At 46.6% G+C, this 144,179-nt stretch overlaps 1 protein-coding gene across 8 annotated transcripts; it reads right to left on the bottom strand.

Moving 5' to 3' along the window:
- Positions 1–30,983: 30,983 nt before the first annotated feature.
- LOC119437114 (uncharacterized) lies at positions 30,984–70,934 on the bottom strand. Of its 8 annotated transcripts, XM_049660299.1 has the most exons (12): positions 70,680–70,934; positions 69,172–69,349; positions 67,214–67,299; positions 63,787–63,863; positions 62,402–62,491; positions 60,848–60,913; positions 59,179–59,248; positions 57,500–57,569; positions 54,150–54,219; positions 52,473–52,542; positions 42,277–42,353; positions 30,984–31,193 (listed from the first exon to the last, which is right to left on the bottom strand). In XM_049660299.1, exons 6-12 carry the CDS (start codon positions 60,861–60,863, stop codon positions 30,997–30,999), a joined length of 570 nt encoding a protein of 189 aa, XP_049516256.1. In that variant the 5' UTR covers positions 60,864–60,913; positions 62,402–62,491; positions 63,787–63,863; positions 67,214–67,299; positions 69,172–69,349; positions 70,680–70,934; the 3' UTR covers positions 30,984–30,996. The 8 variants fall into 8 exon arrangements, with proteins under 8 accessions (XP_049516256.1, XP_049516250.1, XP_049516257.1 ...); XM_049660293.1 differs by lacking the exons at positions 63,787–63,863; positions 67,214–67,299; XM_049660300.1 differs by lacking the exons at positions 67,214–67,299; positions 69,172–69,349; positions 70,680–70,934 and having other exon boundaries at positions 63,787–64,067.
- Positions 70,935–144,179: the final 73,245 nt, after the last annotated feature.

Below are 144,179 nucleotides of genomic sequence, written 5' to 3' on the forward strand. Positions count from 1 at the left end.
GTAAAAAGTTTGAAGAGATGCCGACATGTTTCAGTTCTGTAAGCAAATTACAATGATTCTGTGATATATCACCCAACAGGAGATCATGTGTTTTTCGGTCCTTACGTATTTTGTCTATGTACTCATAATGTACTCAGCAACCTTCGGTTTGCAGATGACATTGTCCTATTGAGCAACAATGGAGAGGAATTACAACAAATGATTGAGGACCTTAATCGAGAAAGTGCAAGAATTGGGTTGAAGATGAATATGCAGAAGACAAAGATAATGTTCAATAGCCTGGCAAGGGAAGAATTCAAGATCACCAGTCAGCCTCTAGAGTCTGTAAAGGAATATGTTTATCTAGATCAATTACTCACAGGGGACCCTGATCATGAGAAAGAAATTTACAGAAGAATAAAATTGGGTTGGAGTGCATACGGCAGGCATTGCGAAATCCTAACTGGGAGCTTACCACTGTCGTTGAAAAAAAAAAAGTGTACAATCATGGCATTCTACCGGTGCTAACATATGGGGCAGAAACTTGGAGGTTAACAAAGAAGCTCGATAACAAGTTAAGGACCGCACAAAGAGCGATGGAACGAAAAATCTTAGGAGTAACGTTAAGAGACAGAAGAGAGCTGTGTGGATCAGAGAACAAACGGGGGTAGACGATATTCTAGTTGACATTAAGCGGAAGAAATGGAGCTGGGCAGGCCATGGAATGCGTAGGATGGATAACCGGTGGACCATTAGGGTTACAGAATGGATACCAAGAGAAGGGAAGCGCAGTCGAGGACGGCAGAAAGTCAGGTGGGATGATGAGGTTAGGAAATTCGCAGGCGCAAGTTGGAATACGCTAGCGCAAGACAGAGGTAATTGGAGATCGCAGGGAGAGGCCTTCGTCCTGCAGTGGACATAAATATAGGATGATGGTGATGATGATGACTCATAATGCATGTTCGACAAAATATTCACCTTTGCTTACATTGCACACGAAATATCCCATATTGTCTTTAATTACTAATATTTGCAATCAGAAAGTTCAATATGTTTTCTTAATCCCATTTTTTCCAGTGTAAACTTCGAAGGATCCTTTTATAGTTGTTGGTCATGTTTACACAACTCCTCTATGTGTAATTCTTCACTTTCGTCTGTGATCTTTGTAAAGCACTGCATAGCACAGCCGTTTATAACCGTGAATACGCAATAAAACCTGTCTATGCTCTGTCGGGTGATAATGATTGTCAGGTGATGAAAGCATGTTTTCGTTACTGAATATCTTGCCACGTGTCCTGCGTCCACGCTGTTTCTTTCTTTTGCACTGTTACGGGGGAGGGGGAGCAAACCGCCCTCCCTCCCTCAGCTCCCCCTCCCTGCCACCTAGGCTTTTGCATATATTCAGGGACGAGTTTTACAGTCAAGTTGTTCCAATGAGAACCTCCTATATCACCCATTTGAGGCGATCTTCTTCGTCACCTATGTTGACCGAGTGCCCGTCCTCCGGCTCCTTAAATACCCTGAAAGTGGTCACGTGACACTGCAGAACGCAATGTGCGGCCAGCCGAGTGCGCGTGCTCGTCTGCGAGCGTCTCCGCTTCTGCTACGTCGTCTTCGAGCTGAATGCGGCCTTACTTTATTTAGGAATGCCGCATAACACTTTCGAGGAGATCAATTTAACGTTGCACTTTTACGCAAGAAGCGGAAACAATTTCTGAAATAAGAAACGGATGTAGCTGGATAAGGGTAAATCCGTCACAAGAAATGGAATGCATCTAAATTCCCGTTTTAATGTTTCGATTGACAGAACTCCCGCCCAAACTGGGACTGCCCGGAGGAGTGTAGATGGCCGAAAGCATCTTTCACCTCCGGTGGCCTCCCACAGCTTCGTAAAAAGAAGCGTGATTAACAAGTTCAAGCGGCTGACGCCACAAAGGAAGACCGGAAGCGTAGTTCCGCAAATAAGTTACCGTTAGTAAAGAAAGGAGAGTAGGGAAGAGAGGGAGAAATGTAAAAATGGAAATATAGGAGGGAAAAAAAGACGGTAATAATTCGAAGCTTTCTTATAGGCTCGGATATTGGTGGGTTTTCTTAATAGAGTGGTAACGGCATGCTTCGCTACACACAACATAAGTGAGCGAATAACTCAATAATATTCGACATTTGCTATTATAATTAGGCCAGTATTTTGACTGCGCATGCGTTGTAGTGACAACGGCCGCCTTAATTGTTTGCAGCTCGTGAGCACTTTAGTGTTCCAGAATATCAGCACGAAGTTTTGAGGCAATTGTGACTGAACACCGGCAGCCACCGCCTCTTGCGTGGCGTGTAGTGAAACTTACCTTGCGTCGTTTGTTTTCAGACATAGGCTAAGGCGGAATAAAATAAGACACGGAGCAAAACGCACTGATTCGGCCCTGGGTCGGCGTAAGAGGATAGATAGATAGATAGATAGATAGATAGATAGATAGATAGATAGATAGATAGATAGATAGATAGATAGATAGATAGATAGATAGATAGATAGATAGATAGATAGATAGATAGATAGATAGATAGATACTGTCAAAGTAGCAAATGTTCGCCAAGAAATGTTTCGAATTTAACAGCCAGGGGCTGTTCGGAAGGTTTCTTAATTAATGCAGGATCGCAACAACTTAAAGAAATGAGCGTTCCCAAAGGACACGCGAAAAATATACTTCGGGCTATTTTGATGGTGTCTCTAACTTCCTCTTTCTTGAAACAAAAGAAAGAGCGCAAACACGAGCACGCAAAGAAAAGAAAACGGTGCAAGGGAACGAATATCTTTCACGAGCGCACGCGGCGAAAGAGATGCGAAAGAGACGAAACAAGCACAGGTACTTCCAACCATGGTTTTATGCTGTTGTTGGGGAGATCAGCTTAAGCGCTGTTTCTGGCATGTAGGTTTCCTAGCTGCTATTAAGAAGCCTACAGGCTTCTATTGCACAACAGCTCCACATGGACAAGTCAGAGTGCGCGGCCGACTCCGCGAGCGAGCACGCCACTACGGCGTAGAGCGACGCCTCCAGATCCGCAATTGGGACACAAGCCCTGCAACCAGAGCAAGAGTGCACACCGCGCATACCGGACATGCAGCTACCCAGCGTCCCTTGCGCACCGGATGGGATTATCGCCTGCTGTCTCCGTCGTACATCGGTGTCTCAACAGCGCGCACGGCACTATATACGGGGACGTAGATACAGGCCACAGTGGAAGATTTATGTGCTAAAAGGCAAATTGGAATCAAACATGCAAAAAAGCAGAAGCAAAGTACGAACAAAAAGCACAAACAAAATAACGAACTTTTACAAATTGCTGATTTTCGCGTTGCGGCTCTGCACATGCGGCTGTCGGCGTCTGTGAAGAAACGGAGACGCTCTCGAAGATAGCATGTAAAGGGACAATTGAAAATACGACGCACTAGAAGCCTCATGAAACGCACAGGGCGTCCGCTCGTGCGTAGTGCAAGCGGCACGAAGCGAAGCAGCCCTTTTTTAAGGGGACAGCCCGGCTTTGCAGCGAACCGGCATGGGTTTGAAGGCAACCATATTCGGAGCTATTATTGCCGGTAACTTGTGGCCACGTTTACGCTGCAGCCTCTGAAGTTTGGAGGCTAGTGCACCGAATAGAGTATAGCGTAGAAATCTTCGTTTCTTAACGTCCTCGAAGCAGCCGACGACTTTTGCTCTCTTGGTAGGAAGGCGAAAGATGATTTCGAAGGCGTGCCCGTAAGTGGTTGTTTCGGCGTCGCTTTCATATTCAGCGCAACACGAATCCGAACTGGAAGTGTCACATTCAGAGGTGTCGCTCTGAATGTGACACTGAAAAATGCTGTTCAGGAAGTGCTCCGAATCCGCCATCGGAATTCGCTGTGAAGTCTGACATCGTACCGCTCCGTTTTTTAGCTCCAAATAGCGGACGGCGTTGCGTCAGGTTAGTACCACCATTCCTCGACTGTATGCCGTAGAGCACCTATTTGCTTCCCCCGCAAAGAGTTCGCGCTTACTCCGCTTATTAACTTATTTCGTGCAGTAGCGTGATACCTTGTTATCGCTGTCAATGCATGCCTTTTTTTTGGGGGTGAAATTGCGTCCATATTTTGATGAAATCTTGGTTGACTGTTTGAGAGCACTCCGGTGGCGCTACGACCCAGTGGGAAAGAATTTAAACGCTATTGCGAGCGCAGGGTTGCTCAAACAGTGGTAATGAGGTTGTGTTATCCGCAGTGGAGCGGACTCGGTCGCGAAATAAAGCTTAGTTACCGTTGCGCACAAGACATCTGAAGCACTGCCGGAGCGCTCTGACGGTACAGCTCGCGAACGCTCTTTGTGTCAGTGTTTGAGCGCCGCTGTACACGTGATTTCTTTTAGCATTATATTGAGGCAAACAATTTGACACCGAAATCGCCGCACCGACTAGCAGTTGTCCAGTGCCGTCAGCGCCTTCGCAGAGGGATTGGTAGTATGGGAACGCAGGCAGGATGAGCGGCATCAGAGTCAGCTGTGGAAGAAGACGAACGCGCCAGCAGTGGAACGAGCGAGTTCGCGCGGTTACTCCGAGGGACGCGGACGTTCAACCTAGGAACGGGTGCATAAAACGGCGCTTAAAAATGTTTAATTAATTATGGGGTTTTACGAGCCAAAACCACGATCTGATTATGAGGCATGCCATAGTGGGGGACACCGGAATTATTTCGACCACCTAGGGTTCATTAACGTGCACCTAAATCTAAGTACACGGGTGTTTTCGCATTTCGCCCCCATCGAAATGCGGCGGCCGTGACCGGGATTCGATCGCGCGACGTCGTTCTCAGCAGCCCCACACCATAGCCACTGGGCAACCACGGTGGGTGCTCAAAAATAAGTCTACGAAAACTGCTGGAGGCAGGTTGCTACCTAGTAATTACGTGCCCAGGCGCACATCATTTGCAATATACATGTATGTATGGTTATATATATATATATATATATATATCAGTGGGCTTGTCAGCAGCAGAGAAGGCAGCATGCTCAGTAATCCGCTTTGCCTTGCGATGCAGGTCTTGGCGCTTCTTCTTGGTGAATGTCCTGCGGTGTGCACCGTCTTCCTGGGGCTGGCTCGGAACGATGCCGTCACCTCGTCTGGCTGGCCTGACGAGGGCTGGTTATCATCACCTGTGGACGATCCCTGCTGGATCGAGGAAACAACGCCCCCTTTCATCATAGCGTCCACGTGGAATCATCGCCGAGTGACGTCGGTTCCCGTGATCACTTCGGAGCCTTTAAATCTACGGGCAAGCTCATTTCACGCCAGAGGGCTTGTCAGCAGCAGAGAATGCAGCATGCTCAGTAATCCGCTTTGCCTTGCGATACAGGTTAGTAGGTACTTTCCTGCTCCATGTTATCGTTATGATAACCGTTTCCTGCTGCTGTTGCCTTGCCCACTGTGTCTTAAAATTCTTTTTGCTTGTCTCGCACCTATATCTGTTGATCTGTTGGTTTGCGGTGACGTTGAAGCTAATCCTGGTCCTCTTACGGAAAAGGAAATGCTATCTGAGCTACTCGCTGGCCAAAAAACAATAGGCGCGTTAAGTTAAGGCGCTCGAGCGCGCTCTAGCCAGCAGAGCGCGCTCTTTTAAACTTAACGGCTAAGAGACTTCCGGTGCGTGATTATGGAGCGCGCTCTACGCGCTCCACCCTGGACACGTTGCGCGAGAGCGCGCGCCTGCCACGGCTTCCGGAAAAATGACGTGTTTCCTACTCTTTCCACTTATGCAAGTCCGTGCTCATTGCCCACTCGTTCCTGCCGCCGCTGCGCAGCCGGGCGTCTGCTCTGGGAACTTCGCGTGTTGGCGCGGTTTGAGCTTATCACGAACCACAAATGACGGCCCGATCATTACGTGCCAGACGCTCAGGTACGTAACCAAACAGTCGCAGTTTAGCGCCTTCTCGTCGCTACGTTCATGTGTATGACTTCTTCAGGTCCTCATGTTATCATGGAAGATGTTGGGGCACTGCTCTTTGAATTGTGTGTCCGTGTATCTGGGCACAAGGTTGATCCCATAATCCTGGATGCCTCGGATCATGAGGCTTTCCGTCTTCTTGCCATCGGCAATGAGTCATCAGTCAGCATACCGCGGAGCAGAAATAAATCCTCTGATAGGGTATCTCTGAGAACAGCACGAACAGCTTGTATCGCATGCATAAGCCGCTGCTGCTGCATCTCTCGCCGCGCGTCAAGTTCTTATAGTTCTTCATCGTCTATCAAGAACTGCAGGAGGGTGTTTATCGGCGGCGCCATTTTCAAAAAGCGCGCGCAATGCGATAGCGGTCGCTGAAGCAACATAACATTCGCCAGACGGCGCGTTCGTGCACCCGAAAGTAAAGTTTCCTCCGCCGCCTCCTCTCCTAAAGCGCTTGCTTTTGTTCTTTACTTTTTGCTTGCGAAAGCCAAGTCGACGGTGGCGCACCTAGAAATTCCACGTTGAAGCTTGCAGGCCGGGACACGGCCGGGCTCGACTGGCGCGCGCGCTCGCTTCTTACGGCCTTCGCATCGGGGCTAGTTCATGCCTATCGCCGCTGCTTGTAGGGGGGCGCTGCGACCCCACCCTCTTTAGGGCGCCTCGATGCCAGCGCCGCCGTTCAGGGTGGTGCCAACCTTTGACCGCCCCCGCGCCGCCGCTTTCCCGCTGCGACGCCATATTGTGTCACAGCGAGCCGTTGGTTCTTTATTCTATGGCGAGCCGTTGCGATTGCTTGGTGCCGGTGCTGAGTTCGAGGCACAGTGCGCGCGTATGCTTCGCGGACGCTTCTACTAGCTAGACAGTGTTCAGCCGCATGACTGACAAGCTATCAAGTGCATCGTGTCGACATGACGGCCTGTTGTGTTCCCAAGTGCGTCGGATCGACGCGTAAAGGACTGCGTTGTTTTCGCTTCCCCCGGGACCCAGAGCGACGGAAGAGATGGGAAGCCCAAGTAAAGCGCGATCACTGGAAGGCAACGGATAACTCCTGCATTTGCGAGGTAAATGTCAAGAATGTTTAGACTACCGCACCGTGTTTGTCATTTAAATAAGAAAGTATTCTCTGATCCTCGCTCACGTACCTACGTTCGCTCACGAACTAAGTAAGCACTGCACCGATGCTGTCTGAGTAGCGTATGGTTTGCGAGCGCGCGTCGCATAGGCTTTTTTCGTTTTGATGGGCGCAGTCTGTACCCTTATTTTAAGGACTGACGAAGATGCTTAGCCGCGAAATAGTCTTACATTAGCTACGAATCGTCACGTAAGCCACCTATTTTCCTTTTTCACGGGAAGCACACATCGCGTGTCTCTTGTTTCTTTTTTTTTTCCCCTCAGTTTCTTTTTTCGCTACTGGTTATTTGGGACTAAAGAACGCAGTGCTTCTTCTGGGGAGAGCGGCTGTTGTGTACGTGGCAAGCGAAGCATTGTGATTTTCTCTATTCTCAGCAGATATCTTGCGGATCTCAGGTTGTTAGGTTATATAGCTGATTCTTTTGACGAATATATTTGTAGCGTGGTGGTCGTAAGCCGATGGTCATTCGTGCTCATTCCCGATCGTAGTGGGTACTGTGACGGTCTTTAAATGCCTGTGCACGGTATGCCCAGGTGTAGTAGAGTTAAGGGGCATCATGGGACCAAAATGTTTCGGCGCTTTCTGGCATGGTGTCTGTTGTAGCCTGTGCATTTCTTCGAAACGTGTGAAGCGAGGTAATACAGCATTGCTTCTGCTAAAATTTATTTTTAAGCACTGTAATGGGTTCTCTGTATTTACAAGGCAACTTTTCATATCAATAATCACTTTTGTTGTTTTACCTGTACTTAGAAACACTTTGAAGAGGACCAGTACGAGGGAAATCGACAGGATGGGCGCCGTCTGTTAAAGTCAACAGCCCTACATCATCATGGACTATATTTTCGAAATGAAAAACATTGCTAATCTGTATTTGACTGTCTTAGTTTCATTTACGGTTTTTGTACGTGATATGTATGCAGTGTTGTTTATTTTTTCAATGTAGTTATCAGTGTTCTAATGGTTATTTATGAAATATTCTGTACTCGCCATCGATGTGTTTGGCTGATGCGACGTATTCGATGGTAGCTGATGTATGTATTCTGGCTGGATATCTGGCTGGATATCTTGATTAATATTACCCGCAGTTGCGTTTTCTTGTTCGCATTCTTGTTTTCGATTTATATTGTGTGTAATAAGGTTGATGTACTCACTTGAACCCCCCCCCCCCCCCATGTAATGAATAAAAAAAAAAAACTCTCTCTATCCCGAATTGTGTGTCGAGCCTACCTTGCGAATTAATTTTTGTATCTCGTCTTTCAACATAACCTTCAGGCGCCACACAGTACATATAATTTTTCATGTACATATCTCTTTCATGACTGATTGTACTAGACATTATAAGTAAATGTATTTTGTGCATCGTTTGGTTTCTTGTGTGTACTGCGCAAGATTGACACAGACAAGTTACGTTACATGTTTCTCTACAGCACTAACTAAACCTTATTTTCACATCGCAGTTATTTTTACACCAGCTTAATCCTGTCAGCACACAGTTTTGTGGGCAAAAAAGCAAAAATTGCGCGTAGATATCGTCAAATAATTGCAACGAACGCGAAGAGCACGCGCAACGCAAGGGAAACTAACCGCCGTGCGCGAGTGGCTGGCTACGGTAAAGGAGGCGTGACGTGTAAACCAAAATACAACAGCGAAAAAGAAAAACTTCCACACACAGGGGGTCGCAAACCTTATATACCAAGCATCGAAGCGCAAAAAAAAAATAGTGCGTATTTTAAACATACACACGGCATATTAAATGTGATTGAATTAGGCAACTTGGGGCATGTTCCCGGCGCCATACATTTACGTCTTCGACCTTCGACGAGTTAACGGCTATTGGTTATAAAGATATGCAGATGGGACACCGATAAAAAAATCCTCATCAAGGCAAAGCACTTGGAAGCGCGCCGCGAGTAACACTTTATGAACGCAAGCGTAGCTCAGTCTCAGCTCGTGTGACACAATATGGCGGCGCCAGCGGGGTTGTCTCCACCCTGGACGGCGGCGCTGGGCATCGAGGCACCCTAACCCTCTTGCTCAACTGCTCCCAGCCGATCTGTGCAGCGCGCGCAAGGCTGGAAGATTGGGTCGGGCGCGCTTCTTACCTCACCGTGCATTCAAGAACAAGTTGCCTAATTGTAGAGGACTCGTAAATGGTTCATCTAGGCTTCTTATAAATGGATGCAGTGTAACTGTATTAATACATCGAGCTTCTTTAAATTCACTGGGGCTGCATGCGTCGGGAGAACAGCTCTGCGCCATCAAATGCATTTTTAGGAATGAAAATAAATATTTATTGCTCGTATGCACTTACAATGGTTGCCATACTTTCAGGCGAAAACTTGCGGGCACAGTAGCTCACAAATGTGTCTGAATTCACAATTACAATCTAAAGTGTTTCCTTGGCGACTTGTGTACATAGGCCGAAGCAGGGGCGTAGCCAGAAATTTTTTTCGGGGGGGGGGGGGGTTCATCGGCCCGACCGGGGGGGGGGGGGGTAAGCGTCTGCTTTCCTCTACGTGACGTGATCGATCATAAATATCGGTAGTTTAAGCACACTCTCTGCATGTATACCCCCCCCCCTCGCGTGTGTGTGTGCCTGTGTGCTTGTGAAGAAATTAAGTAAACAGTAATGTAAGCTCAGTAAAATACAGTAAGTACGACAGGTACAATGGGCGTTCGGAGCAACCGTCTCTGATCGCGCCACTGAATGGACCAGTCTTCGAAAACGCATCATTGAGACGACCCGCCCGATCGGAGACGGCATCATTAATTGTTAATCTCCGTTAAGCGTAGATGGCGTCGTCCTCGTCGGGGCGAAGTGCGTTTCACAGGTCAAGGACGGCTATACATGTGAAAATGCACGTGTTACCAGGCTATACCTACTCCCATAGCAATAGCTTGTTCGCTGCGTCTTTGCGCTAGAAAACTTAAATACGCGCAAAAACGAGTAATGCTTTTTTTACGAAGCTTTCGTCGCCTTGCATTTCCTGCGGCAAGTGCATGGGCCGCTGTGTCTTCCGCTGTGTGCGAGCGTGCAGCCGTCATTTGCCTTTACGTCAACAGATTCAGAATTGTACAGAATATTTCACCGCACTGCATAGTTACGGCATGTGTACGAATATTAAGTAGTGCGTGCGAGTCATTTCTGCTTCACTTAGGCCGGTGCAAACAGGAAGCGGCCTTGTACCTCACAGAATCTCGACTCATTGGTGTACTAGTGATGCAGGAATGAACTCCGGTCTTGTTCAGTGCATAGTGCACATAATCAATTTCTCAGGATGCGTGAACTCCGACGAGAACTGTCAGCGCCTGCAACAAGAGTTTACTTACGCTGTACTGCGCACAGCAGTAATCCATGCTTGTCGGCTGTCTGTTTCGTGCATTCTGTTGCGAGTCGGTGGAATTTCACTGCTGGCATCAACCCTTTCGTGTGTACATTGCTGGTTTGGGATTCCACAACACAACAGCAACTACCAGCCTTTCGTAATTGCTGGTTTGGGATTCAGCAACACAACAGTAACTACCAGCCTTCCGTAGGGGCGCAATCGCAAACGAGAGACGTTTTGCGCTGCAGACGATGGCTACGTTCACACTTGGGAAGCGGCAAGCGGGTGGAGAGGCCAAAGCGGCCGGAAAGGCCAAAGCGGCCGGAAAATCTTTTCCGCGCATGTCCAAGTTCACATTTGTTTTGCTACCACCGCGGCCACTGCGGCCACCGCTGCCGCTTTCGTCCACATCCATCTATAGTCTGCGTACGTTTGTCGGCGTGGTGGCGCTCATTATCGCATTATTTCGAGCGGTATGTTCATTCACTGACCCACCCGTCATCAAAAGTGATCATCTTGCGCAATTTCGCGTGTCATCTGCGACCTTCGGTAAGTTCCTCGTTGGCGTTCTGTAATTCTCCTCAGACGGGCGCGGTAGCGCTGTGTCACAGGTTGCTGCGTAGGCGTGATTATATTTCTTTAATAGCTTTTATTTACAAGTTGTAATAACATTTCATCATTTCGTATTATTTTCGGCGCCTCCAGGACACGAAAGCGGCAACGGGAACACCAAAGCTAAAACCCGGGCTGGCCCTTGTGTTGAGGCTCGCCGAAGCCTGCGCGTCCTACGTGAGACCTACGCTCCCAATCTATCGTCGCGACGAGAAAAGCACCCCGCGACTTCTGCAACATACCGTGCACGTGCGAGGAGAATTATGGAGCGCCAACGAGGAATCTGCCTAACTATTGTCTGTCATGGAAGTGGAAGAAGAAATGGCTTTTATACTTCTACCTACTTGTTTTCTAGAAATGGACAATGAATAAACGGAAGACAAGAAAACCTCGGAAACGGCAGTGGTGGGTTCGCCTGGCTTTGGTAAAGTGTAAGAAGTTGGGTCACGCCAAGGCTTCGTTGCCGCACCTCCGGTCGCGCGACGTTGAATACTATCGCGAGTATTGCTGACAGTACATTTTAGTACTTCTCTTGTCGTAGAGCAAGGGGTGGTTCTTGATCGCGTCGATCAGCATTGCAGCCTACACTTTTGGTGCCATGTTCAATGTTACGACCGGAAGTTTACATGCTAGTGTAGCTTCCGGTCGAGCAGAACGACTTTCCGCCACGTTTCCGCTTCATCATGGCGAAAAAATCGGTCCGAGACCAATTTGGCTCGCCGCCTGTTTTTCTGCCTGTTTTGCCGCCTAGGCGGGCGGATTTTTGCAAGATTTTGCCGCTTCCGCCAGCTTCGAGACCAAGTTCCTACGCGAACGCGGCCTAACCGGCACCTGAAGGGAAGCGCCGGAAATGTATACCGAAAATTTCGACCACCTGGGGACTTTAACGTGCACCTAAATCTAAGTAAACGGGCCTCGAGCATTTTCGCCTTCATCTAAAATGCGGCTGCCGCATTTGTTGCTTCATTTGTTGCACATTTGTTGTTTCAGAATGCGGCCGCCACATTCGCGCCCAAAACCTCACAGAGTGTCAAGGCCTTGACAAACACCGTGACAGTTTTTTTTTTTTTCATATGCAGACATGATTCGCTGTAAATTACCAACCCAAACGGAAGCGCCCAGGAATGAAAGTGTGAAAGTAGCACCGGTTTCTTGAAATATGTCAGCGCGAAGCGACGAGAGCAAAGGGTGGGTTAGTGGGGGGGGGGGGGCAAAAAATTTCGGGGGGGGGTTTGAACCCCCCCAACCCCCCCCCCCCCCCCATGGCTACGCCACTGGGCCGAAGGCTCGTCGTTTTCGTCAGTCAGTTGGTTTGAGTGATTTACAAGGAGTATTCTCAGAAACTTCTCGGCAATTAGATTTGCGGATCGTATCGCATGACTGTCGTTAACACCTTCAGGGCAGCTCAAGATGGGAGCGCGTTGTAAATAGGGCTGCACTGCTCTTTCGAGTACTTCTAGTACATTCCTGCGTGGCAGGTGTTCGGAGGCTTTATCGAGAAAAAAACAACGCTATTATTTATTTATATTTATTTTATAAATACTGCAATCATCATGCGGCGATTTTAGCAGGGTGGTACAAGCATAACGAATATATTGGTTTGGTATGTACAGAAAATGCACACGTTAATAAAGAAAACTGTTATTTGAATAAATACAAAGCGTACAGGTTGGGCACACGCAACGTTACTCTAAAGAAGTAAAACACTATCACTGCAAACATGGTACAACAAAATAATGTCACTGTAAACATGATAAAAAAGAAGTTAATGTTGGCGCAGAGACGACGTCATCTTTTAGCTGGTTCCAGTCCACTACTGTGCGCGGAAAAAAAGAATACTTAAAAGAGTTGCTGCGTGAGGAAAAAGGAGTTATAGTGAAATTATGTATTTGCCGAGTAGCGCATCCGGAGGAGAAGGCTACCATCTTTGTTATGTCCATCTTATAATTCCCCTTTATTAGTTGATGCTATCTTGTCCAAAAGCGCTAGAAACTCGGGCTAGAAACTCATTGCTTGGGAACTGGTGCAAAGAAACACCGGGTGTTTTCCCGGAACGGGACTTGCAATACGGAAGACAGCAATACACCATCACACAGCAGTTTTATACCGATGTGCAATGAACGGCGCCAAGTCTTGGCTGTGGCCGCGCGTACTAAAGGCTGTACGACCGTCTTCAAGATGGATGGATGATGAACTTTATTAGTGTCCTTTTGGGCGCGGAGCCCACAAATTACTTCATATTGAACGACACTGACAGAGCACCGAATAAAATGCGCGGGAAAACGATCGTGCGAGCGCGAAGGCAAGCGCATGTACGCGGAGCATGATGATGATGATGATTTATTGGCATCCCCTTTGAAACGGGGCGGCGACAAATAGTCACCTAGCCTGCTTGATTTAATCAGGTATACTATACATGTTCTTTATCTAGTATTTTTGTATACCTCTCATTATTTTTATTTTTCAAAAATTTACCTTGTACCGCTGCCTATGATGAGATCAGGTCGTATCCATCTTTTCCCTGCTTTTTTTTCCACCAGTACTCTAATCGTCTCTTGCTGATCTCTACGGCTGATCTGTTTATGTTTCCTTCCACTTTAAACCCAAGCGCTTCTGGGAGCAGGGTCAGGGTCGCAGCGCCCCTACCGCCGACGGGTGGCGAAACGTGCTGAGAAACTCTCCCATTGTTTCCCTGACGGGTGAGAAGGCCGTAAGAAGCGAGCGCGCGCGCCAGTCGAGCCCGGCCGTGGCCGGGAGCGCGCCGCTGCCGCCGCCGGCGACAGCGGCTGCGCAGAGGACTTTCAACTAGGCTCTGAGGCGGAAAAAAAGAAAATATAAAGAAGTGAAAAGCGCGCGCTATCATCGTCCAATCGGAGATACAGGAGAGAGAGAAGCGGTGTAAGGATGGCGGTACTTTTCTTATATAGGGACTTTACCCGAAAGCAGTCAGCGAAAATCGCCGTTAAGTTCAGCTCCGAAGGCGTCGCACTCGAGCGCACTCGAGCGTGCTCCTTTGGAGTTCGGAGGGCGCTAACTTAACGCGCCCAATGAAAGCAGCTATTGAGAACGTGCAGGCCAATCAGAAAGATTTAGTAGAAAACTTTGGCACGCTAGCAGAACGAGTTGATGCCATTGAGCGTCACATGAATAAATTGTCTTCATTGCCTAAACAAGTGAAAGAAATTGAGGATTCTATGACTCAATGCAACAAAAATTAGCATCCCTTGAAGACAAAGTTGATGACTTTGAAAATCGGAGCCGTAGAAATAACTTAATCATTTACGGCCTAAAAGAACCCGCCAGGTAAACGCCTCAGATGCTCCAAGATAGCATCAATGAAATCATCGAGAATAAATTAGGTATAAGGGCAATTACTGTTGAAAGATGCCACAGGCTTGGCCGCATAGTTGAAAACAAAGACAGACTAGTTATTCTAAAGTTTATTGATTATCGTGAGAAGATGTCTGTTTTGAAGGTTACGCACAAGTTAAAGGGCTCTGTATTGTCCTTTTCTGAGGATTTTTCATACAAGGTTCGTGAGGCAGGCAGAAATCTGTGGAAAAGTTCCGAAAACGAGAGAGAGAACGGTGCTAAAGTAAAGCTTCTCTACAATCGACTGAGTGTGGATGGGAACTTGTTTAGTTGGGATGAAGCAAAAAAAGCACGTGTTAAGGTAAAGAAGAATGCAGAATGACGGAACATGTGCAGCATTCAGTCGCTGAAAATACTAAATACAAACTGTAGAAGTGTTATTAACAAAACCGCAGAATTAGAAGGAACCCTCCTGGCCTATAGTCCCCATATTGCTATCCCAACCGAAACATGGTTGCACGATAACATACTTGATAGTGAATTTGTTCCACGGGGCTACCGTGTGTATCGGAATGACCGTAGGAGTAGAGGTGGTGGGGTGGCGATCCTGTTTAGACAGTCATTGCAAATTACAAAAATGCATGACATACGTAATTTCGAAGGCATATTTTGCAACGCGTATTACGGAAAGACCAGGTACGTTATTGGAGCTATTTATCGCCCACCCAATTCCTCCATGGATGTTCTGGATGAATTACACAACTACCTTGTCGCGCATGTGAAGCCTGAGGATCGGATAATTCTAGCTGGAGATTTTAATTTGCCACATGTTAATTGGCCATCTTTCTCTTTGCAACAACCTAACTATAAAATTGGTGAAAAAATGATTTATATAGCGTTTTCGTTTGACTTAATGCAAATTGTTGATGAATTCACTCGAATACAGGCAAACTCTTGTTCAATTATAGATTTCTTTTTCATTAGTGGCTCAATCTCTGCTCAAGCTAGCTGCTCTGTTCTCCCTGGAATATCTGATGATCAGGCAGTGATACTTACGCTTTCCGATGTTGTTTTAAAGAAAAATTGCAAGAGGGTCTCGTTACCAAACTTTTCACGAGCAGATGACACTTCAATAGTGGACTTACTGTCATTTGAATTTGATTCTTTTTCGAGTTGCACTACTGATATTCATTATTTGTGGAAGCGGTTCAAGGACATTATAAATGAGTGTATTGATAGATTTGTTCCACGCATTGTAAAAAAAATCGAAAGGAAAGAACCCCTGGATTTCTCGGGAAACGTTGCAGTTGCGAAGACGGCTCAAACGTTTAAAAAATCACAGACGGTACTCTAAAGACGTAAGTATCGTCCAGCAAAGAATTTCTGAACTTGCTTTTCAAGTGAAAGCAAATGTATTGTCTGACAGGGAATGCTATTACGGCCAACAACTTCCGAGTTTCATGTCTTTGTCTCCCGAGAGGTTCTGGAGTTTAATTTCGCCTAATACTGTGACCAGTGACGTTTTTGAAATTGACGGTGTAGAAACTAGTGATTCCTCTGTCATTTCTAATGCTTTCAATGATCATGTTAAATCTGTTTTTATAAGGGATAACGGAGTCCTGGAAACATTTGATGTGTCAAGCCCACCCCTATCGGATGTTGTCATAAGTGAAGAGGGAGTTTTAAATTTGCTTTTGAAACTTGATGTTAAAAAATCTTCAGCTCCTGATGGAGTACCGAATGAGTTATTAAAACGCTATGCACAATGGGTTTCAAAGTACCTAACAATTCTCTTTTATAAATCTCTCAAAGATGGTCAAGTTCCGGATGACTAGGTAACTTCTAAAGTCAAGCCCCTACATAAGAGTGGAAATCCCCATTGTGTTGCTAACTATCGGCCGATCTCATTAATTTCAACTTCCTGTAAACTATTTGAGCATATAATACATAAGCATATTTCAGAATTTCTAGATAAGCACAATATTTTGTCAGGTTCACAACATGGATTCAGGAAAGGATTTTCTACTTGTACCCAGCTGGTAACTACAGTTGATGATTTCGCACTATCTATAAATTCCGGAAAACAGGTAGATGCAATTTTTATGGATTTTGCTAAAGCTTTTGATACGGTCTCTCACAATAAATTACTCTTCAAATTGGATTTAATTCTTAAAAATACCCAGCTTCTAAATTGGATTTCCGGTTATCTTTCGAATCGAAAACAGTACGTCTTTTTCAATGATCATTGTTCTCGTACAGTACCGGTTGACTCGGGTGTCCCCTAAGACTCCGTGCTCGGGCCCCTCCTCTTTTTGTTGTTTATGAATGATATAATGTAACGGATACGAAAGGCAGGCACAAAAAGAGAGAAGACGAAGAGAACGAAGAGCTCGAGAGGCCGGACTGCGCTACGATCACGGCCTCTCGAGCTCGAGGCTAGCATTCGCTTCGAGGAAGATGCTGTCAACTGCGACCCTCCCGTGTGCTACAACTGCGGTTCCACAGGCCATATTGCTCGGTATTGTCGCCAAGGCCGTCAATCATGAAGGACACCACCGATGTTCTCGCCCCCCGGAAACCGTACTTCATATGACTTGCGGACGACCGATTCGCTTCCAATGGACCGCTTCTCGCGCGCGACCAGACGCAAGCGATTCGCCAGCTTCTGAGCGCAGTTTGACGCCACCAAATAACCATCCCCGTCGCTCTTCGTTCTCTTCGTCTTCTCTCTTTTTGTACCTGCCTTTCGTATCCGTTACATTATCACATGATATACCTGTAAAAGTCAAATTATATGCGGATGACTGCATCCTATACCCAGAAGTAGAAAACCATAAAGACGAGATTCATTTAAACGATGCATTTCAAAAGGTCATTCGTTGGTGCGATAAATGGCAGATGTCAGTTAATTTTAAAAAGACTGTTTTCATGAAAATTTCTCACAAACTCTCTTCATTTTACCCTCTTCATTAACCCTCTTCATAACTCTCTTCATTTTGCATATTCAGCCAATAATGTTTTTTTTTTTTTTTTGCAGGAGGTACAACACTATAAGTACCTTGGTCTTTGGATTTCGAATGACCTTAACTGGACGAGACATATTAACACTGTAATAAGCTCGTGCAATTACAAACTATTTTATCTTAGACGAGCTCTAAAGCTCTCCACTCCGGCCGTTCGCCTTATTGCATTTAAGGCAATTGTTCAACCTACTCTAGATTATGCATCCATAATTTGATACCCTCACACTAGAAAGAATATCAGTGAAATGGAAAAAATTCAAAAAAGAGCTGTTAGATTTATTTATAACAGTTTCTGCCTGTTCTTCAATAACATGTTTATTAGCAAAAGCCAACCTCCCAACACCTACACAAAGAAATAAAGTGTTGAGATTGAAATTTTTCTTTCCGTTAGTTAAAGGTTATTTTAAGTTAGACTTATCACATATAGTTCATTTCTCCACAGGATATGCCACAAGGCAGAGACCATGCCTTTACAATAACCCCATTCTCCACCCGTAAAAACACATTCAAGTATTCATTTTCCCTAGGACAATTACAGAATGGAATAATCTTAGTTACGAAGTTGTTTCACAGTCATCCTTGAACCTTTTTGCTGCACAGCACCAGTAGTGAGTGTCTGAATTCTATTGCATGTGCTCCTGCTGTTTATTTCAATCACTGTAGCGATTCTCCACTCGTGATCAGCTTGAATGTAGCGCTGATTTCATTATATGCCCTTATGCCTGTTTATTTCAAACCGTTGTCTTGTCTGAAAGCGTGTACTCGCCTTACCTGTTTTATATTTATTTGTTTTGCCGATTTGTACATTTAGCAAATGTATACCTACCCTGCTAAAACCCTATGTTAGGGTTGCAGTATTCATAAATAAATAAATAAATAAATATGAACGAGCGAGAGCAATCACTTTACTACTCAAAGTAATTACATTAGCTGCTTAGTTACGACAATTATTGTACATGTTCTTATTGGAAGGTTGAACGAAATCGTCAAAAAGTCTAGTTGCTTCTGTCAACATTTGAAAACGTCCACGTAAACCACAATAATTGGCCTCAATTTACGAGTAGAATTTACGTGATTACGCACGCAACGGCTGCGAAGCGCGGCTCGCGGTGCAACCCTCCTGTGACGTATGAAGGGTGGCGAAAAATGAAGCTGCTTCCCTGTTTTCCCGCGATTCGGGTGCTGTTAAAAAGATAGCTAAATATAGTTAAAAGGAAGTAAGTCAACGTGGTAAACAAAGTCTAGCGCCTCTTGTGTTGCCCGCATTAAAAAGGTCTTCTCATTTGCTTTTCACGTAGCTCTTAATTAGTCTAAAGTACTACGTTCATTTCGCATGAATGAAAACACTTTGCTATGTACTGTTGTCGAGTCATCATAGTCATCTTCTATTGTGCGTCGTCTCTGACCAATGCGCCTCTCATCGTGGCATCTCCTTTCGTCCCTTGCTTCATAAATGAAAAGAAATAGAACGAAAGCCTGCAGCGGGCGTGCGCTGCCGCAGACTTGTAGGTAGGTAGCTAAAAACTTCATTTTTGTCCGGCAAGTTAATAGAGTTGGCTTCACCCGGCCTAAGCGTCTGCCACGAGCCCTTGGGCTCTGGCGGCGTCGTCGGCCTGCTGGACTGCCCACAGTTGATCTTCTGGGGCTGAGCTGAGCAGCACAGCACACCAACGCACGCGGAGGCTTTTACTAGAGGCTGTCTCCCCGTTGCTACTCGTCAGCCCTTGGCATTCCCACAGCATATGCTCAAGAGTTTCTCTTGAGCCGCATGACTTGCATTCGTTTGTTTCGAATATATCTGGATTTAGTATATTCCACATTACTGGATTACAGTATGTCCTCGTTTGTAACTGCCGCCACTGGACAGATTGCGATTTATTTAGTTTTTGATGAGGTGGTGGATAAATACACCTGTGCATTTTATAATCTGTTGGTATATCTTTGTATTTGGCCAATCTGTTTCCCCACTCCCAATCTCCGTCCTCACCTTCTTCGGCGGCCCACCAGTTGACAGCAACAATGTTTGTCGAAACTAGTTCGGTTAGCCCTCGAGCTGCGGTGTGTGCCGCCTCGATGTTTCCGCCGTCCCCCGGTGAGGTCGGAGTATGGGCAGGTGTCCATAGTAAATGAACGTGCTTGTATTTTTTTTTTGCTCCTTTTAATAATATGTGTAGTGCACTCGGGGAAGATTCGGCGATTTGCGTAGTTGCGAATTGCTGCCTGTGAGTCAATGACTATTATTTATGCTTCAGTTTGTGTTATTGCACGTGCTATCGCCCTTTCTTCTTCCGCTTCTGTATTTTTTGTCTTTATTGTGACGCTTGTTACACATTTTTTTTTGTGATTTACTAAGACTGCATTGAATCCTTTCCTGCGTTTGAATCTAGGAGCGTCTACAAAAGCTGCTGCTTTATCTTGTCCAAACCTTTTCTGTATCTCCTTGGCTCTGCTTTGTCTTCGTCCTTCATGTTGTGTGGGATACATGTTTTTTGGCAGGTAGGGAACCATTATCATATTCATGATCTCTCTGTTCATTTACTTCTTCTCTCCGTCTTGTGTGTGGTAGTTAATACACAATCTTTCTAATATACGTATTGTGCAGGATGTGCAAAGTGAAGCGGCTGGTGCCGCAAAGGAACACCGGAAAGCAAGCTTCAGAAATAAATTACAGGCAGTACAGAGAGCTACGTATTATGTGGGACACGAAGTAATTCCTCCAACCTGATGTCCCACTTCTCCAAAAGGTGGTGTCGGACCTATTACGTCGTGTGCAAGATATTTTTTTTCCAGAGCTTCCTAATATCCTCAAAGCATCTGTGTTAATGTAGACAAATACTGCTGTAAATTTAGAGCAGTTCAGCTTGTATGTAACCAAAACAAAAAACAAAAACAAAGCAAAAAGTTTAAACGTGAAAATTATCCCATTCTTCCCGCCTCTCCCGTAAAGGTCATAATTAAAAAGCCTGTAAAGTACACTGTACGCGGCGGTGTTCTACGAACTACGCGCATTTTTTTATCTCATCTACGCGCCTTGTACCCCCCGGTCAATTTCGTACCGGCTTCTTTACTGTCCGCTGCAGGAATTATTATAAAGCAGAAGCGATCCATTCCAGTGCCTTTGGCCAAGTTCCTGACTAGATCTGTATTGATGATGATGAATTGTGTGCGTAAACTTTTACTTAATGTTTTGAAGTATTACATATTCAATTAAACGAAACAAAAACAAACAAAAAGAAGAACATTGAAAAACTTATTTCTTCAGTAGATTGTATGTAACTGCAAATTATTGTCCTCTTCTTTTTCTTTGTTTTAATATGAAGAAAATGGGAACGTGTGCCTCTTTAGGGCCTACCTTTCGAATGATATCAGATAGCCTTGCACGTTAGCTTTCTTTATTTATTTGACGAAGCTATTACTTTTCTTGCGTCTCACAGCTATTTTCCCCTTCTCTCGTGTAATCACTGTATACAGGTCTCGCCATTTGCGTCCACTTATTAACGTTTACGGATGCTATGCAGCGCATACAGCGGCTACAGCGCCGTCCTGCGGCGTTGAAGAGACCCGCAGCGACGGGAGACAGCAACCTGCACCGATCTACCATGAAGTGCCTAGAATGAGGCAAAGAATGCTACCCCTGCAAGAGTATACTTACCGCTTATCTCTGCAAAGTTTCGAATGCATTTCAAAGCAGGTTGTGCGTGCTCCAAGTATTCACGCACGCGGACGCTACCTGAGATGCGATAGATTAACTCGAACTGCTGACGCCTAGAAATCCCGCAGTCTCTCTCAGGAAGCCGGACTGGCCTAGAGTGGTCGGTCTGTTTTTGGCATTCGTTAAGAAGGGCTTTCGTCCCGGCGAGAGTGCAATGCCGGGACTATCCACGACGTAGCGTCGCCCACGCCGTCATACGTAAAATGAAGGTGGCAGTGTTCCCGATAGGTAATATCAGGAAACATTGTCCCTGGCAAAACAAGAGAGAGCGATCCCATCCGAAACAACCACGGGCCGTTCGGATGGTCTCTTAACGCAGGATCGCAGCATGGTTGATGCAATGAGCGTTCCCAAAGGACACGAGAAAAATATGCTTTTGGCTCGCCTTTATGCGAATCCCCAAAGACTAGTTTCGATGGCGTCTGCAACCTCGTCTTTCTTGACACAAAAGAAAGAGTGCAAACACGCGCACGCAGAGAAAACACTGCAAACGAACTGATAGATTTAACGAGCGCACGTTGCGAATGAGAAGCGTTATTTCCTATGTCGGAGAAGCACAGGTGTTTCCATCCCCGGTTACACTTCCATCGTGTAACAGTGTAATATGAAAGCGATTCTTCTTTGCCTCTTCCTTCGGCTTTCCCTCTGCTGCTGGCCACTGGCTGCTCGTAACATTGTCCTCCCTGTTGGCTCCTGGCCACATTCTTTGGCGATGGACCGGTACCGGACATGGGCAAAACGGCTCACTTCAGTGAGCGGCTTGGAACGGCTCAGCTCACTGAAATGAACCGGTTAATTCGAACAGCTCACCGGTTCACTTAAATGTGTAACCTGTGGTATGCATATTCTATAGTTTTTTTTTTACTTTGAAAAAAAAAACGATATATGCATAATTGAATAACCGTGGTATTGATATTTTCGCTATGTTTAGAGAATATTTTTACATATTTTAAAAGCATGAATTTTTAGTTGTAATGAAACTTTCTTTTCTCATATTGGGGGATAAAATGCTTATGATGCTGTAACAGGCACAACGCGACGTATTTTTTTTCAGACAAGAAAAATGTAACCTTATCGTCATTACAGGTGCTTTACTGTTTTTGTGGTACTTTAAAATCAACTTTGGTCAAAATAAGAACACAAAATTATTGTACATTATCTTTCAACTTTATTCAATTATTCACATACACACGCTCACTATAATGTGAGTGAGATGTAACGCCTTGCAAAATGAATGTCGAAATCATTTCTTGCAGTACAATACAAAACTCGTACGAAAGATCCACAAAACAGCCGCACGTACCTTTCGTTTTTTTTTCTTTTCTTGAGCACACGCGCGATACTGGCGATCATGCGATCATGCGCCAGGACAAAAAAAAAAAGAAATTAAGTTCTATTGCAACACAACAGATCGTTGGCGTCGTTTTTTTTTTTTTTTTTTTTTGACGTGCTGGTGATACACGCTCAGAAAATGCACAGAAGTGGATGCCAAGGGTGACATTTTCATGACTACACTAATTATCACAAATGAAGACGAGGACGTAAGCTGTACGTTCACCTGTTGTCTTTAAAGACACGGAAGACCATCTTCGAAGTGTTGTTGCACCAGCGCACGATGTGCGATCGGTGAGAGTCGTGAGACATCGTTCGAACACAGCAGGCAACGAACGGTACCATCCTTTGCCAATTAAGCTTCTTTACTTCTCCCTTCGGTGGCATCGGGTGCCACACCATAGGACGCACAAAAAACCAACGGGACTGCTGCGCACACAACACACTGCGAGCGAGTACGAGTAGCGCGAGTCTGCCCACGCCAACCACCATTAGTCGGTCAGAAATCGAAACCTCGAAGCCCAGCAGAAGACCCGGCTCTGACGGAACAGTTCGGCACGGCTCACTGAACTAGAGAGAACGGGCTTCCTCTCTCCGAAGGAACCGCCGCTCACTTACTGAACCACGACTCACTCCCTCTTTAATAGAGCGCCTCAAAAGATCCGGCTCGCTCCTGAGCTACCCATCTCTAGGCGGAACAGTTCGTCACGGCTCACTGACCGAGAGATAACGGGCTTCCTCTCTGCGAAAGAACGGCCGCTCACTTACTGAACAACGGCTCACTCGTTTTTTAAAAAAGAGCGGCTCAAATGATCTATAGGTATCCTTCTTCTTCTGGGTGGGCTGTGCTTGGCCCGGTAGCTTCCTCGTCGACTACCCGCATTAGAGTGTTTTAGTTGAGCGTCTTTACGGTCCGCTCCGCTCCGAGCTGCCCCGCTAAGCCACAGCGGAGCGGCGGGCGATTTTCACGTTTTAGTTATGCGTGTAGCGTAGCGGAGTGGACCTTTCGTTGTTGCAGCGCCCTCTGGCCAAATTCAGCGTAGTGAAACAAAATAAAAAACCGTTTTGTCACTTTTACAAAGTAAGGCGAATATATATATATATATATAAATTTGTTCATGCAGTATCAGACAGGTGCTTGTAATGCCTTGCCGCTCCATTTTATCGAGTTGGAAAGGAAGCGTCGACTTAGTGAACACCACGTAATAGCCAGCGAGGTTGCATTTCGAATCCAATCCAATCCTTTCTAACGCCAATGCGCTGGCGACGTTTTTGTTAGCTGTGCTCAGTGGCGTAGCCAGAAATTTCGTTCGGGGGGGGGGGGGGGGGGGCTCAGATTGCGGCGCGGCCTCCTCCTTATAGAATTTGTCGAGGGATCAAATGCATATACAATAACTGCATTGCCAATGCCATTGTATATTAGATGCTGCAAACGAATTATTGAACGCTATGCACTGTCAAGTAAAATATGTATTTTTTTCATAAAAGGATATATTCGTATCTCCCAAAAATTTTGGCAGAAGTAACTGATATCAATGCTTCCGCGTTTTCTTTTGTATATTTAATAACTAAAGAAAATATCACACGAACTTCAGAACTATATCAGTTCGAAACCAGCAAAGCAGTATGTGCAGCTGATATGAAAAACGTAAAGGCCAAGAAATGAATAAGTTGAGGAGAAATATATTTATGAATCTTTGTCATTCAAGAACCTTGTTTACATTTTTGTACATATGCAACGGCCCGGAAGAACCTCAATGACGCTCTCCTTCGTTGCAATAGATTGCGCAGGAGCAGCTGTAACCGGTCGTGTATTATAATTAGACCGAGATTATACTCGCAACAGTGAGTACAAATAAAAAGTAGGAGTTGTGCAAAATATACATTAGAAATGCGAAGATAGAATGGAAAAAATAAACGCGAAGATACAACTCGCTAAGGGGCAAAAAAGAGTCGCTGGAAACAAAGTTCACTGCTTGTGTACACAAAACCTGGCAACAAGATATTTAAAGATACGTATAAGTCTGCAATGAATCTACGTATTTAAGCAAACCTCACTGTCTATAATACGTCGAACAAGACAAATAAACATGTTGCGCAGTCACAGATAGTAAACTTTGCGCACAGAAAGACAGATGATCCAGGCAAGAACAAAACTATGACCGCAGAAATCGTGATATGTACTCGGGCCATGCGGCGGTCGCGACAGCGCCATATGGGTAGAGTAATAGAGGAATAATGCAGAAATCAGTACGAAAATGTGTAATTTAACTGCCTGCACAACGCCAACAATTATTCTGCACCCAAAATTAAAGGAGGGTATTGCTTCATTTCAAAAAAGAAATAAAAGCAGGTAGCTGAAAAGTAAAGAAAAGGACAAACGAAAGCCACAGATGATGCGGCAAGTTGAACTATCCGATATCCGAGTATGTTTTTGGCAAACGCCGCGTGGGCCGGGGTTTTAATCAGCAAGGTCGGTCAAATTGGTTATTGATGTCCTCGTAATTTTTTTATTCGCATGATAATTTTGATCATGATGCTAACTGCGAGAATAAACGGCGAAAATTTCTGCGGTTTTAAAAGCTAATGAACAGTCATACGTTTTCATAATTAAAAGCTTATGTACCTGAAGGAACATAGCTTTTTACTTGCATTGATTTTTGCTGCTTCGCTATCTACAGGACAAACTTCTCTCGGCGGGGAAGTTGAGCGAAGCGGTCAATGACTTCGGACACGCTGATGCCGACGTCTCTGTGGGTGTATAGAAGCGCCAGCCTAACCATGCGTTCCACAGACATTGTAGAGCGCAAGTAGATTTTAGTAAACTCTTGTTAAAAAATATTCTCTCTGCGCTGGCAGTAGTCACTGGAAGGGTGACTAGAATCTGCAGTATTATTTACACATTTACATAGAACCTGCTGTCACAGTGAGAGATGGGCATCTATTCCGGTGCTAAAACCTAAAACACTCCCTCGATGTCGTTGGCATCCTTGTTTACGCACCTTGCACTAACAGTAAGCTGTTCGATTCCAGCCATGTCCGTCGTTTCGTCAGGAAGTATGGAGAAGCAGCCTGCTTTTGCATCTATAGACTTTCTTTGATAATTTCACCTCAAAATTTCTATAATTAGGTTTTGTTGATCTGGGCTTAAATACGAGGCATTACTGGGGCAACTTTCCAAATGGTTCTTCAGATATGTATCTCCACAATCAGCTCGCATGCGAAGTGCTCTGAAAATTCCTGTATTTTTAGCGGGGGCTATGCTTAAATCCATAGGGCCACTGTCCCTGTGGCCACGGAGAGCCAGACCTTGTAGCCCGCAAAAAAAAAAAAACTCAATAGTAGGCCGTTTACTTTCTTCTGTTTTCCCATATTTTACTTTGCCTGCCCTGGTCCAGCTGATCGATCACATTGGGCACGCTTCCTGAAAACCTTTGGAGAAAATTATCAGCTGCTAGCTGGCAGTCACGGTGATATTTAGTATTTTGTTGTTTGTGGAAGATTGCGAGCGCGTGCTTCCATTTCTGGAACGGCTTGGACACGAGGGCTCCAGTGCGCGCATGTTGGCCCAAGTTTATAAGAGCATTAACCCCATAAAGTTCCAGAATGGAAAATCTTTTAAAGCACGCCTTTGGTAATGTCAGTGCACCTTTCGCGTCAAAAGTTTATGAGAACTTTATACCCATAAAGTTTCGTAATTTAAATCCATGCGCTCCGTATAGATTCTGCGGCCGCTGCGAGATGCCGCAACGCGCCCGCTCACTATCGAAAAACCCTTGAAAGTTTGTGCTCGGATGGGGCTCCTTGCGGTACGTGACTCCAGGTGCAAGGGCATTGCCACGAAATCCAGCCCGGGTTAGCAATGTTCGTGCCGAAATGTCTTGTAGAGCGTCAAAAAGACATTGTAGACAAAATCCAGAATGATTCCCGGCGTCAGTGGTAGTTTTGGTCGGCGGTGCATGCCAGAACGAAATATTTTCCGGGGGGGGGGGGGGCTGAAGCCCCATCAGCCCCCCCCCCCCCCTGGCTACGTGCCTGGCTGTGCTGTTCACTTTATTTCCTTAAACAACCCGTTGGAGGTGTATTACAAAAGTTATTCGCGCTCGCGCGACTAGTACCTCGATGCAAGGTGCTTCGATGTACGCGTGAGAGAGGCCGCGTGCATCGACCGCACTCTAAAGTCCCTATGTAAGAAAAGTACCGCCATCCTTTGACAAATGCCGCTTTGCTCTCTCCTGTGTTATCCTGTATCTCCGATTGGACGATGATAGCGCGTGCTTTTCACCTCTTTATATTTTTTTTTTCCACCGCAGAGCCATGTTGAAAGTCCTCTGCGCAGCCGCAGTCGCCGGCGGCGGCGCGCGCCCGGCCTGAAAGCTTCAACGTGGACTTTCTAGGTGCGCCACTGTCGACTTGGCTTTCGCAAGCAAAAAGTAAAGAAAAAGCAAGCGCTTTAGGAGAGGAGGCGGCGGAGGAAAGAGTAGATGGCAGTATTTTCTTATATAGGGATTTTACCGCACTCGCTAGCGGAAGACGGCAGCAACGCTCCGCGCTCCGCTAGCCCGCTTACGGCTAAGCGGAGGACGCATGCGCATTCGTGCTTCCGCTCCACTCAGCGACTAAGCGGAGCGTAAAAACGCTAAACTAAAACTGTCTAAAGCAACGCAGGAACCGAACTCCTAGGAGCAAGCGAACGAACGTCTTTCCCCTGGCACAATACGCGGAGGAGGAGTGAGGGAGGCCCAGGAGGAAGCACAGCACGGGCCACCTGGCGGGGCGTAGCCCCCTAGCGAACGGTGCATGAAGCGCATCTTAGGCGCCCTCTCCGGTGATGACGTCAGAGCATGTAACGAGCGCGCGCATGCAGCTGTTGCGACGGAGCGAGCAGGTGCGCGCCGGGAGAAAAGAAACGAGAGAGAGGAGGGAGTGACGTCACATCCGCTCTGCTAGGCAGATGCTCAATCTATGCCAGGCAACTCTTTTCCATTAATTAGCGGGTAACTATCATGCCAACTTCTTGTGTGGGACGTAATTAGTGACGTCATTACTTCCGCTTTCCACTTAAGAGTTTCCAGGAATTTCGCCAAACTCGTGCTCACGTGAGGGGTCTTTGAAGTCTGCGATTCTGTTCTTTGGTGTACGGTAATCAGTGATTCCTAAATAACTCAAATTATTCCAGACATTGAGTAACTCAACTTGTAACTAAACTTATGCTCTGATATCATATCTATAATGAAACCCATGAATTTTGTGCTGTCCTATTGTTTTTATATTTGTTTATGATTTATTTTCAATTTCGTCCCCGGTCGTCTCAAGAGGTGAACTGGAAGTGCTGCGCAAGAAGCAAGAGAGTAACTGGACGCTCTTGCCACTAAAAAGTATACGAGGGCGTACTGGTGCACACACATGCCTTGTACCACATTGCAACTGCAACGGTAGCTATATATGGGCGTGGTGCCGAAAACGTGCGCAGCGTGCCACTGCAACTCCACGTGTAAAGATGGAGAGCGGCCAGGGCTTCGTCCGGACTGCACCGTGAACCACACAGTAGTCGCCTTTGATTTATGGCTAGAAAATTATCGAACAATCCTTGTGTTACCAAGGGCCGACGCTTCAAGAAGATCACGTTGCTGTCAAAATCTTTTTGCAGCGTCGACCCTCTCCTGCTGATGGTGGAAGCGCGTCCCTGTCTTCACGTACTCATTTAAGGCGTGGTAACAGTAGTTCAACACGAGAACGAAAAGACGCCGACGCCAATGATTGGCCGAATATTCAGCACATTGTGTCGCTGAGACCATTTTATCATACCAGGCCGACAACGACGCCACCGATGAACGTGAGTTGTCACATATAGTGCGACGGGCTTTCGTGTCGATGAGGGCGTGTCAACACGACCGATCCAATTTTTTTAGGCAACGTACATGCTGCGTGGTAATTTTCGCCGGCGTTTAAAGAAAGCCCGCGCAATATGAAATAAAACCACGTCACTACGCTCATGCGTTGCCGTATTGCTTCGCTCTCAGCCGTGCTTCGAGCGAGAGAACCGTGCGCGCGCACCCTGGCGAAGTGAGCGGCCTCAGTGCGTCAGCATTTTTGACACACGGTCAAGAAGCGCCGTCGTACCAGATAACATTGAGGTTGACCACCGGCTGCAGATACCCAGTGCATTATACCTCGGTGTTCCTTTTGATACATATAAGCTTAGTTCACCGTACTGGCATGTACCGACACTTCAACGCCAAGCAGATACTTTTACGCCACACCGCGTCGCTATATTTGGTAGGGTGGCGGCTCGTAACTTCTTGCTGGCTGCGAGTTTTTGCACTGCAGATTCTTCATTGTGCGCGGACTCACATTCAACGTTTTCATAAAATATTTGCTACTTTTACGTAGTCTTCGGGCCCATTCACACTTGCGACTAGGCGAGGCCGCGCGACCAGGTTAGTCGAAAAGCGACCAGTCGCAAGTAGTCGCAAATGGTCGATTTTCTCGAAAAGCAACCGTTTCGGGCCACTGGCCAGTCGCTCGCTGCTCCATTTGTCAGTCGCGCGACCGCAGTCGCACAACAGATGAATCAATCAAATCCGAATGAACGGGACGTCCGTATACGCTGACGCTCATTTTACGCGGCGATGACATTGCAAGCAGACATAAACGGCATATCGCGAGACATTTCGGTTTAGCAACTCGTCGGTCGAATTTGTCAGTGTGCACATCGTTCGTCTTGAGTGGCTTTCTGGTCTCCGGTCGCAATTGGTCGCAGGACGTCATCCAGTCGCAAGTGCGAATGCGCCCTTCTACCTATGAGCCAATGACGCGAGATATCCTTAACTCGTACGTGCTGGTGGACTTGTTCTGTTGCATCTATTTGTGCGACCGATTGTTTGTCGGTTTTTCTTTTTTTAGTTATGTCACACCCGATACTACGATCATTCATACAAGCAAACTGAGCGAATGTTTTACTCAACCTGGTATTTTCATCCCAATGTTCTGAACCCCCTTGTTTGTTAGAACTTATGTATCAAGTGTATTTCGCTGTGCAATTCCTCTTCGTTCGGTTTTATACGCAGTATCTTTACACATTCTCCAGAAAACAACAGTATAAAGATTTCATATCAATGATTTTCCCGCATCCCTTTTACCGTTCAACATTATCCATTCTGCAAGGCATGACGTACTTCAGCGAGTCCGCAAGATGCCTTTATCACCATGTACAAAAACATTTTAATGCGAAAGCATTACATGCGCCATTACGCGAAACTACGGCAGCGTGACCGAAAGATAGTACCAAAAATGTCCCACGCCGCAAAGAGTAAAAAAAAAACGTCAAGGAAGTGCTCGGATTGACGCCACATTTCTCAGGGAGATTCCTGTAAACAAAGTAAATGAATGCCTTTGAAAAGAAAAGTAAGTAAATATTGGTCTGGATGAGAATCGAACCCGGGAATCCATGGTGCGAGACGAGCCCGCGTCCCCTACACCACAGCGGCTCTATTCCTTTTTCTCTATTGCGTGGAATAATCAGTATGGTCATGTGAAACTTAGTAACATTACACTTAGAGGCACATGGGAAACAAGTGCACACATGTTACGCCTTTCAATGAAAGTTAAAAAATGGGCCAGAAAAACAAGCGCCTAGATACGAAATCCACTCAGGAACGGTAACAAAGGTTACGATCGCACTACGCACTTGAGCAGCCTCTTCTCGAAAGACAGATTTGGTCGAGCGAGGTAGCTGGGCATGTCTCGGTCATGCGGCTTCCCTATAATGAATAAAGTTCTAACAATATAAGCAAATCCTATGGTGTATTACTCACTGCCTTTTTGAAAGGAAAGAACCGGATACCGTAAGATCTGAGAGGAAGTTCTTTTTTAATAGTTATTTGTAAGATGTCCCAAAAATAAAATGCATCACGAGAAAAAATAAAGCAATGTTCAAATGTCCCGGGTTGGTTGCAAAGTCTACAGTGTGCATTCCAGGGTGCATATAACCTTTTTTATGAAGCCATGTTTTAACTGACAGGGTGGAAGTGTACAGCTTAAAAAAAAGTTTTCGTTGCTGGCGTTATACGCTCGATGGTTCTCGTTGACTAAATGTGAGCCGAGTGCGTGAGTCACTGGATACGTCACGACGCAGCCATCTGGCTGACTAACCGTGTGGCCTAGTGCTTGCGTCGTTGTGCACGTGGTGGCACAGCCACTGGGGAGGAGGCGGCGCCACGTCATGAGTGTATAAATTGAGTGTATAAAAGAAAAAGCACAAATGTCCAATTGAACATATCTGAGCAGTCCTTCAAGTTATGAACTCTTCGCTGGCAAATGAGCGCATTGAGATGCTTGGCACGTTTGGATATGGCCTTACTGAGGCGCAGTTATAATGTAAGAGAGAGATTAAAGAGAAACTGAGACATCCACACAAATGTAGCAATTCGCTACTATGGAAACCCTACCGGGTTCCTCGAAAGAATTTCCGCTGAACTATTACATCAAGAGAGAGATTGCGCGGACAAGAAACACGCGGAAAAAAAATTCACCAAAGGGACTATTATGCTTTCGCATTTCCACACGTAAGCAACCTTTAGTGTCTCTGCCGAATTTTTATTCAATTAGACTCCTGTCCGTGGGTGTCGACGCAAGCTAGCGGCTCGGCAGGACGAATACACGGCATTTTGGGCTTCTCGCAGCTGCACCATCCGTCGACCGCGGTACGAAGCGGCCACCACTTGGTGCCATATTCCTCCACGAACAACAAACAGTCGGGGGATATCTGGGTGATGCAAGGTCTCCACATGGTGAGCGCCACCTACAGGTCCACAAAGAAATGGTGAAAATTCTTCTGCATGCAAGTTTTGGAACGTATGTCAATGCGCCACACGTCGGCCTATGAGCGAAATAAATTTTCCTCCTGGCAATAGAGCGCACAACTGTACCTGCACCGTCAGCAGCGGTATATATATACATATGTACTGCTCGTATGCACGGCTGTCTATGCCAACGTCGATTTGTGTGTTTTTCAAACTTTTTAAAATGTAAGCTTTCCTTGGCGAGCTTCCAAGCTCTGTCACGTGAAAAGTGTAATGCCTTGTACCTGCACAAAAATGTGTAATTTGCAAAGTTAGGACATTTATTCATTATGATATTGTAAATGTAGATTATTGGTAGCTTTTAACAATTTCAAGCAAGAAATAAAATAGAAAGACAATACCCATAGAGATACATAGCCCTCCTTAGAAAATGCATGGGAAGATTATAGTAGGGGTGTGCCAACAAAAGTTGTAAAGTTGCAAACAATTGTAAAGAAACGCAAAGAGTGCTCTTCTGTTCAAACAATTCCCATTAATTTATCTTTCTTGGAAGTAAATCTTTTTTGCTGCACCTAATACTGCACTTGTCATACACAGCAACGCAACCACATCGTGCGAAATAAGAGGATAAGTAAAAAATGTCGCAGTTTCATCCGAAAGGCGAAGCATCAATTGCGATAGCAAATTAGTAGAGAGCTATACGGAGGGAGGATAGTAGTTTTATCAGCTGTATAAACTTGGACATGCAGCAACACCAGCAACGCGCAGGACTGTTGTCAACGCCGGCGGCGTTTTGACCGCGTTCCCACCGAACGAGGGGGGGGGGGGGAGAGGTTACTCATCGAGCAGCGTTGGAAGTCTTTACCACCTTCTTGCCTCGCAACGTTTTTATATAACTACGCATTTGGTGCCGCAGCTAAACGTCGCCTCCCCTCCCTCCCTCCTGTTCCTCCACGGCCTTTCGCGCGACGGCAGAAGTCGCGTTTGCTCTCTCTCTCTCTCTCTCTCTATATATATATATATATATATATATATATATATATATATATGCTGTATGTGCGAGTGAAAGCGCGCGAGGGAAGCGCGCTTCCCTCGCTCGCTTTCACTCACACATACAGCATACAGTGCGCGGCAACGATTTCATCGCCGTTGACGTCATACGGAATCTCACGGTGACGGCGACGCCGACGGCAGAAATCCGCTTTGAGTGTCCATATGATTGCTATCGCAATAATACGATAATTGTCAACTGTAAGCCCTTGCTTAAGTAATATTGTGTAGACACACTTTTCCGTTCGGCCCTCAGATGCTTTCCCACAAGGTAAAGGCAATCTATAAACAAGAAGCTTCGAGCAAGAAACCAACACTTTTGTATTTTAGTACATCCTACTGATGTTGCGCAATCTTTATAACCGAGCTTGCATATCTTGGCCAACTTTTCTAGCGTTGGAAAGAAGACATGGAGGTTTGCTCTTTGCGTGATCTTCTTCAAATTATGGGATTTAAGTGTGATGACATGAATAAGCTCCACGTTTACTTGATCAGGATTTAAAACTCTGTTAAACTGAATATCTTCACTTGATATTAAGCAATACGAAGGCAGCGAAAGAGTATTCACCCTGAAATACTTATATAAACAGTGAGAAGGTTAAATACTGATTCATTCGCCACAGTGACTCGGTTGCGATGGCTTCCTGCTACTCAGCTTTACCTCGAGAGTTCGATTTCTGTTCTGTGCCGAGATTGAGGTGCCCGTGAAAGAATCCCAGGTGACCTACATTAATTGGAAACCATCCACAGCAGCGTCACCTTTGTCTTGCTTTCGGAGCAAAACTCCATCACTTTTACTAAAACTATTCCTTAAAAGTTGCTGTGGAGTTGTTAACTTAGCTATGTTCATTATGGGCGACATTGGCGGCTTAAGTTTGACAATATTACGTCAAAAATTAACAATATCTTCGCGCATTTTGAGCGCGGTGACATCACGTAGGGGGATTGGCAGCTAAGAAATTTCATTGGGAGACGACTTTCGCGACCTTTATCGCATTGTTTCTTTTTTTTTAGAACATGGATATGAGTGATAAATAGCGTAACAAAGGTTTCTATAAAAATGACTACACCGTACCTTGGCGTTGAGCTAAAAAGAGAAGGAAGAGATGTACATTGATTTGTCAAGTCATCACTCGTGTGCCTTCAAAGAGTCTTTTAGCTTTACTTAATCACTCTTTTTCTTTCTAAACCTCAATTAAGCCGTATTTGCGGCACCTCCCGTGGGCACATATACCACAGTTCCCTCTAGTAATTTATATATGTAACTACAGGAACGGCGGCATTCAACGATGACGTTATACTCAGTGCGCACGGACCTGTTATCTAAGAGGAGTTCCGGCCTCGATATTGCTATCTAGTGAAATCACATACGGTGAAGGTTACTGTGAGAGTAACAAAGTCTGATGATAACTTTTGAAGCAAACAGCCTTCCGCGACTACCCTGGAAGCTTTCTTAATCTGACTGAGTGACGTCATCGCTTATTTTTCATTTTATTTTTTTGACTGCAGAAACGACGAAGCATGCCACGGAGAAATGGGAAGCCTCGTTTCTCAAGCGGTGACATCACTCAGTCAGATTAAAGGCCCGACCACATTCAGCGTTTTCCCAACGTTTTCTGGCGTTTCTTAATTTCAGGCGTTTCTTAATTTCACGATTCTTAATTAAGTTAGTAAGCCAATGTGATCAAGTTTATACAGCCGATAAAACTACTATCCCTACTCCGAATAGCTCTCTACTGATTTGCTATCGAAATCGATGCTACGCCTTTCGGGCGAAACTGCGACATTTTTTTTTCTTTTATCGTTATTACGTGTATTCTGTTTTCGTCCAGTACACTTAGTGCGTCATCGCACGAATTTCGAATCTTAAAGGTCTGTACGCCACGTGGTGTAAAAGCTGTGAACCAAAGGCGATCTGTCCGTAATTGCTGGTGTTGCGCCTGGTACTGAAAGTACAGAACGCGTGCATTTTTGACATTCTCCACATAAACTGGCCGATAAGCAAGAATACTTCAAGTCCGGTATTTCTGTATTTCTGGTTTAAATGTTTTATTCCTCGGATTCCTGTTTACTTGGAACATGCGAAGGAGTATGAAACAAATGAAAAAAGTAATATTCGCTTGCTAAATTTTATTTTTGACTAAACAACTGATAACCGAGCTAGTTCGTAATAATCTGTTACTGACTAGCCGATTACAAAATGATGGTAGTGCCCATCTCGCGATGTATATTTTTATGCTGTTCAAGGGCGTTGAAATTTGCTTACAGTACCATAAAAGTATTATTTAGACCGGGTTTTTCTCTAAGTTGCTAGCGTCAGTATCTTAATCAGAGCGCGGTAAGAACACCCGTGTGCTTCTTGCTTTTGAAATAAATGGTGGAACCGTCATTTAGCGAGTTGATGCAATGCAAACGCAGGGCCGCGGTATTTTCCTTAATGGCTCGGTACGGACAGACACCTCGAGAGGGTCGGCCCTGTTGACCCCTTACATACCGCCGTATAATCCCGTGGGTCGGATAGAGGGAGGACGGTTTCAGTTTGAGAGAAGATATATTTTTCAGATAGTATATATACGGAAACTCCGGGCGTGTTTGGACCGTTGTCACCAACGCCATCGTGCTGCTCCGGTATGGACTGTGCATGCACGACCCGAGCGTGGAGGCTTAGAAGGTCTGCAGAGAGATACGCGTAGTATTTGGCTGCAGCAGCACCCGCCGTGGTTGCTTAGTGGCTATGGTGTGGGGCAGCTAAGCACGAGGTCGCGGGATAGAATCCCGGCCACAGCGGCTGCATTTAGATGGGGCCGAAATGCGAAAACGGCCATCTACTTGGATTTAGGTGCACGTTAAAGAACCTCAGGTGGTCCAAATTATTCCGGCGTGCCTCATAATCACTACCGCGTGCCTCATATTCTTATCGTTGTTTTCGCACGTAAAACTCAATAATATTTTTTTTGGCTGCAGAAGCGACGAAGAATGCCGTGGAGAAATTGGAACCCTCGTTTCCTAAGACCTCCGGCCTCGATATCGCTATCTATTGTGACATCACATACGGTAGAGGTTACTTTGCGAGTAACAAAGTATGATGATAACTTTTGAAGCAAACAGCCTTCTGCGACTACCGTGGACGCTTTCTTAAGCCCGGCCCACATTCAGCGTTTTCACCGGCGTCTCCGGCGTCTCTCTCGGCGTCGTTGCATCAACGGCGCCGGAGAGGTCACCCAGCCACATGAGACGCACGCAAACAGCGCCAGTCCAGCGTCGCACAATGTGACCAGACAGATTTAACCAGAAGCAGTGTGCAATGTCATTCAAGTGAACTATGAGAAATGTTCCCGATTAAGGTTTTTAAGCCCTGTTTATAGTTCTGCGGCACACACGCACACACACACACAAAAAAAAAAACAATCACGGCAGCGCGCTCGAAGGTACGAGCGGCTGGTTTCTCAGACGGCGCCGCCTCGCCGATGAGACACTGGCGCCACATGGTGGCACGCACGCGAATTGGTTGCTGCGGATGTCGCTTGCAAAAGTTGCCAGCAGTGCGGCCGCGGCCACGCGCTGATTGGCCCGCGCCACGTCGGCGCTCATCGAGCCGCTTCTGGCGGCGGCGCCGGCGCAGAGATCTCTGGTGTGCCTAGAGCACGACGTTTCGGCTTGGCGCCTCCCTCGGCGTCGACGCTGAGCGACGCCAGGTCGATTATGCGACTGCATATCCTGAAACATGCGCCCATCACCGCCATTTAGCAAGCTTACATTGTTCGTGGAGAATCAGCTTTCGAGAACGGAAGCGACAAAAGGGCATTTTTGCTTTTATACGACGCCCGGTGAAGCCGCAGGACAATTCGGTTGGACAAAACGTTGGACGATGATAAGTTAGACGGAAAGGGAGGGAAGGGGGCGCCGCCGCTCTTTCGAGATTCTGCGGCCACTTTCTCGAAGCGGGACTGTGAGTCCCTAAGCGCCTATCAATTGCAGCAAAATTCTGATTTACAGTCGGCTAGCCGGCCGCTCGTCTTATACACGTGGTCATACGCGGTTATCAGATCCGCCATTCCCGATTCGCACTCAGCCATGCTCGACGGTGAAAGCTGTTGGCATAGTCCTGTTTTTATTGCGATGGAAATGATATGGACACTTCTACCGGATTTCTGCCGTCGGCGTCGCCGTGAGGTTCCGTATAGATTTCAAGGGCGATAAAATCGTCGCCGCTCGCCGTATGCGCGAGCGAAAGCGCGCGGGGGACACGCGCTATCACGGAGGGCGAAGCCCCCCCCCCACGCTCTATCACGGAGAGCGAACGCTCGGCGGAAAGCAAACGTGACCGTCGCGCGAAAGACCGTGGGGGTATGGGAAGGAGGAAGGGAGGCGGAGTGGCGCTGTGCCCCGGCACCAAAGGCGTATCTTGCCACTCAATCTCCCACGCGAACGCAACAAAGCGGGAGGAGGTGGGGAGGGGGGGCAGCTTCTACTCTGCCAACCACTTCTCTGCCCTTTGCCCGGCGGTGCTGGTCGCCCGCACCGTCTCTTATCTCCACACGGCTCTGACCTTTGTATGCGCTGTGCATTCGCCGCTCAGTTTCCATTGAAGCGATAGACGGCGCGAACCTCCACTTGCTGCCTGCGCTTTGACAATCGTTGGCTGCGGTCATTCAGTGTGATCTATTCATGTTTGCTTGTGCGCCCTGACACCACGATTCTTAATTAAGTTAGTAAGCCAATGTGACCAAGTTTATGCAGCCGCTAAAACTACTATCCCTACTCCGAATAGTTCTCTACTGATTTGCTATCGCAATCGATGCTTCGCCTTCCGGGCGCCTACTGCGACTTTTTTTCTTTTATCGTTATTATGTGTATTCTGTTTTCGTCCAGTACACTTCGTGCGTCATCGCGCGAATTTCGAATCTTAAAGGACCGTACGCCACGTGGTGTAAAAGCTGTGAACTAAAGGCAATCTGTCCGGAATTGCTGGTGTTGCGCCTGGTACTGCAAGTACAGAACGCGTGCATTTTTGACATTCTCCACATAAACTGGCCGATAAGCAAGAATATTTGAAGTCCGGTATTTCTGTATTTCTGGTTTAAATGTTTTATTCCTCGGATTCCTGTTTACTTGGAACATGCGCAGGAGTATGAAACTAATGAAAAAAGTAATATTCGACCTCCCTAATCTAATAATAATAATCGACCTCCCTAATCTAGGTTGGCCTTAGTTTACGAGTCCATTTGCGCATTTGAGTGGAGGTACCTGGTCGCGTTATGTTCACTGCCACAGACAATTATTTTGCTGAAGCGAAAGCCTTAGGTGGCTATATTGGCGGTGCCCTTGGCGGTGACCTTGGCGATAGCGTGCCGTGACGAAAATGGCCAACGCCGCAAAGAGTAAAATCAAGTCAACAAATGCTCGGCTTGACGTCAGTTTTCTCTGGGAGGTTCCTGTAAGCAAAGTTAATTAGTGGCTTTGGAAAGAAAATTTGGCATATTTCAGCCAAACGCCTTTTCTGAGGGCTTGGTAAGCGACTACAGTAAATGCAGAAAATCATCTGTAACTGGTCAATGTTCAAAGACCTGCTTCGCTGCAGGGCGTCAATTAAGGCGCGTTTGTTTGAACAACCTGGAATAGTTCCGTTCTTTTCGCAAGCTGGCATGAAAAGAAGACGTCCGAAGTAATTTATTTCATTATGCACGAGGCATGTTTTGCCGCGCCCTTGCCTCTTAGCTAAGGATTGGTGAAACCGTTATGAAACCGAATATGGACCGATGTACACGACCTTGTTAAAACTCGGGAAGGTCATCGCGTTGGCTCAGTGGCTATAATGGTCTGCTGCTTTGCATGAGGTCGTGGGTTATTACCCACCTATTACGGTCGCTTTTTTTAACGGCAAACTACAGGCACGTGTATGTTTACGTTCTAATGAACATTAAGAAACACATGATCAAGATTATTCCGTACCGACGACTACGGCATCCCCCGTTGCCCTTAGTTCAGATTCGGGTCGTTAATATCAGTCACCGAAAACTACCGATATTTTACGCTGAGCAAACTAGTCAAGCAATTGTTTCTAGCGGTGTCTGTGTTTTTTAGCCATCGCGCAGTCTGGGAAATCAACAGCATGATTAGGTACTTAATACCGGTGTGGCTGAAATTGCTGATCAGGTCGCACCGGCGCTTTTCGAGCTTTCATTTTTTTCAGCAAACTGTATACTAAACCATTCCAATACAAGCAGTATGCACTGGTAATTACGGCATAAACTGTTGCAGTGGTATCGCTAATTGCACCTTAGCTTATGGCCTGAGAGAGTCCATTTTTTTGCGTATGGGCCGACGCAGGGCTGTCGCTTTAAACCCTACTGCGCCTCAACCTGCCATATCAATCGTTGGAGTAAACCTTCTCTGTAATAGCGTTCATGAGCCAACGTTAAAACCCGCCGAGTTCGGCTACGTCATAGTGCACAGCCATCGCTTTAAAATCAACCGCCTATTTAATGTTCGGCGCTAACGTCCGTCACATTCAATTATCCTCACGTTGTAACAGCAGCCCCCGCCACATCTTTGTTGCACTGCACCACCCGTATACTTTAGCCGGCCATATCCTGCAGACTGCACTGTCATTGCTTGAAGCACCTGCTGCGTCATGGCGCGAGGCAAGTTTTCTCCCCCTCGCCACAAACCGGCGTAGTTTCTGCGCACGCCTAACAGTGTCTTTTTCTTTCCACTTAACCACTACCATTAGCAACATCTAGGTTAAAAATTAAATTCTGGGGTTTTTCGTACCAAAACCACAATCTGATTATGAGGCACGCCGTTTTTTTCGACCACCTGGGGTTCTATTTCGACCACCTGGGGTTCTATAACGTGCACCGAAATCTAAGTACACGGATGTTTTCGCATTTTGCCCCCATTGAAATGTGGCCGCCGTGGCCGGGATTCCATCCCGCGACCTCCTGGTCAGCACTCCAACACCATAGCCACTGAGCACCCATGGCGGGTAACATCTAGGTGGCGCTGTTATTAGAACTAGGAATGCCTTCACGGCAACACCTGAAACAAACTGGCAGGCCATTGCTCAACTCTTCGAATCAGCTATGCTGCTTGAAAGTATGAGCACATCGAACGTAACGTATAACTAGTCATCACTAGACACGGCATCATCAATTAAAAATGGTAACCAAAGATACTCATGTAATCACTCTTTATTGATGCCAATGACGACGTGCCCGAATCAAGGCTACCCCTGTCAAAGTAAACAAAGTGATTTGTGATCGCAAGTGACTTGCTTCTACCATCTCCTACTTTTTATTATTGAATCAGTCTTTATATGACTTTTCGTTTGATATCCATTCAGCTATACTGTGTAAAATGCGAGATCATTAACTGCGCATATAACTAGTAATCACTAATAACTGAGCGTAATCGGTCAGCAGTGGTAACCAAATATATGACTAATTTAATGACTTTTGGATTGATATCAACGACGACGTACATGAATAAAGGCTACCGCTTTCACATTAAGTAAAGTTATCCGTGATCACTAGTAACTCAGTCCTGCCACTCCTAGTTATAATAATTGAGTCACTGTTTGAATGACTTTTCATTTGATATCCATGACGCAATGCTTTATAAAAGGTTATCAGTTATTAATATAAGCAAGATGCTCATTATCTTAAAGTGCGAATGGCCCCAATGACAACGTGCACGGATCAAATCAACTGACGTACCACTAAAATAACCGATTCATTATCACCACTCACTTCATCATACATGTTCCCAGCTGGCCTCATTGTTATATTACTTGTTTTATATTTCATTTAATATCCATTAAATTGCAAGTGTGTAAAACCGAGAGAACTAAACACAGTATGTCAGTAACTAGTGCTCACTAGTTACTATAGTTCTATTAATTAGCTCATTGTGTAATTACGTATTCATTTGGTCAATAATTCAGTGTTATTGCTGATGGGTATTCATTGGTTAGGCTTGAACGTAATGTTTATCTTCATAAATACCACATAAAACATTTTAACATGCGCTGTAAATTGACAATATATAGCGTGCATAGCCGGGCTTAATGCTTGGATGTCATTCCATAAAGCCAATCGGTCCACTATTTATTGCAGAATTGGGCAGTGTCATCTTTGTTTGTACATATGGGCACGAATGTGCATCATAGCTGCGCATTCGAGTCCATGAGTTTTAACATTGTCGACGAGCTCTTTCCCTTCAATAGAAGGACAGACGAATATTTTGCCCCTTCGTCGCAAAGTAGCTGAACAAAAGCGTCCCAGGGAAAAAATTCAGCTAGCGGAATAAAACCAAACTTGACCTAAATATCGAGGGAGACATCGAGTATATGCCACCAAAGTGTAATTAGCGGATGAGTTCTCGCTGGGCTGCAATCAATTAAAAAATCACCCCATGCATTTTAAATGGGCCTACAAAAGCATCCCAGGAAAAAAATCCAGCCATTGAAATGCTGTAAACGAGACGCCACAAATAGCGTGAGACCGTTGTCACGAATAAGTGCCTAAAGTGCAATTCGCGAAAAATGAGGCATTGCTAGTAATCGATTTTTCAAAAATGATTCCCGTAGAGTTACACCGACCGCATCGGCCCAGGGTCGGCTTCGCCGTAGTAGTTGATGTCCCGGATTCCTGGACTTGATACATACGGAGTGTTTCAACTAACTTGTGCCAAATCTTTAAAAAAGTCCACATATACGCTACTAAAATGCAGCCAGCTTAGTATTTTCACTGTCCTCTTGAGCAACCCAATGTAGGTTTTACTGGGACTTTAGATCTTTATTTACCACTCGTTTATTAGCCAGCCTTTATAATTACTTTAAGCACAATATCTTCAGTGCCGAATTTGCAGAGCGTTATTGAGAGGTATACAAATAATTGCTTGCCGATGAAACAGCTGATATTGTTTTAAGTTGTTCGGGGTGCAAAGAAATCACGAGAAATTTCAAAAAAGTATAATTCGACAAAAAGGCGCTTACGCGCAGCGACATTAGTGCCTCAGACAAGCTATTAACGAATGACCCATGGTGCAATATTAGCGGCGCTGACATATGTTGGGCCCTGGCTAACCATATGCGAAAAAGCCCATGTAGCTGGGCGTGGTGTGGCTTACGCTCCTCGAAAAGTTCTAAAGTTAGCGCAACTTCGACATCACCGAGAAGAGGAAGACATTGGCTGCTGGCCATACCACGTTGATCCTTTTTTCCGGCCAAATGATCGTTTGGCCGCTTTGGAACGCTCACGTAAACATTACGCGTTACTGATCACCCAAACTACATTGGCAGGAGCTTCACAGAGTAAAACGTTTTAGTGCGAACACGAAGAAAACATTTATTTGTGGCGACGCTTTGCGCGCATTTGTCTGTAGAGGTCCACGACGTCTGCGCAACCCGAGCTCTTTAATAAGCATTATCATCAGGGGTAACAAACTCGAGCAGTCAGTGCTATTCTCGTGTCCTCTTTTTAGTATTTACTTCGTGCGTTTCTTTCGTTTTCTTTTTAGCCCAAAGTTCAATACACTGTTTCATTATGGAAGCCCCGTTTCATTTGTTCGCTAATTTGCTAGATAGTCATGCTCATGGCGAACAAAATGGAGGAAGAAAAAAAGCTACGAGGCAGCGTCACATAACAACCTTGAGGTCTAATCATGAAAAATTAAATAAAGCGCTATGCATGAGAGGAGACTGTTCTATTTAACATCTCTAAATGCAAGACGTACTAAAGAAGAATGAAGAAAACTTTAAATTGCAAGGTCTCTAAGCTAGACGTTAGGCACGATTTTGCAATGTCAACGCCCTGACAGACCACAAATGTAAGCAGGAAAAGGGACGAGGCGGCCTCGGAGAGAGTTGCCTTGACTATTCATGACGTCATGCTCCCTCCTAAGTTTTTTTCCCTCCTCAACGGTTAACAGTGCCATGGCAAAACCACCATAACCTTCGCATAAGAGGTCTAGGAATGGAATTTATTTCGAAGCAAAAGCCTGATGTGTCGTATATCCAACCTGACATACTTGCAGCGTGGCTGGGTGGCTGGGCTGCCCTCCGGTAGCACGGGAACGCGACTGCTGCTGTGTCAGCGCTGACGTCACTGAAATGAAAAAAAAAATGCAGGAAGAAGACACGTTCCAAGTGGGAAAGCAAAAGGTAACAAGGAGGGAAAAGTGTTTTTCCGAGCTTGAAAGAAGCCCGCGAAGGCACGCCAAGTGCCTCAAGCGGCCAGTCGTGCGGCCATTTGGCGTGTATTCGCGGGCTTCTTTCACACTCGGAAAAACACATTTATGTAGCACGTATTGAGCAACAAAAGCTGTATCGGGAGTTTTCATGTTGCTCTACAACTTTCTCACTGACACTTTGATAGTTAGGACAGTACTTCTCGAGTTATATAATTACGATTAATTAATTAATTAAATCTCAGTAACGAAAAAGTTACTGGCTGCTACTCGACTGTACTGGAAACAATACGCACGAGGTTGGCTTCGCGTATAGCCGTTCCTCTTCTTTTAAATCGTTTTGCGTGATAGCTGGGACACCCTGTATATATATATTCAAATATTGTAGTGGGGAATATGCATGTAGGTGCCGTGGGCACTGCCATCGCTTCGGCGCGAGACCTGAGCTCGAGCTGCGGATGCCAACAGCTCGGACTGTGCCTAAAAAGCCACTTGCGATCCCTCGGACGAGATTCAATAAATCCCCCTTTCATTTGGAGGAAGTGCTGGGTAACTTCGAAAACTGGAACTCCGAAGCCGGACGCTACCCACTGCTACGACCATGCCTGACGACACCGCCCAGGAAGATACTCCTCGGCCTCCAGCGGTCATCGTTTCTGGTCCAGCGTGATCCTGCCGTCTTTAGTGGCACTGATGATCATGACGTGGAGGATTGGTTGTCATCGTACGAGCTGGTAAGCCGGAACAATAAGTGGGACGACGCCACCAAGTTGCACAACGTGTTGTTTTACCTTACCGGCGTCGCGAACCTCTGGTTCCGAAACCACGAACACGATTTCACCACATGGACTGCATTCAAGACCAGTTTTGCAGAAATATTCGGGCGCCCCGCTGTGCGCAAGCTTCGCGCTGAACAACACCTACGTGGGCGCGCACAACATCACGGTGAAACGTTCACCAGCTTTATCGAAGATGTCATTGACCTGTGTAGGCGGCTGAATTCGTCAATGGCAGAACAGGGCAAGATAAAACACATTATAAAAGGCATTGATGAGGACGCCTTTCAAATGTTGTTAGCGAAGGATCCGCGTACCGTGGCTGACGTCATCAACATGTGCCAAAGTTTTGACGAGCTACGGAAACAACGCATCTTAGCTCGACGCCCACCACCCACGAAAGATTCACTAGCAGCATTGGTTATTGGCGACAACCAGACAACATTGCTGACTCAGATAAAAGAATTTGTGCGGGAGGAGGTTGCGCGACAGCTCTCCATTTTGCCGACCACGGAGAAGCCTTCTCACTCTTTGGCTCCAGCGATCCGGCAGATGATTCAAGAGCAAGTGACCGAAGCTCTTCCATCTTCGTCTCAGCCGGCTCCCGTGGCCGCACCTCTTACGTATGCTGAGGCGGCTGCACGGGCTCCTCGCCTTCCGGTGTTCTCTCCTCCGCCTTCAGCGCCTCGCCCGCCGCTGTTCTCTCCTGAGCCTTTGCCTCGGCAGCCGGGGACTCACTTGTTCGGTGCACAACAGCAGGATACAAATCCTTGGCGCACTGCTGATAACCGCCCCATATGCTACGCCTGCTGCACCCCGGGACATGTAGCGCGCTTCTGCCGCCGGCGTTTCCCGGCCTTGATGGGCACCACGCGAGCCCCCAACTACGCATTCCGACCATTTCGTATGCCACAACAGCCGCCACCGGAAGTCTACGTTGCTGATGACGTCCCAGCTCCGGAGTACCAGTCCTTTGGTGCTCGTCGCTCGCCTTCCCCTCGCTGTCGCTCTCTCTCACCTATGCGTCGTCGGCCCAGTGCCAGTACTGAGGCGGAAAACTGATTTCCGCAGTTCCTGGGGCACGAACTGCGTCGTCGTTGGAAAATCGAAGTCCTTGCTTTTCCCCTGCTAACGTTATTGAAGTGTCATTGGATGGCATCAAATCTTTTGCGCTCGTCGATACAGGTGCCGCCATATCCGTGATTAGTGAAAAGCTTTGTCGTTTATTGCGGAAGGTGACCATGACGCCTTCGGTACTATCGCTTCGAACAGCCACCGCTCAACAAGTTCAGCCCGTCGCTATGTGCACTGCCAGGGTGCTGATTCGAGACATTTTGTACTCTATTGAATTCTTTGTGCTAACCTGTTGCTCCCACGATGTGATTCTCGGCTGGGATTTTCTGTCGCGCCATCATGCCGTCATAGACTGTGCACAAGCTGAGGCTCAGTTCTCCGTTCTGTGCGATTTGCCATCTCACGACTTGCAAGTTCCTGATGTTAGCAGGATCTGTGTAGCTTCAGCTACTGGCCTTCCTCCACACAGTGCTGTATTTGTCCCTCTTTCATGCACATCGCTTGCCGACGCGACGGTCTTGTTCACACCCGCTGCCGTCTTCAGTCGCCGCCACCCTATATCGTTGCCTTTCGCCCTCCTCACGGTTCACCATGGTGCTGCGGAAATACTGGTTTCTAACCCAAATTCGCACGCTTTGACTTTGCGCTGTGGCGAGACTATTGGCACCATCAAGACTGTGGACGCTGACGTTATTGTGTCTTTCAATGCTGCAGATGACCAGGCTACAACTAACGTAACAGCACTGACGCCCCATGTGCCATCTGACCGGATCTCACCAGATGTTTTTGTCGCTCTATTGCCGATGACCTCGACCCGACACAACGTGAGCGCCTACTTACCCTTTTAACTGACTTTCACGCCTCTTTTGACTTGAACCAAGCGTCATTAGGCCGCAAAAGTACTGTTTCTCACCACATTGATACGGGGCGACACGCACCATTACGCCAGCGACCGTACCGCGTGTCATCCACCGAGCGTCATGTCATTACTGAGCAAGTTGCGGACATGCTTGAACGTGGTGTTATCAGACCTTCATGTAGACCTTGGTCGTCTCCCGTGGTACTAGTTAAGAAAAAAGATGGGTCGACTCGTTTCTGTGTGGACTATCGTCGCCTTAACAAGATTACACGAAAAGATGTCTACCCTCTACCGCGTATAGATGACGCCCTGGATTGTCTACATGGTGCCGAATTCTTTTCTTCTTTGGACTTGCGATCGGGTTATTGGCAAGTCCCGATGGATGAGTCCGACCGCTCGAAGACAGCTTTCATTACGCCTGACGGCCTGTATGAATTTATGGTGATGCCATTCGGCCTATGCAATGCACCCACGACATTCGAAAGAATGATTGACAATCTTTTGCGAGACCTCAAATGGAAGACGTGTTTGTGTTACTTAGACGACGTAGTAGTTTTCTCCGCTGATTTCACCACTCACCTCACTCGTCTACGCGAAGTTCTGACTTGCCTTGCCACCGCCGGCCTTGAACTTACCTTGAAAAAGTACCGGTGCGCAGCCCGCCAGTTGACCATACTTGGTCACGTCGTTTCCAAAGACGGCATCCGTCCCGACCCTGACAAGCTTCGTGCTGTCGCAGAATTTCCGCGGCCGACTACAGTGAAAGAGCTCAGAAGTTTTGTAGGTCTCTGCTGTTATTTTGGTCGCTTTGTGCGCAATTTTGCCTGCATCGTCGCACCTCTGACGAAGCTCCTGGCTTGGGCCTGGTGACCTTCGTGATTGGACTCCGGCATGTGAACAAGCCTTCATCACTCGGCGTCGTCTACTTACCTCACCGCCCATTCTCCGTCACTACGACCCGAGTGCTCCGACCGAAGTTCACACGGACGCCAGCGGCGTTGGTCTTGGAGCCGTCCTTGCGCAAGGCAAGCCTGGCTTCCCGGAATATGTGGTTGCCTACGCTAGTCGTGCCCTCACAAAGGCAGAAACCAATTATTCTGTCACAGAAAAAGAGTGTTTGGCTATAGTTTGGGCGTTAAGCAAATTTCGCCCTTACTTGTATGGTCATCCTTTTGACGTTGTGACAGACCACCACGCGCTGGGCTGGCTTGCGTCACTGAAAGACCCGTCGGGGCGTCTTGGACGTTGGGCTCTTCGACTCCAGGAATTTGACATTCGCATCATCTATCATTCCGGGATGTCGGATCTATCGCTCTAGGATGTCGCGTCATCTAACATTCTGACGCGGATGCCCTCTCCCGCTCACCCATGCGACCCGACGACATGCCACCCGCATTCAGGGAATGCCCGGTTGCTGCGCTTACTGTTTCTGACATGCCTTCTGAACAGAGAAAGGATCCGTGGATTGCGTCTCTCATTGACATTGTAACTAATTCTTCGTCGGATACATGTCCTCGAGCCCTTCGTCGCCAAGCCACCCATTTTGTGCTGCGGAACGCCATCTTGTACCGCCGGAACTATCAGCCAGACGGTCGCAAATGGCTGCTCGTCATCCGTCGCCCTTGGCATTCCGACATATGCACGTATTTCCACGCCGACCCACAACAAGAACATGCTGGCGTCCTGAAAACGTACGAGCGGCTCCGCCAGCGGTACTACTGGCGAGGCATGTATTCTTATGTGCGCAAATACATTCGGTCATGTGCAGCCTGTCAGCGACGCAAGACAAATCCGCATACGACAGGCCCACTGCAACCTTTACCGTCTCCTGCACGTCCTTTTGACCGAGTCGGGATCGACCTTTATGGGCCCCTTCCATGCTCTGCTAACGGAAGTCGTTGGATAATTGTCGCATTGGACCATCTAACAAGATACGCCGAAACTGCTGCACTTGCTTCGGCTGCTGCTCGCAATGTCGCAGCGTTCCTCTTACGGCATTTCATCTTACGGTAGGGCGCACCGCGAGAGCTGCTCAGTGACCGAGGCCGCGTCTTCTTGTCGGACGTTATTAATGAGCTACTGGCAGCGTGCCGCACTATTCACCGCACCACTACGGCGTATCACCCACAGACTAACGGTCCAACGGAACGGTTCAACCGCACTCTTGGTGCTCACAATGTACGTTGCGTCAGATCATTAGAATTGGGACGACGTCCTCCCTTTAGTGACTTACGCGTACAATACCGCCACTCAGGCTACCACAGGCTTTTCACCATTTTTTTTTCTTTATGGACGAGAACCATCATCTACCCTTCACACCGTACTTCCGTATCACCCGGACGCCTCTGAATTCACCCCGCTTTCAGAAGTTGCTAGACATGCTGAAGAGTGCCGTCAACTGGCTCACTCATTCACGTCGGATACCCAAGGCATCCAAAAAGATCGCCGCGACCACAATCAGCCAAAACAGTCCTTCGCCGTGGATTCTCACGTCTGGCTTCGGCTGCCATTCCAATCTCCAGGCTTTAGCCCAAAGCTTGCTCCAAAATATCAGGGTCCGTACCGGATCGTCGAATGTACATCGCCTGTCAACTATGTGGTCGAACCGGTGACACCATCTTCGGACAAGCGCCGCCGTGGCCGCGAGACGGTTCACACCAGCCGCCTGAAGCCGTACCACGACCCCCTCGTCGTGTCATCACCTTAGGTCGCCAGGATGGCTCACCTTTGCAGCGGGGGCAATTGTAGTGGGGAATATGCATGTAGGCGCCGTGGGCACTGCCATCGCTTCGGCGCGAGACCCGAGCTCGAGCTGCGGATGCCAACAGCTAGGACTGTGCCTAAAAAGCCACTTGCGATCCCTCGGACGAGTTTCAATAAATCCCCCTTTCAATATATATATATATTGTACCGGAGCACATCGGCACCAGCTCTGTGCCAGCCAGTGTGTGGAAGAAGACGTTGACGATCGTGTGGTTCGCGCTAGGTCGGTTTTCAACGATCCGGCTTGTTAAACCGCTTTATCAAGTCTACCTGCAAAATACTCTTGTTGCATTTGGTGGAGGTGCTGGGTCGTCCCCTTCAGCGTCCTGGAACTCCGCAGCCGTACGCTACCATCTGCCTTCACAATGCCCGAGGACGCCGGACCCTCGCGAGCTTCTCCCGCTCCCACACCGGTCGTGTGCTCCGGGGTGCTTCATCTGCGTGATCCTCCAGTCTTCAGTGGCACTGACGATCACGACGTGGAAGACTGGCTGGCCGAGTATGAACGTGTTAGTGCACACAACAAGTGGGATGACCGCAACAAGTTGACTCACGCCATCTTTTATTTTAGCGGCGTGGCCCATCTGTGGTTCAAGAACCACGAGGCTGACTTTACCACCTGGTCAGCTTTCAAAGAGACCCTCGTTTCGTTTTTCGGTCGGCCAGCGGTGCGCAAGCTTCGCGCTGAACACAGCCTCCGCGGACGATCTCAACAAATTGGTGAGACCTTCACAAGCTACATTGAGGATGTCATCGGCCTCTGTAGGCGAGTGATGTCGGAACCTGACCGGAACCTGATGTCGAACCGGAACCTGAACCAGGCATGTCGGAACCTGACCGAATCAAACACATCATGAAAGGCATCGACGATGACGCTTTTCACATGCTCGTGGCCAAAAACCCACAGAGCGTTACTGAAGTCATTGAACTTTGCCAAAGTTTTGACGAGCTGCGTAAACAGCGCATCTCCACACGTCGCCCTGGAATGCAAACGGCTGACCTTTCAGCTTTGGCTCCCAGCAGCGCTGGTTTTGATTACACCTCGTTGCTGCCTCAAATTCAGCAATACGTACGTGAGGAAGTTGCACGTCAGCTCTCTCTTGTGGCATCGGTCATTGAGCCTCTCCCCCCACTGGACCAGTCGCTTCGTCGGGTTATCCAGACGCAAGTTGCTGAGGCCCTCCCGTCCCCCGCTTCGCCGCCGCACGTTACGGCGCCGCTAACTTATGCTGAGGCCCTTACACGATCTCATGCCCCACCGACGCCAGTCCCATCCAGCCCAGCCACCAACTTCTACACTCCGCCAAGTCCGGTACGGCCGGTTTACGTACCGTTTACGCATCTGAGACCACCTCTAAACCCCTGGCGCACTCCGGACAACCGGCCAGTGTGCTACGCTTGCGGTATTCCGGGACATGTTGCGCGCTTCTGTCGCCGCCGCGGACTCTATTTTCACGATGGCGCTCCCAACCTTAGCCATGTCCCTCAGCAAGCTACACACCGTCTTACATCTGACGCCACGGACTCGTATTCACGTCGCCCCGCCTTCAATTCACGCCGACCTCCTTCTCCCCGCCGCCGCTCCCTTTCCCCCATGCTTCGCTGTTCCAACCATGACCAGGAGGAAAACTAACAGCCGCAGTTCCTGAGGCAAGAACTGTGCCGTCGTCGAAATTTGCAAGGCCTCTTCTTTCGCCGCCTAACGAGATTGTAGTGTTTATAGACGGTGTCGCGACGAACGCTCTTGTCGACACAGGAGCAGCTGTTTGTGTGATTAGTGAGATTCTCTGCCGCAAACTGAACAAAGTGACGACTCCGCTTTTTGATATTTCGCTACGCACAGCGAGCTCGCAGCACGTCAAGCCTTCGGCCACCTGCACCGCTCGTGTTTTAATTCAAGATGCGCTCTACATTGTCGAATTTGTCGTCCTTTCTCATGCATCGCACGCCGTTATCCTGGGCTGGGACTTCCTTTCCGCGCATCATGCAGTGGTCGACTGCGCACGTGCACAACTCGCCTTGTCTCCGTTCTGTACCGCAACCGACGATGACCCTCGCCCGTCTGCTAAAGTGGTTGTCGCTGCTGACGTCATCATCCCTGCCTTCTCTGTCGCCTTAGTGTCCGTCACCTGTGACGCTGTCCCCAATTCAACTGCACTTTTTGTACCGTCTGAGGAATGTGCGCGTCGCCGGAACGTTGTCCTACCGTTCGAAGTCGTCTCACTTGATGATGATTCCAGTGCAGTTTATGCGTGTAATCCATTTCCCTGCCCTTCAACTCTATTACATGGCGAATTTGTTGGGCGTCTCGACACTTTTGATGCCATCTTTCCGTTTGATGCGCCTTGCGATACGACACCACTGCCTATCGATGCCGTCACTTCTGCCGCCGCTCCCGCCTCACCAGACCACAACGTCTTGTTGCGCAGCGTCGATAACGCTCTCCCGCAAGCTCAGCGCAATCAGCTCGTTCAACTCCTTGACCGTTTTCGGACCTCTTTCGAGCTCGGCCAACCTTGTTTGGGGCGCACGTCAGCGGTTGTTCACCATATTGACACCGGTCACCATGCTCCACTGCGTCAGCGTCCCTACCGAGTGTCACAATCCGAACGCAGCGTCATCAGTGAACAAGTCGATGACATGCTGCAACGCGGCATGATCCAGCAGTCACGCAGTCCTTGGGCTTCTCCAGTCTATTGGTGCGGAAAAAGGACGGCTCAATCAGATTTTGCGTGGATTACCGCCGACTAAACAAGATCACACGTAAGGATGTTTATCCTCTACCACGAATAGACGATGCTCTCGATTGTCTACAAGGTGCCGAATTTTTTTCTTCCCTGGATCTTCACTCTGGATACTGGCAAGTGCCGATGGCTGCAGCGGACCGTCCAAAAATGGCTTTTGTGACCCCTGACGGGTTCTACGAATTTAATGTGATGCCCTTCGGCCTGTGTAACGCGCCTGCGACTTTCGAGAGGATGATGGATTCTATCCTCTAGGGACTTAAGTGGCATACCTGTCTTTGCTACTTAGACGACATAGTTGTCTTTTCTCCCAATTTTGCATCTCATCTCGATCGCCTCGAGCAAGTTCTTGAGTGTCTCACGGCCGCTGGTTTGCAATAAACTTGAAGAAATGCCATTTGACAGCTTACGATTCTAGGCCACGTCGTTTCACAAGAGGGAATCCTACCAGACCCCGCCAAACTGCGAGCCGTTGCCGAGTTTCCCAAGTCAGCCACTCCGTAGCTTCATCGGCTCCGTAGCTTCATCGGCTATATATAATTATATATATATATATATATATATATGCACTTTGCGCACCATTTATATATAATGCACTTTGCGGAGAAATGCATTGGCGTACCAGTTAGGTTCTAAACAAAACGTCGCTTTATGCATTGAAGCACAAAATTAACTCGGAACGCCAATGCATATCTCCGCAAAGTTCAGGAATTATTATCTCGAAACTGGTGTCATCCTGATAATTCGTTCCAAGTGGATCCGCCTTGTGAACGCCATGGCTACAATTTGTAAATTGCAATATGGGCCATCAGGTAATTATATAAATTTTAATAAGTGAATTTTTGTTAATTAGTCCATTATTAATTTCAATTTTTTCTGCAAGTAATGCCCGCCTCTTCGAGTAGACCAGCTCATTAACTAGAATTGGGCTATCTGCCACAGGCAACCTTAAATAAAATTTGAAAGTGTTCGCTGAAACACCCTGTATATATATATATATATATATATCCACATTCCGTAATGCGTAGCTGAACCGTAGTTACCGTAGGCTACGCGGTGTACCTACCGCGGAAAGGGAGACATCTGCCTGTTATCAGGGAGCGGAGTGTACAGATAATACCGAGATGGGAAGCAAATAGATGCGAAGCAAATCAGGGAAAACTATTGTAATGCGTTCGCATTCTTAGGATAGTTCACGCACTTTCTCGGGGACAACTACTATCTATGTTTGTATCTATCTATATGTTGGAATGCAGCCGTTTTACTGCCAACCTGAGACACTGCGTATATAGTCCGTGGCCAAATGGGCAGCGCATCGGTCTGCTGTGCTGAGCTAACAGAGTTCGAAACCAACTTGGGTCACTGATTAGGTGGCAATGCTCTCATATGTGCCACTATTCAACAAACCACTTTTTACGCTGACATCATCGCTGTGAATGCGGGACTGGGTAGGTATACCGCTCTTAAAAGAAGCTGTGATGCCCACTTGGCGCAATGGGTAGTTGCCACTGGGTCTGTGCTGGTCTTCAAGGAACCTGTTTGATGCCGACTCGGGCCACTGATTATGCGCCAGCAGGTGTGTGGCACCGAATGTCTTTGCCGCCAACCAGGGTAACTAGGTCTGTGCCACGGGGAATGTGCTACTCTACAATGACGAAAAAGATCCCTTCAATTTTGCGGATGCTGAGTGTACGATCCCTCGGACGTCGCGATCCCACGAGCCGTGGACGTCGCGCGACCAAGTTGGTCACACGTAATCAACTTGGTCGCGCGACGTCCGCGGCTCGTGGGTGCGAACGCCACCGATGAGAGCAGACTCACCAGTTCCGTGGCCACACTCGCCTGGAAACCTGCCGCCATGCTCCGCGCCACTCCCTCCAACACTGCGATCCTGCAAACACGCCGCAGGTGCTTGTCTAAACGACGATAGAAGCAATACACACTACCGATAAGTTGAGCATAATTTATGCAACTGTACAATTGCGCTCGTCAACGCTTGCAAGAATCAATAGGAAAGAATTTCGTCGTCCCGTCTTCAGACGTGAACCTACGTCTGAAGCGTTCCCCAAGGACAGCAAACCGACGCATTAGCAGGCTGCGCCACAAATTCGCTTGGCATCTGCCGCATTTCAATGAACGCATTTAATGCCAGCGCTTCAGCGAGCTGCCCCAAGAATGCACAGGGTATGCGCCGCTCTTTAATGAATCCTCTCGGCAACTTATGTCACTATGTGCCACGGAGTGTGCGAGGGAACAATTCTCAGCATTTGCAGGCACCGGCGCACCACGCTTCTCGTCTCAGAGGCCACGCGCGGACTTCTAGGTAATGCCACTAGATAGTGCAGCGTGTCCAGAAAGAATCGCGAGAGAGGATCGCGGCTGCCGCATGCGCGTTTCTCAGCGTTCGCACGCACCAGCGTGCCATGCATTTCAGAGGCCCCGCGCAGGCTTCGCGGTCGCTGCGATAGATGACGCCGTGTTCCTCGAGAAGCGCGGAATAGAAATCCCGCTGCCGTACAAGCCTCATAAATAACCCGTTTCAACGGTGGCCATACGCGGTGCCGTTATATAGATTCAAATCCAGGGGCGGTTCACCTCACCCGGCAAGAAGCCAACCGAGAAGACGCACCCTATCTGGGAGGAAAATGTGTAGAAAGCTTCGCTTCGCGAAATGAATTATGAACTTCAAATTGTATATTTTTTTGGAGTAATAGTTAGGTAACGTTCATTTCTTCACAGCGTAATTCCGTACAAAACTGGCAAGTGGCTCAGCTGTAGTACAGATGGGGATACATAGAAGCCGATATTCTTGATATGAGTGCTGTCCTTTGTATGATCTATTGGGCAGGACAGCAGCGGCAGCCGCGGTCAGCCAGGTCCAGGATGGTTCGTGTAGAAAGCATCGCTTTGAAAGTGTGTTTGGAACAGTTCCGTTTAAATACGATGAACGAGAATATACACAATAAAGGGCAGTAGATATTACAACAAAACTGCTTAGTACGATGATAAACTCGTGCATTGGCAACGATCACATATGTGTTGCCTTTGTCGGAATGCAACACTTCTCCATAAGCGAACTCTCTGCTCCGACAAGCGGGACAAAGTTGCACCGCACCATGGCGGCATTCACAGCGGCGATATAGGTCGCGCCACTGACGCTTACTGGCGATTAGGCAGCGACTCACGCGTCAGCCGCTGTTCACACTGGCAAGGACAAACTGCTTGCAGCTACATCGAAGTGTTCAGTGACTTCTGCCGTTCACGTCAGCTCGCGAAACCATGGCCCCGCCAAATAAACCATAAGCGTATTCCAACATCCGGTTCTGCTGATCAGTTCAGCAGCTTTGGAACTCAACGTCACCAAGCTGAAAAAAATCGCGCAGCGAGCGCCTGAGCGAAACACGCTCGCTATCTGTCAACGTGATTATGTGTGACCAACTTGGTCGCGCGACGTCCGCGGCTCGTGGTTGCGAACGCCACCGATGAGAGCAGACTCACCAGTTCCGTGGCCACACTCGCCTGGAAACCTGCCGCCATGCTCCGCGCCACTCCCTCCAACACTGCGATCCTGCAAACACGCCGCAGGTGCTTGTCTAAACGACGATAGAAGCAATACACACTACCGATAAGTTGAGCATAATTTACGCAACAGTGAAATTGCGCTCGTCAATGCTTGCAAGAATCAATAGGAAAGAATTTCGTCGTCCCGTCTTCATACGTGAACCCACGTCTGAAGCGTTCCCCAAGGACAGCAAACAGACGCATTAGCAGGCTGCGCCACAAATTCGCTTGGTATCTGCCGCATTTCAATGAACGCATTTCATGCCAACGCTTCAGCGAGCTGCCCCAAGAATGCACAGGGTATGCGCCGCTCTTTAATGAACCTCTCGGCAACTTGTGTCACTATGTGCCACGGAGTGTGCGAGGCAACAATTCTCAGCATTTGCAGGCACCGGCGCACCACGCTTCTCGTCTCAGAGGCCACGCGCGGACTTCTAGGTAATGCCACTAGATAGCGCAGTGTGTCCAGAAAGAATCGCGAGAGAGGATCGCGGCTGCCGCATGCGCGTTTCTCAGCGTTCGCACGCACCAGCGTGCCATGCATTTCAGAGGCCACGCGCAGGCTTCGCGGTCGCGGCGATAGGTGGCGCCATGTTCCTCGAGAAGCGCGGAATAGAAATCCCGCTGCCGTACAAGCCTCATAAATAACCCGTTTCAACGGTGACCATACGCGGTGCCGTTATATAGATTCAAATCCAGGGGCGGTTCACCTCACCCGGCAAGAAGCCAACCGAGAAGACGCACCCTATCTGGGAGGAAAATGTGTAGAAAGCTTCGCTTTGCGAAATGAATTATGAACTTCAAATTGTATATTTTTTGGAGTAATAGTTAGGTAACGTTCATTTCTTCACAGCGTAATTCCGTACAAAACTGGCAAGTGGCTCAGCTGTAGTACAGATGGGGATACATAGAAGCCGATATTCTTGATATGAGTGCTGTCCTTTGTATGATCTATTGGGCAGGACAGCAGCGGCAGCCGCGGTCAGCCAGGTCCAGGATGGTTCGTGTAGAAAGCATCGCTTTGAAAGTGTGTTTGGAACAGTTCCGTTTAAATACGATGAACGAGAATATACACAATAAAGGGCAGTAGATATTACAACAAAACTGCTTAGTACGATGATAAACTCGTGCATTGGCAACGATCACATATGTGTTGCCTTTGTCGGAATGCAACACTTCTCCATAAGCGAACTCTCTGCTCCGACAAGCGGGACAAAGTTGCACCGCACCATGGCGGCATTCACAGCGGCGATATAGGTCGCGCCACTGACGCTTACTGGCGATTAGGCAGCGACTCACGCGTCAGCCGCTGTTCACACTGGCAAGGACAAACTGCTTGCAGCTACATCGAAGTGTTCAGTGACTTCTGCCGTTCACGTCAGCTCGCGAAACCATGGCCCCGCCAAATAAACCATAAGCGTATTCCAACATCCGGTTCTGCTGATCAGTTCAGCAGCTTTGGAACTCAACGTCACCAAGCTGAAAAAAATCGCGCAGCGAGCGCCTGAGCGAAACACGCTCGCTATCTGTCAACGTGATTATGTGTGACCAACTTGGTCGCGCGACGTCCGCGGCTCGTGGTTGCGAACGCCACCGATGAGAGCAGACTCACCAGTTCCGTGGCCACACTCGCCTGGAAACCTGCCGCCATGCTCCGCGCCACTCCCTCCAACACTGCGATCCTGCAAACACGCCGCAGGTGCTTGTCTAAACGACGATAGAAGCAATACACACTACCGATAAGTTGAGCATAATTTACGCAACAGTGAAATTGCGCTCGTCAATGCTTGCAAGAATCAATAGGAAAGAATTTCGTCGTCCCGTCTTCATACGTGAACCCACGTCTGAAGCGTTCCCCAAGGACAGCAAACAGACGCATTAGCAGGCTGCGCCACAAATTCGCTTGGTATCTGCCGCATTTCAATGAACGCATTTCATGCCAACGCTTCAGCGAGCTGCCCCAAGAATGCACAGGGTATGCGCCGCTCTTTAATGAACCTCTCGGCAACTTGTGTCACTATGTGCCACGGAGTGTGCGAGGCAACAATTCTCAGCATTTGCAGGCACCGGCGCGCCACGCTTCTCGTCTCAGAGGCCACGCGCGGACTTCTCGGTAATGCCACTAGATAGTGCAGCGTGTCCAGAAAGAATCGCGAGAGAGGATCGCGGCTGCCGCATGCGCGTTTCTCAGCGTTCGCACGCACCAGCGTGCCATGCATTTCAGAGGCCCCGCGCAGGCTTCGCGGTCGCTGCGATAGATGACGCCATGTTCCTCGAGAAGCGCGGAATAGAAATCCCGCTGCCGTACAAGCCTCATAAATAACCCGTTTCAACGGTGGCCATACGCGGTGCCGTTATATAGATTCAAATCCAGGGGCGGTTCACCTCACCCGGCAAGAAGCCAACCGAGAAGACGCACCCTATCTGGGAGGAAAATGTGTAGAAAGCTTCGCTTTGCGAAATGAATTATGAACTTCAAATTGTATATTTTTTGGAGTAATAGTTAGGTAACGTTCATTTCTTCACAGCGTAATTCCGTACAAAACTGGCAAGTGGCTCAGCTGTAGTACAGATGGGGATACATAGAAGCCGATATTCTTGATATGAGTGCTGTCCTTTGTATGATCTATTGGGCAGGACAGCAGCGGCAGCCGCGGTCAGCCAGGTCCAGGATGGTTCGTGTAGAAAGCATCGCTTTGAAAGTGTGTTTGGAACAGTTCCGTTTAAATACGATGAACGAGAATATACACAATAAAGGGCAGTAGATATTACAACAAAACTGCTTAGCACGATGATAAACTCGTGCATTGGCAACGATCACATATGTGTTGCCTTTGTCGGAATGCAACACTTCTCCATAAGCGAACTCTCTGCTCCGACAAGCGGGACAAAGTTGCACCGCACCATGGCGGCATTCACAGCGGCGATATAGGTCGCGCCACTGACGCTTACTGGCGATTAGGCAGCGACTCACGCGTCAGCCGCTGTTCACACTGGCAAGGACAAACTGCTTGCAGCTACATCGAAGTGTTCAGTGACTTCTGCCGTTCACGTCAGCTCGCGAAACCATGGCCCCGCCAAATAAACCATAAGCGTATTCCAACATCCGGTTCTGCTGATCAGTTCAGCAGCTTTGGAACTCAACGTCACCAAGCTGAAAAAAATCGCGCAGCGAGCGCCTGAGCGAAACACGCTCGCTATCTGTCAACGTGATTATGTGTGACCAACTTGGTCGCGCGACGTCCGCGGCTCGTGGTTGCGAACGCCACCGATGAGAGCAGACTCACCAGTTCCGTGGCCACACTCGCCTGGAAACCTGCCGCCATGCTCCGCGCCACTCCCTCCAACACTGCGATCCTGCAAACACGCCGCAGGTGCTTGTCTAAACGACGATAGAAGCAATACACACTACCGATAAGTTGAGCATAATTTACGCAACAGTGAAATTGCGCTCGTCAATGCTTGCAAGAATCAATAGGAAAGAATTTCGTCGTCCCGTCTTCATACGTGAACCCACGTCTGAAGCGTTCCCCAAGGACAGCAAACAGACGCATTAGCAGGCTGCGCCACAAATTCGCTTGGTATCTGCCGCATTTCAATGAACGCATTTCATGCCAACGCTTCAGCGAGCTGCCCCAAGAATGCACAGGGTATGCGCCGCTCTTTAATGAACCTCTCGGCAACTTGTGTCACTATGTGCCACGGAGTGTGCGAGGCAACAATTCTCAGCATTTGCAGGCACCGGCGCACCACGCTTCTCGTCTCAGAGGCCACGCGCGGACTTCTAGGTAATGCCACTAGATAGCGCAGTGTGTCCAGAAAGAATCGCGAGAGAGGATCGCGGCTGCCGCATGCGCGTTTCTCAGCGTTCGCACGCACCAGCGTGCCATGCATTTCAGAGGCCACGCGCAGGCTTCGCGGTCGCGGCGATAGGTGGCGCCATGTTCCTCGAGAAGCGCGGAATAGAAATCCCGCTGCCGTACAAGCCTCATAAATAACCCGTTTCAACGGTGACCATACGCGGTGCCGTTATATAGATTCAAATCCAGGGGCGGTTCACCTCACTCGGCAAGAAGCCAACCGAGAAGACGCACCGCACCCTATCCGGGAGGAAAATGTGTAGAAACCATCGCTTTGCGAAATGAATTATGAGCTTCAAATTGTATATTTTTTGGAGTAATAGTTAGGTAACGTTCATTTCTTCACAGCGTAATCCGTACAAAACTGACAAGTGGCTCAGCTGTAGTACAGATGGGGATACATAGAAGCCGATATTCTTGATATGAGTGCTGTCCTTTGTATGATCTATTGGGCAGGACAGCAGCGGCAGCCGCGGTCAGCCAGGTCCAGGATGGTTCGTGTAGAAAGCGTCGCTTTGAAAGTGTGTTTGGAACAGTTCCGTTTGAATACGATGAACGAGAATATACACAATAAAGGGCAGTAGATATTACTACAAAACTGCTTAGTACGATGATAAACTCGTGCATTGGCAACGATCACAGATGTGTTGCCTTTGTCGGAATGCAACACTTCTCCATAAGTGAACTCTGTGCTCCGACAAGCGGGACAAAGTTGCACCGCACCATGGCGGCATTCACAGCGGTGATATAGGTCGTGCCACTGACGCTTACTGGCGATTAGGCAGCGACTCACGCGTCAGCCGCTGTTCACACTGGCAAGGACAAACTGCTTGCAGCTACATCGAAGTGTTCAGTGACTTCTGCCGTTCACGTCAGCTCGCGAAACCATGGCCCCGCCAAATAAACCATAAGCGTATTCCAACGTCCGGTTCTGCTGATCAGTTCAGCAGCTTTGGAACTCAACGTCACCAAGCTGAAAAAAATCGCGCAGCGAGCGCCTGAGCGAAACACGCTCGCTTTCTGTCAACGTGATTATGTGTGACCAACTTGGTCGCGCGACGTCCGCGGCTCGTGGGTGCGAACGCCACCGATGAGAGCAGACTCACCAGTTCCGTGGCCACACTCGCCTGGAAACCTGCCGCCATGCTCCGCGCCACTCCCTCCAACACTGCGATCCTGCAAACACGCCGCAGGTGCTTGTCTAAACGACGATAGAAGCAATACACACTACCGATAAGTTGAGCATACACTCTTAAAAAAAAGGTAGTCTCAACCGACTCTTTTGAGGTGTATCTGCTCGTCACACATAGGACCACTTTTTGGGAGGTAACATAGACTCCCTTGGAATTACAGTACCGGCGACTCTCTTGCAGTACCGGTGACTCTCTCCCTCAAGGAGCACTGAGTATATATTACTCCCAAAGCAGGAGTTGATGCAACTACCTCAGTGGTCCACGCGAGTAACTCTTGGTAGTCAGCCGAACCCCTTTGCAATGGCAACAATGACCCTTCTTAGGGTAGTCATTTGACAACTGACAAACAATGGTGGTGTACATGACTACCATGGCAAGAGTTGATACGACTACCTTAGTGGTCGATGCAAGTACCTCTTGGTAGTCAGAGGAACCCCTTTGCAATGGCCATAATGACCCTTCATAGGGTAGTCATTTGACAACTGACAAACAATGGTGTTGTACATGACTACCATGGCAAGAGTTGATGCGACTACCTCAGTGGTCCATGCAAGTACCTCTTGGTAGTCAATGGAACCCCTTTGCAATGGCAACCATGACCCTTCCTAGGGTAGTCAATTGACTGACAATGGTGGTGTACATGACTACCATGGTAAGAATTGGTGAAACTAGCTCCTGGTACTCAACCAGACCCTTCACAGCAGCTGCTGTGACCTCTGCCTGGGGAGTCAAATGACTATCTCTAAGCTGATATGGAAGCTCGCTACATATAGATTTTAATTTGTGTAAGCAACAAACGCGTAGCTATTCAGCAGCTCTCAGCCACCATTAGATGTTATAATAAACTGCAAAACTATAAACAACTAAAAGAACACTGAGCAAAATGAGAACAAGATGAAAGCAGGAGCCAACGTTTCGACAAGTGGACTTGTCTTTTTTAAGGCGACAACGAAAAAAACAGTTAGCACATAACATCACAATGAGTTAAACACCAAGAGCCAAAATTTCACTATCATATGTAATAACCTCAAATGCATCAGCATCATACCTGGTAAAAATAGAAGACAGCAATCTGATTTGCTCAATTGGAATCAATGGCCAACCTTGAGAAATACTATGCGTCAGTTGCAACATCCAGCATGTTTTTTTGTGGGGGGGGATGTGGTGTACAAGGCAAACTGAACAGCGCTAATACGTCCAATGTTATGTAATATAGCATTTCAGGTATTTGAGAAAAAAATTTATTTCTCGAACAAGAATGTTATTTCTTTGCCATGACAAAGGGCTTGTTTATTTCAATATGCCATGGAGGCATACATGGGCAGAATAATTAAATTTCAATATTGATAATTAACGACAAATTTAAAATTTCACCATATCAAAGCAATGATACAACATCGATGCCAGTAGAAGAAAATAAATATGACTAAAGACCAGATAAATGTAAAACAGGGCATGACGAATAATACCACTTAAAAATCCATGTGCAGCTTGCATAGTAAGTACATCAAATTATGTTTCAAAAGTGCTACTTCTTGGCCATCCTATCATCCAATTTGTCAAAAAAAGACTGCTGTCTCACCTCTAAATGTTTCCATTAGCACTGCCTCCCTGTTTGCATCAAATTTCGATCTGCTTCGGTTCAGATCTGAAAGAACAACACAACAGTTAAAACATGTACAAATTTTATTCAATAAAATATGCGCACATCACAGTGACCTTTAGTGAGAGTACATATAGCAATCAGAAAAAGCATTTAACTTTGTAAGGAAAGCATCAGTTTACAGCACACGAAGAGCCTGAGAGAAGAGGTACATTGCATCCATTGATGTTCTCAAGGAACGAATCACCAATGGCCTTGCCACGAGGGTTCATCGCAAACACACATGTCAAAATACCTAGATGTTCTTTCTGTACACCACAAGGGCCACAAAGGTTGGCCGCCTCATCACTAGTAACCTCGCTTTTCGGTCTTTGCTCAAGTCATACAAGGCAAAAAGCAGAGTTGATCTTGATGCTAAATGACACGCAATGTAATGGCCAGCCGCTAAAACTGCCAAGTGAGCAAGAACATCGTGCCTCAGCGCCCATCCGCTAAGTGGTAAGCAAGAAAAGCAAGCGTGCTACCATCCTGTATGCATGTGGCATGAGCGAGACTTTTGCCAGAGTGTTGAATGACTGCAATGGTTGGGTGGCACATGTCCCTTCCAGCAAGCTATGTGATGCACTGGTGTACATGAAGGACCCCTTTGGAAGATTGAACTAACTTGGCTCCATGTACATATTCACATGCAAAAAATGTAATTCACTGTCAATCTGGCAACGTTAAGAAGCACCCAAAGCAGGATAAGCACTAGCTCTTTAAAAGCAACCTTATTTCCGACGCATTATCCGAACACCAGGAGAAAACAGGGCCTTCTATACACTAGCACTAGGCATCCATAATTGCCACCGCAATATTACCAATGCAATTACTACTAAAATCACTGCATATTCAGATGACGTGCTAAGCGATAGGAAGGTCACACGATAATCTGCCTGTCATCTATGCATGCACTCTCCGCCATCTCACCTGTACAGAACCAAACCATTGCCTCTGCTGTCATTTGGGAACAAAAGACCCATACTGGCTCCGAAATACAATTTCTTGTAATTTCACTATTTTTTTAAATATTATTGGTGAGTGTTTGCTTTATGTCCCATAATACAAAAACTATGAATAACATTTAAACACAATAAAGTTTTCGAGGTTTGACTAGCTATTGGCAGTATTACTCAGCTGCATAATCCAAGGCTACGAACACCAAAATAGCCCGAGCGTTAAAAAAAAGAAACAAGAAAGGCTAAGTGCATACAGGAAGGTGCATTTCAAGACGACTTTAGCAGCTTAGTCAGATTTCTCAGCCTGCTCAGTACTGGCTGTGATTTTGTTAGTTGTAGCAGTTAACCGTGCTATTAAAGCTGTTGGGACTTGGTGCCTAGTTTTGTCATTTTCGTTTTCATTTCAATCATGTGTTGCAGCAATGAGAGTGTCTGCTCCGCAGAGCTGTTGTATTCGATGTTGAAAGCCCCAGTACATAGAAAATAAAAATAACCCCGTTACACCGGAAGTGAAGTCCAATACATCTACACATACATATCCACACTTCACACACAGGGCCTTGGAAGAGATGCGGTTGTCGCCAGTGTACAGCAATGTGGGGTGGGCAAACTCCTGTACTGGCGTCTGCAAAGCAAACATATAAATACATAAATTGTTGGTGCACAAAAACAATACGGGTTGCTCTGCGACAAGGTTTTAAAGAACTGGCTTTTATTTTAGGTAAGTGTTGCCGAAATGAAAAATCACGCAGAGAAAAAGACCAAAATTGCTAATTTCTGTTTGAAGTAGGCAAAAATGGTTTGTTATATTACCAGAAAATTAGAACAGTTCTAAGCTTTTACTTCAAAAGCAGTAAGTACCCATTTTATTGTGCTACAAAAAAAGATTACCATAAGCTGCAGTTCAATTTTCATAACTTGGTTTTGCAAGATCATATGTGCAGCCATGGATGGTTGCACAAGATTTGCTCTGTCATGTGATCTGATCTGCCACTTTGACATATTTAATTGCTTTGATAATGTCCACTCGGTAGAGAGCATAAATGGTTTCTCTGTTTACTTTCATTGCTTTCAAAGCCCAACAAAAAGTACCACTAATAATTTGAGCAAATAGAATGCCACACATAAAGCGCCTGCACACACAGATTAATTGCTTGACACTTCTTAAGCCTTAATAATCAAGTTTAACAAAATTATCTCATTTTAACTTAAGGATATACTCTAATTGTGTATCTTGGTGATTTTCTAGCTCTGAAATTTCCCCACAGTTATACAGGGTCCTGAATATTATGCTGCGCATGTTCAAAAGAAGGTTTTGCGCTCACCGCTACACTGTTCTTGTTCACATTTTGCAGAACAATCCCATTTTGGGGTCGGCTTCGTTTAGTATAACGCTTACCAAAGTTAACTGCCTGGTTTTTAAGAAAAATGTGAAAATTTTTCTTCACTTACGGGGATGCGAGCTGCTGCGGCGACAGCGCTGGCATAAACCTGTGTCGCCGCCTGCCGGCAGCTGCAAAAAGCAGCCGGTCAAGGATGTTTACCACTGGGTTTATCGTGTGTTGCCCGCTCATGAACACACTGCAAACGTCCCTGATCGCCTGCATTCTGCAGCTGCCGGCAGGCGGCGACACATGTTTATGGTAGCGCCATCGCTGCAGCAGCTCGCATCCCCACAAGCGAAGGCAAATTTGCACTTTTTTCTTAATACCAGGCAATTAACTGTAGTAAATGTCATACTAAACGAAGCAGCCCCCAAAATTCAATCATTTCGCAAAACTTGAGCAAGAACGGTGTAGCGGTGGGTGCAAAACCTTTCTTTGAACAGGTGCAGCGAAATATTCCGGGCCCTGTACATATTCACAATTGCCTCATACTGACACTGTGTACTTGGTCGTGTAAGCAGCTCAAAGTTCTAACCATTTTTGTGAACATGTCGTCCCCTCGCTCATTGACAAGAAATGGTAGAACCATGATGGCGCTCACGCCTTTTGCATCTGAAGAGAAAAATTACAGCAGTGAAAGGGCTGCAGCTGCTGACCAATTTCGCTGCTTGTAATTATTAAGTAAACTAGCAAGTATAAAACTGCCAGCAGCAACAGCTTATAAGATTCATACAATCATACAGCAGTCCACTTAGGGAATTTCGGTGGCACAATTCAATGCTAAATGGGTAGTGAATAAATAGTAACTGCATATCATCATCATCAGTCTATATAAATTCCCCCCCCCCCCCAATGCAGGACAAAGGCCTCTCCCTCCGATCTCCAATTACCCCTGTCTTGCGCTAGCTGATTCCAACCTTCACCTGCGTATTTCCAAACTTTATCACCCCACCTAGTTTTCTGCCATCCTCGACTGCGCTTCCTTTCTCTTGGTATGCATTCTGTAACTCTAATGGTCCACCGGTTATCCATCCTACGCATTACATGGCCTGCCCAGCTCCATTTCTTCCTCTTAATGTCAACTAGAATATCGGCTATCCCCGTTTGCTCTCTGATACGTTAGGCCTAACATTTTTCGTTCCATCGCTCTTTGTGTGGTCCTTAACTTGTTCTCGAGCTTTGTTAACCTCCAAGTTTCTGGCCCATATGTTAGCACAGGTAGAATGCAATGATTGTACACTTTTCAACGGCAGTGGTAAGCTCCCAGTCAGCATTTGACAATGCCTGCCATATGCACTCCAACCCAATTTTTCTTCTGTAAATTTCTTCTCATGATCAGGGTCCCCTGTGTAGGTATATACAGCTATAAGCAGCTAACTGCATATAGCTATCTACAAAAAAGGATATTCGCAAGATGTGTTCGGCTATTTAATGGGTGATGCTTATGGAAGTGTACTGCAAGTGGGTCAAACATGAATAGGTGGAACAAATGGGCCAGATTTTTGTTAATCAAGACTGTATGCAGCCAACAGATAATTAGGCCACGGAAAGTACAGGGTAAATTAAATGTGATTGTATTGAAATGTAAAATAACTAAACATTGGAAAAGAAAGTAGGCAAAAAACAACTTGCCACCAGTGGGGGCAAACCCACGTCATATGCATTACACATGTGAGCCTGTATCAGTTAAGCACGATGGAGGTTATTCTCCCATTCACCTCATTCCGCATTTGTTATGTTTATTAGATATGGCCCTGGAACTGTTAGCACCACTCAAGGCCATGGCTGACGCTGTAGCATGTTGAACCATAGGCGTCATGTGGTACATGACATTTAAGAGCAGGCAGATGGCACTGTATGCTACCTGAAGGCACCAATGCTGTTATGAATGCAAATACTTATAGGCCTGCTGCCTGCTCCTAAGGGTCATCCCCTTTGTGATGGTTGCAGGTAAAAGTATGTGCCACATCTTCTGCCATGATTATGAGTTTGGTGCTGGGCCACATTTAGTACACATACACAAATCCCCAAGAATGTGAATGAGAGGACAGCTACTACCACAGCTCAATGAGTAGACTATTGCATGCTATATTTGCAAGATGTGGGTTTTGCTCCCACCAGTGGCAAGTTATCTTTTTTATATTTTTTATGACTTCTACAGTTCAATAAAACCACATTTAATTTCCGCTGTGGTTCACTTGGCCTTTCAATGGTTGGACCAAACATGAAAACCTTGCTCATTATATTACATTGTACTTTTTTGTTTGTTTAAGAAAAACTAGCAATAACTACGTATTTGAAAAACATACTATACAGGCACTGATTCAAGTTATAGTTTCCTTAGAATTATGTAATGCTAACTTCAGAAAGCTTAAGGATGGGCCAAGCTAATGTGAACATATCTGCTAGTTTGTTACTCCTATTCAGGTGGACACACTTGGATTATGTGAGGACGCATAGAAAAAATACTCAGTGCAACGTGTAATTTCCTCAATGTGCTTTCACTTTGTATCCTTAGCGCTGTTTCCACCTGAATTTGGGGCTAGTTCATTATACATGTCGAAGTGAAATGCATGAACGAGCTACAATAAAAAAATGGTATCATCTGTTTCCTTTCTGCTGTGCTTTCTCATGACTCAGTAGCACGTTTCAATTCAACGCCATGTAAACAATCAATTGCGAGCAGATCTTACATTGCTACCATACTGCTGCTGTACTGCACTCCACGGTTCCTTGGCAGTCAACAGAAGCTATTCACTGGGAATAAGTTTTATATTCAAATAGCATTGTGGCTTCCTTAATTAATGCTGAAAAACAGCTTGTGACCAACATCACTTTATTCCTTTCAGTCATGACTGTGTGTGTCCTCCAAATTTAAACAAATTTTCTGTATATACAAAGCAAACTCAGCCGAAAAAAAATTCAACCTGTAGCATGAACATTTAAGTGAGATCAGGCTAGTCATCATAGTTACAGAAATAACTGATTGTGAAATTTATTATTTTAGATGCATTATTTCACGACAAGAAATAAAAATTGTTACAGAAGTAGATGCACTGTTATTAATCTAAAGGCGTTCTAATGCGAAAAAGAACACCAATTAACAGCAATGATACATAGCAACACTTTCTGACTACTTGTCAAACATGGTGGTATGCTTTTTCAGATACTGTTGTTTTGCATTATTCGTCTTATTTATTATGATGTGTTTACCATTAGCTGAAGCTAACATTGGTACAGCAATTATCAGTTTCAGGATACCTAGTACACACGATTTTGCAAGAGCAGCTCTGATGCAGTTGACAGTTATGTAGCAGCAAGTGGGAACAACAGTGCAATTTAGATAAATTAGGAGATTTAAGCTTTAAGATTTTGTACTTGTTTTTCAGGTGCATGTGCCAGGAGAACTAGAATGAAGTGAAAGCAACTGACTTTACATAAATACCAGTTCAGTGGCTTCCGGTTTTCAGGTTGTGTAATAAATTGAAAACAGTACACAGTAAAAACAGAGTTGCCCTAATCTTAACTTGTTTTTTGCACTGTTTCCTTCATGTTCTAAAATGTACCAGTCGAGCTATCTTAGCACACCTTTCAACACAGCAGTTGAGTAATTTCTTTCTGTATTAGTTTGGTCAAAATTTTTATGCATAAATGACTACAGGTACAAAATATATTGTTCAACCAATTGTATATTTAGCTGAGCATGCAATTAATTTTACAGAAGGTGGCCGTATTGCACCTCAGATGCAGAGCTGCTGTTGGCATCTTCAAATTTAGTCAAGCTGCAAAGCTTATAGATCACAGCATGTCTACTCAATGACAAGCACACAGACGAGAACAGTTGCGAGAAACAATGGCCATAAACATTACGAAGTGCTAAGAAAGACTTTGACAGCATATTTCTACCTTTAAATGTGCCAAAGAAATCAAAATGAAGGAAATTTACAAGGAAATGCTCTTACATAGCCAGAGTCCAATCTGTTCCTCAGGGCTGGGTACTGGTTTACCAAGGCACCTTGCAGCAATGTTGCACAGCTTATTCGGGTACCTGATGTTTACAAAAGTGTGCATAAACCTTCTACATAAAACAATATACAAAAAAAAACAATATGCAACAGCACTGTAGTGCAACCATTTCCATGAAATATCCAGCAGGTGAACTGTGATTCATCAGATGGGAGAATTTGTTCGGTTAACTGCACTATGAAAGCATTAGGTGCATGACGAGACAGAGGTTATAAAATTTATCGGATGGGTTTGACACAGGAGAGGGGTAACAGTATATCCTTTGGACCTGCAATAGCTAAGATAAACTGATGATGATGACCAGAGTTCACACTCTAACAATACTTTCACCAAAACAGATTATAAAAGAATTTAATTATTACTTCAAATGAGTTTACTACTAAGAAATGCACACAAGGGAAAATTAGCCATGAATACCAATTTGAAGAAGCATCTTCTATAAGAAATTAGGAGGGCGGCTGATTAAGCTAGTTGTTGATCAATTATCGTGAGTGTACAGCATGTCACTAATTGCCACTATATGACATGCATTTTATTTGTTTTCTAAATTTCCATGAGCATGCAGATATTCCTTCCAGTTGCAAAGTTGTACGAGGCAGTAGCTGACATGTACACAAAATTTAGTTCACGTACGCCCAGCTGTTTTTTTAGAAAAAGGGACTAAGTCGAAACATCGCATTCTGAGAAATGTGCGAATAGATGTGTCAAATTGCTTGCTTAATCAATACATTCCACGATTAGTCATCTTCATACTAAACTTTACAGTATTTCCCTCTCTTTCTGCAGTCCTTTCAGTGCTGTTATGCTTCAGCTTTAGCTTGAAATTACTTTCTTACCCGCCATGAGTCTGTTGATAACATCCACATGGAAAAACAAAAATGTACAGGAGTGACCACCAGATGCTTTAGTACGCTTTCACGGCAGCGGTTGCAATAAAACTTTCAATTTCGTATCAATGTATGTGTTTTCCTCATCAGCAACACTAAAAGGCATGAAATAGGTCCTTCACAGATGTGACGTGCCCTCCGAAAAGCACACACCAACATAAACAAAAGCAAAAGGAACGCATGAGAGCTACAAAGAGCTCCCTAAGGGCTGTAAAATGCATTACAAAAAGAAAAAAAGTCACAAACCAAAACCAAAAATACTGTCTAATGCAAGACGTTTTGATACGATGGAAACTTCATATCATCTTAAGTCTCGACGACAGGTCATGCCCACGTTACAGTCGACGCTACAAATATAATGAATTAAATAAGTGGTTTAGAAGTCCCATATAGCCAAGTGTTTTATATTTTTTGAAAGCTATAAACATGTGCTATAAGTACAATGCAAAATCAGAAATTTACGGTTTGGGCCTAACAACGTCTAACCCCCCCCCCCCCTTAACAGCTGTACCCACAATTTTCAAAATACCCGAACGCTCTAGACACTGGTCGAGAGCATTCTCAGCCCAGAAGGCATTGAGCACATTGCACTTTTCGAGCCCAAGTGCAGCCAGTCTACACTGGCTAACCTCATTGTCTTTCTATCTAAACCTATCAATGCCTTTTCATTAGTAACAAAGCTTTAATTCGGCCCTGAAACACTTTGTGCATAGTAAGAAAGCATTGCCACTCTGTTAACGAGGCTCCTGTGGGAGTGTGAACAAAATATTACACGACATGCAGCAGAGAATTCACAATCTCGTGCAAAAGCAGTTAAAAATTGCTTGCTCTCACTTAAGATAGTTGTTATGCAGTGTCATCGCAAGCAGCTAGACCCACAACAGCTATTGGCTGATTTCGTGATCGCAAGAACATTCTCATTAATACCATTATTGCTCATTTGAGTTAAATAAACAAATATATATATATATGTATTTGACCTCAAAAAGACAAAACAGCCATTTCACCTTTGCACTGCTTTTCTGAACATGACGACTGCACGCTGCTGCGCATGGCTTCAGAGATGAAAAGCGCAGCGTAGAAATTGCGGCCGCCACGAGCCGCCTTGCGTTCACCCTACGGACAGCAACAGGGCATTGCTTCCTTGTGCCCCCTTGCCAACTCCCCTGTGCAGCTTCCAGCATGCTAGTGGAAATGAAAGGAGACAAAAAACCACTTATCGGTGCGATAATTACGTCTAACTTCACTTGTCCTTGAAGGATTCGAAAACTTTTGTGGGAGGAAATTTTTGGGGTGACGTAATTTAATAGTGATGATATTCTATGATTACTTAGAAAAGTGTGTCAGGACCCCTTTAAAGTATTGCTCAAATACCGTTATTTTATCCTTCCAGCATATGACAGACTTTAGTCATACAGAGTTAACTAACGAGTACAGATTGGATAAGACATACGGATAAGCATACAGCTGTTTTGGTGCCTCTGATGCTTCAGAGTGGCTTTGGGAGACGAATAAGTTAATGAACGCCCCATCATGCACTGCTGTGCTTTCATTCATGTTGACATAGCACGGGAACCGATCTTTGACCTGAAAGCATACACCAGTGGTTTATCAATAGGTTTGAGCCAGTGGACACTGAACAGGCATTGATTAATTTTTAGCCTTTTTCTATGGTTGCTGTAGTGTCCCAAGTAGGTTTGTTATTTAAAGCCATAACAGCACAGCACAACACTAATCCTGCGGCCCATATGTGAGCTAAGTGCAGGACACATTGAGCAAACAAGTTTGAGCTTATTTAGCAATGCCAGTAACAATCAGTATATAGGAATAGATGATTTCCCAAAGATAGAACCATATAGTTGATTGCACAACGTTTTCATAGTCCTGTTGCTGAAAATGTCAATGAATGTTTTTCCTGGGTTGGTTGAATTTAACTTTATTACTGCAGGATTACTGCAGCAAACAAATAACAAGGCAGACAACACTCCTGTTTTCCTCGTCTTGTCTGTTTATTGGTTAAATGCTACAGAAATTTGCAGATTATGGCATACTACGACCGGTTACACAAACTAAAGCACCATTACATTGTTTGAAGCTGTTAGTACTTCACCTTTCCCCATGTAATAGGGTAGCGATTGCACACCTGAGCTCAAATCAGTAGTAAACCTACCGCAAAAGTTTTCAGAAGACGGAAGTCCCGAATACGTTTAGTTTCCTTTCCAGTTCTCCCCTAGGCAAAAACTTCAGTTGAGCAACGATGCGTTCCTAAGGGCAAGTATGCGCTTCACGGGTCAATGTCAGCGACGAGCCGAAAATATTTGTAATTGGCAGCACAGTGAAGTGACATAGGGCAATTTCGTAACACTCGGACTGTCAGGTAAACGTGAAACAACTCAACAGTTACTACTCGTGCTCGCCATTTCCGCTACGCATACTGTTGCTATTTTGCCCATACGAACCAAACAGTGACCAAATCATCTTTACACTCCATAACACGCAGAACCTTCATGTTCACCTGTATTAGGAGATCGTTGCATGTCATCAGGTGCGCGAACCCACCCATCCGCACACTTTCGTGAAGGTCGGCGAGCTTCCGGGCGCCTGTGAACTTAACAATTTTCTTTGGTGGCCCGTGCGAAACGAGGTAAACTGCTTCCGCATCAGTCGGCGAGCCTTCAGTTGAAGTCGGATCAGATGAAATGCTGCTACAGTTGTCGGGTATCACAGGCGCAACGGACGCAAGAGAAAAATCCCACTCGCGTTTCGACGGTCGCAGGCTTGCCGCCGTCATGGAATAAAGAACCGCCGGCGTGGTTTCAGATTTTGAGGAGTAACCGCTGCTACCGCTGCCGCGCTTTTCACAGTTGCGTATCCAAAGTCGAAGTAAATGCGAAAGCCATAAGCCAACCACTGTACTACGAGCATGAAAACCGCAAACAACCGTGAAAGTAATTGTGACTCTCGAAGGTTGTGCTTTTTTTCTGTACTGCAAGCCCATTTTACTTACGCCGTCACCGCTGCGTTTGAAACAGTTCTCAGAGGCTATGCTTTAGCAGGCTAGAAAGGGTCATAAGACCCATGACTGGTTTTTTATATATTATTTTGTTTTATTTACAACATTGTGGTAAACATAAATAAAGATGTGTTGCAACGATAATTAGAGAAACAACCTTGAATTGCTAATTATTATTTTTGCTCACTGGTACACGACCCGAATTAATCGTGTTTACTAGGAGGCGACACAAATAGCTGTGCACCTCTACTCGGTACGCTCCATCAGCTTCAGTGAATGATGAGTACCGCGTGCAACTTGGTGGACTTCATAGTTTGTTTTTCATTGACATTGAGTGTATATTCATGTTATATTTTCATTTCTTTTTTTATTCTATGCATGTTAAATCAATATTTCTGTACTTCCGCCCCTTATTGCTTCCCTTGAGGAATCTTTAAATACAAAACAGATATGTATGTAAACCGCGTTGTATATAAATACCATCCAGTGTTTTCACTATGAAGTTGGCGTTTTGCCATCCTGCTTCTGTGATTTCCTACTGAATATTAAAAAAAAACAATTTGCATTTCTTGCTATGTTGATAATTCAGTAATGAAGCACTGCATGAAATGCGTTTTACTTTTTGCGCCTATAGTTAACCTGCATTGTTTTGTTTTCTTTGATATAGTCAACCAACTATTTCATTGAGTGATCCAATGAATCCACATTGGTTGATTGGATAAGGTGCTTATCACTGACTCCCTTCATGGGAGTCCTCCATTTCATGCGCGAGTCCCGACTTCGCTTCGTGACTACTTTTGGAAGAAAAGGTAGTCAGCGTCTGAAAAGAGAGAGTCGAGGTAGTCGTGACTCTCTTTTGACTCTTTTAGGGGCGAGGCTCCTTAAGGCGGTAGTAGTAGGCGGTCGTAGTAGTAGTGTGTAACCAGTCTGAGAAAAATGAGAAAAAAGATTCCGAAGTTGTGTCCGTAGCGCGGAATCGAACCAGGGACCCCTCGCTTCCGAGCGCGCGGCGTTAGCCCACTACGCCACGAAGCACACATAGACATAAGCACCACGATGGCAATAAATACCCAACATTAACGAAAGGCCGCGTTTCTAGCGCGTTTCTAACGCGTTTGTGCTAGCGCGTTACGGCTCGTGTAAGAAGCTGGTGTAAGACGCTGTGGCCTCTCCGCCTTACCTTCAACGCGTTTCGAACGCGCTTGCCCAAGGCGGTGGCAAGTCAAGTTCAAGTCGAGGAGCGTTTATGAATACGGGGGGTATACTCTCTCAGCAGTCATGTGATGGCGTCGGCAAACGCGGTGCACGTTCCGGCATGTGTAAATGGCTGCGTAAGACGCTGTGGCCGCTCCCCTTTACTAGAGAGTACTGCACGTCTCTAACGCGTTTGTGCTAGCGTCCCCTTAAGCGGGAGATCCGATGATTCCCTCCGGAGCTTCGCCCACTCATCATCATTCACCCCGTGGATATGCTGTGATTTTTTTTTAAGAGTGTAATTTACGCAACTGTAAAATTGCGCTCGTCAACGCTTGCAAGAATCAATAGGAAAGAATTTCGTCGTCCCGTCTTCAGACGTGAACCCACGTCTGAAGCGTTCCCCAAGGACAGCAAACCGACGCATTAGCAGGCTGCGCCACAAATTCGCTTGGTATCTGCCGCATTTCAATGAACGCATTTAATGCCAGCGCTTCAGCGAGCTGCCCCAAGAATGCACAGGGTATGCGCCGCTCTTTAATGAACCTCTCGGCAACTTATGTCACTATGTGCCACGGAGTGTGCGAGGGAACAATTCTTAGCATTTGCAGGCACCGGCGCGCCACGCTTCTCGTCTCAGAGGCCACGCGCGGACTTCTAGGTAATGCCACTAGATAGCGCAGTGTGTCCAGAAAGAATCGCGAGAGAGGATCGCGGCTGCCGCATGCGCGTTTCTCAGCGTTCGCACGCACCAGCGTGCCATGCATTTCAGAGGCCACGCGCAGGCTTCGCGGTCGCGGCGATAGATGACGCCGTGTTCCTCGAGAAGCGCGGAATAGAAATCCCGCTGCCGTACAAGCCTCATAAATAACCCGTTTCAACGGTGGCCATACGCGGTGCCGTTATATAGATTCAAATCCAGGGGCGGTTCACCTCACCCGGCAAGAAGCCAACCGAGAAGACGCACCCTATCCGGGAGGAAAATGTGTAGAAAGCTTCGCTTTGCGAAATGAATTATGAGCTTCAAATTGTATATTTTTGGGAGTAATAGTTAGGTAACGTTCATTTCTTCACAGCGTAATTCCGTACAAAACTGGCAAGTGGCTCAGCTGTAGTACAGATAGGGATACATAGAAGCCGATATTCTTGATATGAGTGCTGTCCTTTGTATGATCTATTGGGCAGGACAGCAGCGGCAGCCGCGGTCAGCCAGGTCCAGGATGGTTCGTGTAGAAAGCGTCGCTTTGAAAGTGTGTTTGGAACAGTTCCGTTAAAATACGATGAACGAGAATATACACAATAAAGGGCAGTAGATATTACAACAAAACTGCTTAGTACGATGATAAACTCGTGCATTGGCAACGATCACATATGTGTTGCCTTTGTCGGAATGCAACACTTCTCCATAAGTGAACTCTCTGCTCCGACAAGCGGGACAAAGTTGCACCGCACCATGGCGGCATTCACAGCGGCGATATAGGTCGCGCCACTGACGCTTACTGGCGATTAGGCTGCGACTCACGCGTCAGCCGCTGTTCACACTGGCAAGGACAAACTGCTTGCAGCTACATCGAAATGTTCAGTGACTTCTGCCGTTCACGTCAGCTCGCGAAACCATGGCCCCGCCAAATAAACCATAAGCGTATTCCAACGTCCGGTTCTGCTGATCAGTTCAGCAGCTTTGGAACTCAATGTCACCAAGCTGAAAAAAATCGCGCAGCGAGCGACTGAGCGAAACACGCTCGCTTTCTGTCAACGTGATTATGTGTGACCAACTTGGTCGCGCGACGTCCGCGGCTCGTGGGCGCGAACGCCACCGATGAGAGCAGACTCACCAGTTCCGTGGCCACACTGACCTGGAAACCTGCCGCCATGCTCCGCGCCACTCCCTCCAACACTGCGATCCTGCAAACACGCCGCAGGTGCTTGTCTAAACGACGATAGAAGCAATACACACTACCGATAAGTTGAGCATAATTTACGAAACTGTAAAATGTCGCTCGTTAACGCTTGCAAGAATCATAGGAAAGAATTTCGTCGTCCCGTCTTTCCATTTCTGAGCACACGCATGCCAGATCTTTCGCTTCATAAGAGGCACCTTCGTTGTCGTTAACCCGCCGTGGTTGCTCAGCGGCTATGTATGGTTCGATGGGGGCGAAATGCGAAAACACCCGTGTACTTAGATTTAGGTGCACGTTAAAGAACCCCCCCCCCCCCCCCCCGGTGGTCTAAATTTCCAGAGTCTCCCACTACGTCGTGCCTCATAATCAGATGGTGGTTTTGGCACGTAAAACCCTGTAATTATTTAATTTCGTTGTTGTTATTGTTGTTGTTGTTGTAGAACTTCATTTGGCTCTATTTACAGAGGTGTGGCGCGGCTGCCTGCCGGCCTCTTCAGTCTTGATGCTTCTGTTCACCTCAGTACCACCTCTGATGCCGCCTATTCAAATACATGTAAAACGCAGAAATGCTTTTCTGAAATAACTAAGTCGATCGATTTTAATGAAATGTATTGCAGTTTAGAAAGAATGTTAAACTCTAGTGACTGTTAGTAGCAGAATTTTGATTTATGGCCTGAAGTTTAAAAAAAAAGTTCCGAAATTGGTAGGTATTAAAAATAGAAGGACGAAGTTAACAATTTCGTAGCTCTGCACCAGGAACAGATTGCGCAGTTCTGTCAAATGCATCCGTTAGAGCATCCAAAGCGGACAAATTTGATGTATCAATTTATATCTTACGCGAATTTGTTACATTGTTTACAAGTGTATTGCAAAATTTCTACTCACATTTATTAATTTCTTTAGAATATTTACAGTTTTTATCGAAAAGTTGACAAAGGAAAATTCGCTACCAACCATCACTGAAATTTTAACTTTTTATTTTAATGCAACAAACCTCATCAAATTTGATGCAGTGTGCCGAGAAAAATGGTTTCTCCTTTGCCATGTTATTTAGATAGGAGCCCACGAGCTAATGCTTCATCTTAAATCCTGCTATGACGAACGTCGGGCGACTAGTCCGTTGATATCGTGCTGAGGCTTCTTAGCATTCTAAATATAGCTTAACGATTACAATGTCAACGACCAGCTATTTTTTTGCTTGATAACGGATATCTCACTGTGATAGTGTTCATACAGAGCAGGTTACTTTCGCAGTCTTTCCTGCATTAGGGTGACATGCAGCAGTCAATTATCTGGTTCAAAATAATGAGCATGTAAGCTTATGGGCAAACCAAGCTGATCAACACGAAGATTTAACCTCCCGGAGGATTTATTCGCTCGGTCAATTATGACCCCTTACTGATTCTTACTTTGGGATCTTTGTATGCCTATAGTAATTGTATGCGCGTGTATACTATAGTTTTTTTATTAGTATTTAATTTTTTTCAGGGTTCTGTCTGCTGGTTTGTCGCCAAAGGCTTCGACTTCCTGGTCCTGCAAACTTGCCGGAGCCTTCACGTGTAATATGCCTCTTTTGTCGGTCGCTTAACAGTCGTGAACTGATGCCTGAATTTCTAGCTACCTGAAAAACTTTTGCAAACTAGTGCTGTGTTGTTCAAAATATCTTGGAATAAAGCATTTGATGCTTGAAAAGCATTGCTTCGGACGTAATTTCCATACAAAAGTACTTTGGTAATGCATTTGTAAGTCAAGCGTTGTCTTCATTTTACTACATATCAGGTCTTTCACGTAACTTGAACCACGCTTCAACGTAACTCAACCAAGCTGCCCAAGAACTGTATTTATTGTTTTTATTCAACTACCCGCCGTGGTTGCTCAGTGGCTATGGTGTTGGGCTGCTGCAGTACGAGGTCGCATTTCGATGGGGGCGAAATGCGAAAACACCCGCGTACTTAGATTTAGGTGCACGTTAAAGGACCCCCGGTGGTCGAAATTTCCGGAGTCCCCCGCTACAGCGCGCCTCATAATCAGATCGTGGTTTTGGCAGGTAAAACCCCATAATTTTTTTATTCGACTGAACACCTTTAACGGGTTATTGTGTTTCTTCACAATATCTGCTTAAAACCAAAATGTCGCCATGGCTGTGCATATTGTTATTCTTCTTCTTATTATTATTATTATTATTATTATTATTATTATTATTTGTTGTCTCTTAGTTTCACATATGGTTCAACTTCCCTTCTCCTCTTTTTTTCTTATGTATGCATTTTACGCCTTGTTGTATCTACATTTTTATTTTCAATATTGTTATTTTTTATTCATTGTTTTTTTTTTACTGATATTCCCCTGCTGTATTTCTTTTTCTATGTATACGTGCACCAGCACTTAGACCTCATGGTTGTTCCTGGGCACAATAAATGAATGATTGATTATTGATTATTATATTTGGCCAGAAAGCGTCAATATACTTAAAAGAGAGATAAAGAACGCAAGAAGCAGACTGGCAACTGCCACCGGGGAGCCACAACGTCTGGCTTCTCCCCAAGAAGGGGGTGGACATCAACATACAAATGCGAAATCGAAATACGGGAAGGAGAAGGAAAAAATGAACAAGATGCAAATGACAAAAAGGCTGCAAGTAAAGCAGTTAGAAAAAAAAAGTCTGTACGCGCAGGCACACACACAGGCAGTTTGAAAGACAATCTGAAAGAAAATGTTCGAAAACTAATGGGATAGAGTTTGAGAGAAGGAATAACACAAAGATATGAAGACATGCAGAGAATTAAAACCATTTATCACTGCAGCCAGCATTTAGTTCTTTTTTTTTCGGGGAGGGGGTCCACCAATAAGCACACATTTTCCAAGTACTGGTTACAATACGCATCCGCAGTGCAAGTTCATTCTCTGTTACTATTGTTTTATTCTGCAAGTAACCCACACTTGTTGAACATTACAAACCTGGGCATGGAGCCATAAGCGTTTTTCACAAATGAACTTGTCTTTGGGAGGGGCTGACGCGACGATGATCTATTCCCAGTCTACTGTAACTCGGACACAATTAGTTTTCTTTTTATAAGTGAGAAAAAATTATTACCACTGTCCAAACTGTTTGAGTGAACAGCCAAGAGCACTGAGTTCATAATTTCTTTAATTACAAAAAATCGTACTCGATTTACACTGAACGACATTGCATTTTTTTTCCGTTCCGGCCATGAGGATCTGGTGCTCGACACAATTAAGTGGCGGTTACAAAGGAGTAAATACGTGATAAACATTTTAGACCGCAAACAAGAGACACGGCACAAAAGAGAGGTCAAACACAGGAAAGGCGCTACTTTCAACTGTTTATTCCACAAGTCGTCATGAAATATATATGAAAAAGGCACATGCGCAGAAACGTACATGAAAATGAAAAAAGAAAAACACCACAAGGAAAAAAAACAGATGATGAAGACAATGTATAAGAAATGGCTGACTAATATACATGCGCGTCGAGGTATCTAAACACTTTTGCGTAGAGACTTAAAGAGGGTTCACTAATGCAACCTTCCCCCCTCTTTTTTATGTGATAAGCTTCCTGTAACAATCGGGCCTGCTCATTGTGGCTCCTACCAAGAATCCTCGCGTCAAAAAATGATGCCTCACATCCACAAGAGTCCACATGATCCGCCAAATGCGTTCGCTCCTTCTTTTTAATATTCAAGGCGTGTTCTCTAAATCGGTCATTAACACACCTTCCTGTTTGACCGATATAGCTTTTGCTACAGAGCAAAGGAATTTCATAGACAACTCCACAGATGCAGCTGAGATAGGGCGAAAGGTGGTTCTTACGGCAAGCTCGCCTTGTTTCGGCTGCTGTGGCTATGCGGGGGCAAAGTCGGTCGAGTTTGTTGGGGGCAGAAAAAAACCACTCCAACTTCGGGCCTATTGGCCACCTTATTGAGGTTATGAGAAACTTTGTGGATGTATGGAACAACCTCAAGCGCACGTGTCTTCCCGCCGAAATCTTTGTCCTTTTTTCCTTTCTTAAACTTCTGCAGGAGACCCTCAGCAACCGCAGAGACGACTGTTGGAGGGAAACCTGGCACCAGCAGATTTTCACCTGCGTCTGGAAGCTGTCTTGCATCGTGTGGTGGCACTATTTCCGAAGCGAGGACTCCAGGCAAAGAGAAGCTATGGCTCTTTTCCCTATCTTAGAGCGAGAGGAGTCATAAGGTAGGATCCCCTTCCTAGCCCGAGGTCTATAAGACCAGCACACATGTTCGTTAGAAAAACTAAATTAATGTCTAAAAACTGGAGGCAGTTCTGCGTGGGGAGTTCATGGGTGAAGGTCAGTCCCTTCTAATGCCGATTAAAAAGGGCCAAAATTACTCCAACTCGCGATCCGAGCCTGTCACTTTAGCAAAACTAAAAAATCATCTACAAATCTAAAAACATGTAAAACCTTCCCGCCTTCTTTAAAGGCATGGTCAAGTGTGCGGTCGACCTGGGATAAAAAAATGTCCATAAAATTGGCGCCACACAAGAGCCAATGCAAATGCCCTCCCTCTGCAAAAAAATTTTTTCGTCATAAGATACAAAGGTGGAGTGCAAGAAGGCCTATAACAAAGTTATAAAGTTACTAGTAACTGCTCGTGGCAAGTTTCCCTCCAACAGTCATCTCTGCGGTTGCTGAGGGTCTGTTGCAAAAGTTTAAGAAAGGAAAAAAGGACAAAGATTTCTGGGGGAAGAAACGTGCGCTTGAGGTTGTTCCATACATCCACAAAGTTTCGCATAACCTCAAGAAGGTGGCCAATAGGCACGAAGTTGGAGTGGTTTTTTCCGCCCCCAACAAACTCGACCGACTTTGCCCCCGCATAGCCACAGCAGCCGAAAAGAGGCGAGGTTGCCGTAAGAACCACCTTTCGCCCTATCTCAGCTGCATCTGCGGAGTTGTCCATGAAATTCCTTTGCTCTGTGGCAAAAGCTATATCGGTCAAACAGGAAGGTGTGTTAATGACCGATTTAGAGAACACGCCTTGAATATTAAAAAGAAGGAGCGAACGCATTTGGCGGATCATGTGGACTCTTGTGGATGTGAGGCATCATTTTTTGACGCGAGGATTCTTGGTAGGAGCCACAATGAGCAGGCCCGCTTGTTACAGGAAGCTTATCACATAAGAAAGAGGGGAAGGTTGCATTAGTGAACCCTCTTTACGTCTCTACGCAAAAGTGTTTAGATACCTCGACGCGCATGTATATTAGTCAGCCATTTCTTCTACATTGTCTTCATCATCTGTTTTTTTTTCCTTGTGGTGTTTTTTTTTTTCATTTTCATCTACGTTTCTGCGCATGTGCCTTTTTCATATATATTTCATGACGACTTGTGGAATAAACAGTTGAAAGTAGCGCCTGCCCTGTGTTTGACCTCTCTTTTGTGCCGTGTCTCTTGTTTGCGCTCTAAAATGTTTATCAAGTATGCACCAACAAGGCCCACAAAAAGTTCTTCTAAGCATATGAGTAAATACGGCATGAAGATTACCATCGCAAAGCGACACACGGGCAATGTGAAACACCGCAGTAGGTCCGCATTAATTTACACCACCTGAGGTTCTACAGTGTGCACCTAATAAGTATAGCCACACGACCGTTTTTTGCCTTCCGCCCCTATCGGAATGCTACCGCAGACGCCGGCATTCAAGCTAACACCCGACTGCACAGAGCAGTAAGCCATATCCACTGAGCCACCACGCCGGGCTTGTTACAACATTTTGGGTCAATTAACTGATATAACGTATCGTTTCACGGCTTACATGAAAACGTTATCGTTTACCTGGTGTTTGCTGAAATCTTATCCAGCAGCTGCATACTTCAAAGCGGTCTATGTCAGTTTTGTCCCAAGTATTTGCAAAATTGTGATATGTCTCCTCAGTGCTGAAAGACAAAGCTGTAAACTTGATGCCCCTTTTGTTTATTTTCATATTGTCTTCATATTTCGTGCAATTTGTAGTGGCCTAAATAAAAAATATACGTGGTCCGTTTTCAAGTGGTAGACTTTAACCTTGATTTTCAAATGCAATAGAGTAAATCTAACTCAATGCCGCGAATGAAAAGCAAGACAACTTCTCCATCTTCATGTATTTAGACAGAAGCAGCTGAAGTAAAATTTCCTCTCAGTACACTGTTCGAGTGACATTAATATCGTAGACATCTATGCCTCTTTTTTTTCATTATTGGTTAGAGAGACGCAGGCAGAACTCATATTGCGCATAGGCGGTCACATGCGCGCTTACCTTAAAAGAATCTCTGGTCTGTGTGTCCAGGTCATTCAGCCTGAAAGCAACGAATTCGTGAATCATAAATTGATTACCTCGCGACATTGTTTCGAGGTACACAATGTAGCGCAGACGGGCTCGGAACAATGATATATACGTACACACATGCACACAGTTCCAGTCACTGGGAGCGAAAAAAAAAGCAATCTGAAAACCTGCAGTCACTTCCGGTTACACATGCATACTATAGGGGGAACGTACATTGCTCACGGAATAAACGCGTCAATTTAGGGCTAAATAGTGCGCATACTTTCGTTTCCACCGTCTGCAGTTCGTGTGACATCGACGTAATTTTGGCGCGTACACTTAGTTCAGTCTGCGTCACCTTGAGTGACCAGATTACTAGCGAAATGACATGGTAGTACGCGCACATATTCAAGGTTCTATTAAATGCTGCCTGTCGCGTTTCAATCCGAGAGCACTGCAAAAGCAGATTCGCAAAGCCACATGCGCACACAGAAGCCTGCTGAAAAAAATTATGGGAGTGTACGCGCCAAAACCAAGCTCTGCGTATGAGGCACGCCATAGTGAAGGACGCCAGAATAATTTGGACCACCTGGGGTTCGTTAACGTACACATAAATCTATATAAACACGTTTATTCTCATTTCGACCCCGTCAAAATGTGACCGCCGTAGCCGAGATTGGATCCTGCGACCTCTTGCTTAGCAGTCAAACACCATTGCCACTAAGAAACCATGGCGGCTCACTAAAAGCGTGCTGATGCGTACTCAAAGAGCGTACTTTGGAACTGAGGCACTAAGTGATTGGTCAGCGACAAAACCGCCATTGCTAAAAAGACCGTAGTGGTTATGCAGTGCGGTATGAATTTAGCCGCACAGCGTGGCCAATCTCGGATGGCTCCTTTCAGCGTCGAGTTCGTTGGCTTCCGCCAGGAAGAACTTCGTAATTGAGGTCACTCACTCGCCGCAACACTTTGTAAGGCCCAAATTACCGGCTGAGAAGTTTCTCGGACAGGGCTTTGCGGTGGACAGGAGTCCATACCAGAACCCGATCTCCTGGTTGGTACTTGATATGTCGATGGCGGAGGTTTTAGTGTCGCCTGTCGATGCAGCCTTTTTCTTTTCTTTTTCTTTTTTTTACAGCGAAGTTGCCTGTGGTTAGAGTTGCGTTCATTTTTCTTTTTCGTCAACAAATCTGCGTGTGCAAAAACGCAGCTCCTGAATTCGATGCAAAATTGCTTCGTTTACGCAAAAGCTTACACGTCTCATCACTCGGATAGGCATTTCCAGTAGACTAGCTAGTAATCACTATTTTCAAGATTAGTAGACTGTCAGGTAGATAAGGGTTTCTAAAATATTTGCCGCTTTGCGACCCGCGTCGGCCATGTGTACGCCCGCACCGCCCTCTCTTTGTCGTCGTTCAAAGCGCTTCCATGCCGAGTTTCCATACGCTCTCCCGGCGTAGCAGTCCCGTCGCGCGTGTCTACTTTCCTCCGGCTTCCCGAGGTTGCGACAGTCTTCCACGTGAAAGTATGCTGCCGATCAAAACAAAATGTGCGTTTGTTGTTCTTCGGGATCACCACCGTCACTGTTCAAGAGAAGTAAAATTTGCTGAAACCTTTGACCTAAATTCTGTGTCCCCTGTATGTCGATTGCTAAACAGCTTCGCTGGTAATCCACATTCACAGCGGTGGAATGGTGCTTGTATTTTACAGTGTAACCTGTTATGGGCTTATTCCAATAGCCGTTTCGGTTCGCGATGGTATCCACCACCGCCGCCTCCACTGGGGACCATAACCGCTATCGCCGGAAATGCGAAAAAAGTATCCGGCTCCCGCCGGGAGCGAACTCACGCCCCATGCGTGGGAGGCAGATACTCTACTACTAAGCCACGCAGCGCTTGCTATCGGGCGTTGGAAAAATGCCCCATAAACGCTCCCTAGGCAGGAGCAGACGACCCGAGCCTGCTCAAGTATGGTGGCGCCATCTAGGTAAGACGCCTGCAAACGCAGCATATGCAGGCGCAGACGACGAGATGCGAGTCAGACGAGGCGCGCAATCAACGCGATCCCGAGCTCCACGAGCCTCCGTCAGTATGGTGGCGCAATCTAGTTAAGGTGCCTGCAAACGCAAGTTGCATATAGCAATTGCATGCTGCATGTAACTGGACCTGGTTCACTCAAGCAGGCTAGGTGACTATTTGCCACCAGCCCGTTTTGAAGATTCCAATAAGCAATCATCATCATCAACAACAACGTACCGTGCCACGGGTCAAGGCATATGAGATGTGTGCCACGTATTCTGGATACCTCTTCGGTACACGCTATGGCGACTCCTCGCAAGGTACAAATCGCTGCTGAAGAAGCGAATCGTACAGCTACGTGCGCGGCTACAACCAGGCTTGATCGGGCTCAGCAGACTGCTGTGAAGAGAGCTTTACAAGCCGCAGCTCGCCGTCGACACTGGGCGGAGAGTTCAGATCGTTCTCGTCAAAATCGAGGCGAAGACACTTTGCCGCGAAGACCCTGTTGTGCGTGGTGCCGAAATTGGAGCTACTCTTGCGCCGCTCAACCAGCTTACGCTGTGACTCTGCTGCATGTGCCTAGCAGGCCTGTGACTTTTATTTGTGCACCACTGTGGCCATGATCTTACGGATACGTCAAGGTTCTGCTTTATGGGTTTCCTATAGAACTAACGTGATCCATTGTTTAAGAGGAAGCTTTAGCTCGGGCCTATCTTCGATGGCGGATACTCAAATACATGTAAAACGCAGGAATGCTTTTAGGAGTAAACCACTGAACCAATTTGAATGAAATTTGTTGCATTTAAGAGTGAACCTAAATTGCAGAGACTGCAGCAATGAGAATTTTCGTTAATATAGTGTAATGTTTTTACAAGAATTGCAGGATGTTGGTTGCAGAATTGCAGGATATTGAAATAGAAGCATGAAGTTTACAAATCAGCAACTCAGCCATGAAAAACAAATATGGCATTTCTATAAACTGTGCCCGTTGGAGCATCAAAAGCAAAAAAAATTTTTTTTTGCTATACCGTAAAACTTCCGTGAATTTGTTATGTTTGGAAGGCTTTTGCAAATGCAAGATTCACAACTTACTGGTGTATTTCAGGGTGGTGTATGATATATGATAGCTGTCCGCTTTGGATATATTATAAGGTGTAGTTTACACAATTCTGCTATCGTTTTTAGTTGCTGAGGTACAGAGTTCTATACGTCAAGCTTTCTTTTTCGAAATTTTGCAATTCTCTAAAATTTTACGTAAGAAAAGTAGACAGCCTAAATAAAATATCTCTTTCTGAAATCACTACACTAACTTTTTTTATAAATTCAACATAACTCATCAGATTTGGTACAGTGGTTGCTCTGAGAAGCGGTGGCCGATTTCCCGTGTATTTTGGTAGCAGCCCCCAAGCTCAATGTTCCCCTTAAATTCGAGCTTCAATAATAGACTCGTTGGTAAGATATGTTTGTAAGCGTGTGATCGTGGCCTAATGAGCTAGAGCACCGGCGTACTGGGCTCAACGGCAGAGGATATGTTTGTAAAGCGGCTTGGGAAGGAAGAGGAGCGAGAAAGGGTGAAGGCAGGGAGGTTATGCAGAAGCGTGTCTGGTTGGCAAACAATTACTAAAAGCTGTGGCCATCATACCACTTTACATTCCATCAGCCTAATTTCTATTTAATTCCGCTATTATTGTGCTATTGTCAATGAATCTAGATTAGGCCACCGTCGTCATGACATTGTAATTGCGTCGCAATTATTTATCGCCATCACTTCAGAATCATCTCATCGTCGTCCTGCCGTCGTCCTCATATGCCTTCGTCGTTCTATCGACATCATTCCTACCTCGAAATTCCATCGTCGTCATTGCATGCACCATCGGCCTGCGGTCCTCGTCTTACCGTCTTGAGATAGCCTTCGCGAGTGATGGTCATACCAAAGCGAGTCAATCAGGGAGACGGTGTATGGCCGCATATAGCCGAATCACTTGAAACACCAGGAGAAACATGGATTCTAAACAAAGGTGTCTTAGCTAACACGGTGTGTCGCTTTTTGTTCGCTACATTGTGTGAATGTTAATCGCATTAACTTCGATAGTCATCTTCACATGGGTTCTGCCGGAATTCTTTCGTCTTCGTGACACTAAGAAATTCTGGTCCACATTGTTCCCAGCTTATTAACGCCTCGAATTCCTTGAGGTGATCGTGCTCAGGTGTGTCACGGACGACCTGAAGTTTGACGGAGGTAGCGGCGTGACTTCGACAGTGGCGCCGCCTATCAACAAGGAGATGCGCATTGGGATGACTGGGAATAGCGGCGAAAGGCAAAGATTTGCTAGACATCACAGAGTCGAATCAAACTGACAATGAGTTAGAAAAATATATGCATTGCAATCGCGCTAAAGAAATTGGAAACTATTGGATTGGTCCCAAGCTATACCCGGACTAACGGAAGTCAATGAGAGGACTTTCGGTACAGCTCGTTACATCTTTCTAGATCGGAAGACGTGCCTTGTGGCAGAGTAGGCTGCAATATTTAGTTGCTGCACAAAACTATGTAGATTTCCGGCGTGATCATCTTAATAGAAAAGAAAAAATGAAATAAGTTTTCAAGAAGTTGCTAGAGTACTTAGATAAAATTGTAGCAAAAAAATTCTGAAAAATTCATTAACAACTTTCTTGTTTGTTAAGACATAGGGCAACTCAATACTCGTTTCCATTATTTTGCTTCGTTATATTTTCAAGCCAGTTAAATATTCAGCCGTAGTATATTGCACAATTAGCTCCACTAATAAAATTGAGACTTTGAAGTGTCCATTGTTCTTAGATAAATGCTTTAAGTCTGTGCGGATGCTGCAAAATTTCTCAACTGGTGAGATGGAGAACTTTGTATTGTCTCAGTTAATTTTTATTTTGAATGCTATTTCCACTTGTTAAGTGGCCCAACCCTCGTGTTCGCAGCCTTGTATATGTTTTTTTGTAGCACTCGGTGCGTTGTCTGCGAATTTACGTCAATAAACAAGCAGGCCATGTTTTAATCTGACAGAGAAAAAAAGCTACGTTGCCTACGTTGTACATGCACTGTACAGAAACACAAGTAGACAGAGACAGACAGAGTTAATAAATAACCAGCAAGAAGGGATGCAGGGCAAAAACCTGCTTTGATGCAGCTTGAAGACCGCCCGGCGGCCGTTGATCACATGACAGTACATTCACAATAATCCAGAACTCGACCTAGCTTCGTATAGGCAAAAGGGCTAATGCATCGAAAAGAACCGGGCCGGCCAACGCATGGTACTTTCGGGCTCGGGCCAGGCCCGGACCTCAAAAACCGGCCCGTGCGAAAATATGATCAGATAGTCAGATACTCTACTTCTGATAGTCTGATGAGCAGATTCCCATATGATTATGAAGGATTGAGTAAAACAGCTTAAGGCATAGCCTGCTTCCTTGTTCAAGCAAAATGATCCAGTCAAGTTGTTTTCCCCTCTTACAGTTAGAAAACGGTTGTATCTGCCCAGGACGAACAATGTCGCGATGGATTGGATTTTGTCTAGTGCATTATTATGAAAAAAATTAGTTCATGGGCTTTATGTGCCAAAACCACGATCTGATTATGAGGCACGCCGTAGTTGTGGACTACGGATTAATTTAGACCACCTGGGTTCGTTTAACGTGCACCCGATGCTGCATTAATATGCCCATCAGAAAACGAATCCCACGCAGGGCATGCCTGCGTCAAAATTGGTAAAACTTTTTAGATACGCTGATTCTTTTACGTTAATACGTACATGTTTTAAACTTTGTTGCAAGAAGTGAAGGGCACGGCCTTTATATCTGACTACTGTATATATTAACATGTTATGACCAGGAACCATCATCTGACAGCATAAGACCTAAATATTTCACTCACGAATTATTTTTTTGTATTTTTTGGCCACTTAACAAATACTGATATCTGATTTTGTTATATTTTTCTAGTGAAGCTAATGTGTACATAGTTATTTATGCGTAGGGGCATGCTATTAGTCCCAGCAGGCCGGCCGCAATTTCCTACAGGGAAGAATCACAAGACCTGCGGCACAAGTCCTAGCCCAAATACCCAAGGAGGACACTGACGACAACACCATCATAACCATCATTTGGATACCGGGTCACGCTGCCATCACGGGTAACCTGTGTGCCGACAGAGCAGCTCGAGAATTTGCACATAACCGAGCACTCATCACGCCGACTGCAGATGACCCTGACCCAGTTGACCCCGAGTATTCAGCAATCCTGAACTACCACAGAGGGAGTCGCTTGCGATATCCCCCACCCCATCGAATACTAAAGACGGAGGATGCCGCTGCCTGGAGTAGGCTCCAGACAGGCACTTACACGAACCTACACATAATAATCGCATGCACCCCTCAGCCTTCAGGTACGAATGCCCGTGGTGTGGGGTAACACCAACCCTATACCACATTACGTGGGAGTGCACGCTGCACAACATAGAACACCATGACACGAACACCACGAGGGAGCAACGGGAGGCACTGCTGTCCAGCTCGGCCCTCGACGACCAGCTCAAGCTGACCCAGAGAGCAGAGAAGATGGCAAGAGCCAGCGGAGCTCTGGACTCCTAGAGCACTGCACGGGCCTGATTTTTCGGCCCGAGCCCAGCCCGGGCCCGTAATACAAAGCCCGAGCCCGGCCCGGGCCCGGGCGTACATGACCGAGACCAGCCCGGGCCCGGGCGTTCATTACTAAGCTTAGCTAGGGCCCGCGTGCGAATGACCAGGCCTGGCCTGTAAGAAAAAAATTCTTTTTTTTACTTACAGATTGTGCCGTATCTGTCAGCCTCAACTTCTCGAGATTTAATCAGCTGCAGTATATAAGCAATAAAAGGCCGATATCTTTGTTTCTCCCATGGGAACATCAGTAATCCGGCCCATTGCCTGTGCTACTATTTTTTCTAGTCGTGCGCATGCACTTACCTTGGTTTGTACGATATGGTTCTATGATGTCATTTAGCATGCAAATATACAGGGTGTTTCATTTTAACTGAACCAAATTTTTAAAGATTGCCTGTGGCAGATAACGCAGTTATAATCCTTGATCTAAACTACTCGATGAGGCGGCCATTACTTCCACGAGAAATCAAAACGCCTAATTGAAGAATTAACATAATTACGCTAATTAACGTTTTAATTAATGATTTTATGGCACATATTTCAATCTACGAATTATAGCCGCCGAGTTCGCAAGCCGTATCCACTTGGAACGAAATCTCAGGACTAAACCAGTTTCGAGATAATAAATTTCAAAGTGTCCGACGAAATAATCAAATCAAATCAATTTATTGTCCAGTTTACATGCTGGACGGTCATTTTGGACTAAAAGCTGCATATGTAGCTTGACGTGACCCAAAAGACCAGGCAAGGCAATAATACAGCAAGCAGTGTGCACACATGCACAATATTTCACATATTTCCAGCTATCGCTGGAATTCCTCATAGACGAAATAGCTATGAACGGAAAGACAAAGAATGTTTGCGTCACGGCGAGTTAACAGAATTGGAAAAAGTTTTAACATAATACATTTTAAACCACACTACAATAACAATACTAGCTATACAAAACAACGCAACACCAGCTATACAACATAGCATGAGACTGAATTTTACAAGATCAACATTTGCTCAGAAAACGAAACAGGATTTACATTATCTACTCAGAACCATACACACAGGCTGAATAATAATCACATCAGATACATTACAAGCGACCAAAGTGTCAGCTGAGTTCCCTCTTACTGAAAAAACCGCCATTTTTGTATCTGTTCAAAGTGAATGGTAGGTAATGTATTAACGACTGATGCTTATAGACAGTTCTGAAGTATGGAATTGACCGTATCTCAGGATTTCTTGTGTTCGCAATAATGCGATGACGCTCTAAGGAGGCTAATTGTTTTATGTAGTTCCAAGCTAATTCTGACATGGATGGCCTAATGGATGGTCAAAACGCCTAAATGAATATCTAACATAATTACGCAAATTACCTTTTTAATTCATTATTTTACGGCACATCTTTCAACCTACGAATTCTAGCCGCCGAGTTCGCAAGGCGTATCCACTTGGAACGAATTGTCAGGACTGAGCCAGTTTCGAGATATTAATTTTCAAAGTGTCCGACGAAATGCATGGGCGTTCCAGTTAGCTTTTTGAGGAAAACGCTGTTTTATGCATTGAAGCACAAAAGTAACTGGCCTTAGCGCTAAAATAATGCCATAGTATCGACACTGGTAATAGTGCGATCGCAAAAGCGGTAACATGGAAATGTTTTAAGGAATGGTTCTTTGTACAATTTATTTTTCCTTACGAGGAAACAATGTTCGTTTTCGCGGAAAATAAAAAAAAATTGCGTAGCTTGCACTGGCAGCGCAATGCTAAAGTGACAGCGGAGATGATGGGCACCTAGCTAGTCCTGGCTTTTTGGCTAGGCTAAGCACTACCAAGTCATCCCCAGCATTTTCGGGAATTAATTAATTATTGATCGATTATCGACTAGCTATTGATTGGCTATCAATTGCCTATCGATAGGCAATTAGTCCCCACCATTCTTAGCTAGAATTATCCAGGCTCAGCTTCGCTAGTTCACAGGTGTATGTGCCATTGCGCTCGGACCCTTTCTGCACTGCTGCCAGGATCGGCCCACATTTTTGGATTCAGCGGACACATTAGGCCCAGCTGAAACAGCTCCGCTGTTAGAAATGACAACTTCATCTGTTTTACTATTTTCTTTGATAAGATATAGTCATCTGATAAGATATACAGTCAAGATAGTGGTGTGGATCTGAGAACAAACGGGGATAACCGATATTCTAGTTGACAATACGCGGAAGAAATGGAGCTGGGCAGGCCATGTAATGCGTAGGATGGATAACCGATGGACCATTAGAGCTACAGAATGGATACCAAGAGAAGGGAAGCGCGGTCTAGGACGGCTGAAAACTAGGTGGGGTGATGAAGTTAGGAAATTCGCAGGCGCAAATTTGAATCAGCTTGCGCAAGACAGGGTTTATTGGAGATCGCAGGGAGAGGCCTTCGTCCTGCAGTGGACATAAATATAGGCTGATGGTGATGATGGCAGTCATCTTTCACGTGTCACTTCAGCTTGGCACAGAATGCATTGAACCATGCAATGCGTAACGGTCGCGTGTGCTCGAAGGCTTACTTAGGCCCATCAATGAGCGGGCCCGAGTGTGGCCCTGGCCCGTGGCTTCAAGCCCGAGCCCGGCCCGGGCCCGCGGCTTTAAGCACGGGCCCGGCCCGAGCCCGCCGACAAACGCTTCGCACGGCCCGGCCCGTGCAGTGCTCTACTCTGAACTAGGGGCCCCGACCATTAGCGATGCCCGATTGGGGCAAGACAAAACTATGTTTGGATTAAAGTTTATCTATCTATCTATCTATCTATCTATCTATCTATCTATCTATCTATCTATCTATCTATCTATCTATCTATCTATCTATCTATCTATCTATCTATCTATCTATCTATCCATCTATTAGTGACACACCATTTTTATACGCGCTTCAAGTCGGCTGCCAATAAAAACACTGCCCCATTGATGCCCTTGCACACAGTACACAATCATCAACAAAAATGGTATCTCTGTTTCGATAACATCACACATATTGTTAATAAAAACAAAACAAGAAATTCGGCAGAGGTTTTTAAAACTGCGTACGTGTGGGGATGCGAAAGCGATATAGACCCTTCGTGAAATGTTTTTTTTTTTTCCGCACGTTACGTGTCCGCGCCAGCTCTCCCCTGAGCTCTAACAGCGCCTCGGTGAGGCCAAGTGAAAACGTGCCAAGCGTCTGAACGCACTCGCTTGCCCACGAGTTGATAACTCGAAGGAGCGCGCCGTGTCATGTGCCTAACGACGCACGCACTAGGCCACACGTTTAGTCAGCCAGATGGCTTTGACGTGACGTGCTCAATGACACACGCACTAGGCCAATACAACCTGGATTAGTTATCTAGGTGGTGTTGACTAGGCGCACCTGTAGTGAATCACAACCGTGGAGCCGCTGTGGCCGTCGTGTCTTGCTAAGTATTGCTAAACTCATCTTCACCGTCAAGCAGCAAACTCGTGTATGTAAAATCAGCACATAAGTGGGTCCACAAGACATGGCAGGTGTGGCAGAAGCGCCTGCAGCCAAGACTGGTCTTTAAGTACATGCGTGATTCCCTCTCTCTGTGGTTAGGAAACCCGTGAAATAAAAAAACAACGCTGCAGTGCATTGTGATTGCTATGTTAGAAAAAGAATAAAGTAAATGGTTGTATCAAAAAAAAAAAACCGCTGTGGCGTCGGGGAGCGCGCTCGACTCGCGCCGCAGAGGCCCGGGTTCGATTCCTACCCAGATCAAAATTTACGTATTTTTCTTTTCCAACCTCCGTGCTAAATTTGTCAATTCGAGCATTTTTTATGCGTTTTTTTTTACTCTTTGCCGTCGGCCATTTTTGGTACCCTCATTTGGTCACGCCGCCGACTAGAACGTCGGATTTTCGCGTAATGAGACATATAATGTTTTCGCATTTAAAAAAAATAATAATCGGCCCCAACACGGAGCCTGGCGGCACACCAGACGCCGCAGCAACATCATCTGAGCAACTCCCATTCAAACCAGCGCTGACGTACTTACTTAACAAAAACACGGAGTTAGACCTTGTTTATTTATACAAGTATTTACGTGTTCAAAATACCGCTAATCTTACCTGGTCAACCTAGTACCGCTTATCTCACCTGGTATATATCGACACTAGTAGGAATGCGGATCGAACGTTGGGTTATTTGCTCCGCTACATTTATAATATGCCACCATTTTCTCTCAAGTTACTACTATAGAAAACACTAATAGGAGCACAATTTGAGTATGCATCCAATGTGTGAAATTCCATTATATTTATTACCTCATTAGAACTCACAATTACTCCACTCGTTCTATATGTTCAACTTATGATCGAACAGCTATTCTAACCTCAGATAAAACTAAACTTGAATGTGTAACCCCTAAACTGGTACAGTCGAACTTGGATGTATCGAATCTGAAGGAAATCACAAAAAAATCGATAAGTGCGCAATTCGAAATATAAAATAATAGGCCCTTAGGCAAACGGTGGCTTACCGATTGGTGCGTCCGAGAGCCGCTAAGTTACTGCACGCAACTCGGGGAAAAAAAGCAAGCACACTTTATTTACCCGCAAAAAAAAAAAAAATGCTGGATCCCTTCCAACTTCATTACAAAGTCCAAGTTGGCTCTTTTCTGTACACTTGCAGCTGCCATCGCTTGCGGAAAGTGAACTCACGAATAGGCACTCAACCCACATGACGACGCCTCTAAAATCGGCTAGAAGAGATCTTGACATTCGAGGTAGCATGCGGGCTAGCCGAACAGGTCGACGGGGCTCAACTGAGTGCACATTCTCTTCTCCCAGGTGCCAGAATACCTCAAAGTGCACAAAGAAGTGCACAAAGAAGTGCACTATGAGGTCTTCTGCGTGGTGGTGGTGGTCAAAAACATTTATTTGCTGTATTTACAAGTGAGAGATGGGGACGGACTTAAGGGCCGACCCTTTACAAACTCTAAGAGGAGTCCCCGGGACCCCTGTGGCTACCGCAGCGGTGCGTGCCCTGGCCACGAGGGCTCTCGGGCCCTTCAAGGTCGAGCAGCCGAGCAGGGCAGCCTCCCAGCTCTCTCGGGTAGGGGGGGAAGCTGGGGGGATTGGCGGGACCACCGGGTTTGAGGCACATGCCCACACCATGTGGAAAGGATCTGCGAACGGATGATCACAGTGCGGGCATTCCCCGGAGAAGGCCGGATTGGAATGCTTAAGTATCGCCGGGCACATTATTGTGTTGGTGTATAGACATAAGAGCGAGCGCTCGTCCCTCTTAGTCAAGCCCGGTGGCGGTGGCGGAAATCGGAGCCTATTCTTTTTGTAAATATCCGCGATGACTCGAAAGGAAGTTGCCGGATTAAGTTCTCGAATGTCAGGCGATGGAAGGCGAGGCGGGTCCCGGGAATTAAGAGCTCGGGCTGAGGCATCGGCAGCCTCGTTACCACCTAGCCCTGCGTGGGCCGGAGTCCAGATGACACGTGGATTTGGGTGGTCTAAATATTCACAGCGCTTGAGGATACGGGCGGCGCGAATAGTGATGCGACCTTTAGTGAGATTTTGACATGCACTCCGCGAATCGGTGATGATAATCCGAGATGCGGGGTCCGCAGCGGCGACGGCTATGGCGACTTCTTCCGCGTGAGTAATGTCCGGCGCTCGAAAGGTGAGCCCTTGTACGGGTACGTTTTGACGGACTATGGCTGCCGTGTACCACCCGCCGTGGTGAGGGGCAAGCGCGTTTGTGTAGAAGACTCCAGGGCGGGACCCATAGCGTCCCTGCAAGGCGGTAACCCGCGCAGTTCGCCTGCCTTCGTAAGTTCCCCTAGCCATGTTGTACGGCAGACTCTAGATGATCAAAGCACCACGCCAGTCCTCAGGGATTGTGGTTCGCTCTTCTGTCTGATAGGTGTAAGAGATATGGAGACGGTGTAAGAGATTTCTCCCGCCGTGTGACTTAGTAAGTGGCAGGTACTGGTTGTTGAGATGGGCCTCTTTGAGCTCCCCGTACGTGTTGGTCATGCCCATGTCTGCAAGACGCAGGTTAAACGTCGAGATCGGGAGGTCTAGGGCGCGTTTGTAGATTTTACGGAGAATGCATTCTAGCGTGTTCTCATCGCACTTGCGCAAACGCAGGTAGCTTGTCGAATAGAGGATTCGACTGGTCACGAAAGCATTGGCGAGGCGCCGAGCATCGTGGCTCTTAAGACCCCCCGCTTGTTCGAGACCCGGCAGACCATGCGGCCTACCTGATCCCCGACCGTACGTACCTTCCGCAGGGTTGTATTGACTTTTCGACTTTTGTGTATGAAGAGCCCCAAGGATGCGGATTTCCTCGCGTTCCGGGATAGGCCCGGTATGCAGTGAGAGTACAATTTGGGTAATGTCTTTTGGTTTGGGGTGAAGATGCACGTACTCCGATTTAGTAGGCGAGCATTGGAGACTGCAGCGTCGGTCGTAGTCGTCCACGACCGACGCGGCTTGATGCAGGCAGGCCTCAATACTACCAAGGGAACACTGGGTTGCCCATAGCGTGATGTCGTCGGCGTACAAAGCGTGCTGCACTCGTGGGACATCCTTTAGCAAGGGGTGGGGGAGGTGAGCCATTGCGAGATTGAACAGGAAAGGAGAGAGGACCGCTCCTTGTGGTGTTCCTCGTGTACCCAGAGGGTACGGGCCATGTTCCTTGTCTTGAATGCGGAGGTACGCCTGCCGTTCCATCAGGAACTGACAGACGTACCTGAAAGCATTATGGCCACAGTCCGTTTGGGACAGGTAGATGAGAATGATGTCGTGAGTGATGTTATCAAAGGCACCCTTTAGATCTAAGGCGAGGACTACCTTGTCATCACTGCTATGCTCGATGGGTTCTATAACGTCACAATGGAGTTGCAGGAGGATGTTCTGAGCGGAGCGATGTGGACGAAAGCCGTACATAGTGTCGGCAAAGGTGTGGCGGGCCTCGAAGTAATCGGAGAGCCTATCTCTAACCATAGTTTCCATAAGCTTCCCCACACACGAGGTTAAGGAAATGGGTCGGAGATTTTCGATGTTTATAGACTTGCCCGGTTTGGTAATGAAAGTGAGCAAGGCCGTTTTCCAATCAATCGGTAGTGGTTCGCGCCCCTCCCAGATTTGATTGAAGTAGTCGAGGAGGTGAAGGTATGTCGGGTCTGGGAGGTTGGCTAGAAGCTTAACAGTCACTCGATCCCGACCCGGCGCCGTTCCTCGCTTCATTTCGGACAGGGCCGCCTTCAGATCGTGGATTTGAAAACAACGATCCAAGTATTGCCTCTCCGAGCCTGCATAGGAGTACGCCAGGCCGAGGGGGTCCTGTTAGCTGCAGAGATACCTATCTCTCTTTAAGAGCCTGTGCTAGTTTATCCGCGTCACCCGCATAGGCGTGAAACGCGCGTTGAAGATGTATTTTCATTTTTGTGCGCGTATGGCTAGGGTCGATGAGGGCCCTGAAGAGACGCCACGTGTTGCGGTTTGACATCTGCTTGGCGGCAGTATTACAGCGGTCTTCTTAATTAGAGTAGGCAAGCTTGGGCGCGTACTCGTCCACTTCCTGGGTGAGGGCTGCGATGCGGATTTTGAGCTGATGATTATGCTTTTGGCGGCGCCATCGGCGGACTAGGCTATGGCGAGCCTCCCAGAGATGCAGGAGATGGTTATGCACCGCCGGCGTGGACTCTGAGAGCTGAACAGTCTGCTCGGTTTGAGAGCTGAACAGTCTGCTCGGTCTGAGTGACGTCACGAGGTGCTGAGACCAAGTGGCGTAGTCCTGGTGAGCTATGCAAGTCGGATTCGTGCAATCCGTACGTACTTTGGTCCAATCCGGAAGTTTCGCTTGGTGGTAGGGACGGGTAAGGGGGTGCGTTCGCATTGTGATAAGAAGAATGCAGTGGTCTCTGCCGAGGGTTTCCTCGGTATTGAGCCACTCTGCATGCCTGATGTTCTTAGTGAGTGTGAGATCGGGACATGTGTCTCGAGTCACGGAGTTAGCAATGCGGGTCGGGTGTTCAGGGTCCATTTGGATGGTGAAGCCCATGGTGGAAATATGTTCCGCCAGTTTCCTACGACGTTGTTCCTCTTTACGGTAACCCCAGTGGGGACTAGGGGCATTAAAATCGCCTACTATGAAGAGCGGCTCCCTGCCTGCCACTGTTCGGGCTTGGCTAAAAACGTCGGCGTAAGTAACGTTAGGCTGTTTGGGTGAACTGTAGATGTTGAGGATGTGTATGGACGGGTCCAGCTTTCTAAGTGGGAGGAGAGTCACCATAACATAATCGTAAAGCGGATCGCAGTCGAGATCCACCGAATTGGCGGTGTAATTTCGATGCACGCATAGTGCGGTTTGCGCATCCCTTTGTCACACTGTATAATTGGTGAGGGCGGCGTGCTCGCCCGGCTACTGAAGAGCCGCTACCGCGGGCAGATGTGATTATGTTTCAAAGTGAAGCCGGAGAGAAGCCCGCTTAGTGCGTGCTTTGAATCCCCGGCAGTTCCATTGTAGGATTGTAAATGGATCCGAATTAGCGCGGCCGCCGCAGATCTAGAGCCGTTGCCTGCCATCGTGGGAGCTAGAAATTTGGGGGGCCTCCAGGAGAGCAGAGAGGTCCATAGGGGCACCGCTGCTCGATCCAGTGCTTACATCCGAGGTTGCAATTGAAGCTTTAGACTGTCTGTCAACCGCGGCCACTGTGGGGGGGGGGGGGGGGGTTGTCGGGGTGCTTGTGACTTAGATATCCGTTTAAGTTTGGGGCAGCGGGTGCTGAAAGCTTGCTGGGGCAACTGGGCAACTTCTTGCCCGGGATGCGGTCGACAACGGTTTGGAGGGCGGCAGCCAATCTGTCCTTAATGGTGATCACTATGGATGCCACATGTGCCTCTAAGCTGCTAACACGCTTCTCAATCGGGGCGAGGAGGGCCGTGGTGCCCCTTCGCTCAGAGGGGGCACTATCCATCACCTCATGCGCCTGCCCGGACGACGTCGGGTTAGGCGAGGGCAAGCGGTTCGCAAGCGCCCCCACCACCTGCGTTAACGAGGCAATCTGGGCCTGCAGCTGGCGGATTGCAATTTGTTCCCGGGTAGGATTGGAAGGGGTCGGCGGCTTAATTGGGGTGACGGATCGTGGATGCCGGGGGCGGAGAGGCTGGCCCGCCCGAGCCACTCACCTGGGGTCCTTGCCAGACGTGGGTGGGCAACGAGAGATCCCCCTGGGCAGTAGGTTTGGGTTCAGGTGACGGCGGGTGCGGTTTGGGTGAGGCGCGCGAAACCTGCCTCGCAGTGGACTTCCTGGTTGGCGGTCCATCCGGACTTTTGCCTCGCAGAGAAGGCCCGACAGCCCCCGCGTCAGGGTGCGGAGGTGGGGTAGGGTTGGTGGCAGGGGGCTGAGCCCTCTGCGGCGAAGCTTTTCGTGGGCCCGTCTTCCTCGGTTTCCGTGGCCGTCGACGTTTTCGTTTCTTCGGGCTGGCTTGACAAATCACCCACTCCTCCGGTGGAGGAGTGGGTGATTTGGGTGGCGGTGTCCTGTAGCGCTCCTTACAGCACCGGTCCGCAGTGACGTGGGGTCCGGCACATAGAGCGCACCTGGGCGTACACTCGTGAGGGGCACGGGCGCCATCCGTGAGCGGCACCGCTTTTCCGCAGATGCCACAGAGGTCTGGTTTGGGGCCGGGGCAAGCGTCGGGTCGATGCCCAATGGAACCGCACGGACCGCAGGCTGGTACAGTTTTCTTGTACGGTTGCACCGGGATCAGCCGGGCGTCGTAAGAGACGTACGTACCTGGGCTTCACTTTGCCGGAAGAAGTGAGACGCACCTTATTGGAGGTGCCCAATCGCCGGACGTGTAAGATTTCGCCTTCACGCCAGTAGAGGCTTTCACGAAGAGTGGCTTCGGTGTCGTAGCTGCGCAACGTCACTACTCCATAACAGGAGTCTTGAGTGTCCGCACGCAGGTAACCGAACAAGGGCGGGAACGGGTGAGGGAACCGCATAATTCACCGATAAGTTGGTCCGCTATTTGCGGGTTCGAAGTGTAAGTCAAAATGAGATTTTGTTCCCGCACCATCCCAACTGTGACCAGCCGAGTCGCGGTCGCTCCAAGGTGGGCGATGAGCGCGCGACCAGCCCCGTTCTCAGGGAAAACGGTGGCGAGGGATAACTGCGTCCGGGGTTTGAGTATAACGACGAAGTCTGTTGCTTTCGGCTTCGGTAGGGGTTGAGGTTGCCACAAAGGCCGCTTCTTCCCCTGCTGAGGGCCCGCGGAGCGCGGCGCAGGCGGCGCGACAGTTGGGAAGCAGGTGCGAGCTTCGGCGTCAGCAGCTGCGTCCGGGGACGCCGCGTTGGCGGAAGCCGCCGTTACTGCGTTGCTCGCTTGCTCTCGGCGAGCGACCGCGGCAGCGAGCACGGCGCTCTTGAAGGGTTGAGGCAGCTCCGGTCTGCAGTCCGAGGACGGGGCGGTGGTCCACATCATGCTGTGAGGGTCATATCCAACTTGGGTGTCCGCCACGATTGCGGTCGCTGTGCGGGGCCGCCCGCCCATTTTGCCGGGAGCCTCCATAGCCGTTAGGCCTAGCGGCGTCACCTCCGGCGTCGAGACGCAGAACGCCCGTAAAAGACGTAGAAGGGGGCCACTTGTCGGAATAAGGTATCCAGATGAACCGAATCCCATTCCGGTGACGGTGGTGAGATTTTCGTGGGCGTCCGAAGAGGTAGTCCGGGGTTCCGATCGCAAATCGACGGAGCCCGTGTGCTGCACGTCCGATCCGGTCGCGCGCTCGCAGCGTCTAATCTTCTGCGTGGCGCCGCGTTCAATATGTCGAATGTGCTGGTGAACGGTCGTTCTATATACGCCTGCACCAGCCCGATACATTTGCATGGGATATTCAAGGGGATTTTACAGCTGTTCGACATACAGAATAATTCGTTATAAGTTGCTTTGATATATACGGGTCCGACTGTATCCCCATCACAACATATATCACATCGCATTGATCAGCCGTATAAAATACGTATCACATTTAGTCACATTGACTTGCTTAAGCTCTTTCTGGCCTCCCACAGCCCTTGAATGGAATCGCCTCCCCAAAGAAATCCTAAAGAGTACTAATAAACGCAAGTTTCATGCAACATCAACTAGCGTAGACGTAGTGTAGTCTGAATTTGTTAATTACTATGTTCTTTTTTTAATTCTTTGTAATATCCGGTAATAAGGTGTAATTGTAGAGCTGCCTTCCTGGTGTACACTGAAGTTTTTTCCACTAACCACCAGCTAAAACCATATGATTAGAAACTTACTTTTTTATTATTGCATTATTTGTCAAGCCTGCTCAACCCATTCCCTTCCGTAATGCCTTCGAGCGCTGACGGTGCAAATAAATAAATTATTAAACTGTAAAATGTATTTCTTGAATGAGGGTCGGTCACCTACCGCAATGTTTGATCATCATCATCGCAATCAGCCTAATTTTATGTCCATGGCAGGGCGAAGGCCTCTCCCAGCTACCTCTAAAGACCCCTGTCCGGCGATCTATACAATATGTGCATTATTTAAAGCTACATAGTTTAACACTACATTGCTAAACTTAGTTTTTCCTTCTGAAATAACTAATCAGTAGTCGCTCTTAGCCGCTTATTTTCTCTGTGTATGAAAGTCTCTCGTCTTCTTTGCTCAAATGACAACCAAATCAACGAGCTCTTGAAACTTATATCGCTATGTTGAATAAGTTGCTATATATTTTTGGACTCATGCGATAAAAAAAGTGCATTGGATGCAGTGCCATGCACTGCAATGCAGTGGATGAATTTACTGCGATAGACAAAGCCATACAATTCATTTGAGATTTTATTTACACGTCTATAGTCAGGAAGTTTATGCATACAAATTATTGTGTATTATTGCATTCTCAAATGTCTACGGCATTTCCCCTACATGTGGAGAAGCCAGTTTAACTCTTAAATGATTCACAATTTGACTTAGTGATGTTTCGATCATATATTTGATAGAAAGAAATGTGCATGACCAATAGGAACACATGTTGGAGGCCAAATTCTTATGAAATGTTACTAAATAAACTGTGTTTACCACCTGGACAGCATATTTCTACCCTGGAACAGATAGGAAAGTGAAATGAATCACAAGCATCAATGTTTGAATTGCGAGTATTATGAAGTACAGTTTCAGTTTTCTTTCTTGAAATTAATGATATATGACAATTGATGTGATGACTTCAATTTTCTGTTTTAGTTTAGGCTAGTGACACTGCAGAAACAATATTTTTGTCATAATACGGAACACAGGCAGCAGTGTGCGGCTCAGAAACATATCAGGATAATAAGGTGTATTTGTGGGTACATTTCTCGCTATGCGTAATATAGGAGCCCCTTTCTCACAAATATGTGTCTTGGTACAGAGCACGTGTGCTGAAAGTGGATTGATTGTTGCGATGTTTCGACCATATATTAGAAAGAAATGTGCGCGACCAATAGGAATACATGTTGGAGGACAAAGGTACTATGAAATTTTACTAAATAAACTGTTTACCATCTGGACAGCGTATTTCTACCCAGGAACAGATAGGAAATTGAAATGAATGACATGCATCAATGTTTGCATTGCGAGTAATATGGAGTACAGTTTCAGTTTTCTTTCTTGCAATTTATGATATATGACAATTGATGTGATGACTTCAGTTTTCTGTTTTAGTTTAGGCTACTGACACTGCAGAAACTATATTTTTGTCATCATACGGAACGCAGGCAGCAGAGTGCGGTTCGAAACATATCGGGATAATGAGGTGTATTTGTGGATACATTTCTCCGTATGGGTAATATAGGAGCCCTTTTCTCACGAATATGTGTCTTGGTACAGAGCACGTGTGCTGAAAGTCGACTGATTGTCCGCGCTTTCCATGCAGCTACCGAAGTGACCGTGAAAGCCTTTCGCTGTTTCAATGTTTAAGCCTTTCGATGCCAAGCGCCTGAGATATACCCAAAGAACGCGCTCGTCCGGAAATAGAAAGGTCGCAAGCATCATGCCAAGGTAGGGATTACCCTTCTACGGTTAGTCGCGTCCTTGAGAAAAAAAAAGAAAACCGGTAAGTGACAAGCCATTTTTAACGACGGGCTGTCGCTCTTATCGTTATCACAAATGACGACTTGCGCCAACGTACCGCGCTTTGTAGGGAAGCTGTGATGGTTCATTCTTTGTAAAGGGTATTTTTGTTCCCCAACGTACCTTACGTCAATGGAGCAAGTATAAAAACATAAAGGGAATGAGTCCGGTGATGCTACCTAGGTGAAATGAACGCCCGAGAAAGATGGACTTGTACAGTCCTTTTCTTTTGGAAGCGCTGATAACGTTGCAATTTAAACCACAATAGAACTTCGTGCATGGTATTTTTCCTAACAGCTTAACAGAAGGCTAATCAATCCTGATATTAATAAACATAACTTTTTAGCAGAGACACTCTCACATGACTTCAATATATATACATTAAAGGGCTCTGTAATTTCCACCGTGACTTAACGTAGGTACGTTGGCGTACTTCATGTAATAATCCCAGTCAGCCTACTCACATATACCGCATTACTAATCACATCTACCATGGCCTCGGCTACATCCCAAGAAGCAATTGCCTACCTCTTGTCATTGCTAAAGACTCGGTAGGCGTAAGACAGAGCAAAATTCGGATAGGAATGCACAGTATGGAATGAGTATGGAAGCTTCAGTGATATAGAACGTATGCATTACACTCGCGTCTGTCCAGAATCGGACAGTAAAATTCATTTACTCTGACTATTCATTTATCATCAGTGTTAATAAACAAAAAGCATGCTGAGCTTCTATCGCTAGGTTTGCGTCGAGAAGTCACCTGACCTTGCACAAGTTGTACAATTCTACGCTCCTATATTCCATCATCAAGAGCTCGGCGCTTGTCATCATGTGTAAGCTAAGAAGCAGCTTTGCCTTCAGAACGTATAGTCAGCGTCAAAAGCTTTCGGACGCCGGAAGCTGAAAACATATTTATATTTCTACGCCTTAGGCACGCATCGTGGTATTCGGATTTACCGCGTATTCGGGTCTAGAGTAAACAAAACTTTTGCATAGTTTTACTGGCAGTGGGCGCAGCTGCGTTGAAAATGAACTTATTCGCAGAACCTCGACCGCGTAAACTTTTGACGGTGACTGTGCCATTGAACACCTATATATTCTTTATTCGGCACATCTGGTTAATTTTCAGGATAGCCATCTCAGATTTGATGTATTATAAGTATAAAAACTGCACTATTATGTAGTACGTCATTATTATCACCAGTGAGGTGTAATACATATATGTAAACAAATAAAGGATAATAACATTGGCTATGAAATTTTACTCAAATCTCAGGACTACTTCAAAACTTTGCCTGTTCGTCTTGTGTACGTCCATAGGCTTTCTAGAAAATTGAAAGGCTGAAATTCAAGAATGAATTTGACATGTTCTGTGGCACCATGGCAGAAAAGGGAAGGCGTGGCTTAGTGGGGCCATATGAAAGGTTCAGCTGCCATTGTGCTACTCATGCACAAGCAACAACACTTTTGTATTTTATTTACAAACAGTAGACAAGGTGATAAATGGTGTTAGTGGACGCTGGCGTGATCATGACAAAACCCCCGTACCGACATGGGTTATAAACGATTCTAATAAGGAAATATTACTGCAAACCCTCACATTCCTTTCTCATGTTTCTTCAATTATCCAAACACGTTAAATTTAGGGTAGGAGAATATTATCTCCTTGTTGCAATATTGAACACGAGATCGCGGGATCGAATCCCGGCCGCGGCAGCCACATTTCGATGCAGGCGAAATGCAAAAACGCCCGTGTGCTTGCATTGTATTGCACGTTAAAGAACCCCAGGTGGTCAAAATTATTTCGGAGCCCTCCACTATGGCATGCCTCATGGTCAGAACTGCTTCTGGCACGAAAAACCCCAGAGAGAAGAAGGAGAATATTCTCACAGAGAACTGAGGAATTGCACCAGTAATTATATCATGGTGCAGCGACCTGATTCAACAATAGAGTTAGTCAAGAACAGAAGAGCAGAATGCTATAGCAACTTTAGTGATTGTAGTCGAAAACAATGTATTCTTGCACAACTTTGTGGGCTTAACTCAAAAAGGGTGTGGTCTGTGATTGGAATCGTTCTCTATTTTTACACGACAGGCCACATTAACCCGTCCCGGTGTCTTTTCGCATAACTTCCAATACCCCTCTGCGTCCGCTGTGGTAAAATGATATGAAGACCTTTAGTATTTCTGGAATTTCGTCAAGGTATGTGGGAATGGTTTGTTTCGGATAGAATGTTTGTTTTAAGGTACCGGTTTGTACTAAGCAAACAAGCTTCTGCAATAATTCGGACAGCCTTCATTTGCACCGAAGATCAGGCACGCAAAATTCCTGCTTTTATATAATGCAAATATATTATGTCAAATAGCTTCAACGGTATGCCTTTTTAAGAATACTACGTCTGGTGCTGCAGCCAGATTTTCCACTTCTTTGTCTTTTAATTGCACACACTGGACACTATTTATTTTTGCGGTACGTTTCAAGCTGCACAAGAGTCGCACAAACAGGCCTTTCCAACGACATAGCTGAAGAGGCCAAAAATATTTCTTAGTAATGTCTTCATAAATATTCGCGTTAAGAAAGAATGAACTTTCAAAAAACGTTATCTGGGTTTATTGTCTAAAATACATTACACCTAAAGTGCAAGAGAAGTTGAGAAGCACGTTCGCATGTTCACGAAACCTGCCAGCTATTTTTTTAGGAAGACGTTGGTACAGTAGAAAGAAACGAAACAAGAACCGTAACTAATTGACCTGCATTTTGGAATATGCCATCTGGCGGAAAACCGCCAAACTAATCAGCGACAAAGTGATAAGAAAAGAAAGCGTGGCGCAGCTGGCTTCGAACCTGCGACCTCAAGATCTTGGTATCAGTCATCTTGATCTATAGTCGCTCAGGACGCACGGCTATCGCTTCGACGCAGTACTGCAGGCAAAAAGTAGTTTTTTATACAGGGTGTTTCAGCGAACACTCAAAATTTTTTAAAGGTTGCCTGTGGCAGATCGCCCAATTCTAGTTGAGCTGGTCAACTCGAAGAGGCGGACATAACTTGCACACATAATGGCAATGCATAATCGACTAATTAACAAAAATTCAATAATTAAATTTTTAACTCATTACCTGATGACCCAGATTGCAATTCGCAAATTGGAGCCGTGGAGTTCGCAAGGCGGATCCACTTAGAATGAATTCTCGCCATGACGCCCGTTTCGAGATATTAATTCTCGAACTTTGCGGAGAAATGCATTGATGTTCCAGTTACTTTTGTGCTTCAATGCATAAAGCGACATTTTGTTAAGAAAGTAACTGGAACGCAAATGCATTTCTCCACAAAGTTCGGGAATAAATATCTGGAAACTGGTGTCATCCCGAGAATTCCTTTCAAGTGGATCCGCCTTGCGAACTCCATGGCAACAATTTGTAAATTGCAATATGGACCATCAGGTAATTAGTTAAAAACTTAATTAACAAATTTTTGTTAATTAGTCGATTATGCATTTCAATTTCTTGTGCAAGGAATGTCCGCCTCTTCGAGTAGAATTGTGCAAGGAATGTCCGCCTCATGTACTAGAATTGCGCTATCTGCCACAGGCCACCTTTAAGAATTTTTGAAAGTGTTCGCTGAAGCACCCTGTATGTACCACAATAAATTCCGCGACCTTGTTATGAAAAGTGCGATTTTGGAACGACTTTTTTGCCATTTCAAGAGCTGCTGCTGCAACTAGCTGAAAGCTCAGTCATTGAAGTTGATAAGTCCGCGAGAATACGTCAATCGCTGAAATAGGTTCATCGCAAATTGCTCTTTACTGGCCAAAAAACCCTCCAAAATTTGCCTTTTTCCATAGACTCCCATACGTCAAACTTCGCTCGCAATTTGGAACGGGTTTTCTGCCGTAAGTAATGGTACCGCTTGCATGAGATGTCGGGCTAAGCGCCTAGAGCCTATTTACACGGGAATATTTTGAAAGAGAGCTTCTATGATTAGTTATTTGAGAAAAACGACGCTCTCCCATAGTAAACGCGCACGTTTTCAGAGGCGGCCGCTAGAGGTGCTATTCGGCAATGTCCCAAATACCTGGTAGTGAGCTTGCGTAAGGGCTCGATGAAGAAAGCATAGCGAACGCATCCGACTACATTCTCGGTACACCGATAGCCTCGAATTACGAGCAGGCCAAGCTTATCATGGTATATGGAGAAGTCGTCATAGGTATACGGTATAAGTCTGATTCGCCGTATAAACCTTTATTGGCCGTATAAACTTGTAAACATATAGGCATTCATAGTGTAATCTTTTTGCGCACACAATTGACACGGACACAGTGAAGGGGAGACACACGAGCGCTTACTCACAACTGTTTATTTTCGGAAAGATACAAAACATATATACCCCAGCTATCTGCACTGAGCATGTGCAACAAGAGTCGTCAGTGAAAACAGAAAAAGATTAAAAAGGTTACAGTGCAAAGTCGTCAGTGTAAACAGAAAAGATTAAAAAGGTTTACCCAGTATTCAAATATGTAAATTCTCTGTCAGAAATTGCAACCGATGCTTCACTTATGCATTTATCAGCACACTTCATGATATGGAACGCTTCTGTTATTTCACGTGTTAGTTTGTTTTTATCTGAAAACAAAATGTCAGTGTCAGTAAATACCGGATCACAATGACATAGATTACAGTGGTTTGATAAATGTGAATGATTTTCTTTACCGAGAGAACGTTCATGTTCTTTTAGACGGGTGTTTATATAGGCATACTAAGTAAATTAACAAGGATGGTGTCATGCGCGCACAAGCAAACATGAAGGCATTCCAAGGCCGTTTCACATGCTGAGACTGGAGGGAAAAAAATCATTGCGACCCAGAAGCATTGCGACCCAGCGATCGCATGGGTCGCAATGCGATTTTTTGAGGCCTCTTTCACATGACTGCGATTTCAACAATGCGACTGTTGCTACGCCCAGAGTTGCTTGCTGCCGGGTTTTGTCGCACACACCGCATAATTCCTTTATTGTAATAAAAAAGACGTGCGCGTTATAATTGACCTCTCTTTATTAGGACCAAATAATACGTGCGTTTTGTAATTTAAGAAACCTTCAAAGTTTAATCTGTTTTGGAGTGCGCAACAGCGGTTTGTGAAGTTCCATACGAGGAGAAATGGCGGACGTAAACAGCTGTTCGTAGGTGGTCGTTCTGCGCTGTGTGCTATCTCGTGTGTGTTTTATGCACGTGTCGTTCTTCCTGCGGTACAACAAATTACAAGAGGACCTATCAACAAGCCCCTATAGCATGTTCATCGCATATGCAGTATTCGGAATTCGGCTGCAGCGAAGTCGACATGTCAACGCAGAGACCCTCGCGCTACCCGTGCTGAACGTCAGCATCTGAAAAAAAGATGTGTGTATATTGCTCGTGATTGCGCATAAACGGTTCCCGCTCCTAGCAATATTCTTGCACCAAACTTAGCAGCAAGCACCAACCCAAAATCTCACGTCTGCCCCTGAAGGAAGCCGCAAATGATCTGTGTGCAATTACTGAACGTGCAATGGGATTTTTGTTGTGAACGTTAATCTTAGCGCCAGCCTGGTTCGTCCGTCTCGGCGCGTGTGCTGTAATTATTCATACAAGTGCCTTCTGAATATTTCGAAAGGCGTAAAAGACGACACCACATTTTTTTAGGAGCTCCAGCCACTTGTGTACGTAGTATCGTATAATTCTGAGAGACATGGGCGTCGTCTATTTTCTCGTCCTGTTTCTTGCGCAGTTAGTGTGCTGTGAATCTGTATCAAGAAGCTTAAGTTAATATGCTGCAGTACGTGGCGCAGTCGCATAGCCCCATGGCTAACAATAAAATACCTTGTTAGCAGTGCGTTTGCTTGTTTAATAACAAAATCGAACGCTAAATATTTGTATTGATAGTGGCAAGTGTAAAGTAAGAAGCTATCGAAACTATCCGCTAATAGCATACATGTGCTTCTACCTGCTTCAGCACATCTTAAAAGTGAGGCTTAAAACCCCAGATAACCAAAAACATATGCAACTGGAGCAGTCACGATGGTTCCTTTCCTGGAACTGAAAGAGAGCATCCCAGTCTGTTAAGCTAGTCATGTACTTAACCTATTTTAGACCAATGTTAGAGCATGCTAACTGGAGTCATTTCAAACTAGATTATTCGACCAAAATAAGAAAGTTCAAGGCAAGCGTCAAAGTACAATCTAATCTTTTACTCCCCGAACCGATTGTATTAGCAAAACTTTATGCCTCCCTGAATTGCCTGCGTTAACCCAATGCTGAAAACAGGGGAAGCTGATTCCCTTTCTTGCTGTTGAAAAGCTGCTAGAATCTCAGTAACAGACTACTTATGTTCTGAGGGAAAGTGATAGGCACTGACAATATCTCTAAGCTTTTGTATGAGCTTTCACCTTGAACGAGAATGGAATAAAAATATTTACCTTTGCAAGCCTCAGAATCCAAACATTCTCAAAATTTTGAGGAGCCACATTAAATTTTTAAGATATAGACAATAAAATCTGTGTGCCTAAGTACAAGTACCCACTGAACACACTTGAGTGGTTCAGTAGCCGGCTGCGAATGCAAAAGGGTCCATATCTGCTACCTCGAGGTAACTGCGAGGTTGCACGTGTGTTTCTCGTATAGCCCATGTACCTGGCAAGGGTAATGGTTATACGTAGTCCCACTAGAGCGTTGGCCTGTGCTTTTTCTTTTTTTTTTCAATAGGTGGTGGCTAGCTGATTCCATCTGTTTATGTATTTATCATTCGTGTGCATCTTATGTGCATGTGTTTGTATATGTTCTGATTGTTATACGTGCAGATCCTCTTTTTTAAATATTGCACCACAGTCATTTATTCAACTTTGTGTTGAAATGTACAAAATGTGGCCACCCAGTAATGGCCAGGACAGCCGGCAGGATTGGCAAAAAATATGATGCAGATCCAATGCACTTGCTTAAATCGACATGAGGTGAAGCTTTCATGCAACGGTGAGTTAAACTCTAGAAAACTAACTGCAGTGTGTACAGTTGTCCTTATTTCACCCGATGCAACACGTACTCATAGGAAATGTTTGCTTATTCACCGCACAGGTCACATAATGTAATGTATACATAGCACGGTGAACTCACTCAAACGTCGGCTCACTAAGACTTCGAACTAACCATGAGTCTGAGTTCGTTTGAGCCTGACTGAGTAGAATTTTGGTGAATACGAGTAAGAGCAAGCTCGCTTGAGTAAACTTTTAGTGAATATTGTCATGTGGTAGTCAGGGCAAGCTCATCTGAGTATAAAGTGAATATGAGTTAAAGCAAGCTCGGCAAGTAGATTTTTGGTGAATATGACTCAGTGCAAGCACACCTGAGTAGAATTTAGATGAATATAAGTCAGAGCAAGCTCATCTGAGTATAATTTTGTAGATATGAGTCAAAGCAACCTCGGCAAGTAGATATTTGGTGAATATGACTCAGTGCAAGCTCGCCTGAGTAGAATTTTGATGAATATAAGAGCAAGCTTGGCTAAGTAGATATTTGATGATTATGACTCGGTGCAAGCTTGCCTGAGTAGAATCTTTCTAAAAATTCGTCAGATCAAGCTCGGCCGAGTATAATTTTGGTGAATATGAGTCAGAGCAAGCTCGACTGAGTAATGATGGGATAAGGTAATACGAGTTTACGCAGTAATACATGTAAGTGCAGATTCATTAGCAACATTGCCTCCATCTTGATGGGCAATACCTACGCCTCGTGATGAGTCTGCACACTTTATGAGTTGTGGACATGCAAGACCCACCCACACTTGAAAAGATACTATCATTCACACAACGGAATGCAACCGGCTGACATCAATGCACAATTTTGATCTGCTTTGTTTAATAAGTTATCTACTGCTTATAAAAACAAGGTGTGTGCCTGCTTTTTGCATTATTGCATGTGTTTTACAGGAAGTAGAGACAGAAGCAAGAAGAAGCAAGGATGTTTATGGCGAAGTAGTTTCTTAGGGTACTGCGATATGTTACAACCAGCATAAACAAAAGTAATTCGATGCACTGAAGCAAGCGAAATGTGCAATTACCTTTTAATGTGAGGGTTAATACAGATGCAGTAAGGATACAAAGTCTGCAACACACTGAAGGTTTATTGGTTTTTTTTTTCAGGAGAAAAATGATACATAGGAAAAATGAGAAAAAAAACTGTTTAAATATTGCTTCGAAAGCAAATTGGCAATATTTTTTATTCCCAGTCAAAGCGTTAAATATGCTAATGTAGAACATTCATTACGATATTCATTCATTCCCGTGCGGTGTCCCTCACGGGAAGGCCATGCCTTCCCGTGAGGGACACCTCGTAGTATTTACCAACTCGCAGCACCTTCGCTTTGCGAGCTTGATAAGCAGTCGCGTCTCGCAGCGTAAGTAACAGAACCTTGAAATGAGATAATTCATTGAGGAAAATGAGCATGAAAGCCTAAACCAATCGACTGCAACTAAATGGTCGCGCGTATAGGGTGACCTATTGACCATATCGTTTGTCCGTAGTTGCATATTCTTTAAATTGTTCCTTCCGTAAAAGCATACCGCGATAAAAATGTGGCGTTTTCGTATATCGCGAGTTGTCTCCAGAACCAGAAAATTGGGACGACATCCGAAGGCCATGCCTTCCCGTGAGGGACACCTCGTAGTATTTACCAACTCGCAGCGCCTGTCAATAACAGAAAATCACGCAAAAGTATGTACTATCAGCACCCGAAGCCAACCTAAAAAACAGAGTCGCCAGATTAGCAACGTAGCGTGTCAACAAACGCATAGAAATCACAGAACCGAATCTGACCTACGAGTTTTTATCTGCACTGTTCGCGTGTCGGTGCTGATGTTACGTACCCATTGCGCAATCCAAGGCTCCACTCAATTTGTTGCACTGTTCGAGGCTTGTTGAGCCAATATTTATAGACAAAATAGTATCTATAAACGTTGCGTTCAGTGACCGCCGCCATTTTCCAAAACAGACCGCGAAATAGCGCTCGGCGCAATTTCGACAGAAAATCGCAGCGATTGCTGCGACGTTGCGACGCTGCGACCAACCGGTTGGTCGCCGCCGCAAATCGCAGAATCGGCCCTGCGACTGCGATTTTCGTCGCATGCAACGGAAATCGCACTTCCGGCACGAAAAACCCATTGGAAAATCGCACCATGTGAAACGGCCTTCATTCGATGATTGCGGAAACTCGCTGTCAAAACGATGTAGTGAGTAAGCGCGGCATTAGCAGCGAGCGAACTGACCTTCGTCCCGAAAACACGGCGCAGAGAGGAAGGACTCTGCCCCCATCGCAGGTGGCTTTCGAGATACAGCCGCCCGAGCGACAGCGCGCGGCGTAGTACGCGGCCTCCTGCGGAGCCTTGCTCCACGGCGGGTACGCGTGGTCGCTCGGGCGGCGCGGAGTAACGCGCTCACCATCCCTCTGGAGCGTTGCACGCGACTGGGAGAGAGCGCGCTTCCTTCCCGCTTCGTTCGCTTGCGTGCGGGAAACAGCCGCGATCGCTGGCTCACCCTCGCACCCTTTCACTCGCGCACAGAACATACGGCGCGCGGCGACGATTTCATCGCCCGTGGACTTTATACAGAACCGCACGGCGACGGCGATGACGATGGTGATGCTGACGACAGAAATGAGCCTGAAGTGTCCATATAATTGCTATCGCAATACAATTTTTGAAGAAATCTGCCACAGGTGTGACCTCACAAAAAAGCGATCGAAGAAGAGAGACCATGCCGCCAAGCACACTGGTTGCTGTCTTCTCCAAACGCTTTGCAGGCAGAGAACAGTTTTGATTTGCTATGTCATATTTACGTAACGCTAGCGCATTGTTCTCAAAGCCTCCGCTCGCCGCACGAAACCACGGATGTTGTACCTGGGGTTTTTAACGCCGTACACTACTACAATCAACACTATCTTACGAATACTTACACAATTTTAAAAAATTACACCATCTTCCCGTAGGGGAACCCTGAGTAGTATGCAAAGCAGCCATGGGGTCGACCACGGCGCTGACACTGGCGTTGACGCTGGCGCTGTCCGTGGCACTCATAGCGGCGTTGGGTAGCTAAGATTTCCGACGCTGCTCGACGAGTAATGGCTGATCTCGTCGAAAACCTCCGAGCCGCCCCCAGAGGCCCCAGCAACAGTCACCAACGCCACGCGCGTTCGGTGCGAACGCGGATAAAACGCCGACGGCGTCTATAACAGTTCTGCGCGTTGTGGCGCCTCCCAGCGGAGTATGCAGCGCCTACCGTCGTGCCTCTAACCTAAGCTGCTTCGCATTATCGCGCGCGAAGACGCAGGTGTTGCCATTCATTGCGCAATACGTAGAGGAGAGGATCGTCGGAGAGGAGATGAGACAAGGAGAGGAGGGCGAGGAGGATGCGCATGCGCAGTGCGGGTGTGAACGCACGGCGGATGGATGAACGGAGGGAGTGACTGTGATTAGGGTTCCTCGATGCGCGCGCCCCCCCTCCGCCGCCGTGGAGGGTGGAGACAACCGCGTCGTCTGCTACGGCGTCCGCCATTGCGATGCCCTCTCCGCAGGCAGCCTATAGCCAGGATATGCAGCAAGTGGTACTTTGCGCCACGGCACGTAGAATTCGTTATGTAAAACGTGTGGTACTTTAACGATATGACGAGAACACAAAGTTTTCGCATCGGCAGCGTGAAGGTCTCCGATTTACGTTTTGTAATCTTTATTTTTAGAGCGTAATTTGCAGCCGGTCTCGCTGGCAGCGGAAGGCTACCATCCAAGCCAGCTGCGTAAACACCTTAAGATAGCGTCTTGTTGGGCTATATATTGGTTAAACGTGCGAAACACACACACACGAGTCCCATCGCATTTCGTTGTGTCTGTGTTTTGTGCCTTCAAGAAAATTGTAAAAAAAAAAGACATTCGTGTTTTCGAATCAGTCATCAGCTACCCCATTTACGGACTGCATGCTGCAACGCAGGGTATTCTGAATTTTTTTATTTCGTTTACCGTCCTGTAAATGTGCAGATGGGTAAAACTTGTTGGAATACATGTCAGATGATTTGGTGCTCTACATATGGCTTTTGTGGCATTAAATGATGGCTCTCATGCAGACATTGACTATAAAACCTTGTTGAGCATGTTTTCCGCAGCAATATAGCGTAAACCGGTGATTGTTATAAAGCGGCCAGTCATCGATATCTTTAAAATAAAGCGGCCGCACGGATTCTCAACGTAGAGGAAACAAAATGCATTCAATACATAGCAATTTCTCATATCGTGGATTGTTTATTTGGTTGAGAATTTTTTCAAGAACAAGCGGTACAACTCACTGCAAATTAACTGCAGCGCATGTCTTGCTTCCACTCCCACTGATTCTCGCGGCTTCGAGCTGGCGCAGGTGAATGCGTAGCCTTACTCGTGCATAACTTGATATCAACATGTTTTCCAGGGAACCCTTATGTCGCTGGCACGTCTGTAGACTGCACTTGGCCCTCTTGATTAAATATTCTGTGACAGCTTTTAGGGGGGACTTCAGGGTGAACAGGTTTTCAGTCCAGGATGTGATCCCCTTGAAGTGTTCTTCACAGGATATGAGCTAGCTCATAACCTCACCGCTCGGATAACACAAGTTACTACCATCTTGAACATACTCTTTCAATGCAGTTAAATATGCATGCTCATGGCTCGCCGAGCCCTGCATTGCAGCCCTGCACTGCTCGCAGTCCGTTATTTTCAAAATTCCTTTCACAAGAAATCCACCAATATGGTGCAGAACGCTGCACTCAATTGAAGTCAGTGCTTCAATGAAAAGAATTTCTGCATCATCGATTTCCTCTTCAACATTTCCGCCACACTCTCGTTGTCTTTGTGAAATCATGTCAGCCAGATACTCAGAATCATCTGTCCCATAACTCGAGGTCGCTGGCGTGTGCAAAAATTTACTGACACACACGAGCTTTAAAGCGCATTTCTTGTCGTACGCGTTTGGAACGGGTTTCCTTTGGCGCACAACAGAAAAAAGATTCTCCAGGCAGTCCTGCGGAAGTCTCCCAGTTAGGAAGAACTTGTAATCAATCATCCGTTTTAAGCAAAACATCTTGCAAACGAAGGACCACTGTCGTTGCAATCATGAGGCCTGCTTGTGAGGGCTTCCACTGTGATGTGCTGCCCATCTGCATGCCTTGTATTGTTTCCAATGCCAAGCGCAACGTTTCGCGAGTGGTTTGTGCACTGTGGCACGCAACACCCGGGCATTTTGCCCTTGAAGACGCCGCACACGTGTCTCACTGAACCAACCGCGACGATGCGTGGGGAGCGCAATGGCGGCCGCCGGTCGAAAGGCGGCATTCACCCCTTCACAGAATGGCTCCACCCTCCACGGCGGCGGAGGGGGGGCGCGCGCATCGAGGAACCCTAACTGTGATGAGTAGTGCGCGACACAATGCGGTGATATTTGTGGTGTGCGACAAGGTGCGGTGCATTCAAACAATTAAGAAGCAGACGACAAGGAGAGCGCGCGCCGCTCTACTGCGCCGCGCCGAAAACGACGACGCCGAAGACCATCCGGGGCGTGAACACGCGGCGCAAGAAAAGAAATCAAAAGAAAAAAAGCCAATCCAATCACAAAAGAACACGGAGCCTCGAGCAGCCAATGAGAAGTCGACGAATCGACCAGAGCAGCAGAAAAAGGAGGCACGCTGGCAGTAGGGGGAAGAGTTCCAGAAGCGGCACCAGGACAAGGTCGGCCACCGGATCGGGAGTTGAAGACGGCCGTCGGGTTCCGGACCCGAGCCACCAGGACTTCACCCCGCCGGGGCCTCCTGCCAACCCATTCTTGGGCGCCGCCACTCCATCCGTTCGAGAACTGCTGCCCGAGGCCGGCAAGCGTCTGCGCCCGTGGGCAGAACGAGAGCTGTCGGGCTACGGGCCCGAGCTCTACGACCAGCTGCCCGGCCAGAACGCCGCCACCGTCAACCCCTGCTGCCAAGCCGCCTGCCTTCCCGGGCATCGCCACCCTGCCCGATAATCAACTGCTGCTGCCCGAGGCCGTTGAGCGTCTGCGTCCGTGGGCAGAACGTGAGCTGACGGGCTACGAGCCCGAGTGCCACGATCAGCTGCCCGACCAGAACGCCACCACCGTCGGTCCGTGCTGCCGAGCTGCCTGTCTTCTCCCTCCGAGCCAGAGCTGCCACGCTCTGGCAGCCTGTACGACGCTCCGACACAACGTCTTTTGGTGAGATCAACAACGCTTCTCTCGTCGTCTCGTCTCCGCTTCGCCGCGTCGAGACTGTAGTGCATACGCACACCCGCAGCCTGCCCGAACTTGCCTCATATCATTAGCGTTCCAGCTACGTGTTTTCATGTTATCGTTGTGTGTTTGGTTTATGGTTTTCTTTTCCTTTTAGTTTTATTAAACTTTGTCCCCGATTGGGCTTTGCCCTTAATGGGGTTGTCCCCCAATTGAAGAACCGTCTGCAGTCACGCTGCATCACAAATTGGCGTCCGCGCGACAGGACAAAGCCGTTCGTTTGGATGTTTTTTCGTTAATTCTAACGGCTGCAAACCATGGCTAGCACGCGAGAGCTGTTAGCTTTAGCGGAACGCATGAGGCTTGAGGGAGCAGAGCTAAAAGCGTGGTTCGCCGAGCGGCAGGCGCGAGCGCGAGAAGAACGCGCTGCGGAGCGAGAAGCGAAAAGAGAACAGATTGAGCGCGAGGCACGTGTTTTGCAGTTGCGTCTGAGGGTCGCGGAGGCTGAGAGGGCACGCTCACTGAGAGAGATTTGCGAGCTGGAGTCGTATGCAAGCTCTATTGAGCAAGCGTTTGACGCGGGCTCCAGACTCAGCAGTTCGAAAAATCTGTCTAGCGATTGCCCAGAACGCCGTCGCGGCCTTCCGTTCGAAAAAGGCACTAAACAAGACGGCAGCAGAGAAATGAGCAAAACACGGACCAGCCTAGGTCCTGGCATGAACCTCAGGGGCGCTGAGGATAGCTCAGGGAGCAGACAGCAGGCAGCTTCTCATGAAATCGAGGCACGCATGCGCACCTGTGCTAGAAAAAGCACCTTGGATAAAGAGGCAAAAATGCCGTCAGAAAGCCCGACAGGCTGGGCAACGGTGCGCATGGACTGTGACCTCGAAGAGGACAAAACCAGCAAGGAGGCACGCATGCGAACCAGTGCAACAAAAAGCACATCAAATGAAGAGGCATATAGACCTCTAGAAAGCCCGACGGACCGGGCAAAGGTTCGCATTGCCCATAACCTCGAAGAGTGCGAGGCGAGCGAGGAAACGCTCCCCCACTCTTCCGGTGTGCACCTTGCAATGGTGACAAGTGGCCTCGTCAGGTGTGAGGACCACCCAGATAACTCACCTCGAGAAAAGGTGAGCTTGCCTGTCTGTCTCCCTGAACACCCAATAGGTCAAAGCGCAATGAGCACAAGTACCGAGATATTTGGTAAAAAGCAAACGAGACACATAAGAGAAATGTCGCACGACATTTCAGCACCTACTGATAACGTGCTCAGAAAAAGGGTGCGGGGTAGTATCTTTGGAAATAAGTTCTCCAAGTCATGGTTGGTTTACGCTAGAAAATGCGCTGCGGATATGTCAGGAACTCATCCAAGAGAGAACAACTATGCATCTACTCCACATTTTGCAATGAATAATGAGGAAGCAAATCACTCCTCATTAGCGTCAGCTGAAGTAGAAAGCATTTCCGCGGAGATGCCGGGAACGCGTTATGCCGATAGGTCAGAACGACTATCTTGCTTGCCCGAACCAGTCCTTAAGGCATTCGAGTCTGAATGCATGCCGCTGCAGGGTGGTGAATTCAGCGTAAATGATAGTCTGGGCGAGCGTTTCGAATCAATTCAACACCTGAGTCAGGTCATTCAGAGGTCCTCGTATGTGCGTTTCGCAAGGTGCAAGAAATTGGCTCCGGGGCGGTCCTCTAGAACGCAGACGAGGCGTGCGGTTCGTCTCACCTGGGACACAATAACTTAAGAAACTGATGATTAGCCGGTTGCCATATCAGGATTTTGACCTTGGACGGAAACATATTTGTTGTGAATAGAGGACTTGGTCTGCAACTTTGAATTATTTGAAGTGTTTTTTTGTGAGTTTTATGCTGTGTATGCTCAGCGAACTTTCCCGGCTAAACAGTGAACGCCCAATGAGTGTTGTGTTTTAAGCATATGGGTGAATTGTGCCGCGCACTAGCCACAGTTTTTCCTCTGGAAAAACTTTTCCCAAAAAGGGGCTCTTGTGATGAGTAGTGCGCGACACAATGCGGTGATATTTGTGGTGTGCGACAAGGTGCGGTGCATTCAAACAATTAAGAAGCAGACGACAAGGAGAGCGCGCGCTGCTCTACTGCGCCGCGCCGAAAACGACGACGCCGAAGACCGTCCGGGGCGTGAACACGCGGCGCAAGAAAAGAAATCAAAAGAAAAAAAGCCAATCCAATAACAAAAGAACACGGAGCTTCGAGCAGCCAATGAGAAGTCGACGAATCGACTAGAGCAGCAGAAAAAGGAGGCACGCTGGCAGTAGGGGGAAGAGTTCCAGAAGCGGCACCAGGACAAGGTCGGCCACCGGATCGGGAGTTGAAGACGGCCGTCGGGTTCCGGACCCGAGCCACCAGGACTTCACCCGGCCGGGGCCTCCTGCCAACCCATTCATGGGCGCCGCCACTCCATCAGTTCGAGAACTGCTGCCCGAGGCCGGCAAGCGTCTGCGCCCGTGGGCAGAACGACAGCTGTCGGGCTACGGGCCCGAGCTCTACGACCAGCTGCCCGGCCAGAACGCCGCCACCGTCAACCCCTGCTGCCAAGCCGCCTGCCTTCCCGGGCATCGCCACCCTGCCCGATGATCAACTGCTGCTGCCCGAGGCCGGTGAGCGTCTGCGTCCGTGGGCAGAACGTGAGCTGACGGGCTACGAGCCCGAGTGCCACGATCAGCTGCCCGACCAGAACGCCACCACCGTCGGTCCGTGCTGCCGAGCTGCCTGTCTTCTCCCTCCGAGCCAGAGCTGCCACGCTCTGGCAGCCTGTACGACGCTCCGACACAACGTCTTTTGGTGAGATCAACAACGCTTCTCTCGTCGTCTCGTCTCCGCTTCGCCGCGTCGAGACTGTAGTGCATACGCACACCCGCGGCCTGCCCGAACTTGCCTCATATCATTAGCGTTCCAGCTACGTGTTTTCATGTTATCGTTGTGTGTTTGGTTTATGGTTTTTCCTCTTAGTTTTATTAAAAGTTTGTGTGTTTCCCAACCAACGGCTTTGTCCTCGATTGGGTTCTGGGAGGCTTCGCCTCAGAGAACCGCCAGAAAATATTAGACAAAAGAACCTGCTCATCACAGTGACATAGCCCCGACCATAAGCTGCTTCGCATCTAAAAAGATGCATAGAGCACTTCAATCTAAGGCATTCTCTCAATGTGTTCAGCTGAAATCCTGAACTATTTACTTATAGCGAAAATTTAAAAAAAGTTTATTTGAGTGCTTTAACAAGTGTATCTATAACCAACACCCCATAGCGGGGTGTGTTGGAGAACATGGCGACATTATCACAGTCGGCACCACTGGTGATAAGAATCGCCGTGTATTACACAACTCGCGCAGCTGCCGCTGTCGCCAACTGCGCGTACTATGCTGCGCTCATGACATCTCTCTAGCAACACTCTAGTGTATAGGTGGACGAGAGTGAGACTGCTATTCGCACGTGATACGCCATCTAACGACATGCATTGCACGTAAGGCGAGATTGGCTACAGCAGCAGCTCAACACAAAATCGGAGGATGAGGCCAGGAATACTTCATATCAGTAAAACCAGCTGGCAAGCTTCGGGATTTATTTATTGAATTAATCAACAGGCTTAAACCGACAAGGCTTAAACTGATAAGGTTATCATGTTTTTGGCACAAAATTAACACACATGGAACACACGGGACCAGCGCTGGTCACGTGCGCATGCGTTGAGCCTCCATATTTTGTAAACAGTCTGCACTATTTCGATCCGGCAATCACATCTAAAGAAAAATGACTCAGAAGCTCTCATTATGGAGAGTGAACTGCCATATCAATGTGAAAAAAATGGATAAGATGTGGTTACACAAACGCGATGCGGCCGATTATTCATTCTATTATTCTTTCTCTGCAGCTGCTCCTGCTGCTGCTTCTACCGCTACTGTACTCTGTTTCAGTAGTTCCGTGCGGCAGAGCCAAGGCTACATCACCATCGAGCGCAGATTCCTTCGAAGCGAGATGTAGTGCCAGTGTTCGGAACCCATTGCTTGTCTTAATGGCCTTAACAAAGTGTTCTAGTCAGAACATGTTTACTTGAAGGCTTCTCTGCATGTTAGAGCTGCGATCTTTTAGGTGATTTTGCTTCGTTTTAGAGCGAAATCTCTACTACACAATGTCTCGCAAGGTCATTCATGGCGTCGCAGTGACGTTGAGCGGCGGGAGCGCAAGCCGCCAAACGCGAGCAATGAGCCACCGAACGCATGTGCGGCAGCAATGCGCACTGCGATTCAGCACGCGAAGCGCGAACACTGTGTCCGTAACTTATAAAATATTAACCACGGCAAATAGTTTCACTTGGATGCGATGAGTCGCCAAATACCACTAACGTAGCGTTGCACCACGTCGAGAGAGATTGGTATGGGGAACAGTCTTCGGACCTGCTCCCGCCGCTTCCGCGCTGCAGCGCTCGCCGCTAGCAGACGACAGGGCTCGGAAGGACACATTTAAGATGTGTTCGTGCTCCTGATTGGTCGGAGAGGCCTGTACCTTCCTCAGTGCTGCACGGAACTACTGAGTGGTATAATACTAACCAGTACTAATCAGTGGACCACTACTACTTACTACTACTACTACTACTGCTACTACTACTGCTACTACTACTGCTACTACTACTAACGGACCTGTCATGGACACACACAAAAAAAAGCATTCAGTGACTGCGCACGAACAATGCTGGGTGACATAAGGATGGCAACAAAAATCAGGGGTTGTTGCCGACCACTAAATAATATTCATAGAGTAAAAAGAACGACACGAATATAATTCACATTGCGGCGAATCCGCGAACTAGGCGAATACGGAAAAAAAAAACCTGACCTACTTTCCCCATATGTTTATGTTTATGAAAAGCAACAAACAAACAAACTAGGACAAAAAAATACAATCGGAACCATCTGAATAATTATAGCGTATACTGTTTAAGCTACACTTTCGGTTTAGGGAATAACAATATGATTTTACTTAACGGGTTGCAATTAAACTGAAGTAAATGGGCTTACGCTTTCTGTAGATGCAGGACGGAGCTGCCGGTGGGCCCGGTGTTGTGATGTTCAGTGTAGCTCACACTGCTTCCACGTCCAGCGTAAAATGATGGTCCAGCCTTGGTCCAGCCTTTGAAAGGTGTCCTTGGTGTTCAGACTGCTGGGCCAGTCTCAGGTACTGGAATGCCGCTTGAGAGGATCAGAGCTGAGCGCAACCGTTGTTCGATCGAAGAAGACGTGGCACGCTTGCACCTGCGGCTCGTGCAGAAAGCGAGCGCACGCCCTTCCGCTCCAACGGCTGTTCACTGGTGCTCTGAAAGATGACGATAATGATTATGGTCACGGAAGGTACGACTTTGAGCACATCATCATCATCATCTTCAGCGGTGGCTTTTGCTCTTCACAGGAACTGATGGACATTCCACATATATGAAGAGGGAAATGCTCGGACACTTTAGACTTCTTGGATGGCTGATTAGTGCATGGGCCTACCTTCTCCACGTTTACCCGGACTTGAATAGCGCGTTGGATAACTTACTTCCCGTTCGCTTTTGTATTTTATTACAGCAAGTCATGCTCGCACAAGTAAAATGTATAATGAGTCACTCATTACGTCGAAGCCGCTAGCCCTACTGGTATCGTTTATCGAGAGCAAGAAAGTCGTTGCCCTGTTCAGGAGAAGTAAATGTCGGATCGGGGTGAACCAAGCCGGAACATGGGTACGTTATGAATAGCTCCTGAATTGGCTATTAGAAAGATCGCATCGAAAGGAAGCTTTGAAGGTGTCGATAGCTTGCTTTAGAACAAGATGTCTAAAGGCTGTTTCGCATGTTGCAGATCGGAGTCGTCACAGGCCTTCGCATTACGATTTTCGAGGAGTTTGTTTCACATGCATGCGATACCCAGGGCTGCTTACCGTCATCGCAAGTGCCACATCATGTATATCTTTTTAAATAGTGCGCAAAGATAATTATTTCCTGGACATTTTTTAAATGAAATAAACGTGTAGAGGGAAATACAATACTCAGAGCTGGATATGTTAGACAAACACCTGACATGCGGTACTCCAGATGAGTAGGGCGAAAAATGAAGCAAAGATTACCAGAAGATCATCATCATCATCAGCCTATTTTACGTCCACTGAAGGACGAAGACCTCTTCCTGCGGTATCCAATTACTCTTGTCTTGTGCTAGTTGATTCCAATTTCCACCTGCCAATTTCGTAGTTTCATCACCCCACCCCACCATTTCATCACCCTTATCGTAACTCTAATGATCCACTGGTTATTCACCCTACGCACTACATGGCCTGCCCAGCTCCATTTTTTTAATGTCAATTAGAATATCAGCTATCCCCGTTTGCTCTCATCCAGACCGCTCTCTTCCTGTCTCTCAACGTTACGCCTAACATTTTTCGTTCCATCGCTCTTTCTGCGGTCCTCAGCTTGTTCTCAATCTTGTTTGTTAACATCCAAGTTTCCGCCCCCATATGTGAGCACAGGTAGAATGGAATCATTGTGCACGTATCGTTTCACCGATGGTGATAAACTCAGAAGATAGGAAAAGAAGCCCGCCACAGGTTCCACGAGTTCCACAAGACAGCTTCACTCACAGTCCGTCCCAGGTAACCCTTCTGCAACCACTGGTTCCCGATCGCTTTCATGGTGGCGCGCATGAAGACGTTGAGGACTGGATTGACCACTACGAACGTGTTGCCAAGGTCAATGGGTGGACTGTTTAACAAGAGCTCTCCCACGTCTATTTCTCTCTTGACGATAGTGCTCGCACGTGGTTTGAAAACCGTGAAGCCAACATCGCCACATAGAATGATTTCCAACATCAGCTCACTGAAACATTTGCGAGTGTTGATCGATGGGACCGTGCCCAGCAACTAATTGAGTTGCGCTTCCAGAAACCAAATGAAACCGTGGCAATGTTTGCCGAGGACATGGCCCGCCTGTGTCCTAGAGCTGACCCTGACATGCCTGAGGAAAGAAAACAAGTTGCGCTATCTTATACGTGGCGTAAAATAAGAACTATTCGCCGGACTTGTGCGCAATCCACCGAGTCCCGTGGCTGATTTTATAAAGGAAGCCACCGGTATAGAACGCGCACTTAATCTAAGAGGTAGGCAGTACGATCGCTTGCCCACCAGCACTCCTATCAACTCCGCCGCAATGACCGTTACCAGTCAGAACAACCTCAGTGATCTAATTAGGGATATTCTTCGCGAAGAACTTCAGAAGCTCTGGACACCGGCAGTGGGCCCACCCATGGCATCAGTCGCTGAAATCGTCCGTGATGAAGTTAGGCAAGCGTTTCGGCAGGCGATCCTGTTCACCAGCAGCACACCCTAAGTTACGCCGACGTTGTCCGACGTCAACCAGCTATGACGCCCATGCGGTCGCACCATCAGCCACCGAGGGCCACACCATGGTCATCACCAACAGAGGAACCTTTGAGACATCCGCCTGTTGTGCCGATCCCGTCCTACCACCAGCCGCCGTCAGGTGCATTTTGGTCACCGCCACAAGACGAGCCTTCGAGGCGGCCGCACAATCGTAGAACGGACGTATGGCGCACTGTCACTAGGTACTCCCTCTGTTATCACTGCGGAGGCATCGGCCATGTTTCCCGCCATTGCTGGTACCGCGATGCCTCATTTCGACCTTTTCAATTCTGGTCTGATGGTCGACGCACCAGTGACGACTACATTCTACGCCGCGACGACGCTGCTTTTCAAGGTGCTCCCACAACTCGCACTCTGAACGATGACTCTCAGCCCAACCACTAGACCGATTGTGGCCGGTGGTCACGCTCTCCGTCCCCTGCTCATTCATCTGCACCGAGTGGACGTACTTTTGCTGACCTCCGGGCAGAAGGTCGCCCAGTCCACGCCGGGGAAACTAACTGGGACGACCTCTAGGGGTATGGTTGCGGGCCGACAAGATGATGAAAACACCTGAATAATCCCGCCGCAGGATGCCGTGAAGCCGACAAACTCTAACACCGACGAAATAGTGAGCGCCGATATTATTGTTTCAATTGACGGACTGCAAGCGACAGCGCTAGTCGACACTGGTGCCGATTATTCGATAATGAGTCAAGCTCTAGCCGTTCGCCTTTAAAAAAGTAAAAAAACGCCCAGGACTGGACCTCATATAAGGACTGCGGGCGGCCAACTGCTCACGCCTGCTGGAAGCTGTACGGCGAGTGTCACCATAGGAGCTTCGTCCTCCGTGGCAACTTTCGTCGTTCTTGCAACATGCTGTAAAGATTTTATCATAGGCATGGATTTTCTACGGGAATACGACGCCATAATCAACATCCCGGACCGCTTGGTTACGTTTCACAGGACTCCGGATTTAATTCCCTGCTTATCGCCGAAACACAACGCGTGTCGTCTAATCGAAAACGACGTGGTCGTCCCACCTCGGTCATGTATCCTTGTTTCGGTAGGATGTGACGTACCGTTTGATTGGGAAGGAGTTGCAGACCAAGTAACCCCCTTGTTGTTTACTCACGGTATCGCCGTTGCACGAGGCATCGTAAATGTCACCGATGGGCGCACGAACCTGTTGTTGACCATTTTAGCACAGAGAGACGGCACCTACCAAAGGGCACGGCTGTGGCCTATTTTGACGATGTCGCTGATGTTCGTGGGTGCTTTTCAGTACTAGAAGAAGCGCATGCGCAAGACGCAGGAGCTGTGCTTGACGTAAACACTACTTTACCGCAACACGAGCGAGAACGACTTCTTGCGCTACTGGCCGAGTTCCACGACTGCTTTGCGGCGACGTCAAGAGTCGGTCGAACGCCCCTAACCAAGCACCGCATAATCACAGATGACGAAGCGAGACCGATTCACCAAAATCCTTATCGTGTGGCCCCAAAAAAACATGAAGCGATACAGCAGCAGGTAAACCAAATGCTTGAAGTCGATGTACAGCCTTCCAAGAGCCCCTGGGCATCACCTGTAGTTTCGGTAAAGACGAAGAGCGGCAGCCTGCATTTTTGTGTGGATTAACAAAAGCTGATTCGGGGGACAAAAAAAGACGTGTATCCGCTTCTCCCGCATAAACGATTCAGTTGATAGCCTTCAAAACGCTCGTTATATCTCTTGAATGGACTTAAAAAGCGGGTATTGGCAAATTGAAGTAGACCCGAGAGACCGTGAGAAAACCGCTTTTGTCACGCCAGATGGACTATACGAATTTAAGGTCTTGCCTTTCGGCTTGTGCTCTGCACCTGCTACTTTTCAACGGCTTATGGATACCGTGCTTTCGGGGATGAAGCAGAAAACCTGCTTAGTCTATCTCGACGACGTCATAGTGTTTCCGCAACCTTTAAAGAGCACCTTGAACGCCTTGAAGCAGTTCTGCAATCTATAGGTTCCGCAGGCCTCACCCTAAAGCCTGAGAAATGCCACTTTTGCTTTGAGGAGCTAGAGTTCCTTGGCCATGTCGTCAGCCACGCGGGAGTCCGCCCGGAGCCTAAAAAAATCGCCGTTGTCGCACAGTTCCCTGTTCCTTCAAATAAAAAGGCTGTCAGGCGCTTTCTCGGCCTCTGCGCATATTATCGGCGGTTTATTGCAGACTTTTCTCGCATTGCGTCGCCGTTAACTCGACTCACGAGAGATGCCGTTGCGTTTGTATGGGGCGACGAAACTTGGCTCGCTGCTGCTGCCGTGGTTGCTTACGCCTGCGTTTTGACAGCTGTTGAGTGCGGCTATCGAGTGTGATCTATTCATGTTTGCTTGTGCGCGCTGACACCAGACTTGTTAATTCAGTTAGTAAGCGAGCGTGTCCAAGTTTGTAGAGCCGATAAAACTACTATCCTTACTCCGTATTGCTCTCTACTATTTTGCTAACGCAACTGATGGTTCGCCTTTCGGGCGAAACTGCGACTTTTTCCTTGGGTTTTGTTCTCCCAGGGTACAACAGAGCACGGCCGCTTTCGAAAGCCCACACACACAAAAAGTGAAAAAATCGGCGTCCCATTTTACTCAGTAGATGAGACCAGAGTGCCATGATGAAATAAGAGTTTACAAGATTTCAAGAATAGCTTCCGGCTCTTAGACATTCAAGTTCGCATGAGAGATAAAGCAGGAGGGATCTGTCGTCCCGTTATTTAAGCCAGATGTCAAACCAGCTAGCCCTTGGCGATTGGTTCTTTTAGATGAATGATGAAAATAAAATTTGATTGCCGAATGTCTATTCTCGCTCTTTCTGAACTCCTATTATTTAAGACTGTGGCAGAGGGAGTCTTTATTAAGCTCCTGACGCGCTGTCCTATACGTTTCTTACGCAGTGGGCTTAAATTTGCCTGAATTGGTCAGACTTGAATTTCGTAGACTAGATCGGCTTGCATTTTTCAATTCGACCATTGTTTTCTAGAACTCTACTATCATCATCATCAACTCATGAATTTATTTTTCCTGCAGGAAAACTGGCTCTTTCATAGATCCCTATTATCCGAACTCATCCTACCCTTACTATGGCGGTAAATTTACTGTTATCCAGGGCACATACAATGCTCTGCGCCCTCGACTACAGTTCCCTTCCTTTTGGTGCCCAATCATTAACTCATAAACTAGAGTTTGTTCTACGTGATTCGTGCAACTTCACTTATTCCGCCGAAAAACAGCTACAATACTACGTGCACTTGTTCTTCATTTCATTCAGACTTTAAAGGGGCCCTGCAACACATTCCGTGAAAGGTGTGAATCTAAAGACATCTCCTCGTTATACTTTTTCCAGAAACAAAAAAACATACAGAAAGAAAAAAAATTTCAGTGCAGCTGATATTAACAGAGTCAACGGAAATCAAGTACTGCCGCTGCTCCACCCACGCGGTGATTTCCTTTTAATTGTTCTCCTGCGCTGTTACGGGCCGGGTTTGGGGAACCTTCAACACCGTCTGCTTGGAGCTCGAACCAGGTTGACCATCGGAAATGAATGAAATGAAATGAAATTATGGGGTTTTACGTGCCAAAACTACGATGTGATTATGAGGCACTCCGTAGTGGGGGTCTCCGGAACATTTCGACCACCTGTGTTTCTTTAACGTGCACCTAAATTTGACCATCGGAGAGGGTCCGGCAGGGAAGACGAGGTGACGTAAAAACAAGTAACAGAAGTTTAATACATGGTTACGTGTGAGCGGTGTGCTCCAAAGAAAACATACAAGAAAAGTTCAGCGTGCATGCACCTACACGCTAGGGCAAACCAAAAGTGGCTGCTGGCTGGCTTTCTTATACCCTCCATCATCCGGGCACTCTCCCCCTCTCTTCTCCTCACTGCAGGAAAAGCAAGCCAGGCGAAGTAGCGATGGTGCGTGACTGTAGCGGGGTGAACGTCCTCAGCGGGGGAGGATGGGTTGCAGGGCGGCACGACAGGTTTCGTCTCTGACGCTCGCGACTGACACATCTATTCATGTTGACGAGCGAGATCGTTAGGCACGCCGATTACCATGCGTTTCGCACGTGGTCCGAGCATGGCTGCTCAAAGTAAATCGGAATTTATTACACGTGGTCCGGGCATCGCAGCTCTAAGGGAATCGTAACAGCACTCACAGCTCTAAGCCACACCAGCGCAGAACGAAGCTTAGCATGCTCCGCCCGCCGGCGTGCCGAGGGTGCAGAGTATCAATACTACTTTGAGATAGTGTGCAGAGTAGCAGACTAGAGCACACTAGTTCATGTGGACCTCTCTGTATTTCCTATCTATCTATCTATCTATCTATCTATCTATCTATCTATCTATCTATCTATCTATCTATCTATCTATCTATCTATCTATCTATCATAATACAAAAATGATTATGAGCCGAGCATCGGGTGCACGGTAATGTATGGCAAGTTTCTCAATAATAACCGGGATTCCTCCATAGTTTCGTATTGCGTGTGTCTCATCATCATCATCATCAGCCTATATTTATGTCCACTGCAGGACGAAGGCCTCTCCCTGCGATCTCCAATTACCCCTGTCTTGCGCTAGTGTATTTAAACTTGCGCCTGCGAATTTCCTAACTTCATCATCCCATCTGGTTTTCTGCCGTCCTCGACTGCGCTTCCCTTCTCTTGGTATCCATTCTGTAGCCCTAATGGTTCACCGGTTATCCATCCTACGCATTACATGGCCTGCCCTGCTCCATTTCTTCCGCTTAATGTCAACTAGAATATCGTCTATCTCCGTTTGTTCTCTGATCCACACCGCTCTCTTCCTGTCTCTTACCGTTACTCCTAAGATTTTTCGTTCCATCGCTCTTTGTGCGGTCCTTAACTTGTTCTCGAGCTTCTTTGTTAACCTCCAAGTTTCTGCCCCATATGTTAGCACCGGTAGAATGCAATGATTGTACACTTTTCTTTTCAACGACAGTGGTAAGCTCCCAGTCAGAATTTGGCAATGCCTGCCGTCTATGTGTTTTCATATTCCTTTTCTCTCATCTATCGCATTAACGTTTCCCTCCCTTGGTACAGGGTGGCCAACCGGAGATGTTCTCTAGTTAACCTCCCTGTCTTTCCTTTGACTTTCTCTATCTCTCTCCACAACGGCGTCTTTTGTAGCCACGGTTTTCCCTTGACGCGGTAAACCACGACTGTCGTCTTTCGTCAAATCACGTGGCAGCAATGCGTCACTTGATGATTCCACTGTGGAAGACAGGAGAGACCGTAATAAATCGTAACCCAATTTTGAACTCCTTCTCAAGCTGCTTTTGTTTTTCAAGAGTGGGAGCAGGTTGAAACGCAGTTTTCAGTGTTGTACGCTATAAAACAAAGAACAAAAACAACGAAAAAAAAATGAAAGAAGGAAAGAACAGCGCACTGCCTGACTGCCGATGCTCTAGGTGTTCTTCAAATTGTTGAATGAATTTTACGCTTCAGAACTAGCTTGTCGCGGACCGTTTTGTCTACATCGGAATTGCAAAATGCAAGCCTCAATCTAAATGTCAAAGCATCCAGTGTCGCCTATTCGCCGTGCTTCAAAAAACGAAGTTTGTAAGTGGCAAGTTTAAGATCGCATTTGTGTTTCGGCTTTATCTTTTCTCTCGCTCGTCGACGTAAACGGGACAACTGTTTTCTTTCCTACTCTCTTATTGCTCTCGTCAAATGCAAAAGCTTTCTGGCATTTCGCAATTTAGCGGTGCCAAATAGATTTAATGTCTTAAAAATCTTTCTCTATGACCGAAGAAAATGAACACTTGCGCATATAGGAACATTAATGGCCGTGGTGTATACTTTTCTCGGTGTTGAGAATGCATCCTGAATGGACGTCAGTCTCTTCGACTTGTTTTTCGTTCTGGACGCTAAAGTGGGGAAATAAAATAAATCTCTTCTTTGGAAGCCTTTTTAACGATACAATGTTCCTAGTACTTCTATTGTCCACAATAGATCGGTATAACTGATTCACACAAAGAGCCAAAACGGGAAGTTATAAACACACACATACATTTATATGCCAGCCTGATGGCTTCTGAAGTGTGTGCTTATTTTTTTTTTTTTTAGCTGCATTTGAATGAACTCGTCGAAGTGCAGAGAAAAGGTTATTTCCTTTTTTTTCTGTACAACATAGAGAAATAGAATAGCTGAGGTACTACTCCCTCTCTCAAAATTTGCTCTCAACTGATGTATACGAGCACGAAAGGGAGCGGAGCGAATTTAGAGAAACTAGTTCAGGAGAGAGAGAAAGCAAGTTAGAATTCTGTGTAGCCCTTCCGGAAACACTTGTGCTCAGAGCCGGAACACCAGCTAGTGTGGCTGGCAGTGAGGAATATAGTAGCTTTTGTCGCCTTAGAAATCTTGACAGCGCTCTTTACAAATGGTGCCTTAGATGGCGGTCCCCGGTAATCCCAGTGATGCGAGTGGACGCGACTGTACCATCATAGCGGTCACCCAGCAAGTGATTGCTGCTTAGGCTACCAGCTTGGCTTAAATGTCAAAGTATCCACTCTGTAAGAATGGCAAACACGATAATATTTTTGTATCTCGCACTCTGTAGACATAATCTGCCTGTCTTGTCTTTGTCTGTTTTCGCTGGGCGGTGTAATTGGCTTCTCGTGGGAATTAATGTAGTGCCCTCTCTCTCTCTCTCTCTCTCTCTCTCGCGCGCGCGCATGGTGTTTTTGTGCGTGCGTGTCCATGTCAGTGTCTGTGTGTGTCTTACTTCTTCACGTAAAAAGAAGCCTACAAAGTTATTTGACTCGCGTAACTACATATCAATTATCTGCCCAGGCAGAAGTAATTTGCAGGAAAAATCGAAGGAAGCCATTGAATTATTCATCTAATTGCAACAATTAACTCCCTAATCACAAACTTTATGACACTTTGTTTATATTGGAAAGTTGAATACAATGGCCATAAAAGTAGAGCTCCGTGGTTGGACATTTGAAATTGGACGAGTCGATCAAAAAAACTGTTGTCGAATTATTCTTTTTATTTAACCTATTACAGACTCGATACTGGAAAGCTCAGCTCACGGTGCAGCCCCCTATTGACATAGCAGGGCGACGTTAATTAAGGCTTCACCATACCGCGCGATAAAGCGGTCTGTCTCGCCTCTGCTGCTGAAGTGACTATGGGCCCAATTAGGAATTGCGCCAAGCGCAGATTTCAATCAGCTCGTGGGAAGAGGGAAGCGCAACGGCAGCTTCATTTTACGTCACAATTTGACGTCACAGAGGCGTTGGATGGAGAGCCCTGCGTCGCGATGCTGTTTGCGAAACCAGGTAAATTGAGAAAAAAAATAATTTGACGTCTGTTGTTTCGGGATTCATAGCCACTTTGAAATTTGAAAGCACGGAACTTTACTTTATGAGGATTCCCTTCGACATTCGAATTTAGGCATTTACCGCAGAGATTGTAACAAAGTAAATAATATAATTAGTTTAATTAGTGAATGAATTGCTTTGCTGTTCTTGCAAATCGTGTCATCCTGGGCAGGTAATTGATCTGCAGTAACGTAATTAAAATGAATTTTGTAGGCTTTTCTTTTTGTTAGACGTTTTTAAACTGCGCGAAAAAAACGAGGACACAAGAAAGAAAACACACACGACGCCACGAGCGCTGCGCTCGTGGCACCGGGTGTGTTTTCTTTCTTGTGTCCTCGTTTTTTTCGCGCAGTTTAAAAACGTCTAGAAGCTATGAACCAACTAGCCCACCAGAACGTCCTATTGAAGTACATTTCTTTTTGTTAATATAAGAGTTTAAATTTGCCAAGAACATACCGCATAAAAATTCTCGAAGCAGTGCCAGCAAAAACTAAAATTAAATTGTGGGGCATGACATGATTAAGAGGCACCCCGTAGTGGGGGACTCCGGAACAATTTCGACCACCTGGGTTTCTTTAACGTTCCCCTAAATCTAAGTACACGGGTGTTTTCGCCTTTCGCCCCGATCGAAATGCGGCCGCCATGACCTGGATTCAATCCGGCGATCTCGTGCTTAGCAGCCCAACACCACAGCCACTAAGCAACCACGGCGGATAAAGCAGTGCCAACAGTGACTTCCATAGAATAATAATAAACCATGAGGGAGAGTCAGATAATTGGGGAAAGGGGCAAGAAGCGTAAAAGTAGAGAGGTTAAGCCATACATGGGTCAGGTTTGCTACCGTACACTGAACGCAAGCGGAGAGAAAGCCGAAAAACGCCAGAAAACGAGGGAGTTCAAGTTATACCTATATATCTCGCACTTCAAAAATGGATATTACTGATGACTGAAAAGGATCAGTTACGTCAAAAGCTTGCGAATGTTTGATCCGGTAATTTTGGCAGTCGCTATCCTTGCAGTGTGATGCATTCTAACCTTGACGTATGACGCCATTACGCCCTTCACAAGACGCTCTAAGTAGTTCGACTCAGCGGCTGACTCAAACACGTGCTCATGTATGTCTGGGTATAGCTTTTGGAGGTCTCCAGAAAGCTCTGCTACAACAGAAACCATGAAGGAATCAGCGACATTCATTCTCCTTGTTTCGATTTCGGGGTACTTAGAAACGATTTCCCTGAAGACATTTCTTGTTAAGCTTGTGCAGTTTTACTGCGCAAGAGGCAGGCATTGTTTCCAAAAATAAAAGGAACACTCGCCCACCGCCAGCAATCGAGCGGCCGCTGGCGCTCGCTTCCGGAACAAGGCCGGCGACTTCCTGCGTCTTCACGCTATCGCGCTCGAAGCACGATTCAGCTTTCTCTATTGGCGATCTGTGATCTCAAGGGTTACATGCACACTGAATCCTGTGTGCGCATTGAGGACAGCCGGAAATGGAAGAAAACGCGCCGCACAGAAGAACGTAATACGAATAGCCCTTTTGTTCTGCTGGGTGGTTTACTAAATTTTATGGAGCTGATTGTCAGGCTCATTAGTCGTGAGGGTACGGTGGCTAGATGGGTAGGTGTGCCGTCCGCCGGGCCCGAAGACTAGTTCAGCGCTTCTCCGCATCATGACGGCAAAATTGGCGCTGCGGTCGGGGGTTTGTCGCGGGCGGCGCGCGTCGTCTGCTGCTGCGGCCAGGTTACATTGTAACTGCGGCATATTTACCATCGTATTTAAACTGAAAACCACATTCACAGTACCATCATAGACAGTTACGAATTTCTGAACGCAGCAGAGCTCTGTCACTTGCGAAGGTAACGTACTTGCCTTTTCCGTCACCTGTTTGTTTCCCCGTTTGAAATTCAAGAATATAATAGCTATTAACGCTGTTTAGTTCGGTAAACACGTTAAACTTGAGTCTACGAGGAGAAGTGCAAATTCTGCATGGACGAAATAGTCCTTCATCAGTTCATCTAAAGCGAGAAAGGTGAAGTTTGCTTTGCAGAATATATGTATACAGTAGTATGTAGGGGCTGTACGCGAACGTGCAGTGCGTATTCTTATACCACGTAATGTGCAAGAGAAATGCTTTGACTTGAAAGGATGTAAAACACAATGGAATAAATATTGATATTCGTACAACTAAAATCCTTTGGTTCACTTTCCTTGACTGTATTGGGGTTATTATAAACTCATAAAATATATTATAAACTTGTTCGTGATGAAGAAAAAAAAAGAGTTCTTACGGTGGGCGATTATGTATGATGAGAGCAGTAGCTTGTAGCATGAAAAATCATAGTTTGGACTCGTGAAGATCGTATATATGTATATTTGAATGGATGGATGGATGGATGGATGGATGGATGGATGGATGGATGGATGGATGGAAAACTTTAATGAACGTCCTGAGGTACGCGACTCAGCGCGCAGCGGGCCGCTCCCACGTTGGGACAGTCAGGCCATGCCCGACCGCCGTTTTGAATGCAATAATAATTTAGGTAATTCTTCGGTCACACGCGCAAACCATGCAGTAACGTAGACCAAGCTTTTATTGCAACTATAGCTTTAAATGAAACACTACACTGCATCACAGCGCTCAAAATGCACGTAGCGTATAGCCGCAGCGCAAGGTGCTTTTTCTTTTCTGGTGTACGCTCAGGAGCTGAGTTTTGGTCGTCACAAGGATGTGCAGGCGAGAAATATATGTATTAGGTTGATGATGCTGTTCGTAATTTCTATTTTATGCTGCTCACAACCGATGACTCCTGAACGCTTCAGCTGGCGAAAGGGGAAAGAAATGCCAGCGGCAGGGCATATCTGCCAGTCGTTGCGTTGTAAACCGCGGCCGCTGTACTTGAAGCTGAATTTTTTGCACGCACAAACATTTCGTCGGCAGCCTTTGAGCAGGTTCATTGCTTCACTTGTTTACAAATACTCATTCTTTACCTGTAGAACACGCGACATTTTCATTCGCATTCTATTTGCTTGGAGCGTGTGTAAGTTTGGCCAATGTCTCCAGAGGAGGCATTGGTTTGGATCGCTGTCTCTTCCGGATTATTTCAACCACCGACATGCCGTTGGAGCCTCGCTTGTTCTTTTACTGGAAATTTTGTTCAATATGTAAGGCGCAGCGTCGGGTAGCAACGAAGGAAGTGTCACTCTAACATACGTACGCCATCGGAATCCGCACAATCTTCCTGCCGGTCATACGCTCGATGACATGCTCCTTGAAGTGGCGCTGGCACATGACTAATGCGGTTGAAACATATTTTCGGCACGGCGAAGGACAAGCTCACGTCTCTCGGAAAGTTCTGGGTCTCAGCGCATCGAAACCAATGACTCTTTCGCGCGTGGCTTGCAGGTTTGTAGCCGAACTTGCAGTTTGGCACAGAGCAAGTTGTGCCCTTCCGGCTTGTTTTCTTCTGTGCAGGAACACTTTCCCTCTGTTCCGGAGTCTCACGAGCTAGGTATTCACGTTCATCACCCACAGTCTTCACTTCGCTCCTTAAACGTCTAAGGAAATTACAAGAATTCGGAGAACTATATCGTGACTGCGAGCGGAGCGCTCCGTGAAGTGAGTGTGTTAACAGACGATATAAATGACCGCTTTTGAAAATTACTCATTGCAACAAGAAACATCGCACTGTTAAGCACTCTCTCAACATGATTTAACCATTGTCTTCAGGTTTTATCGTGAAAAACCCATTATCTTAAATATAACAGGCGCGCAATAACAACACTCTCAGTAGCAGACGACGCGCGCTTCACGGCAAACCTCTGACCGCAGCGCCACTCCTGCTGTCATGATGCGGAGAAGCAGTGAACTACGCCGGTCGACACACCTACCAATCTAGCCACCGTAGTGAGGGTAACCGAGAAACACCGCTCAGTGTTCAATGCATGTCTACATCTGGGTGCCTGCGGAAGAGAAGTGCGTGCGCGGTCCTAGACAGCCGTGACTGCCACTCCGCCCTGCCTGAGGTGTCGAGATTGCTTCGAAGTGAAGTATTGGAAACCAAATGGCGCTTTACATCCATTCAAAGTCCAGCGGCAACGAAATTTCACTGATGTTGGTTATGAATGAGTCGCGTATATGCTATCATAGCAGTACTGGCACAGATGCGGGGCTGGTAAATGTCTGATTTCTTTTTATTACAGCCCGCGAGTGTCACTTAAGCAGACTCTCGGCCAGTGCATACCGTAGTTAGGGGACCTGACGCAAGCCCCAAACGTATTCTCAATGTTTTGAATTTCGCGTCATTTCAGCGAGCGAGTGGCGTTTTTGTCAGTTTCAGTGTCGATATCGTCTATTTTTCTTGTTTATCCTAAAGCACCCCCATGCGTTTCAAGCGTAATATTTTGCGCGAAGGTTGTTCTTGCCTACGCCTTCTGAAACCAGCGGCCACTTTTGCTGCCCGTAATTTTGATGCAGTTTGTCTTTAAAGAAATGGGAAATAATTTAAGGAGTAACGCCTAATAATGATTTTTCCCGCCTATACGACAGCGGAGCATGGAACAGTAGAGCAAGGAACGCAAGGAGCGCATGGCACTAATTAGTCATTTCTGCACTTTGCTTGCCTTCACCCCATGCCGGTCCCCAATCAAAAAAAAAAAAAACCCTAGGTTTGTTATTTCATATATCTGCCGCAGTAATACAGGCCTCTATAAGCAGGATTAGATCGCTATATGCTGCTTGCTTTCCGCGACCTGCCAAAACTGGGCGTTTTAGGTGCATTCCATGCTAGAATGCACGAAACTTTTTTAAGGTAACACAAAGACATGTACATCCTTCTAGTTATATTGTGCAAGGAATGAAATCTTATTATAAAAGTGAAGACTTAACAAATGAGCAACACATTGCTAAGTTTTAGGAAGCAAATATAGAAAAATATATTATTTGAAAAACACCACTGAGAAACCAAAACCGAAACTAAATCTTGAGTTTTCCGTCTCTGCCCTCTGGTGGGAGGGTTTGAAATTAAGGCATATGTGGCTTAAAAAAAAAAGAAAAAAAACCGTGCTACAGCACGGGATTGAACCGCTACCACAGTGACGCGAGACGGCAGATGCGTACGATTAAACTACTCGGCCACGGCTTTCGAGAATTCATGACCGATACGCTTGGGTTTATCAAGATGCCACGTCGATTTGCACGACTATTTTTAAAATCGCTTTTGGGAACAATGTTACTCCAAGTGTACAGAGTCGATAAAGGCATAAATCGAAAGCTGAGTAGCCAGATGGCATACACTGTAACGCCTATTACGATAGAAACCGTAGTTTGGTCACGGTAACAGTTTTTGTCTCAAAAATAGAACGGAAATTTTCGTCGTTTCTAGAGGCTTCCATAGCTGAATCTTTTAACTGCTCTGGGAACAAAATTCTAGACTTCCAGAACATAATCAATCCATTTGTCTTGTGTGGCTTGCCTTCTAGAACGTGTCTATCACCTGCCTTTTTGAATAATCGACCTCAAATTCTAATTAGAAAAAACCCACTCGTTCCAACGAAAACGCTACCGTCGCGCGGAGGCCGCTTGGGGCGCTAGTTGCTACGAGTCCAGAAAAGCTGGATATACATTATGCTTGCGTTGTGAAAGCGAGTGCTCGATGTCATCCAGTGAGGTATTTATATGTTTACATGGTCCGTGCATTACACTATGGTTACTATTTTGATTTTAGGTGAATGCTTACTACAATTTATATAGCCCTAACGTATAGACTCGTGTAAGGGCCGCACTTTTTCGTCGCAATTTTGACGGGTCATTCATGGGACCGGGCCATTTGACCTCATTTTTCCAACTACGAGCACTATATCCGCCGTAAACTTCCTAGATCGCCTCCTCTCGACATCCAGTAGCGACTCGCGAAAGTACGCTGCGCGCGACAATTCGCTGTTGAGCCCGATCAGAATCAGAGGACGGAACGCGATTGCTTCTCGGTTGGATCTATTTTTTTTTAATATTGGCTGTCAAGTTGGGGGTGAAGCCCTGACACGGGTGCGATCTTTACACGGTTTTACACGGTAAGAATCTTCCTTCGTGTAATTGTCTTCTACTATCACTAATACGGCTTCGCCTTCGGGGCCAAACTGTACTCTTTTTTTAGTACTTTGAGTCCGACTATAAGCGCTGCTGCGCATGACTTCTAGGCTTCTATTTATTCTGATTTCGAGTGAATCCGGCTTGGCATCACTTCGATTACTGATTGAATTCTACATACAAGGTGTTTCAGCGAACTCTTTCCAAAATTTTAAAGGTGGCCTGTGGCAGATAGCACAATTCTAGTTCATGATCTCGTCTACTTGAAAAGGCGGACATTACTTGCTCAGAAAATTGAAATGCATAATCGACTAATTAACAAAATTAGCTCATTACCTTATGGCCCATGTTGCAATTTACAAATTCTAGCCGTGGAGTTCAGATCCACTTGCAACTAATTCTCAGGTTGACACCAATGTCGAGATATTAATTCTCTAACTTTGCGGAGAAATGCATTGGCGTGCCAGTCACTTTCTCAACAAAGCGTCGTTTTATGTATCGAAGCACAAAAGTATGAATAGAACAAATTATGGGGTTTTACGTGCCAAAACCACGATCTGATTATGAGGCACGCCGTAGTGGAGGAGTCTGGAATAATTTAGACCACCTGGGGTTATTTATCGTGCACCTAAATCTAAGTATACGGGTGTTCTAACATTTCGCCCCCATTGGAATGAAGCCGCCATGGCCGTAATTTGATCCCGCGGCCTCATGCTTAGCCGTCCAACACCATAGCCACTAAGCAAGGTGGGTAAGCACAAAAGTAACACGAACGCCAATGCATTTCTCCTCAATGTTCGGGAATTAATATCTCGAAACTGGTGCCATCCTGAGAATTAGTTCCTAATGCATCCGCCTTGCGAATTCCTCGGCTAGAATTTGTAAATTGCAACATGGGCCATAAGTCAATATGTTGAAAACCTAACTGGTGAACTTTTTTAATTAGTCGATTACGCATTTCAATCTTTTGTTCAAGTAATGCCCACTTCTTTGAGTAGATCAGCTCATAAACTGGAATTTTGCTATCTGCCACAGGCAACGTCTAAAAAATTTTTGAAAGTGTTTGCTGAAACACCCCGTATTTATGGCCCCTTCATGCAGGAGGCGATGTTTTCATCCCTAATGCGTAAATGTGGTAAATTTTTTTTTGTCGCCAGTCGTTAGCACTGCCTACTGGAAAGAGAATCAATATTGAGACACATATCACTCACGTGCTTTTCACACGCCGTTGATAGAACACTCTGTCGATGGGGTCACTGAAGTCAGCAAGTTTTTTTCAGGGTCAAAAAAGAATGCAGAGTAATTTGAAGAGAGGTGAATATACATCAACATATGCATTCCCCAGGCATAGGCTATCCATTTAGTTGGCTACCTCCTTCTCTTTAACAAATATAATAAACTTTGTCCGGTGTATATATTTAAATATATTATGTCTGTGCATGGTGTTCTCAGCAGAAATTAAAGAAAAACACATGTTGAAGTGAGGAAACACGGATGAGGTAGCCGCCGCTGGTGCTTCTAATGTGCTTGTGCTCCTTTTGTCAGGATTTGCAGAAATAAAGCGAAAGTATAAATTAAAGGCCGTGCACGTCAGCGCCAACAGTGGTGCCGTATGTTTTTAGCCACAACAAACGTTCAAATGTAGAGGCAACGCAAGAGAATCCTCAAATTATGTGGGCAATAGAACTCCGGCAATGACACCTTAGGGGCAGGGGGGGGGGGGGGGGGGGCTAAGCCCCCCGGAAAAACTCGGAGCCCCGGAGCCCCCCCCCCCCCCCCCCCCCCGTAGTCGGCGCCTATGGAATCGACACAGAGTGTATAAAATGACACACCGAGCCGCAGCCGCGGAGAGGGAGGAGGAGAACCCAAAGAGCCAACCACTGGTCACGTACAAAGACATAGTAGAATATTACAGAAACGGGAGACAGAGCTTCCCCGAGCCACACTTCAAGTTAACGAGGGAGCAGCAGACAACATATAGGCAGATCCAGACAGAGTCGTTTACTAAACCGTATGTACTAAACCGCATGTACCCGAGCCAGTACGGGCAAGAATGCCCCGTGTGTCACGAGCCAGGTACACTCCAACACATGATAGCAAAATGTAAATTTAGCGAACAACACCCACCACTCCTCACCAATCCTAACCCCAACATGATCCCCCTACCCATCCAACCCCTTAGAGAGCGATGGAAGATCTTGCTGTCCAGCCCCGCCCTGGAAGACCAGCTTTGGCTCGTAACCAGGGGCCAGGCGGCGAGAATAGCATATGGATTCCCGTGAAGTGGGAACCACTTCCATCCGGCGCATGCGCTGAAAAGCTCATGAAATAAAGTTTTTCATTCATTCCCTAAATGAAATAAAATGTATGGATGTCCACTTCAACACCCCGGTGCGCTCCTTCGAGTTATGAACTCGTGGTCGAGCGAGTGCATTGAGACGCTTGGCGCGTTTTCATTTGGCCTCACCGAGGCGCTGTTGAAACGCAAGGAAGAGCTTGCGTGGACACAACGTGCGGAAAAAACATTTCATCAAAGGGACTATATCGCTTTCGCATCCCCACATGTAAGCAGCTTCCAATTCCTCTGCCGAATTTGTTATTTTGTTTTTATTACCAATATGTGTGATGTTATCGAAACAGAGATACCATTTTTGTGGGTGATTGTGTGCTGTGTGCAAGGGCATCTAATGAGAAAGTGTTTTTATTGGCGGCCGACTTGTAGCGCGTATAAAAATGGTGTGTCACTAATAGCCAGTATGTCTCTAAACATAAATAATTATGTACACATTAGCTTCACTAGAAAAATATAATAAAATCAGATATAAGTACTTGTTAAGTGGCCAAAAAATAAAAATAAAAAATATGTCATGAGTGAAATATTTAGGTCTTATGCTGTCAGAGGATGGTTCTTGGTCATAACATGTTATACCGTAGTAAGAAATGCAGGGCGTGCCCTTCAGTTCTTGCAACAAAGTTTAAAACATGTTCGTATTAACGTCAAAGAATCAGCGTATCAAACAAGTTTTACCAATTTTGAAGTAGGCAGAGCCTGTGTGGGATCCGTTTTCTGATGTGCATAATAATGCATCATTGGGTGCACGTTAAAGAAACCCAGGTGGTCTTAATTAATTCAGAGTCCCCCACTACGGCGTGCCTCATAATCAGATCGTGGTTTTGGCACGTAAAGTCCATGAATTTAATTTTTTTTACACCATAACGCACGAGAAAAAATCCAATGTGTCGCGCCACTGTTCGTCCTGGGGAGATACAACCGCTTAATTTCTAAGTGTAAGAGGGGAAAAGAACTTTATTAGCAGGTTACGCCTTAAGCTGTTTTACTAATTCTTTCATAATCATATGGGAATCTGCTCATCAGACTATCTGAAGTAGACTATGTGACTATCTGATCATATTTTCGCACGGGCCGGTTTTTCAGGTCCGGGCCTGGCCCGAGCCCGCGCCCGAACCAGGCCGGCCCGGTTCTGTTCGACCCTTTTGCCTATACGAAGCTAGGTCGAGTTCTCGATTATTGCGAAGATACTGACATATGACCAACGGCCGCCGGGTGGTCCTTAAGCTGCATCAAAGCAGGTTTTTGCCCTGCATCCCTTCTTGCTGGTCACATTACATATTAACCGTAAGAGAAATAAGCATTTCATTGCTAGCCGAACACGCACATATTATTATGTGAATACTTGGTATGAAAACAAACCATACAATGGACAGTTAGGAAAATAGGGAGGGATCAGGCTGGCAACAACCACCGGGAGTGGCAGAACACCTGCTTACATATAGGGATGAAGTAGAAAAGCACATCGGTTGATCACCATGCTCGTGCTTTAAATTGTGCGGCAACATACTATTGACCCTTTTCGCGGAGATCCCGTGGGCGCTGCCATGTTTGATCACGTGGTGACGCGTCCATTGCTTGCCTCAACTGCCTCCGTTGCCTCCTTGTTTACAATGGATGTGTATGACACCGGCGCGGCTTAGAAAGCCTCTGTTTTCGGAGATATCGTAGACGGTGACTCGGTGGACGACACGAAGCTTTGATCACAGCTTCAGATAACATGCAAAAGCGCTTTCGGAGCTGATTAAGCTATGTCCAAACGGCGTAAGTAGCGTATATGGTGCTTGTTCTAAAAGCTGGGCTAATCATGTATTCCAAGCTATCCCAGCTTTCCGATTATGAATTCAGTCAGGATTAGTGTGTTTTGTTCTTTATTCGATAAATATTTTGAAGCAGTGGCTTGTCAATTTCTGACTCAGTGAGCTTCCTTGGTGCGGCCACTATCTGATTATTTTCTGCCTAATCGCTCGCGGGTGTGCTCAGTTCCGATAGATTTGTTCTTGCTGCGCACAAGGCTTGAAACGTAGCTGTTTTGTACATTGTAATACCTTATAGCAAATATATATTACAGCTAGTAACTCGCTTACTCTTGTGGACCGTCACGAAACATTCAGCTTCGACCATTCGTGCGCCATAGGTGTAGTCCGTCATTTATTGTGCGTATACAGTGCGCACAACAAATTCAAGTGTGCACCCAGTGCGCACAATAAATTCAAGTGTGCACCCATTCACTTCTTCTTGATACGTGGACGATAGAGTGGGCGTAAGTTTTCCTGCTATTTGGGACAGATGTGTATAGATTACGTGCGCGAAACTTACTATGACAGGAAGCGGCGCTACTCCATTTGTCATTGTTTAACGAGTGGTACTGCACTCTTGCCGACGTTCTGGGGATGAAACCCTTTCTTTGAAGGTTAGCGATACAAGGCTGGCGGATGAACAAATTTCTGTATCCTCGAGGAAAGCCGTACATCACGAAGTGCCGGTAACACGTTCGGATAGCTGCAGCAGCGGTCCGCGAACTTGGCCAGACAGATTCATTCTATTCCTTAACATGCCCGTCACTATTTTTCCAGCCAACTACTGCACACGTCTTCAATCCACATGATTCAATCTAGCATGTTGGAGCACAGTGTGTTGGCGAAAACTCGGTTGCATTTCTGACAGCACAGAAGCAAGGTAGAAGCGGTAATGGCTTCCTATTTGTGCGCGGTCGCTGAGGATAGTTATGGCGCGCCGCCGTGAGCGCCATCTGGTTTCTCTAAAACAAACTGCTCCGCGAAAAGGGTCAATAGCGAAGACATAGGTGAACACTCCCGTACACGCCGCGGCCAGCCATTTCATCTCACAGTTCCATCACAGTAGATACATCCGAATGACTATATCAGATTCAAAATCTGATATAGTCATTCAGATGTACCTACAGTGATAGAACTCGAGCCAATAATTTTGGCGCGAATGTAAATTTGAATACGCAGGTTACTGCTTTCAGGAATACCATAATACATGGCCACTAGAAGCTTTTTGTCATTAAACAGAAATTGTTGACCCGCAAGGCTAACGCTCATCATATGTTCCCACTGAACATGCCATTTTTATTGCTTTATTCGGCTTCATTACAATGCGGTCAGTTGTTCAATCGACAATTTTGGCATCTTTGTTTGCATAGGCGGAAAGTTTTCATTTTTCCCGGGGGGGGGGGGGGGGTCCTCTGGTCGCAGGGGGGCTGGGGCCCGACCAGCTTCCGTAACCTACCCATCTATATATATATATATATATATATATATATATATATATATATATATATATATATATACATATATATGTGGTTGGTACACACACACACACACATATATATATATATATATATATAGATATATATATATATATATTGGTGTGTGTGTGTTGTGTGTGTGTGTGTGTGTGTGTGTGTGTGTGTGTGTGTGTGTGTGTGTGTGTGTGTGTGTGTGTGTGTGTGTGTTGTAAAGGATCAGAGACACAGACAGCCCCCGTTCCTGAGCACGCCGTTTTATTCTCTGCTTCGCCCTCGTCTTCTCCAAGCGGCCGTCGTCCGAGCGCCCGCGCCTGAGTGCCTCTCTTTCTCTTCATTACACTCGGCCACGCTGCTGAATATAACTCTGGTGGTTATGAGGGCGCGCTGGAGCTGGAAAAACAGTGCACTCAAGACTTGGGAAAACAAGTAGTAGTCGTTAAGACCGTCCAGTGCGCAACCAGCTTCTCTGAAGGTCGGCACTTACTGTTGCGCTCTGGTCGCAGGTGTCGTCGACGACCATCCTGTCACAATTGTGCACGTATAGGCAGGAGATCCTGCACAATGAGCAGCCGCTCTGCTCAGCCGTCGCGTGCCCCCTCGCAACGCTGCCGCAAATTGATCGAGGCCCGCCGTTGCGCTCGAATCAGCCGCGCCCGAAGAAAAACTGCGACCAATGCGCGACTGGTCTTCCGCGCGTCTCTTCCGGTGTCCCGTCTGTCTTTCGCGTGCGGGCAGGTCTTTGCTGGCACTGCCCTCCAACGACGCCTCCCTCAGTGCGGTGTGAACGGCCACGAACTCGGCCAACGGCTGCGTAGACATGCAGTGATGTGGCTCCGACGAGTCAGGAAGCATCTCCCTGCAACGGTCCGTTAACAGGTCGGGCTCCCGGAGTGGTAGCGTCGGCGCCTCCATGCGCCCCGGCGTTGATGTGGTTGGGAGCCGTTTCACTGACTGCTGTGGACCGAAAGTGGTCTCGGTCTCTGGAAGTGATGGCACTGTGTCGGAAGCCGACGCAGAGTCAAATACCCGTGGTGGTACGAATGGCTCGCGTTCTGGGTCTACAGCGGGGCAGGTGGCGAGGCAACCTGCCAAAACCTCCCCGGGTGCAGCTACAGCGGCAAGATGCTGCGGATCCGGAGCTATTCATGGTTTTCGTCGCAGCAGGTCAGCCGGCGTATACTGCCACGGAAAACTAGCAGCGGTGACTTGCTGTGTGTTCAGAAGTTGTGGTGGAGCCGGCGGTATCGGTTTTTGTTGCAACCCCCGGTGGCGGGTCGACGCCGGAGGGGTGGTCGCCATGCGCTTCCCACCGTCTGGGGTGGAGGCGACGGAGACACCCGGTAAGCCGGCTGCTGTGTCGGGGCCATAGGTTGGCAGTGTGTGAGGACACTCACTCACACTCACTCACCATAATTTTTTCCAGGCCCCGCACTCACTCACGTTCACACTCACCTCCACTCACACTCACAGCACTCACTCGCACTCGCACTCACTTCCACTCACACTCACTGGCGCTCACTCGCACTCGCACTCATCTCCACTCACACTCACAGGCATTCACTCGCACTCGCACTCACCTGCACTCGCACTCACCTGCACTCACACTCACTGGTACTCACTCGCACTCGCACTCACCTTCACTCACACTCACTGGTACTCACTCGCACTCACCTGCACTAACAATCACTGGTACTCACTCGCACTCACCTGCACTCACACTCACTGGCACTCACTCGCACTCGCACTCATCTCCACTCACACTCACAGGCATTCACTCGCACTCGCACTCACCTGCACTCGGACTCACTCGCACTCACTCGCACTCGCACTCACCTGCACTCACACACACTGGTACTCACTCGCACTCGCACTCACCTGCACTCGCACTCACTGGCACTCACTCGCACTCGCACTCACCTGCACTCACACTCACTGGTACTGACTCGCACTCGCACTCACCTGCACTAACAATCACTGGTACTCACTCGCACTCATCTCCACTCACACTCACAGGCATTCACTCGCACTCGCACTCACCTGCACTCGCACTCACCTGCACTCACACTCACTGGTACTCACTCGCACTCGCACTCACCTTCACTCACACTCACTGGTACTCACTCGCACTCGCACTCACCTGCACTAACAATCACTGGTACTCACTCGCACTCGCACTCACCTTCACTCACACTCACTGGCACTCACTCGCACTCGCACTCATCTCCACTCACACTCACAGGCATTCACTCGCACTCGCACTCACCTGCACTCGCACTCACTGGCACTCACTCGCACTCGCACTCACCTGCACTCACACACACTGGTACTCACTCGCACTCGCACTCACCTGCACTCGCACTCACTGGCACTCACTCGCACTCGCACTCACCTGCACTCACACACACTGGTACTCACTCGCACTCGCACTCACCTGCACTAACAATCACTGGTACTCACTCGCACTCGCACTCACCTGCACTCACACTCACTGGCACTCACTCGCACTCACCTGCACTCACACTCACTGGCACTCACTCGCACTCACCTGCACTCGCACTCACTGGCACTCGCTCACACTCGCACTCACTTACACTCACATTCACTGGCACTCACTCGCACTCACCTCCACTCACACTCACGCTGACTGGCACTCACTCGCACTCACCCCTTTGAAATGAGTGCGAGTGTGAGTGAGTGCACTCATGAGTCACTGTGCCGATCTATACCGCTCACAATTCGTGTATATTCATAACGAAGCTTCCAATTTAGCATCTGTTGCATCGCGAGTGCGCCAAGGCAGTGTATTGGACCCAGGTTTATTTGTAATATGCATAAAAGATTTGCCTTCCCGATTACATGCTAACATCCGTCTATTCGCTGACTATTGTATTTCGTACCACGAAATTAATCACAGTGATAATCACCATATACAAAATTCTGCCTTTTCTTGGTGTCAGGAGTGGCAGATGACTCTAAATGCCGAAAAATGTGTAACGTTAACAGTAAGAAAGAAACAGATACCTGAGTTTACTTACATTATTAATGGCACACCTCTCACTTGTGCATTTCAGCGTAAATATTTAGGTGTCCTTTAACATATGCTCTCCGATGGGAAAGCCTTGTTAACAAAACAACCTCAAGTGGAAATCAATGTACATGCTGAGAACTAAGCCGACTCTTCTTTCTGAGAAGACACCTTATGGCTGTCAGGAAAATGCTTATGTACCCTTGTGACAAATGACAAACTAAAAACGAATAAAAAAATGTATCACAGCTTCCTCAGGTAAACATGTCAAGTAAACAACACTTAATGTTCGAATGACAACACGTAGCACACGACAACCATTAAAACTAAGTAAACATGGCACAAGATGTAAACAAAGTTACAACCTATCGAAAACAAATGAAAAATCGTGAAAACAGTGTGGATAGCAATCTTACATTCATTTTGGTAAAGATCACACTACACCAAAACAGATTTTATACATGCGAAAACTCCTATTCTATCATTGCTTTGAGGGCCTTCAATAATCCCGACAAGTTTGGCTGATCCAGTACTGCACTGGGAAGGTTATTAAACAGGTGGGGAATACAGTACCTTCTTTGTTGTTTTCCATAACGTGTTCTTGTCCGAGGGACTTCATATCGGGGATGTCTGTGCAAAGCAACACTTATGTGGACAGGTTCAGGGAACTCATTGCTCCAGAAATAACGCATCACAATTGTCGAAGGAAACATACACTCAAAATCAGGCATTTCTAAATTCACGGAATAATAATAATAATAATAATAATAATAATAATAATAATAATAATAATAATAATAATAATAATATGCAAGGCAACCGAAGTAATGTGATATGAGGCGCAATAGCAATAATATCATTCTAATTTAGGTGTATCATCTACATCGGTTATTGCAAAAACTAGACATCATATGTCAATAATATAATAATGTATTACTATTTTTTGTACTTTTGTGTTTGCGCTGTGATATCTTGCATTTGTATAGTATCGCTCTAAATTGACAATTTTTCA

Source organism: Dermacentor silvarum, chromosome 1 (assembly GCF_013339745.2).
Source record: "Dermacentor silvarum isolate Dsil-2018 chromosome 1, BIME_Dsil_1.4, whole genome shotgun sequence".
Classification (NCBI taxonomy): Eukaryota; Metazoa; Arthropoda; class Arachnida; order Ixodida; family Ixodidae; genus Dermacentor; species Dermacentor silvarum.

What these genes read in the sequence shown, in the direction of transcription:
- LOC119437114 (XM_049660293.1), bottom strand. Translation starts at nt 69,217, where the DNA reads ATGCGCAGCAGCGTGCAGTCGTCATGTTCAGAAAAGCAGTGCAAAG. An exon ending in TGTGTGTGAAGTGTGGATAT is followed by an intron (nt 60,914 to 62,401) that starts GTATGTGTAGAT and finishes TTGTTCTTTCAG; the next exon opens with ATCTGAACCGAAGCAGATCG. An exon ending in CGAGTGTGGCCACGGAACTG is followed by an intron (nt 52,543 to 54,149) that starts GTGAGTCTGCTC and finishes GCGTGTTTGCAG; the next exon opens with GATCGCAGTGTTGGAGGGAG.